At 32.1% G+C, this 144,179-nt stretch overlaps 1 protein-coding gene across 1 annotated transcript; it reads left to right on the forward strand.

Annotated features, from left to right (window-relative positions):
- The first annotated feature begins 18,766 nt into the window (after positions 1-18,766).
- Positions 18,767-116,087, forward strand: LOC108904124 (octopamine receptor beta-2R-like). The gene is made up of 3 exons (XM_018706550.1): positions 18,767-18,797; positions 20,555-20,666; positions 115,880-116,087. Exons 1-3 carry the CDS (start codon positions 18,767-18,769, stop codon positions 116,085-116,087), a joined length of 351 nt encoding a protein of 116 aa, XP_018562066.1.
- The last annotated feature ends 28,092 nt before the right edge of the window (positions 116,088-144,179 follow it).

Genomic DNA, 144,179 nt, shown 5'->3' on the forward strand with positions numbered 1-144,179 from the left:
ACATTATGGGTAAAGTGTGTAATATTGATAGTGTAATGTTAAGCGTACGTTTAACGGTGTATTATCCAATAGTTCTCTTACATCATATTGCAGAAAGTTTAAGTATCCTTCTGCATTCAGACGAACGGGAAACTGAATTGGTCCAAGTAGCTGGTCCCCTAAAATACCTGTCCATACATTTATTGCAAATCTATTTTGAAAATTTGTCCGTCTAATTGCTCGTGGATTTTTGTCTGACCAGAAATGGGTATTATGAATATTAAACACTCCCTGTCTATATTTTATAATGAATGGGCCATACTGAAAGGTTCCTAGAATCAAAATCGGCTGATCTTTTCCATTAGGTATTTCTTTTAAAAATATTAATGTTTTCTTAAGGGACGTCATACTTAAGTTAATAACCTCAATTAAAATAGAAAATACATTGAAATAAAAGGACGGGCAAATAAAATGATTTTCCGTTATAAAAAGAACAAAAAGGAAGTATAATCTTGTAGTGCCGTATATTAGCTAAAGGATTCTCATGTCAAAAAAGTGAAAAATTACGAGAATCTTTTACCTGTAAAAAAATCGGATATATTCTCATTCTCTGCGGATTGGAGACGCACATAGAACAGCTTAGACTGACGTAGGTATAAGCTTACATATTCAGGAAAGGATTGTCATCCTCCAAGAATACTTACCCAATAGATTAAGTTATTAGTTTGAAGTAATACTTATTTCGTCAGGTTATAAATAATTTTACTGAGATGCAAAACTTCGATTTTGTTGAGTATTAAAAAAATGTAACAAATGTAACATCATTTAAACTGTATAGGCTGCCTAATACTACAATGAGTAGTAATATGAAATCATTTAAATTTCTAGCGTCCTAGAAGAAAAAATACCTGGAACAGCTGCACAATCCGTTATGCCTTTCAATGACAGAACATCGCGTGAGAATAAAATCAAATATTTCTCAGCGAGTCCTGGAGCAGAAAAAGCCATGCCATTCAACTTTATCCTCAAAAAAAGCTTGTTAAGACAATGCGAGCGATAACCTCTGCCCTGGTAGTTTCCAGACTATATATAGATTTTTGATTAATCAACTTTCATGGGTCCCCCTCTACCGTGATGTATAAATTATGAGGCAACAATTCCTGCGACACTTCACTCAGAGTTTTTAATCTAATTTGAGTTATCTTAATTAGCTAAATAACTTTTCTTAAGAAGAGGTTACATGTTAGGCGCGTAAACTTTTATTAAATGATCGCTACGTAACTTCTGTCACAAGAATAATAGTACATCGAGAGAACAGTTCCTTTGTTGTCAATAAAACCGCCACCTTCAAGTGCAGAGAAGTGCTAGTGGTTGGTCATTATTATTATTATTATTTAACTCAAGTCATGAGTATTTATTGTTATGTTTTTGATGTCTGAAAGTGAATTATTTTACTTTTATTTTACTTTGCCCAGGCGCCAATAAGATCTAGTCTTATAAATTATTTCTGTTAGAGCTTTCTCTTTCTCAGGGTGTGTTTCACTATTTTTATATATATATACGAAATGAAAAATACTATTTAACAATAAATGAACAAAATATATTGCATATCTAATTTAGCAGACAATTGACAAATTGTATCCTATGCTAATTTAGAAGGTGAAATTTTGATATTTAGTCGACTTTGGTATTTTAAAACAGAATTTTTATAGCTATAAGTTTGATTGTTATATACGAATTCGTACGATGAAATTTTTAAATTGGCCAAGTATGTGACTCACGTATCGTTTTAGTGTATTTCTGGTTCCGGAGATGCCATCCAAATGTTGCGAACCTCGTCCTGGTCGACGTTGGGTTTTGTATGATCTAGATCGAAGAACTGGCTCTATATACTTGATATTCCATTGGTTGATTGGGTTTGCACCTCGTCTGTCGTTGTATTTCCTCACAGCACTTCACTAGTTTCTAATTGGAAATATATACATTGCACTTTTGGTTAAATGGCGCTTATTCCAATCATATAAATCTCAGTGAATATTTGGACTGTTGAGAAATTTTTAATTGCTGGAAAATTTTCACTTTTGACAGTTGTCGGAATACGGCTTGCTGCTGTTGACGTTTGAAAAATGGTAACTACGTATACATTTATTTATTTAATTTGTCTGGCTTTTGTTTATTTTAGGAGTGACTGAACGATGTTTATGGTTCGACAAATTATGAAAGACTGGCTACTAGAAGCCCTGTAACAGTTTTTATAAATTGATAACAAATGAGGTTGTTGTTATAGCAACATTAGTTTGAAGCTTTATGAAATTTTTAAACTAGAATTATGCCTTTATGTATGTCTATTGCAGCATGAAACTGATATATTCGGATTCTACATAATTTTCTGCAAATTTACATACCCAAATCTTTATATTACGTTGATTTTTAAAGTTTCCACAAAATTTTGCTAGTTTATTGAAATTTAACCAAATTATGCTATTTAGCTTAATTCTATGTTACTAGTATTGTTCCACAACATTGATATTAAGTTAATTTCTCTATTTTGAACAGTTTTATCTTGTATGAATTAACTAATGACTAAAATGTTTTCAGAGGCATCGTTTCTTGACAACTTTCAATTTTATACACTATTAGGAATGTAAATTGGGTTTTAAATACAGTCATATAAATAGAAGGTCTTTTTAACACAACACAGGTCATTTTACATCTGAGAAATATCATTTACCTACACAATAAATTTTACACAATGTTGAGTTATGGGTTTGACATTTCCAAAATCGCTATGTGAAGTTATCTAAAGAAATTTAATTTTTATTCCACTCATAAATATAGATTAAAGGTATGATGAACTTTAATTATAGTCTTAGTTTATTGCATGGACTTAATTTATAAGTACAACTCTTTCTTATTCTACGACGATCTGTCAAAATCTTAATTTTTCAAATTTCACCAAACCAATGCTCCTAATATGATGAATATCTTTACAAAGTTGTACTAGGTTATACATTTTAACTTTCTAGTATGTATTATTGCTTTCATTAAACTATTTAATTTAAAATTTTGCATTACATATTTATTTTATTCTGACAGATTGATATTATCATGTAACGATTTTGCCTTTTATGTACTAAAACTTATACTATACGTTAATTTGTATCCTTCATTTTCTCATATATAGTATAACACATCCCTGTTGTCAAAGTTCTTTATTTTAGTGTTTCATAATTTTCAAAATTTCATTGTATTATGTAATTGTGTATCGTTATCGGCTTTCAATATCATAACATTATTTATGTGTATTGCCTACTTTATTACGTAACCCACTCTCCTGATCTTTAAATTTTCGCCAAAACAAAATTATTGAGAGTTTGCAAATACAAATTTTGGTTAGGATTTTCTTCCAAAAATTAAAGATTATATGATACATTATGTCACACCAGATATTTATTTTTTGATATTTTTGACTATTAGTTATCAATCGAAAATTTGGATTATCTTTAATCCAGTATCTACAGTTTTGAGAGAAAACCACGCCATTAGTTGTGAATGTTGATTCATCAGTAAATAAAATATTGTGATGAAAGCATTTGTTTTCAATTAGTTTCTCCCCACTGTTAAACAAAAGTCCAAACGACGAACATCATCTCCATCAAGCAATTTATGATTAAACACTGGTTTGAATGGATATAAAAAAATTCAAAATTCATTAATCAAAATAATATATTTTGTTGTATCCTAAGATTATTTAAATATGAGATCTGCTTGCGAACTACTCTGCGAGTTACAGTTACATTTGGATACTCTTCATTAAAAATTTGTGCTGCATATCGATATGAAACATTACCTATTCCATAACATTTCACAAGATAAATTCGTTGCTCTACGGTTAGCATTATTAATAAAAATAAATATGTTGCCTTTGACACTGATAAGGAAATGTCCATGGTAATTATAAGGTATGTAAGATAGTAAAAAAGATAAGCAAAACTTTTTATCAGGGATAAGTTTTTCTCGAAAAGCAACAACAAAAAAGCTTGCGGCACCCCATCTGGAGACACACTGTATATACATAGGTATTTTACAAAATATTATATTTTGTGGTAATATTAATGCTAATAAATATAAATTTATTTCAGTTTACAACATTGACCATTTTACCAACAAAGTATTAATTTAAGTACCAAATAAAGGTGTTTCTTTGTGACAAATGAAAAGTTCTTTCAGTGCACTGTATCATGTTTGGAATAGCTATTGATTTAGTACATTTAACCATTTCTACACGGAAATAAACCAGCAATATCTAAATTTGAGACACCATATAGATGAAATCAAACTTTATTTTTAATATTAAATTTAGCTTTCCAGAAATTATTTCGAAGCCTAAAAATTTTATACTTTGACAAAACTGACTTCCAGCTAATTACGATAATTCATTTAAAAATGTTTTCATAATTTAAAACCCCAAAGTTGCACACACGTCAGATGTTTATTTCAGCTTGCAATTATGTTGCCCTTTGATGAATCAGGCCATTTGGAATGTAATTTATTTTATGGCGGATGCGTATAAATGGCCGGCAGTTTTCCGCTCGCAGCGGAGATAAATAAGTGAACGTATTTATGTAAAATATTTTTTCGTTGCCTTCAGGAAGATGGATCCTGCTGGGTAGATTGCGGAGGAATTCTAGTTGACCTAAAAATTACAACATACGATATGTCTCGGATATGTCTGCTAAACTGAAATAGATTTTATTTCAAACTAATCGACTTATCGACGTGGATACATGGAGAATAACATATATTTCAATAGAATATGTAGTTCTTACGGCCATAAATCCTAAGAGTAAAAGAAACCTCTGAAAACAAATCAAACTTGCCATATGGGTGGGGATAAAGTGAGATGAAGAGACTAGTTATATTATTTTTAGTCAACATAGGGATGAACATTTTGATTTTGATGACACAACTGGTTCTACTGTTTTTGTAGTATTGAATAAGAGTGCCTTCCCATATTAACTTAATAGTAAGTATTTTAATTTTATGAACTACACCAATTGAGACAAAGTGAGGTGTTTCTAAGTGAAACTGTAACAGGCCATTTGGAGCTGTTGTATAGATTTCAAAAATTTTAAGGCAATATAGAAATAAAAAAAGTTTGGTCTACGGACAACTCAAAAACAAACACAGGAGTAGGAGTTATATAGGACTAGGGAAAAGTCCTTGTTAGTCTAGAAATGTTTTCTCCAGTTTTTCGGACAGAAATGGTGACAACTGACTACAGTACAACATAGAAAACAGGGACCGTAAAAAACAACGAAGTTATTTACTCCAATATTCAGGCAAACTAAAGGCAATCTAAGCTAGGATGAGGTTCTTTGGACGCTTTGGTAAAGCTGGAAAGTTAAATCAGGAGATAACGAGAAAGCTACTGAATTGTCGACGTAGGCTCATGTATAGCCCGAATCTTCTTCAACACTGCTAGCTGCATTATTAAAGTCACTATGCAGAACATAGTGATGGATGAGGCTTAAAAATGACGATAAGAAATTCATAAACACAGGCAAGCCAAGAGTTCTTAGTAGGATAAAGTCTTATCCTGTCCGGACGCTTTTGGTCAAGTCAAGTTAACCAGATTTGAAGAATGTGGGTGGGACTTACCATATGTGTTATTAGATTGCTTTAAATGTTACGCAACTTTCTCCATAGCCGAACTGGAAAAATATCTAGTATTTATTTGTGGAAAAAAAATAATAGAAAAAAGTGCAACTTGTCCGAAAGTGCTCCACCATGAGACAGTTTTGGACATGCTTGGGGCAGGTCCGTACATTCAAATATAAAAATTTAAATATTGGTACAATTTAATAAATAAATATGTTATGTGATTTAATGATACAATTTTTATTTAATATTAAAACCATCAAAATTGACATTAAATTTCAAGGAACTCACCAAGCGTGATCTCCCTGAAATGAATGTCGGCTTTGGTAACTTTGACTCTATGTTAGCTCTGGAAACTGTGGAAATGTCGTCCGCAAGGGAAAAGTGGAAACGATTTTTGGAGTGCCGTAAAAACTTCAGTAAAAATTACCCATCTGCCCCTGTCACTTGCCCGACAAAAAGGAAACATTACTTTTTTTGTCGGAAATCTCGCTACGATGAAAACATCTGGGAAGATCTGCTCATCATCTGAAATAACGATATTAATAATAATATTAACTGATAGCAACTACCAAAATTTTTGAAATTACCCAAAAGAATGCTGAGGTCGCCGCAATCTTATGTGACATCGATGTCAGAGTCTGAGGAATACGTGAGAAATTTGTTGTTTTTAGCCATGGTTTCGATGAATTCTCCTTCTGAATCAGAAGATAAGCTGGTAACTTCAAGTTTCGATTTATTTCGTGTTTTCAAGATTTTTTTGTATCTAATGTTTTCTTTTTCAGTATTTTTGCATTCAGTCTGTTTTGTCAATTTTCTTTTAGTTCCATTTTTGTTAAACTTCGTTTTACTTGTCTTTTCTATCTCTTCTGTTTTATCGGGTGTTTTTTTGCAGATTCTTGATTTGCCCATTCGGGACTTCCTGTTTGTTTTTCTGGAATCTGCTTTTGGAAAAGGCCTTGTCTGCAGGTTTGAGAAGTTGCACGAAACGATATTGATGTATGTTTTTATGGACGTTTTTCTAGCAGCATCTATGATGTCATCCAACAATGATTGCATCAGTGCTTTTATGTCAAGAATATCTTCTACCTCCTCTACTACATCCTCATTGAAAACTGGTGAAGCATTTGCCATTACAGATATAGCAGTTTGATTAATGCCGATGTCAAGATCACAGAGTTTCGAATCCAATTGTGATTTGAACTGCTATTCATAACACCAAATGCTTGGTCTCTGTCGAGTTGCGAATTGGGACGGTCCGTAACAAGTGCTCCAAAATAATCTTCGTCGGTAAAAATCAGACGATTTATGGGCCATAATCTGGTTCTTAAAGAATTGCTAATAATATTCTTAGGAGGGGTGAAAGATTGCAGAGAAGGTTCAGCAGTTAGTTTGGCAATTTCGTAAATCGTTAGCGGTTTTCGTGGAATATAATCGTTGAAAAGATATTTTGCATAAAAAGCTTTATCAACGGGCTGCATCTTATGTGTGCAGTGAAGCGGGAAAGACAATAAAGGAATAAAATATTGAATACTCACTTTCAAGATAACTATAACATAATCATAAGTTTTTCGACTTTCAACACAGCGTTGTCACTATTAAATCATAGATAAATTAACATACATTTAAACTGCCACTTCTATCAAATTTAAAAATGCTAGATTTTTAGACCTCTCAGAAGTCGGTATATAGGGTGTCTCGAAATTCATGCAACAAAATTTGGTCATAGATTCTTAAAACAAATTTAGGGAACCTGTATTTTTTCTTTTTGCCAACTGGCCCCCTCTTTTGGAGTTACAGCCCCCTGAATTCTGCCCCTAACGAAGGTGTATTATCTACTGTTCATAAGACATATACCTGAAGATGGAAGTTATGTAAAGAAAATATTGTCAAAGCTGTGTAGAGTTAGAAAGCTATAGCTAAGCTTATTAAAGAGAATACATTTAAAAATTTATCCTGAATATAAGAAATAACAATAAAAGAAAAACTTATGCCCTGATTTTTTAATATTTTATTTTGAAAATTGCCCAGAATTGACAAAAATGAAGAATAATCAAGTAATACTTCACCATTTCCTTTAAAATCATTTAATATATACTAAATTAAATGAGTTGCTGAAATTTAATAGGATTTAAAACAAATTTTGCAGGAAATTCGATTTTATTCCAATCTGGGAAATAAATAGGAAAAAAATTAATTAAAGCTTTGATTGACTTTACTGATATTAAACTTGGAGGCGATGTCATTGGCGCAATTCCAAAGTACCAATATATTAAAATATCAGGGTAATACGCTTATAATTTTTGCCACTTTGCAATTTTACGGCTTTATAAATTGGTTACGACCTAAAATGGTCTCGTAAATATATCACTTCCTAAACTGAATATTTCTATTCAATTATCAGTGTTAATAAGCTGCTAAAATTTAATTTCAATTTAAATGATAAATGTCAAAAGTGCTACCTATTGGATTGAAAGCATTTAACAGATATACAATAACTAATAAAAATGCTTAATAAAAAATAAATTATACTTTTAAAAATGTTATAATCATGGAATCTGCATTAAAAATAGTTAACAAAAATATAATAATATCATTCACGAAATAGTTTTATGTTAAATATAACTGTTTAATATAATTTTCCAATAAGTAAATCTGGATTTCCTCAAATATATACAAGGTGTTTCAAAATTCAGTACAAAGAATTTTGTGGCGTAGTTTTGAGGTCAAAATAAGATTTTTTTTCCCAATAAACGAATGTTCACAAATGCTTAGTTTTCTATAAACAGGGTGTCAAAGTTTTTAAATTTTTTCAATTTTTTAGTAATAATTTCCAAATAGATTTGAATGTACATCTAAAACTTGGGGTATGGGAGTTTTTAGGATGGTAAATTTAAATGTCATTGCTTTTGACACTGCTTGTAGGGGGCGCCACCTATAAAGATACGCTTGAATTAAACTGAGCCTAACTTTTTTACCCTAACTTTTTTGCTACCCTGACATTGACCGTTTCCGAGATATTGGCTGATGAAAAGTTAAATGCACACCATATTTTCAAATATAACTATTTACAGCAAAAAATTTAAAAATTTATTTATAGGAAAAAAAGTGTTACTTTGATCTCAAAAACACGCCCCTAAATTCTTTGTACTGAATTCAGCGTGTACATTTATATACAGGGTGCTTATTAATTGAATGCCGATATTTAAGGGTGTGAATCCTTGGGTCATTTTAAGAAGAAAACTTAATTTTAACATATGTCCTAAACCTCTTAATTTTTGAGATACAGGGTGTTTCAGTTTTAAGAAAAAATTTACTTTTTTATTATAATTTTCTTATCACTCCTGATATTTTTATGAAATTTTGTATACACACCTATTAATTATTAATGAGCATTGTTTGATGTAAAAAATGTTTTAAAATCTTTGCCAATGACGTCCGTACGAGGTTTGAACTAAACATTTTTGAAGAAAAAAATGGTACGCCACTGCTTTTTCTAAAAACTAAAATTATTTTTAAAATCTCCATCTATTTTACAGCAAATTCGGTCCCTAGACTTACTCTCGTACGACGCACCATTTGCACGTAAAAAAATGAAAACCAAAAAAAGTTTTTTCCCCAAGTTCATTGAGACTGCTTTTGATATTTTGTTGCCATTTTGTAGACACCCACCATGCGTGGAAACACTTTTTGTGGGGCAAAAATTAATTTTCTACTTTCACAAATGACGTTCACGTAGGCATAATATTAAATGTTTGGATAGAAAAAACGGTAAGCTCATTAAATGCCCCCTTAAAGCAAATGAAATAAAAATTAGTAGGCTGGGTAAAGTGTCATAATGTATTTATTATGTATTTACAGTAGTTGTTGAAAGTGTCCTCCACCCACACGTATGCAAGCATCTACTCTTCTTCGCATAGACTGACGTACATTTTCAAAAATTCCTGGGGTGTCTCTTATGGTTTGGCAGCATACTATTATACGATTTCGTAACTCTTCTTCGGTTTGAATCGGCACTGCGTACACTAAGCTTTTCAGATGACCCCAGAAAAAGTAGTCTAAACTATTAAGGTCGGGAGATCTGGGCGGCCATGACTGCGTTCCTCCGCGGCCTATCCACCGATCGCGATAGTTGTGATTTAAAAATTCACGCACCCGTAAGCTAAAATGTGGAGGCGCACCATCGTGCATTAGCCACATCTGGTTTCTTAATAAAAGAGGAAGGTCTTCAAGCATTGGCGGCAGATCTTCTTCAAGAAAGTGTAAATACGATTGTCCATCTAATCTTCTTGGGAGAAAAAATGGGCCTATCAAATAATCGTCAATAATACCAGCCCAAACATTTATTGAAAACTGTTCTTGATGATTTGATTCAACAATTGCAAAAGGGTTTTCATCCGCCCACAAATGGTTATTATGGAAATTTCGTATTGAGTTTCGAGAAAAACTAGCTTCATCGGTAAAAAGAATGTACCTGTCAAATAACGGATTTTCCAGCAGCTTTTGAAGAAACCACTCACAGAAATTAATGCGCAACGGGAAATCTCTAGGGAGTAATGCCTGGACTCTTTCAATGTGATATGGATATAACAAATTTTCGATAAGAATTTTCCAAACAAGTACGTGTGAAACATTAAATGTTGCCGCGATTTTCCTCGTGCTAGTTTCGGGGTTCTCCTCAATTTCATGTAAAATTCCTTCTTCAAGTTCCGGTGTTCTTACTGTTTCAGGGACTCCTTTAGCACTGTGGTCTACTTTTAAATTTCCGGTTTCGTGAAGACGTCTATGAATCCCAGAAAATGTTCTCGGATCGGGTAGTACGCGATTTGGATACCGCTCTTGGTATATCCTCCTGGCTTCGTATGCATTTCCGTCGGCAACCCCATAAGTAAAATGCATGTCAGCTAATTCACCGATTGTAAAATTTACCATTTTTTATGAGATTTTACCTCCTACTCTAATAATTTTTTAATAATGAAAAATCAATGTCAACTTTATTGCGAAAAGAAGCGTAAAAAATTATGACACTTTACCCAGCCTACTAATTTTTATTTCATTTGCTTTAAGGGGGCATTTAATGAGCTTACCGTTTTTTCTATCCAAACATTTAATATTATGCCTACGTGAACGTCATTTGTGAAAGTAGAAAATTAATTTTTGCCCCACAAAAAGTGTTTCCACGCATGGTGGGTGTCTACAAAATGGCAACAAAATATCAAAAGCAGTCTCAATGAACTTGGGGAAAAAACTTTTTTTGGTTTTCATTTTTTTACGTGCAAATGGTGCGTCGTACGAGAGTAAGTCTAGGGACCGAATTTGCTGTAAAATAAATGGAGATTTTAAAAATAATTTTAGTTTTTAGAAAAAGCAGTGGCGTACCATTTTTTTCTTCAAAAATGTTTAGTTCAAACCTCGTACGGACGTCATTGGCAAAGATTTTAAAACATTTTTTACATCAAACAATGCTCCTTAATGATTAATAGATGTGTACAAAATTTCATAAAAATATCTGGAGTGATAAGAAAATTATAATAAAAAAGTAAATTTTTTCTTAAAACTGTAACACCCTGTAGCTCAAAAATTAAGAGGTTTAGGACATATGTTGATATTAAGTTTTCTTCTTAAAATGACCCAAGGAGTCACACCCTTAAGTATCGGCATTCAATTAATAAACACCCTGTATGTGTATTTTTGCTGTTACAAAATTTGTTAATAAAATTTCTTCTTCTGAAAAAATTCCAAACGTTTTTATTTAATTGGGAAGTAATAGTTAAGCCCTTCTTATGCATTGCTGCTACTGTGAATATCAATAATAGTAGAAGTGATACAAACCAAGAAACATGATTACCATACCAAAATATTGTTTCTTATATTGCACCTTTAACACTACACTAAAAACGAGAACAGCAGAAAAGATAATGAAAAAAATGAGTGATGCAAAATTAAAACGATGAAATATTAGTTCTTGATAAAAATTTGTGGAATTCCAAAAATAAATTTAGAATTGAATATAGCAGTTTACACACATTGAACTTTAAACCTTTTCACAACTTCGATGATGAAATAATTAGTACATAATTATTAGGTAGGTAGTACGTAATTAATTATAAAAAAAGAACTGCCACACGTGAAAGAGTGACACATGTACGATATTACATTTATATTTGTGATTTAAAATGATCAACACGCTATAATGTATTATAGTATACTCAAAATAGAGTTATTAATATGCTCAGTTAATACCTCAGTATTCAATTCCGATATGATAAAACTCAGGTTTATTCATGTGTAACGCTATAGATTACGATATATTGTTTAAAATACCAAGGGTGATAATTCCATCATATATAATATCGGAAGCTTCATATCGCTGGTCAAAATTAGCATACCTATGTACAAAATAAATGTGTAGAGACGCAAAAAATTACAAATTACATTAGTGAATAATTTAAATAGATTAAAAATATTACATTTTTAAATACGGGGTGATTTTTTTAACCTGAAAGTTAGCCCCCGGACCCCCTTCTTGTAGGTGGGGTGGTTGGTAACTTTATCTGAAACATTTTTTCGATTAATGATAAATAGTGATGTAGTCGAACTTTTATTCGAATTACTGGACATTTATTTATTGTACTGGATATCCATTATTCATCTGTTAACCAAGTAAAACAAAGATACTTATATAAATTTTAATTTAGTTAAATTTTGAATAACCGCAATCTGTTGTTCCAGATATACAGGGTGAGTCAGTTTTTTGTGGTAGGATTTTAACAGTTGAGAGATAAAAGTTCCTATAAACGTAGGTCTTAGAACGCTTCGTTTGTGAGATATAGGGTGTTGAAAACAAACTTTTTTAAGAATTTTTCTTAATATCTCTAAAAGACCAACATATATTGAACTGAAATTTGGTATTAATAACACATTAGTTATGATGAATAAAATAAAGATATCTGTTATCTATTTCACCCACCAGTGACGTGCCTGAGGTGGGTAACTGCCCCCTTTAAAAAAAATAATTCGTACGCCCGTGAATTTTTCTGGAAAATAACATCATTCCTAAATTTTTTAATCAATTCTGAACAAAACAGATCTCTTTCAATTTTTTATAAAATTAACGGTTTTTGTTTAAATTCATTTGGCATGAAACTGTTCCAAAGATGTGAATTGTGAATTAATAAGAAAAATATGATGTGCACTAAAAATCAACAGAAACGATTGAATGAATAATAACAGTTGATAGAGAATCATCTTTTAATAAGAAAAGTTCCTATAAACATAGGTCTTAAAACGCTTCGTTTGTGAGATATAGGATGTAGAAAACAAACATTTTTAAGAATTTTTCTTAATATCTCTAAAAGACCAACAGATATTAAACTGAAATTTAGCATGAAAAAACAAACACAGAACTTAAAAAAGAACTAATTGACACACACGTTACACAATGTTTGCGTTCTTATATCAACGTTATCACATTTAATCGTTTTTGTTGATTTTCAGGGTATATCATATTTTTCTTATTACAAATGTATTACCAATATCATAAAAAATTGAAAGAGAGCTGTTTTGTTCAGAATTGATTAAAAAATTTAAAAATGATGTTATTTTCCAGAAAAATCCACGGGCGTACGAATTGTTTTTTAAAGGGGGCAGTAACCCACCTCAGGCACGTTACTGGTGTGTGAAATGGATAACAGATATCTTTGTTTTATTCACCATAACTAATGTGTCATTAATACCAAATTTCAGTTCAATATATGTTGGTTGGTCTTTTAGAGATATTAAGAAAAATTCTTTAAAAAATTTTGTTTTCAACACCCTATATCTCACAAACGAAGCGTTCTAAGACCTACGTTTATAGGAACTTTTCTTATGAAAAAATGGTTTTCTTTCAACTGTTAAAATCCTACTACAAAAAACTGACTCACCCTGTATGTTTCAAAATTATCATTGCTCTGGATTTAAATAAATAAATAGGTATACAAGGTGATTTACAAACGGTGACCAAAATTGAAACCTCGTATTCTTTGGTGAATTTTGAGAGGAGTCTTTCTTATAATGTTTTTATCTAGGACGCCTTGTTAAAAAATTACAGGGTGTTAAACTTAATATTTTTATTTAATAAATATTTTTAATTTTTTTAAATAAAACTAGTAAGTGAAATAATTTAAAATTGGGCACATGTATTTATGTAAACATTGTCCAAAATCTGAGGGCTTTTCCTAAAATTTACTTGCTCCAGTGGCGGAGATACATCTAGGTATCGTTGGCTCATTTTTCTAAATAAAATACTACGCCACTGATTTACGGTAACAACCATTATATTTTCGGATTCGTCTCGATTTTCTAAAAATTACTACTCTTTTTTGTTCTTCGAAAAAAGCCTGATTTTCGAGTAAAACTTAAAAAACAAACTGACGCTACACAACATAAGCCTTCTGCATTCTGTCCTTGCACGTGCACAAGATGCACAGGATCAGCTTACATTTACAGTTAATTTTCTTAATTAATTTTCTCGAAAACAGAAGGATTTAGACCATCAGTTGCTTAATAAAAGTTACTTATTTTCGTGCCCTTTATCACCCTTTTCAAGGAACGCACTTATTTCAGAAACACCCGGTATGTATGTACCCGGCAATTAATTAAGTACTTATATTATAAGGTTAATTTTAAACATAAAATAAATAAAGTAACAGTTTTAGTAATAGTCATAGAGCTTCGACTATTTCAATAAACTGTTTCGTATTCTGTTACTTCTGATCTGACCAAAAGACGACAAAGACATCTTTTAATATAAGATAACGCTGAAAATTTCAGAAATCCTCTTTCTGTAAATCCGTTTTCCTGTATCTTCCGCAAATGTTTCAGCTCCCGTCTTCTATCTAGGATTACGAAAGCTGTAAAATGAGACATTTGATGTACAGGAGGCCTTTAGTAAATAACTGCTGACATCAACGTCGCTACGCCAATATCGTAAATGCTTTGTTCTAGCTTTTTACAACCCCCGGAAGTATCATCTCGTGTTTCCGAAGCATGTTGGAGCGATAGTGAATCGCGATTACTCGATAACGTAATGAGTGGTATTTGACATTTATTGATGTGTACGTTTAAGTTTTTTGTTTTCGATATTTTAGTTAATAAATAAAGATGTATAACTAAACAGGAATTTTTGTTAGTTTCGTACCCTCTTTTATACTTATCATTTTTTATGACTCAATAAATTTACTTTAGTTTAAAAAAAAATTGTCCAAGTTGTAGGTAATAAAAAAATTTCCTTGCTTGAATAGTTGGAGACAATAGAGTAGATCTAATTTATTGGCCAATTTAGGGAATATTCAGTACTTTTTGTATTTATTCAGTAATAGATGCCATATTCTATAATTTTGATATTTGTTTGTAATAAATATTTATAGTTATACAGGATGTTATGTAATTATATGTTCAAAAAGTTTTAAACTTTTACAAGTAGAAAACTGCTGCTGTATTTCCACTGACAGCCGCATGTTTTATCGCTATTTCTTCAAATTTATATTAACTATAACTGTATATTGCTAAAACTTTTTTATTAAAAATAAAAAATATATCTATTTCTCTGAAATGAAAATTTATATATTTTTAGAGTAGATTGAAAAAAAAATAAAATTCATTCATATTTCTACTTGTTACGATTTTTTTAAATTTCTGAAATCATCTCTTAACTTCTAGCCATCCTAAGTTTGTTAGTTTTAATAGCACAACAAAAAGTCAATAGACCATATTTATCTAGAATTGTATGCTCTGCAACTTTTATAATTTTTCTACCTTTTACCCCTTTTGAGTTATCTAGAAAAATCCCTTTATTTTATCTTTTTTCGCTCCTGGCAGAGTGTTGAAAAAAAATTACTGTCACTTATTGTTATTATATACATCAAACTATCTTGTATAAAAAATTCGGGCAAGTTGACCAAACTGCGGTTTAAAGGCCCATTTAATTGGACTTAGGTAATTCATTAAAATGAATTGTTTTTTAGAGTTATTTCTTTCTTTGTGCATTTATTTTGTACTTTTGCAGTTACAAAGAGACCCGAAGAAAGAAATAATAGAACATTAAATGTAAACATACAACATTCTTTTTAAATTATTTTTAACAAGAAATGGTATTTGTAAAACAAAATACACAAAAATACATTAATTTGAAAGCAGATTTGATTAATCTCTCCGATAAGTCATAAGCGAAGGAGATCGCGTTGACCAAGTATCTCAAAAAGGACGCCTGTTCCTGGTTTACGATAACAGTAGTGTCCTAACAAGTATTTTTTAGTAAGTGAAAATTTGAGAAATAAAATTTTGGTTATTTACAGTGAAAACGTTAAACTTTTTATAGCAAACGTATTGCCGAATCTTATGCTCTCAGTAGAAGAAATCGAAAAAAAAAATGAAGAAAAATGTTTGTTTTTATCGCACAAGGACAGCGATTTTTTAGTGGACCTAGAGAACGAAGGATCGTCCGGAAAAAAGTGAAGTTACACTTTTTGCTCTAAAGAGAACAGGCAATTTAGAAATTAACCTACATTTCTTAAGTTAGTGGCGTAGAAATATTTAATAAAAACGGGGTTTCCCCAGATCACCGCACTTGCATTACACTCTTAATCATTGAAGGCTTCAGGTTATGAGGGGTATGTAGTGTAATATTCGTACATTTTTAAAAATATGTGTTAAACAATTTTTGTCTACTTTTCAACACCCTGTGTCTCACCAAGGAAACACTTTATAGATAATTGTGTGTTTGGTTCAATAAAATAAAAGATTTTCCACAGGAATGTTCATAACATTAATATTTAACAAAGGTTTCTTTACATAAAACCACATCTTTAGTTTTAAATATTGGAGTTATTTCTAACGTTATAGTTTTTCACCTAGTATAAACCTTTTAGATAATAATGCAGTTTTACTTGAGAGTAAAGAATATGAAGTGTGCGTTTAATATAACATAAAACAGAGAATTGTTATATATACGAAAAATATTAATCCAGTTTTTGGTTGTATGAAACAGAAATATATTAGAATTGTTAATTATGTGAAAAATCTGAATTACGGAGCCCGTAGATATAACAAAATTAAATAATATTTCTGTTGCATCTGTAAAAAAATATTTCAGTACTTGAAATTTTAAAAAGTTCATTCTTTTACTCGGAGTAAGTATAAAATATTAGGTATATTACAATTTTGACACATCATAAAAATAGATAAGTAGTAGATAGTTACATTTATTTATTTCATTGTGGATACAATAATTTTGCACATATTGAAAAAACTTTGATGTAGTGTAATCAAAAAATAATATATCAATTCTAAGTCTGTATAAAATATAAATATTAGGTAATTAAGTAAAAACTTTAAGTCAACATAACTTTACCACTAAGACTATTATGTTAGGTAAAGTTATATTCTGAAATATAACTACTCAGAGTAAGAGGAGCTGGGGTAATAGAGACGTCAGAATCATAACTCTAGAATTGGACTGGATCGATCTAGGTATTAGCTGTTGGTTTGAATTCCACTACACCAGATCTGCACTGTGGGAGTCTGTACGTGTCGATCAGAGGGTTGTATTCGGAAAGGATTTTCCAGACCTGCCCCCAAAGAAAAAAGAAAATAACAATCATACAGTATTGTCCCATCAATTACTATTCTAATACATCTACTGAGCAGCTCTTCCTAAATTTCATTAACATTATATCAAGTAAAATAAACTTAGTTTTTCCAATGAAATCTAGATTTATACTATCGTTACCATATTAACTTGTCTAAGCAAGTTTCAAATGATAATTTTATAAAGAGTCGTTCAAATCACCAACTAGCTATGTGGAAAATTATAAACCAACATAGAAAAGTACCTAGAAATACAACAACGCAAATCACTTGCGACGAATTCAATAATTATTTTGCTAAGATTGCCAATAATATAATATCAAAATTGCCACCTTCAACAGCTCATTATAGAAGTTTTATCGATGACGTCAGCCGCAACAATAAATTTTCTTTCATCCTTGTTTCATATCACGAGGTAGGTGAAATCATAACGCATCTGAAGGACATAAAAAGTTACGATCCTTACGATATTTCAGTAAAAATATTGAAGAGTATTAAAGACACTATAATATTTCCTCTTACTCAGTTACTTGATTTATGTCTGTCCCAGAATATTTTCCCTTGTCGTCTCAAAATATCTAAAGTTATACCTATCTTAAAAAAAATGATACCAACGATCCATCAAATTACAGACCTATATCGATTATTCCTTGTTCTGCAAAAATTTACGAAATAATATTGAAAAACCAACTTCTTGTATATCTAGAAAATAGTAATCTCTTCAGTCCTAATCAGTTCGGTTTCAGAAGTAATATGTCAATTACACTTGCAATAGACAAGTTGATTTATAAACAGTGGGTTTGATGAGGGTAAGTATGTGTGTTCGATGTTTGTTGACATAATACACTTATTGACAAATTGCAATTTTACGGCTGTACTCGCGAAAGCATATCACTTATTCAATCGTATCTTTGTCATAGACAACAATACGTGGTTCATAACAACTACAAATCAAAAACATTCAATTTGAATTACGGGGTACCTCAAGGTTCTGTTCTGGGACCACTACTATTCCTACTGTATAAAAATGATTTCCCAAAATCTGTGAGAAACAACGTGTTCACAATTCTTTTTGCTGATGACACTAATTTATCCATAGGCAATAATATTTTGGATGATCTGACGGTGTACATTCCAATAATCGAGAATGACGCATTACATTGGTTTACTTCAAATAACTTATGCCTAAACGCACCTAAGACCGAACATTTAATGTTCATCTTGCGTGAAATAGACGATGTAAATAATCCTGATGCAGTAAAATTTCTGGAAAAATATATTTGGATCCGAAATTGCAATAAGATGTCCAAGGGTACCTATTTAATCCGCAACTTGATTAGCAAAGTATCTCAAAAAACGTTAATTACTGCTTATCACAGCTTTATTCACTCCCAAATATCCTATGCAATCCTGATTTGGGTTCATTCACCTTCAGCTGATACCGTTTTTGCTACTCAAAGAAAAGCCATTCGCATAATCTCGGGTTTAAAATTCAGAGATGACTGCAGAGCACAGTTTAAGAAACTTTGGTATTTTAACATTACCATGTACTTACATACACCAGTGTCTTTTGTAGGTACGTAAAAGAAAATGAAGAGTCGTTTACTGTCCGTAGCCAAATCCATTCTCATAATACTAGAAACAAAAATGACATAAACTTAAACTTTCATCGCTTAAGTAAAACACGTAATGGCACATCATATCTGGGCATCCAGTTTTTTAATGCATTACCAGCTCCAGTACGTCATCTCAACTCTACTTTATTTAAAAGAAAAATAAAACACTTTCTATTAACCAACGCATTTTATACTACGCAAGAATTTTTAAAAAGTGCTCTCGCCCTAATATGACTATTTTAGACGTAGGCTTCGCACACTTCAATTGCATTGTTTCAGTTGTTTTCTTTTTGCATTACTCATAATCTTATTTTAACATGTATCATTTACTGTTTGTTTATTTTGTTGTCCTCTTACAAACTTTTTATTTTAACATTTGACAACCATTTATTGCTTGTACTTGTATTGTTTTATTACCATTTTCTTTGTTTTTTAAATACTCTTTTTATTTGTGGACTGTTTTTTTATGTAATCAGGTATAAACAACTTCTGTGAAGTGATTTGACAGGCTTGTAGGAGCTGCAGTTCGTAGGTCCTTTTTTAATTGAGATTGGACTCGAAAACGTACTAATGTCAATATGACAATCAACCACTAAACAAAAAACGAAAAACAAAACCGCTACGTCTTGACCACAACTATTCTGTAGAATATATCTCCAAAAATAAGAAAATGTTTTAAACAGAAGTTCGCAATTGTTTCCTACATTTTCCTGATACTTACCCGAAGAGAGTCTATGTCTCATTTAGGAAACATTTCCAGATCTATGTTTATTAGAATTTCTAATTTCGTTATGAGACATAGAAGATACGAATATCAATTTTATCTTATAAGTTTTATCTGAGTTAATAATAGTGTATGCAATATTGTATACCATAAAACCTAGAAAATAATCTTAAAATTTGAAAATAATAGGAAAACAAAAGCAGTTAGAGGTAGAATAAATAAAAGACGCACAAAACGTATATTAATATACTTTTTATTCAAGTACATGCTTCTCTCCCCAAAACAGATTTATGCAACTTCTTTTTAACAAAGAAATGTCGTTTTATTAAAAAATAAAATATCTTAATTTTCCACCCACTTCCTCAGAATAACTTTAAGAAATAATAAAGTGCCCAGTCTATGATTAAATTTCAAACGTCTCTTTTATGTTAAGTTATTGATGTCATCCTATAAAATGTATGAAATATTCAAATTTTTATTAGCATTTAATTTAACACGACTATGTGTATCTTTTCGGTCTGTGGTCGAGCGGTTCGAGGCGTCAGTACCTGAAATGATAAATGCCGCTTGTGATTTCGTATTTCGGCAGTTAAATACTGTAGATGTTTGCAAAGGAATCATCCACTCTTTCAGAACCTGACACTGGTAAAACCGTCAACACGGCTAGCATAATTTTAATATTGCACAGCATGGTACAGAATTTGAATAACTTGTATTCATAAATACAAACGGTGAATACAAAATATTTAACCATAATTATATATTTTTTATTCTGAACAATATGTAATCGCGAATAAGAATATGTTAGATCCTTAAAACTTGTTCTATTGTGCAGTTCCTTCAGAATTATATATTTATTTTTAAAATAAAGGAAGGCTACCTCATATTTTCTAGCAGACAATAGGAATGTGACTATTTTATAAATAAAGCAATTGTTTTGTTTCAGGGACAACCATTCGGCAGCAAACAAAAAGTTGGAGAGCAGAACATAAAGCAGCCAGAACACTGGGTATTATAATGGGCGCTTTTTTATTATGTTGGTTGCCGTTTTTTCTTTGGTAAGTAATTCTTGTTTTGTTAAAATCTCCTCCGAAGAATGTCTTGAATATCTTATATCATTTTCAACATGAAGTGCAGAGAAAAATCAAAAGTTTATCTAGTACAATACCTATTTTTTACAACAACATCAGCGACAGCTATGATAGCAGCAACAATTATAAAAGCAAATTAAATTACCCTTCGATATTTTAAAATAACTGTATTTTTGTTCACAAATATCCATGGGCGTAGCTGCAATTTTTGCTTGGGGTAGGCCCAGAGCTGCAAGATCTGTGGAGGCCTGTAATGTGGTATCAAAAAGCAATCTTGAACACCAGTTTTCCTTCAGTATGCGGGTGGGAATTGTCAAAGACTTTGGCCGACAGACTGTTCCAGACAACTTCAGTTCTTGGTTTATACAACTCCAATCTGAAATTTGAAGAAATTATCGAATTATCGCGTCTTGTGAGGCAATTTGTCAGACCTCTGTGTGCTTCTGTCTTTAATAATTCCTTTTCACTTCGAGAATAAGTTTTTCCTCAAAAATTGGAACACAATATACTATGCACCAGTTACTATAACAAATGTCTACTTGAACTGTTGTTGTTCCTATTGTACATAATTTGTTTTCTGACTCATCTCATTATCACTGTTGTTAATTGGGATACACACTTCAATTAAAGTGCACCAGTCTATTGTAAATAACGGTAATAACATTAAAACATCCATGTCATTTGTTGAGTACAGAAATACTTACATGAAGTAGATATCCTCTCATCAAGATACTGAATAGAGAAACATGGAACATTGGAATATATGGAATATTGACCAAAACGTATGAATCCACAATGTGAAGACATAATTAGAAATTTTTGTCATTGACTTTACTTTGATTTTTGTAGTTATTTTTACTATCATTGTTATACCTAACTTTTGAAATTTTTGTAATGAATTGGTGTGCCTTAATTTATCTATTTCTCAATCAGTAACAGAATTAATGACATCAATCAAAAAACAAATTGTTTAGAAAGAATGGGACTAAGTTTAATTCAAGTTGACATTCGCTGTCGTAGCTGCTGTACCCTAAAAAATATTTCAGATGTCAGGGAAAAGCTTATTACCCCTTCACCTCCAGTACATAACCAGTGGCTTTCAATTCGGCTTTTTGGTCTAAAATGATATCCCGAACATTCTGAAGATATCTATGATCTTATGGTCTATCTAAAATGATCTCCTGAAATATCCTGAAGGTACCTATGTCATGGAATATAACTTGCGTAACCAATATTCTCCACAATTAAATACATTGTATTCTCCAATACGTGCCCTAAATATCGTTTTAATAATTTAGAATCGGGAGTATTCTTAACAAGAACCTGTACATATTATTTAATAAAGCACTATCGTCTTTGTATCTCCCCCTTTCCATTGAATAATATACGAGTATAGCTGAGAACTGTTCTCACTTCCGTCTCTCATTTAACATAATAAAAAATAAATTGGTCGTACCTTCGAGGTATGATTTTGTTTTACTATTCGAAATTAGACGAACAATAATCCAACGCTGATATTGTTCTTGGTAGTGATATCAACTCAGGCCATGAGTATAAATTTTTTCCATTTAAATAATTTGTCATTATCCTATAAAATGTATGAAATATTCAAATTTTTATTAGCATTTAATTTAACAGGACTATGTGTATCTTTTCGGTCGGTGGTCGAGCGGTTCGAGGCGTCAGTACCTGAAATGATAAATGCCGCTGTCGCGGGTTCGATCCCCGCGGCTGTAAGACCTTAGATCAGCTATATTCGTAGAGAGGAATTGGGCACCCTCTCTGCGGGTATGGTAGGGTGAAAGAACGTTGTCTTGGGTCAATGTGAGAGTGATGCTGATCACCCCCCTAATTAATGAGGTTTTCCAGATTTCCCTCATTCCTGTACTTAATGGTGGTGAATAATAATATACCGCTTCCTCTCCCACACAAGTCTCCGACTTCTGGGCCAATCCTTCGACTAGAATGAGGGGTAGAGATATTATTATTTTATTTTTAAATGATCATACTAGAAAGTGCGAACGTCAGCTCTTATAACGGAGGCAATGGGAAGTGGGTCGGTTTTAATGTTAATTCTCAGCATATAGATTTACCAGTTCGAGGAAAACGTTATGGGGAAGATAAAAGATGTCAAAAGGGCGCCAACCTACAAAAAACTAGCTAAAACAACCCCCTAACGTTTCCTCTCCCTGTAGGTCGGGATTTGGAGAAAGGAAAATAAAATAGCACAAATAAGATTTCACTGATATATTTCTCACTCTGGCTTTTACCGGATGTTCGGCGGAATACAGGGTGTACAGATGTCCTGCTGTCCTGGATCGGAGACTCAAATCTGGAGCTCAAGGGTGACCTATTCTCTTCCAGGTTTACCATAAAGTTAGTTGATTGTGGACTTAGAATAGCAGCGACTATCGTAATTCTTAGCTACTGAATTTTCGATAAATTATCATTACGTCAATCTAAGAGACTAGTTACAACGAATTTTAATCAATATTCCCAAACTTTAATGAACTAAATAATTTGAGACTTTTCTCAAAATTAAAGGACCTTATAGGCCTTTCAAAACTTTAAAACTTTTCTAAGAACTTCTCTAGAAACCTTTCTAGCGTTTAAAACTATTCTAAACTTTTCTACTATTCAAAAAACGTTTCAAACTCTTAAATAAACTTTTATAAGTTTTCAAAAACTAGAGAGAAAATAGAAGAAACAAAATTCAATTAGCGCGTGGTTGCACAGCTTTGAAGGTCATACAAAAAAAAACACAAGCAAAATCCAAATGGTTAACTAGGCTAAAATCTACTGGATCGAATTCAAGAGAAAACTAGAAATTTAATATTGAATTAATTATGTTTGATGTTCTTTGTCGTTCACTGGTGATTGATCTAAGTTAAACTAATCAGTTTTATTATAAATCATTCGCGAGTCAGTTGCTTTTACCGGCAGTAAAAATGAAAAAGGCTTTAAGTCGCTCCGGCAACCGTTTTATTAATTCAACTCTAAAAAAAAAACTAAATTCAATCGATGTGATTGGCCGGTTGAACGAACTACATTTCAGACAGGGCAACAGCTATTTAACCACCAAAGAACGGATTCTACCACTGACCATAGCCTATGTCCTACCACAAACTATTCAGTCCACTCTGTGTCTTTGGGTCGATGGTGATAGAAACAAATACAATAACCTTCAATGTATGACAACCAATTAAGTAGTGTGTGTAGTGCTCAAGGTTCGGTTTACAAATAACAAAATTAAAAGGAAATAATACAAATAAAAACGCTACAGTTAAAATTATACAATTACAGAACTATTACAATTCATACAATAAGATTCTCCATGTTTATAACAGGTAAATTGTAAACATTTGTGGCACATAGTTTATTACATTGGTGTTCTATAACTAATTGTAGGGTATGACAAAGATATACAGGATATAACAACAATACAGCAGTATACAGGTGGAAACAAAACTAACTAATAGTGATAACAAAGTTGAATTATGATGTCAAGATCTCAAGAAGCTGTTCAATTGTTGAGTTATAGTTAAAATAAATAGTGACATTCACACTATACAGGTAGTGAATGTTACACTACAAAATAATTCATAAAATTGCAGACAATTATTTAGCATTTAACAAATTTTGGAAACGTATTACACAAATGTTCTTACTACAAGTACCTAGTATAGTCCTTCAGATATCAATTGAAGAACCAACAGATTGATAGTATGTACCAGGTTCGGTCGCTGACGTAGCAACTCGGCATTGAAATATTTGAAAAACTTGTTCCCATATTTATTTAGCCGTACCCATAAACAGGTCTGGTCGAACTAAACGTGGAGGTGATAGAAATGTATACGCTCAGTTGAAGAATGCGAGCGTGGGCAAAGGAAAACGATCACAGTTGCATTGGGCTACTGGGCAATAATGCGGAATTTGATGTGATTCAGGTAATTTTAATTTATTATAGGCACCTTCCATCAATCATTCATATTACAATTGCGAAAGGGAGAAATAAGAGGGATATCTTTTTTACTAATATTATCACAACATGGCATTTTGGAGACCTTTTGAAACAGAACAAAACGAAATTTACCACCAATATAATAAAATTGAGGACATAAATAATTAAAATATGTTGTTGGCCAAATTAACATATAATAGAAATTTTCTACACATTACCTTGTAGTATAACAACCCCGGGTTCGATCGAAAAAAGAAAAATAAACGTAATTGTGGCCAAGAATATGTGATCGTCATGAGGAATACCTACGTTGTATACATCTATTTTTAATTGACCGGAAGGCGCTGGCTACTAACTTTAAGGAGAGGAAGTATGGTTTAATTTTATAAAACAAAAGCAGAGTAAATACACCTAACTTTATTATTTACGTACAACAGTCTTCAAATTAAACATGTGACAAATAGAAAGAACAACAAAAACATTAACAACCATTTAACATAAAATGAGAGTGCCAGGCTCACCTAGAGCTCCTGTGGGGAAAGAGCATGGCAGAGAAACCCACGATCGTTGCTCTAACTACCCAAATATAAATACAAAACAACCGCTAACAAAAGACATAAATTAGGATCCTTTGCTAATAATAAATAACACCCGACTTATTTAATTTCTCACTAAACGTCATCTCACTCGAATTAGACATACACACTTCCAAGTAAAACTGAAGAGGTTATAATAATAATACCAACAACAACAATAATAATAAGTAAGGTACTGGAGTCCCATACGGGAGGCAATCCAGCTATGAGTTGAGATTTCGTAAGATCTGTTTTAGCAATTCTTTTTTGTGTTTTAATTATTCTTTTTACAGATTCATTCCTCAAAGGCGAAGATGTTAGTAAATTCAACAAGGCTCTTATATGCGTATGACATAAAGTGAGCACAAGAAATGCTTTATTATTTGTTTTTCGAACAACGTAATCATGATAAAACAAGTTAAATATGAAACAAAGGAGTTGTTATTGTAATATATGGGCAGCCACGACAATATANCAACAAGGCTCTTATATGCGTATGACATAAAGTGAGCACAAGAAATGCTTTATTATTTGTTTTTCGAACAACGTAATCATGATAAAACAAGTTAAATATGAAACAAAGGAGTTGTTATTGTAATATATGGGCAGCCACGACAATATATACATATTTTAACATGTAATAAATAATGAGCAATCGTTAATAATAATTGTAACAATTTTACCTTAGAAAAATATATGCCCTTGAGCATAAAGCAATGAAAGCTAAACATACAAAGAATTATTATCATGAAACATCTATAACCACCACAATCATAAGATTACATAGAACAATTAACAACAATATTACCTGCTAACTAATACCGGTTAAACACTTTTAATTTTTCACTGCTTATATATTTTCACCATACACCGATCGCCTTACTTTTCACTCTGCGCTATCCTCACTTCCACTATTTTGGCTTCCTTCCAGAATTCCCCACCTAAGCGTTTGTTTTTGCGCTTTCTTCTACCAACTGTCAATATTACGTTTTCATTATTATACAACACCCATGTAACAGGTGACGTCGAAGTTGATACGATAAGTATGGTTTTGCACAACCTATATACAAATTATTATAATTTTTTACCTTTAGCAGAAAATTTTTTTAGGGACGCCTATGAAACTGAAATTTTATTACCAGAGGTGTTTTTGCATGTTCAACTGACTTCGGAAAGACTATACCGAGTCGTATAATTTTTTTAAACTGCCTAGTTAATTTCTTATCATGTATACAATGTTTCGTTGATTTTTTCGATAATTTACAATTTGCAATATGAAAAGAATATGCCTGAATTGATTACGAAAATAAGGAAGTTAACGCAAACGAAACAAATTATGTTAATCTAGATATATTTTTTTTCCGATTGCTATTATCGCATGATGTTCACGAAGCACGACGGTTTAACCTTACTTAGGGTGATACATAGACCAAAATCAACACACATCGCGCATATATTAAATTTAATTAAACTCGCAAAACTTCGACTAAACTGATAGTTCCCCGAGTAATACAATACACAAATCATTTTGCTTTCAGGCGGATTATTAAATTTGACATTACTCGACTGCGTACCAGACATGTAATATGACTGCTCGTGAATCGATATCTCTAGACCCAATAATAAACCAAGTATAGCAACACCAGAAGGCATTAAAAATAAATAGGTATAATATCGGTGAAAGGGTTTCCATTACACCACATAATAGGGGAGAGATTCTTAAAAGACAGGGAGTACGACGTAATGGGATACCTTTCTCATTACTTTCTTTCTCACAGCTGGGTAAAATATTCTTAACGACGGCTAAATGGAAACGATAATTCTTGATTTACTTCATCTTTCATTTACAGCATTTTGTTGTGCCACCATCTGTACCAAATGATTCTCAAATCCGTTTTCTCCAACGGATATTTAAAACGTTTTACAAGAATTAAACTAAATGTATGTATATTATTGTGTGACGATATTCCATATTGTAACAGCCAGCAGTAATTCACATCTGATTAAAATAGTGAATAATAATGAAAGTGTGGAGGGTGAGAAGACATTGAGAAAAAGAGAACAGTGAAATTATTGGAAAGATGCAATTATTATTTGAAATGACGTTGATTTGTGAAAAGAACTGTAAAAATTAAAGAACAAAATGAAAAGAAAAAACACAAGAAGTAACAATTAAGTAAATAGAACAACAATAATCAGTAGAATAAAGGATAAAAATTAAAGACACGATTAAATAGGCAATGAATGAATAAACAGAAGGTGTACAACTACAAAAAAACATTACTATGAAACTAAATTACATCACTAGGTACACAGAAAGAGAAATATGTTCATGTTATGTTTGAAATGAAGGTTACAACAAATAAAAATTTGCACTACATTATAAAAATATATAAAACTAACTCCTACAAGAAAACTTACATTATACATCTAGTAACAAACTTATTAGTACATTTTTTTAGTGCGAAATAAAAAGGTTCCAAGAGCTGGTTTTTCTTCCGATAAAAAAACGTGATATTTACATAGTTTTTCCGAAGATTTTTTATTTGACAAATCTTTATACACAGAAGAAGGCAGAGCCATTTTGTTACTAGCATCTCAGATTATAACTTTAGAAGTACCAAATTGTACTGGAAACATTTTTAAGAAGTTTACTACTTATCTGAAGGATACAATCAACTTTCATATGTAAATAAAATGTAAGTCCCTGTCGGTTTCTATATTGTTCATTATACAAGGGCAAAGTGTAATTTGGAAATTGTCACAGTAGAAATAGATGTAAAAATATTAAATGATACTAAAGTTGCATACAGCACAATAATAATTTTCGACCATTTCTGAGAGAATCGCTGTATCTACCCTTTTTCGCAACTAAAATGTTAAATTCATGTTCACTTAGTAGATGAGTAAGTATATTCATGCCCAGACGCTTTTGTTTTCACATTCCTTTTCCGTGTAAAATTACTGAAATTAAATTATCTTTCATTAACATTTTTAATTTGAAAATATATCAAGACTTGCACAAATTTCCATTATGCGGATACATGATTCATATTTTTGTCATAATAAGAAGTTTGTAAATAATCCCGATATAGTTATCAGTGTTAGAGAGCCAAGGAATATATTTACCATATAGTAGGTACAATTGATGCCATTTGATAATAAATAATATAAAACTGATATTCTGTTTACTTTGATATAATTTTTTAAGACAATTCACACTCATGGTTTCCCAGAAATTAAAATATAGGAGTCAGTTCTAAGTAAAATCTATTGGCCGAAACTTTAGCTTCCAAAAATGCATGTGTTTACTAACATGAAATGATATTTGAAGAATAAGTAAATTGAGTTGAAAAAACTTTAATTCCTAATAATTTACCACATTGATACGACGAAAACTTTTGTGGAACCGCTGACTCTACTAGTTTATAATGTATGCCCCTTTAAAAATCGTTATACAAAATGATATGCAACCAACTCATAGTTTTCATCAAAATTTTCATATCTTACCACCATCAATGTTACTGGGTCAGTTTAGTATGTCTAATCGTTACTAATTAACATAGATACCGCACTACTACTACTAGTCTACCACATTGATAGGAGGAAAACTTTTGTGGGACCGCTGACTTTAATAGTTTATAATTCATGCTCCTTTCGTAATAACAAGAAATTAAATAATTTGTTCATTAATAATTAATTTTCACAGTAAAAGTCATATCTTTTCGTAATGAAAACTAAAGCAGAATTGATAGATAGATTAGATATCAAAAATTAAAATAGCAATTTTTCTGTTTACTACCAAAAAAATAAGACAAGAATGTGGAGAATATGCCATTTACTACTATTATTCGCCTATTTTTTATGTAGTATATAATCGGGAACGATTCTAGAGGTTCTCAATAATTTTTATCAATCTTTGATTATCATTAATTTAAATCACCATCTTACAGTTTCAACGATTGTGATTGTTAGAAATGGATTCTACCTAGTATTTCTTGTGCTCTCAATAAAATCCTTTTATACTTTCACAATGTGGAGCTATGTTTAATAAGTTCAATATATGAAAAGAAGTAAAGTAGATGTATTGTTATGTTCTTGAAGAACATGAGGAGTGTTCGGTTATTCTCATTATGAGACCTTTATTTTAGAAGTTTAAGAAATAGTTTTCCTCTTAAAACGTATGTCAAAAGAAAATTTCGATTACCGATTTTCATTAACAAGGAATGAACATTTTTGGTGAATAGGTGTACCAGTAAAATACAATCACTCAACGTTTAATAGCCCGGCATGATGTAATGATGTAGATATATTTTATTGGAAATAAGTCACGCTTCATTGGGACGCTTTAAAAGGATTTATTACAACTTTTAATTTAATTATAAATCTGAAAGCGAGTAAATGTAAAAAGAAGTCTGCCAATTCCAATTTAACCATCGCCATCAAGTGCAAAAAAAACATTAGAATAATTGACTGAAAACACTTAGAAAAATTTCCGATTCATATTCATACTACCGTGATATTTTAATTTGAATATTTTTGTCAGAATAAAAATTTCGAATTTATTCACATTCCTTGCGCTTCGTCCACAGTTGAAATTAAACCGACCGTCCTTTAACAGATTTAAATAGTTGCTTACATAAAAAAAAATAAGTTGGAACTTGACCCACTACCGAAAATCATTAACAACTAACAGTAGAACATATAGAACAGTTCAAATTGTAAAGGACTCCGCAATAATCTTATGGAAATTGGGTTTCTGTCAAATTGTCTGAATTTTTGATATGTTGCAGATTTTGTCATCCTGAACAAAAGTCTCCATGGGCACAAAGTGCCAAAATGAACATTTTGGCAGCTACGGAGCTGCCAAAGCTGCCCTGACCCGTTGCAAAACTATTCATTTTCAATACTATTTACAGATGTCAAAAGCATATTTTAATTATTCTAATATATAGGGTAATGTTTTTGAGGTCACTGGATTCAACCCTCATGTCAGATTGGACAAATTGACCGTTGACAGCTGTCAATACACTGTCAACGAAGAATAGAAAAGTAAATATTCTCTTTTCACATTGAGAGTTTGGGCTTTTGAGGGAGCTGAATTCAATTCTCATGCCAGATTGGCAAAATTGACAGCTGTCAACTGTCAATTTTTCCAATCTGGCATGAGAATTGAATTCAGCGACCTCAAGAACCCAAACTCTCAATGTCAACAGAGAATATTTACTTTTATATTCCTCGTTGACAGTCAATTGACAGCTGTCAACTGTCAATTTTGCCAATCTGGCATGAGAATTGAATTCAGCTCCCTCAAAAGCCCAAACTCTCAATGTGAAAAGAGAATATTTACTTTTCTATTCTTCGTTGACAGTGTATTGACAGCTGTCAACGGTCAATTTGTCCAATCTGACATGAGGGTTGAATCCAGTGACCTCAAAAACATTACCCTATATATTAGAATAATTAAAATATGCTTTTGACATCTGTAAATAGTATTGAAAATGAATAGTTTTGCAACGGGTCAGGGGAGCTTTGGCAGCTCCGTAGCTGCCAAAATGTTTATTTTGGCACTTTGTGCCCATGGAGACTTTTGTTCAGGATGACAAAATCTACAACATATCAAAAATTCAGACAATTTGACAGAAACCCAATTTCCATAAGATTATTGCGGGGTCTTTTCCTTTGTTACGTTATCTAAATCGAGACAATACATTTTGTTTCTTTTTTGTGTGTGTCTTGCTAAGAAAGTCATCTATAGCGACGAGGCTCGTTTTCATCTTACAATTAGTGGAAATGTAACAAAGCAAAACTATCGAATTTGGGGCAGAAATAATCCTCTGGTCACGTGGAGTAGATTTTATGCTGACTGGCAATGGAGAACGGTATAGAGAGATGCTATTAAACTTTTTGTAGCCTCATTTGGATGGCATGGACTTTTTTATTACTATAATGTTTCCTCCTCATATGAAATGCTGCGTTTCTTTTGAGACACCTTTTAGAAACAATTCAGGTACGAATCTTTCTGTACAATGAGACGTGTTTTTTTTCATTTTAACATAATTGCATTTCATTATGGCCGAGAATACTAATAAACCAAATAACACAAATACCATACATTTGTGTCAACGATATACTTAAAGAATTATAAATTTCAACAATCGCCCATTTAATTTTTTGACTTTCTTACTACTACCAAGGAAAATGGATCTTTTGACTTTTTTGTTTCTTATTTATAATTATATAATAATTAATAATTATATAATTATAAAAATTCATGACCGATTGCTAAATCGCCCTATTAGTATTAGAATATATTTGTTCAAATATAATTTAATAAAAGACACTACAATTTATCTGAAAATATAGAGCGGACAAATAACGAAGACGTCTAAAAATATAGAAGCATATTTACAGGGAAGATGAAAATCTAGATATACATCTGGTGTATTTGTACATATATTTTACGTGTGATTAAAACTAAAATTCCAGCATTTCCCAGAAACTGATAGAATCTAATATTTTAAGTAGCTTCGTTAACGAATACGAACTTTGCGTTCCTTTACGTGGTGTAGAATATATTTGTCCGACATATACTCGTACATAATGCAAAGCTCGTTAGGGCTTTTATTTCTTATTGCACGTACAACTACAGTGATAAAGGTAGTTTTTGCGATATACCTACTCTCATTATAAATGGTTATGATGAGTTTTGTTTGGGTTTTCCCGATTCATATATGTATCTTTTCTTTGATTAACGTATTTTTTACAAAATAAAAAGGGGAGTGACTTAGAAGTACAACGATAGACATAGCTTTGCATATGTATACAGTCTAGTAATAAATGATTTTAGTCAATTTTGTTAAGAATTTCTCGATTCATACCAGTAGGTATGTATATTTCTTTTCATTGGCATATTTTCCATAAAATTTAACAACTACATAGGGACAACAACGTACATCTTAAACAAGAGAATATGTCGTTAAACACATTTTTTTGTAATATATAAATTTTTCAGTATCCAGCTGTTATTGATTTTCCCAAAGAGTAGGCTTACGTTCTACCTTATCCATAACAGTTAAAATAAGTTTAAAAATTCACCAAAAATTCGATTGGTAAGAAAAATCGATTGGTAATCTAGGCTTACGTCCTACCTTATCCATGACAGTTAAAGTAAATTTAAAAATTCACCCAAAATTCGATCGGTAATATTCCCAAATAAGTTTAAAATTAGAGCGTTTTTAGAAAAAATAAAAATAAAGACACATAGCTTTTATATTACTAATAGAATAAAGTTGTGATATACAGTGTTATAAAAAATACTCATACCTCAGTTGTTTTTGAAGACATTAATTTTGCAGACTTTTACTTTATTCCAATACATCTGTTATATAAGTTTGGTCAAAATAAATAAATAAATAAAGATGTGGCAGTCGTAATACTCATTGGCACTCCAACTTTACGTTTGTGGTTTAAGGATATTGTTTTTTCGCAAGTATAAGAAATTTTTTATCAATAATATTAATTACTCAATATGTTTATTTAAATATATAACCGATTGTATGATGGTTTTGAGTAATTATAGGTAATATTATGATTGTACACTTGTCGAAATTATCAATTATTGGATTAATAAAGTTAGTTCTGAAGAAGTTTAAAAATAAAAACGAAACTTCCATGAAATTTTGAAAGTCCATTTTAAAAATATTGTCCTATATACCGACGAATGTAAATCGAAAGATATTGCAAAATATTTATGTGTTAAAAGATAAAAATGTAATTCCTTTTGTCTTTTTTTTTAAGTTACAGTTTTTTTAACATTGAAATGAAGCTACCTTAAAGTCTTAATACTAATTTATTCATATTTCTTAAATTTGTAATTAATTAAAATTAGGAAAACACAATACATATTTTTTTTATTTTACAATATCTCGTAAACCAAACCCTAAATCAAAAGATTGCAGTACGCAGGAAGAAGTCGATGTTTATAAAGCTAATATTTGTAACTAATCAATAACAGCCTAGACATGACCCCAAAATTATGAAAATTGTAGATCTGAAAATAACTAAGTAGAGTATTATTTATCATTTCTAATTTTGCATCTTTTGACATTTCCAAAATCCGCTAAGATTTTAAACTGAAACAGAAATTTCATGAATTTCAAACTACAGTTTGCACAAAAAAAAACAATTCGCTTTAAAATTGATAATATTTAAGATACTGTTAAGTTTTAGGTGATGGTAATTAAGGCCATGCAGCCAAATTTTGCTTAAAGTAATGTGATTCCTTCAAAATTGTTTCTAAAAAAACCGTAACGGGCCTTGGATTATTATCAACAAAATATACTATTCCCTCATACCTATAAGTTTTATTACGAAAGCCAGTAAGTTCTAATTATTATTATCTCAAACTACCACAAAAAGCACAAATATTTGATATATATTTCAATAATAGGGGTGAAATATAAAGCATATGCATATGTCACATTTTAAATATCAACGCCACTTAATGTCACTGTCGTAAAGTGACCTACTAATCTATGTATATATGTACTATGAAAGCATGATTAGTATCGTGGAATAAACTTTTTTAATAGTGATATTGTGGGAAACAACTACTCCACAATATAATATTGCTTAGAAAGTTTATTCCTCCTAGCATCAGTAATGTATCTACAGATTAGTTTGTGCCAATAGACATTAAATATCAATGACATTTAAAAATATGACATATATTTTATAGGTCATAGTCTCAGTCATACACAAACCATGACTATACATATAAATAGCTTCGTCGGTTATCTCACCTATCCGACCTAATAAGTTCTAAACCTATGTTGTATTATTTAATGAGGAAACGTTTTGATATCTTGACAACGATACAAAAATGTATTAGGTACTAATTATCGCATACATATTTATTTATCTTATCCCGCTCCTAAGTTGGGATCGATTTCACTCGACCCAAAGAAATAGAAAACGCCGCCACAGCGACGGGTATTTTTGGCAAACTTCGATAAAATATTGGAAGTTGAAATAGCGAAGTAAACAAGAAGCTTTAGGAGAACCCATATATTAAGGTTTTATTCCTGACAGGAAAATATAATCCTGTTGCATACCCGCTTCCAATATCGGAAGCGTTCAAAACAATTCTAACAAGAAACGGACATATTGTGTATGGTTATAGTAAACAATTTTTTTATTTTTATTAACATGTTCAGTAAAAATTACAAAACATACAAAATAAGAATAAAACGTAGTATTGCCAGCAGTTTATACTGAACATAAAAAGTATATCCTATGAGAACGTCGATGGAAACGATAATTGAAACGCTAGAAAGTACAGAGACAAATGCATTTACATTTTTGTTTGCAATACAAAGTCGATTAGAAATAAAAATAATTCATGAGTGAATAGAGATGGTGGAAGGCCAAAAACTTTGTCCCATACTTCTTGTTAAGATATTCATTTCTCTTAAACCATAACGTAATGTTTAGACCCTTTTACACAAAAAACGTGTTGTGTTTTTTATTCAAATTTATCAATTTTGCTTACAAATTATTTATACAAGCACTCTGCCTTTTACCTCTTGTCTTATAAATGATTAAACGTGGATTCCATCCAATAAGTAAATAGAAGATATATGTGGGATTTGCTCTTATTTTGTTGCATCAAAATATATAGAGTTCTTACGATTTTATAAAAAGTAATACGTCAATCCAAAGCACACCTGAGTCAAAGCGGATCTGATGGTTTTAATCAAATATAATCTCATAATATTTTATTAAAGCCGACTTTGGAGCTCCTTTAGCTTATTACGTCTCATACGCTTCATAATAATAATATTACTGACAAAAGCCAACAGGCGTCGGATAAGCTTTATATATTTTTCATGATAAAAGCGAAGGCTTTTAAAATTAAAAATACAAGCGAATAAAATATGTCGCGCAGCCTAACATTACGATCGATAAAAAATTGGGTTACGGAAATTTTTATGACATTTTTAATTTAGATTAATAATTACTTGATCAGTTTCAACTTACTGGATACAGACTGCGACTTAGTTGAGGTGGGCGTTGTAATGCCTAATTTTCAGTTAATATATAGCAGTCTTTTGTCGAGAGCTTTAGAAAATTTAATCAAGTTAGGAACAATATCTCTTCATTGTACTAGTTACACAAGTTTTCGCCATAGTATAAGACAGTTTACAAGTTGGCAACATATTCAGAATAAAAAAAGCATATTGTTACCTCTTTTGTTTATCGTTACGTTTCCTGAATTTTACACGCCCGTTGAACATACAGAAAATCACGTACGGTACTACTATAAACATAATCACACGCCGCAGAATACTTTTAAAAAACTGTTAACACATGAATGAATCACAATTATTAACTTCTTTCTACAAATATCTCGACAAAACAGGACAAGTACATTTGCCAATGTTTTCTATCACTACAAGAAAAAAGAATCCTTGTACATCAACATTTCTGTAGTTTAGATTCAGACAAAAATGGCGATGGCGATTCTTTTGTTCTGTTACTAAATTAAAAGTTCGATTTCTTGTTTATAAAAATTATGCCTTAAAAAGTGCCTGCACGTTGTACAGAAGGTACGAACATTTATTTTGGATCTTGTTCCGAACCTAGTTTCTATTGCTAAGATACAATGTTTAAAAAAATGAAGATTTGGATATTAAAATATAAAAATTTTGGTATAGTTGTCAGTATAGAAAACAGCATTCATAATATTTCAAAACGTAAAATCAAAATGTTCTTTTCTAGAAAATAAAATATGTTACAAACGTTTTGGTAAAAACTACCAATACGTATTTGCAGAACAGGCTTTGTGGGAATCTTGGCTATCAATTGTTAAACTTGATGATGATATGCCAAAAGACTTTTGAACCGGAAAAATTTTGATTTTTTTTTTAAATTCAAAACAGAAAAAGTTGTTTAAACTCGTACATTATTACGACACTTTTTGTAGAAAATTCAAATATGTTTACGTATTTGTTGTGACATCTCAAAGGTTGGAGAAAGACATTTAACATTATTATACTCGTGGACGACATATTTTCATTTACCAAATATTTTTCCGATTACCTTGATGATATGATTTACTGTTCCATTTTCGTATAAATGTAATGTTATATTTAAAAACAAAACGTTCAACTATTACTCTAACCGGTACTTTGAGTCTCGGTTAAGATTTGGTTAAGTAATCATATGATTAGACTATACATATACTGATTTATTTTATAATAGTATATTTAAAGCCTAATCGCCTGATTACTTAATCAAGTCATAACTGAGACTCAAAGTAACAATAAAATTTTGACAATTCAGTTAAATTTTCATTGACACCATCAAAGCCAGTTGGGAGTATTTGATTTTTACTATACTTCATACTTTTTATTAAATTTGTAACTAAATTAGTTTCTTCTACGATTTAAACCAATTTATAAAAGAGTCAAAGTCTGTCAAGTCTTCTGAATACAGTAGCAATCAATTCGTGGGGCTATATCTTACAGAATTCGTTGACTGTTACGTAGGGTCTAAAACGTAAAAAATGTTTAATTCAATTTGAAATGAAACAATCCCAGATTGTTGACTATCTCTAATTGATAAATCAAGAAACTACGTATTTTATCGATATCTAGCAATAACACCTTTTCTATTTAAATACAGTGGCGTTTTAAGAAACATCTGCGTTTTCTCAAAAGCAAAAAAGTTATATCCAAAATTTCACTTTCGTAAGGAAGATCAATTTCAATTATCTGTCCATCGTAGTTCTTTCGTATTGGACATTGGTAGGTTTCATTTCAGTACCTATGTCACGCACAACCATTAAAAGGAAAGTACTGTTTCGTAACAATTCGTTACTTCCTAGAGTAGCAACAGCGCCTCATCCTTTCCCCTTCACAAAAGGGGAAATAGAACTACATTAGGATTTTAAATCGTGAAATACTTAGGTGCATGTTACCTGATGTTACAACAACTGTTCAAAATTTTGTCCACCGACGCGTAAATACATTTGGGCCCGTCTTCGTCAGTTTCTACGAACTAACACGACTGTTGTCTTGCTTCACCTTAAATTAAAACGATATCCATCAACTCTCGAGTAAACCATTTTTGACACTGAAAAAACTAATGTAAACACTATCGCAAAAACGTAAATACTAACATCGGATTTCAGTATTCGGAATCTGCTGGTTCCACATGGAGAGAGAGAGCGCGCATTGCGCACAACGTACAACGCAAATGACGCTAGAGATTACAATAGTCCAGCGATGTAAGGATTGAAAATACTACAACTTTAATAATTTTTTTCTCGAAAACTATAAGGATTTTACAATTTTTTCTTACGATATTAACTCCATTGTTTCGGATAAGTTGTGAATTACCCTATATAATATAATCTTCTATTTAGGATATCTTTTTTATCTGTATCGACCAAGATATTAGTTATACTGACATTTTTTTTTCAAATGGGAGAAATAACTAGAAGTACTTTATAAAAACCATTTATTTTGCTACTAACTTGGAAATGTCAGAATACGTGTGACTTTATTGATTTATTTACTTAGTTTTTTTCACCTCAACAATAACTCTTCTACTAGCGGCATGCCCAATGGGTCACAAGACCTGACTACAGCAAATTACAGTACCACTTTTTACAACAACAGCAAATGCTTCTTTGTTTGTTTACTTACCTGAAAGTTCAAGGATACTGCTTGAAAAATGTTGTTTGTTTACAGAAGTGCGTCAACAACCGGGTATCATATGAATACATTTTCATTTAGATAACAAAGTGGTTACGTTAAATCCCAAAATTTAAGTGTGTTTAATCACGTGTTTTGCAATCGTAAAAACTTTTAAATCAACTTTCATTGTTTAAAGAACATATGCAATCACAAGCAACAACAATAGCGATGTAGAATTTTTCTTAGCAAAATTACTGTGTATTATGTTCATAATAAATTGTTGACAGTCAATCCGACAATATCCCAAATTTTTACCAAAACAAAAAGTTCGCGGGCAAGGTAGTTAAAATAATTATAATATAGTTAATTAGACTTTCCATTTAATCATGTGAAAACTACTCTTTACATGTCCTATGGAATGCGAGTAAAATAAACCCAAAACGTACAATGCACCAAATATCCTGTAAACAAAAAGTTCACAGGTAAGATAGTTAAAACAACTGCAATATGACTGCTAGACTTTCCATTTAAGGCGGTTACTAGAAATTTGCATTTATAAGCCAAGAACGGTTAGAAGTAAAATTTAATGTAATACCTCATTTTAAAATAAGCAGTTATAGTCTTTCCAATATCAATTGAAAAACCAAAAGGATGATAGTATATACCAGGTTCGATCGTTGACGCATCAATTCGGCATTGAAATATTTGAAGAACTTGTTCCCATATTTATTTAGCCATACCTATATACAGGTCCGGTCGAACTAAACATGCAGGTGGTAGAAATGTATACGCCCAGTTGAAGAATGAACGTGCGGGCAAACAGCACTGGTCGACTGCGTCATAAATTTCAGTTGTTGACAAGTCGCCTGGCAGTGCACTGCAGCAATGCGGAATTTGGTGTGATTCAGGTAATTTTAATTTATTATAGGCACCTTCTATTAATCATTCATATTACAATTGCGAAAGGGACAAATAAGAGGGATATTTTGTTTACTACTTTACTAATATTATTACAATATGGCATTTTGGAGGCCTTTTGAAACGGAACAAAACGAAATTTACCATCAATATAATAAAGTTGTTTGAGGACATAAATAATTAAAATATGTTGTTGGTCAAATGAACATATAATAGAAATTTTCTACACATTATATACAAATTATTATAATGTTTTACATTTAGCAGAAAACTTTTTTAGGGACGCCTATGAAACTCATTAAATTTGATTGCTCGGTTTTTTTATACATGTTCAGCTGACTTCGGAAAGATTATAATATAATTTTTTTCAATTTGATGATTTGGGAAAATTCGTTTTCTGAATAAATTCGTCATCATCAGGGAGTAGATTGTTGCGAAGCAATTTTTTTAACAGTTGTGCGCGTGTCACAGGTACTAAAATAAAACCTTCCAATTCCCTTCAAAGAAGAATATAGATGCGAAAAGTAACTGGTAAACAAAATATTAAAATTTAAATTAAGCATATAGAATTAGTACTTTGCTATTCATTTATTCAGATCGAACAACTTATAACTCAGTTTTACAATATTTGACATTAATATGCAATAAGATATAAAGCGGAATCTAATTCAACTCATTTAAATATTATTTTAAAACTAATAAGATTTTATCGCCGATCGAGATATCACTTGCAAATTTCATGATCCATTTTTCTTAAAATCGCATCAACGTCAAGATGGGGCGGTAGAAATCAGGTCAATGTTAAACGTATTTCTAACTTTTGCAATTTTCCCTGCGACGCGGTTTTAGTTAGAAACCGTGAACTGGAAATCTAATTTTGTCCTCTCTCTGTGTCTATAAACAAAGACGTTATGTATTGGCCTACGTCGAACGGATCACCGCTCACAGCACGCCGCTTTCATGTGGGTCTGTTTTGAATTAGTTATCTGGGTTCATTAGCGAATTGCTCTTGCTCTTTTATTTCGTTTGGGACATACATTTCGCAAACTAACGATGCCACTTTCCGAGTTGGGTTGCGAATCAGAAATATGGGCTTCCTCTATTTTCAACTAAAAACAGTTTTTCTGTGTAAATGTAATCATACACAGAATAATTTATAACTTATCCTACACACACTTACAAACAAATGTGTAATTAAAATTAGAATCGATATCACCAAACCCCATTTAATAGCCTTTGAATGGTAGTAGTAAAAAGCAATGCAGTCTACTTTTTAATGAAAAATCATTCAATTTTCAAAATTTACTATACCTATTTATAAAATTTTTCATTTCCAATTTCCATCCACCGGGGCACTTTAGTGAAGTCATGTCAGAACCAGCATCAACCAATATTGTAGCAGAACTGCAAGGAAATTAGTATATAAATTTGGCTTCGGAAGATTTAAGTAAGTAGCAATTTCTTTTCCCATGTTTCCAAATTTAATTATTCCTACGTTTTATATTGTATCTGAATTTTCGTATTGTTATGTCTTTAATTGTGTCTAAGAGGGTTGGTACAAAACTTTTTACATCTCTAAATTCTAATTTTTTAAGCTTATGCCTTCTGCAGGCTCCCATCCTATAAACAAACACAATTTTCAATGTATTTATTTATTTATTTAAAATACACATGCAACAGGCGATGCCCAATAACAGGATATGTTAAGTCTAGTAATAAAATATGAAAAAATTTAAAAGAGAAAAATTTACTATGAAAAATAGATAAAAAAATAAAAATAGTATAAACTTACAAATAACACAAATATAAAGAACAAAATAAAAAGGCAACAAACTATAAAAGACAGATATGACTACCTAAGTAAAGCATTTTTTTATATCATTAGCCAAACAACAAAAAAGATCGACATTATTTTCTATCCCACTGTACTTGGAAACAATTTGATACAATGATGATGCTACTAGGATGTTACTACGTGCTGCGGGTAGACTAAAAACATTATTACTTCTAGCTGATAGTCGTGGTACTTTGATATTAGTATTACTTAAAACACCTGGACAGTCCAAAATGTTATGTAGAACTTTATACAAAAACATTACTTGAAAAACCATATGGGAATATGTACCATTCAATAAGTACACAGCTGATTTCATAAACCTACGCTGTACTCTTTCCAAAGTTGCAATTTGATTAGCATAAATTGAGTTCCAGACGATTGATGCATATTCTAATTTAGAACGAATAAAGGTAATGTAGAGCAATCGTAGTGTAGAAATACTGATAAAGTAACATATAGCAGTCGGCAATGATGTTTATTTCGCAAAATAGCTTAAGGTCATCACCATACATTAAATGGTGTACTTGTAGATCAACCATGATGATCGTTAACAAAAAGAACAAAGAGTAAGGGGTCCGAGTATAGATCCTTGTGGCACACCAGATATTTGATGAAACTTGTGCGATTTATACACCTTTAAGTACCTCTGTAGCATGCTGTCTAGACAATATCTAAAAATGGTCTATCATGCTTTAATATAGAGTCATATGAATTACGCTGTACTATATTGGGATTCAACGGTTAGTAGTCACACTGAACCACTCACAATTATACAAAAAAGATTTTTAAAGATGATGTTACAAAAAGAATTAATTTACCCTAGTAATGAGTTGTACCTTGAAGCTAAAGTCTTCGATGTAAGACAACTTTATTACTACAACTGTGTTTGTAAATATCATTTTACTGATAATAAGCATGAAATGTCTCATAATTATGAAACTAGAAGAAAACAAAAGTTCTTATCTCCCTTTATGCAAAAAAATTTAGGCCAAAGATCACTACTATATTTAGCACCTAAACTATATAATACTGTACCTGATTCCTTGAAAGTAAATAATCTATCAACGTATGCTACGGTAGCGCAGTCGGTCGAGAGTGCGGTGGCAAGCATTTCTCGGCTAGGCTTCCTACTCTGGTCCGGGTTCGATCTCCGGTGTCGGCACTGGCAATGTCGATGGATAATGGGTGTTTGTCCGCGTTTTTTTAAGTGTAACCCCGTTCCGCACAAGCCTTTGGCTTTGGATTTGGGGGTTGTCTCATTTCTGTGGTGTGTTTTATGTTTATGTTTTATGTTTATGCAATCAAGAGGAAAATTAAAATGTACATATTAGAAACTCCTCGGGAAACAATAAGTAAATATTTTTATTAATATAATTAATCCGAATTAACTGATTCCGTAAACATATACATACTTTTCTTTTATGTGTATAATTATGTATTTTTGTCCTGTTTTATTTTATTATATACATGTTTGATGTTTTTCTGTGATAGAAATTTTGTGATGTATGTTCATATTTTACTTTATGTTCTTGAAACAAGTGTAAACTTATCAAGTATTGTTTATTCGTATAGCTTTTAATATTGATTTACGTTTTATATACTCTGTATTTTCTAGGAATAAATTATTATTTAAAACCACGACAAACTGATATCTATTTTGTGAAGAAGATTCAAAAAGTTGCAAAAGTGATTCGGACTCTCCAAACTCATCTAGTTTGTACAGCAAAAGGTCGTGATTAAAAATGTAAATTACATTGGCATTACCTAGGACAATAAATATTTAACATCTGGGATCTCCAATAAATTGTTTTATTTCATTACTAGAAAACATTTTTGATTTGTACTCTTTATATTTTATTTGCAATAAGCATGCAATTAAGAATATTTGGATATGTATACTTTATATTTTATATTTAACATTTTTTATCAAAATTGAATATTATGTCCATAAACTTGTGGATTTCACTTTTTTTTTAACAAAACAGACATTTGGGACTATCGAAAAATTCCTAGCCTTATTTGTATCTCTACAATCCATATAGTGAATCAAATTTTTTGTATGCATTGTCGATTAGGCAAATTATTGAGTGTTACTGTAACCTTCTTAGTGCTCTCAATGTCGTGGTTTATCGTTTACATCTTTTTAACACGTGCAACAAATTAACCTATGCATATCGTATTATTATTTGTTTATTCATTTATTTCCTTTTTTAAATGTGGCAGTACATCACTGGATTGTGCATTCGCTCAATGCGATTTATACCAAATTTCAAGAAAAAATATTAATTTCCCAAGAAAAGAAATAAATAAAATTTTATAACACCTATCAGCACCTATATCAGCAAATTCAACTGCTTTGCCGCTATTGTTATTATTAATTAATAAAATTTGTGGTTTTAATTAATAAAATAATTTGACTTACCTGATATCAAAAAAAATACTGTTCAAAATTTGGTCCACCGACATGTAAACACATTCGGGCCCGTCTTACCTAGTTTCTACGAACTATCACAAATGTTGTCTTGTTTCACCACAACACCAATAATAAAGAGAGTGCATTGCGTACAGGCACAATGCGAACGACGCTAATAATTTTTTCTCGGAAACTGAGTTTTACAAAAATTTTTTTACGATATTGACTCCATTTTTCATGATTTTCATCACCCTGTATAATAAAGGTTTTATAATTTTCATTCTTCCAGAAACTGTCTCGCAAACGGCGCCCATGCTCTGCGCATGTGCCTACAAACGCTTAATATAAAAAATACATCGCGTTCAATTTCACACTTTAATACAGCTTTTGAGCAATATCTCGGAAATGAATCCGATCATATTCAAATGTGGTAAATGTTATAAAGGTAGGTAAAATGTGTAATAAAACACCTATCAAATTTTCGACTTCCAAGTTGGGTAGCAGATCGAAAGCTGATTTGAATTGTTGCAGGGTCATGTAAATATTTTTTTAAGACAATGAGAAGGTCAACGCAACATATTTTTAAGTACTGAGTAATATATGCATTTTTCTTTCAGAAGAACCCATAAAAATATTGTGTTAGATCACCAATCTTGCTCTAAGGGAACTTTAGAAAAACTGTATTTATAAAAACAATGAGATAGAACTTACGAAGTATTGAAATATTACTTTGTGCGAACATACAGTGACCTACTGAACTGTAGGTACAAGACTAATGTTACATTAGAAGAATTAAAGTTTTAGGAAACTCTTTACTAGATAGTGTGGGCGGAATTCAATGCTGGTTAGGACTTTAGTTCAAAAAGTAGTCGTTTCCTACAATATTATTAATTAAAAATACTGCCGATAAGTATTATTTATTTCTTGAAACAGAAATTGCTATATTTAACTCTTCTTTGTCATCTAAAAAAAATCCTAATAGTACCTACTTTTCTAATTCTGAAAATAAAAGAATGGTGCCATGAGAACATGTCCTTGAATTAACAGGTGAGTGGGAAGTGCCGCCGACACGTTTTCTCGATTTCTGTATATAAGAAGTTATAAGACAAAATCTTATTTTTCTTTTATATACAAGTAGGACTAACAACTAGGGGAAACTGGCCTAAAATGACATAGCGGGGTAAAAGCATTGTTTTCTCAAATAAAAATTAAATAAGAGGTATTTTTATTTATATGCACAGTTGTGGACAAAAAAATATTTCCCATCTGAACCGTTTATAAAGGATTAAAGTATAAAACTTCTAAGTAACCACAGCTGATTATTAACTAACTAATTCTATTTTTGTGTGCTTGCAGCCGATTACTATTTTTGCAAATAGTTATTTTCTTCATTTGTAAAGTGACTCTAAATTAGCAATTTGTTGTATAACTAATTTAAAATTTGGGGAGGTAATTGTCACAAAATATTTTTAATAAATCTTGTTAAGAAATTGTAGTAGCTTCTTTCATAAATTTGTTATCCAACATATTGTTAATGTGTTAGACGTTCGTAGATTATTTTTTACTTTGCGTATACTTCCAATTGTCCATATGTCAACCACATATGTATAGTACTACACAGTAATCGAATTTTGAGGAATATATGACAATGCTTTCGATGTGCACCATCCACGCGATACGGCATTTATTTAAGTTTGACAAATAAATGTACCCACATACAAATAGTTAGTTATCCGTGCTGTCTTATTTACATTTGAGAAATATTTGGGAGGTGACCGCATCATCTAGAGTCAGCTTTTAGCTTAAACAAATATTATTTATTTGTCAAGGTAAAATGACATCTTTGAGTAAAAGACAGACTGACACTTTGTTAAAAGTGTTATTTTGTAATAAAATGTTAGTTCTATATGAAATTACAGAAAATTAGCTGATGAAAGAGAGAAAACTAAAATCGAAATTATTCATTAATTTTCTACTTTGACAGCTAGCGCGAATTTCTAACCTCATCTTGTCACCGGATAAATTTAGTAATATTTCAGAAAATGAAGATAATGATATACCTTGTACCTAATCTAACGATCTAAATGGATCTTCTTAAGAAGGGTGGGAGGGATAGAAGGTACAAAAATTGAAAGGAGGAGCGTCATTAAGTGCGGTTTCCAGTCCAATTGAAAAAATAAAAAAAAATGTTATGATTTTTATAGATAGACAGACAAAATTCAGTCGATTTTAGCTCAAACGGACCCACCCCGCACCAGCCACTGCTCTACATACCTCCAAATAACCGACACACATCCCTGGGGCCAGAGGCCAAGCAATATTCAGTTAATTTTGGGCCAACGTCTATCTTTCCATACTCATCCCCACAATTCTAATCACGTGTCTCTATTGTGACAGGCAGGAATGCCAGAAAATTCAGACTAAAGCTCAGATAAACACAAACTAGGGCTCTGACAGGCAAGTTCGACCTGAATAAAGGACTAGTAGAATGTAATTAAACCATGGCCAGGAAAACTGAAGCTTGGACAGGGAACTCGAACTAAAGGTCATACATGGAAGCTCAAACGCTAACAGAAGCTCTAGCTGGTAAAACAAAGCTGAAGCTCCGTCAGGCAAACGCAAACTGAAGCTAGGACAGGAAAACTTTGGACCAAAATCAACTGAATATTTCTTGTCTGGTCTAGAAAGGGTAATTTTTGTGACATCACTGCTTGTTATAATAGTTGGATATGGGTAGGGGAAGCTGGGTTGGATTCGTTTAGCCCAAAACAAATGAATTGTCTGGCTCTGGCATGTGTAAAAAGTCATTATTCTGCCATTATTACCTGTCATAGTAGCTGGATGTGGGTCGATTATTGGGGGACAGTGAATGGTGAGGAGTGGGTCCATTTGGGCTAAAATCGATTGAATTTTGTTTGTCTGTCCCCAAGCTATAAAAATCAGATTTTTTTTTGTATTTTTCCAATTGGGCGGAAAACCGCATTTAATGACCCGCCTCCTTTATTAGATCTGTGTAAAGACTGGAGTTTTCCACGGTTGGATGATTTAAGTGGAGATATTGTTATTTTAAAACAAACTAACCTTATAATACAGGGTGTTAGAAAAAAAGTGTAAAATATTTATGGAGGTAATAGTATGAACCAAAATAAGCAGAAGTCTCAATAAATATGGGTCCGCAAAGTAACGGTTGCGGAGATATGGAATGTTTTATGTTTTTTACCCCTTTTTTATTTTGCAAAAACGTTGTGTATTTTCTTATAATAGTTGGTTGATGTTTAGTTAAATAAACAGTACGTATTTGACAGTTGTTCTCAGTGCACAAGTTTTCTTTCGCTATGGCTGGTTACTCTAACGCAGAATTAACAGACATGCATTTCATGTATGGTCCTGCTAATGGGAACGCCACCGAAGCGTGACGTCTTTATGTTGACGCTTATCCAAATCGCCAGATTCCTTCACAACGCATGTTTGGAAGAATTCACCAAAGATTGCGTGATACCGGTTCCTTGAGCAAACAGTGCCATTTATCCGGAAGACCAAGGTCGGTATCCACTCCTAGAGCAGAAGAAGAAATTCTAGCACTGGTAGAGCAGAATCCAGGTACGAGTGTGCGGAGAATATCAGCCGAGGTAGGAATTAGTGGTCCTCTTGTTTGGAGAATCCTTCACGAGCAACTGCTTTATCCATACCATGTGCAACGAGTACAGGCCTTAAATCCAATAAATGATCATCAAGCACGTTTGGTTTTTTGCCGCTGGTTTCTACGTCATGATGCTGAAGACCCTCGTTTTCTTGCAAACATTCTTTTTACTGATGAGGCCGGGTTCACAAGAAATGGAGTGTTTAATTTTCACAATACGCATATTTGGGCCGACGAAAATCCTCATGCTCTAATAGAATCTGGACATCAGGCACGTTTTTCATTAAACATTTGGATGGGTATTGTAGGTGACAGGTTTCTAGGTCCTGTTGTTTTACCAAACCGATTAACAGGCGCTGCTTACCTCAACTTTCTGCAGAACACACTGTATGAGTTTTTGGAAGACATTCCTTTGAATCAGAGGCAACAAATGTGGTTCCAGCATGATGGTGCTCCAGCTCATTTTTCCATGGCCGTTAGAGAGCATTTACACCAAACTTTTCCACATAGATGGGTAGGAAGGGCCGGACCTGTTTTATGGCCTCCAAGATCGCCTGATCTGAACCCTCTAGATTTCTTTGTTTGGGGATATTTGAAGACATTAGTGTATGGTACTCCTGTAAATAGCCTGGAAGAGCTGCAGCTACGGATTAATCAAAAGTGTCAAGAAATCCAAACCAAGGAGGGTGTTTTCGAAAGAGTTCGAATATCGTTGAGACGAAGATGTCGTGCCTGCTTGGAAATGGACGGAGGGCACTTTGAACATCTTCTGTAACTTTGTTTTTTGTTTGTTAAAAGCTTCCTTTGTCGGTTTATTCCTAATAAAATAAAATGTTTGAAAAACGAATAGTGGTCCATATCTCCGTAACCGTTACTTTGCGGACCCATGTTTATTAAGACTTTTCTGCTTATTTGGTTCATACCTCCTGAAATATTTTACACTCTTTTTTTAACACCCTGTATAACTGAGTAATAATAAAATAGCCTAGTAATGGTAACTAAGAGGAGCGAGAAATTGGCAAAATGCTTCTTACACCTATGAGACATTCTAAAGATAGAGAAAGTTGGATTACCTGGTGTCACACGGAATATCATAGTAAAGGATTATTTTTTTATTGTTCTTATTAATTACTAATTGTCATTATCTGGCTTACAACTTTGAATACATTACATCTGCAATTAATAGTTTATTTTATTATTATCTAAAGTAAAATGGATTGGGTTTGCCATTTTAAGCCCTACTTGTTAGCGACGTAACTTATACCTATCAGATTATCTTTATCTCCGCTTAGTTTCCTACTTTATGAGCATCCGCCTACTCCGGAAATTTTTGTAAATTACTTAATTCATTTTCATAGAGGTCACGAGGAGGGCTTTGAGAACGCCGTTTCTATACCGGTTAAAAAAGGCTAACTAATTTGTCTCCTTAATGGTCCACCTAAATGTAAGTAATTGTCGCACTGAAAGATCACGGCCAGCTTTTAATTACATATTTATAAGATAAAACGAAATTAATGTAACCTAGAAGGATTTTCCTAAGTACACTTGTTTAAAGAATTAAAACTTCTAATGGCCCAAAGAAAGTTTTGCTGTACAAGACGTACCTATTGGACATTACTTTCCTGTTTTAAGACCCAGAGATTATGCGGTAACATTTTTTTTAATATTTAAAAGATGTCGGTGTTTTAGCTATATCATTAGGTGAGAAATAAAGAAAGAAGGAAAGACTTTCACATTATGTAAACAAATGTAGATAAAAATAGGACAATAAACTTACCAAGATAGAATTTTAAGTCAAATATATTTCCGTTTCGCTGTAATGGAGAATATCATGCATTCTAGATCACCCTATATATTATAATTAGAATTTGGGAATAGTGCTACTGTTAATTTTTATATACGTAATTATTTACATACTAACTCCTCTAGCTGTTATTTAATGTACCGTCGTTTTCGAGGCCTATTTACCTGTTTGTCGCCAGATGCACTTCTTTAGCCCTAGCAAGGAATCTTTGACTTTCCTTTGTTGTTCTCGAGATAGGTCCTGTGTATCCGGATCCGCTAGGCCTCTAGGCCCGCTCTGAAGCTGATATTAGTTCTTGTTGCTGGTGTTAAGGTCAAAACGTTCATTAAACAATGGTAATCCTCTGAGGCTTTCTGTAGTGGCCTCTGGGGACGGTGCGCGTGCCTCTAGGCCTGCGCAATGGTGGTAGTGGGGTGGGAAATCCGCTTGTATTGCTGATGATCTCAGTAGCACTACGCGCGTCACTGATCCTATGGCCCTTAATTAAGTGAATATTAATGAATTTCTGACTAAGGTATACTTAAGTAAAAATAACTCTTTTATCAAAAAAAGAAGGTGAGTAAAACGAACAGATGTTACAGTTTGGCAGGATATAATTAAGAATAATAATATTAGTTAAGGATTATTAGTTCCCATTCATAACTTAAGGAGATCATCAAATATCATCAAAAACATTTATCAAAAATGTGCATAGCTGAAAATATCAGATTTAATATCTGCAAAATACAGTTTCTCAAACTAGGTCAATCTGCGAATATTTTTCTATTGCATTCGTTTGACAGTGAAAAATATGCCTACAATTCTCCTCTCGACGATAGATACACTCACAAAATAGGTATTCTATGGAACTAAACACAACACATAACACAGCAAAATCATGCAAAATTGTTTCCGACATATGTAATATTCTAAATGCTACATATATAGGTTTACTAAATGTAATATTTAATCGTTTCATTTCAATTATAACCATACCTTTATCAAAAACTGTGAAAATTTGGCTTTAAAATATATTGGTTTGCATCAAATCTACCATAGTGACTAACGTCTTTATGTTTTCCAACATTTTCCATGGTTTCTCCAAAAATAGCATTGTTCATCAATTTATAAAAATGTTTGCTTAATTTTCTTCATTCTGTATTTAAGTCAGTATATATTTTCATACAATTTTGTCCAAATTTTAAAATTTTATAAATTTTTTCAACATTTAATTCTAAAGCTGTAGTTTGTTTTGAATTGCGATAATGAATAATATGTATATATTTCTTTATCAAACAGAGGGGTTAATAATTTTTAATTTTTTATTTTGATGATGTAGGTAAATATGGTAAGTCCTTATATTTCTTGTGAAGTCCTTAGTAATTACTTTTTTACTTTTCAAGTATGTAAAAAAGTATAATTTTGGATTTTCTGAGAAATATTGTGGTCAAACGTAAATTTCACAAATGGTATCATATTCAGCGCCTCAAAATACTACGTAAACGATATATTTGGACATAATTTAGGAAAAAAACAGTTTTGACTCATATTTGGGATAGTGTCATTAAAGAATTTACTATTTCTCCGAAAGGAAGTATCTTTCTCTCCGCTCAGTTTTTTCTAGCCGTCGGTGACATCCAGAAATCGAAGTTTAATACAGGGTGTCCAGGGAATAAGTACCATGTGTTCAATATGTGATTTTGTAGTGAAGTAATGAATTTTGACATGATCGTGTTCAGCGCATCGAATTCCTTCGGAAATGAAATGGGGGCTCTCTTAGGTTTGGACCTTTCTTTTTTCTTTGTATGGCTGTGTCATCATCTTCATACGCCCCTGCGCCTTTGCTAAGCGATGAACCCAATGCCCTTTTTATGCAAATCCCGAAAAGTATGGCCCTTCAACATAGACAATTAATTAGTTAGACCAGTGCTTAAGCCTTCAAAAATGGTAAAAAATGAAAAAAAAATTATAGTAGGATGAAACCCATTGGAAAAGGAAGAGAATATAACAGAAATGAAAGGAAAAATAATTTACGGGCGATCTGAGGTCGGTAAGGGTAAAAACCGGTTTATCTTGATTTCCGGAAAAACTACAAGTCTTATGGAAAAAAGTTAAATGGCAAAGTTGTAGGTTTCAAAAATTATCGACCCTCGTCTAAGTGTGGACTATAGCAAAAAAGGTTAATATAATATAAATTAATACACCCCTAGAACGAAATAACTTCTTTTTGTTACAGACTCTTTAACATTTATAATTATTTCAAAAGAAAAAATATTCTACTACATCCACAAATTGATATAAACTATTAAGAATTCTGCTTACCACACAATAAGTCCTGGTGATGCAGCATGAGGGTATTAATCATACCGCTGCACAATCCTTTCCATCTACGAACACAATTCTCCCCGGAAAAATAGTTTTAAAATTTTATTTGCTTTAGAACTTCATTCTCTATAATACCCGTATTAGTTCGGGTGTCCTATATTCTATAAATAGTTCCGCCTAGAGATCAATGCTACCAACCAACCACCGAATAAAGCGTGTTCAAAAGTAATGTGAAATATTGAGAATGTTAAAGGTTCGCCCATTCACCGTCTGAGTGCAACCTATCCGTTACTTTTCGTTTGAAATATCCTTTGCCATCCTCCATCAATTTGCCAAATAGATTTGATGCGTGAAATTGTATTCTGTCCGGCCTGTCAAGTGATTTTTTAGCCTAGGTAAATCCTGTCTGTTTCTCTTACAGGTAAACATGCTTCGTTCTGTGAAAATTGCGTTATAAGTACATACCGTTCGATTTGTATGAATGGAATTGCGAAAATGCGACAATGTTAGATTTGACTGTAACTTAAATTAAAAGGTTAAAAAATTTACGCCACATGTAATTATCGACATCTATCGGATGGATAGGCACTACGATTTTTAATCTTTTCCTTTAAAAACCCTACATTTTCAACTCTATGATGAAACTTTAAAAATATTGTAAGGAAATATTAGTGCGCCCTGATTTCAGAAAATATTTGGTGTCCTAAATCTCTAATTTATAAACAAATTCTACATAATCCGGACTCATCCAAATCTTGCTAACTTTAACAACACAATATTGTAAACAATGCTTTTGCCTTCATAATTTCTTTTAAGCAATTGACCCAGTATAAAATTCAACCAAATTCGTAATAATATCATATAAATCCAAAAGATTAATTATATCTTCTGCGATTTTAATTCGTATATTTTATTATTTTTTAATATAGATATTTTGTTGCCTTGGTTCAGTTATTTAATGTATCACATTAGTTATCTGTACTACAAAAATACAGAGTACATATATTTCTGGACATGGACATTACCAGATGACCTTTAGTTATAAAAGAAAGCTTCGGTAACAATAGATACAATGAATGTGCATTAACCAATCCTCTTCATGTCTTCATAAACAAACGCATTACGCCTACGATGTGGTTTATTTACTAACGAAAAATATACTGTCAGCACGAAAGTGGTCAGGATTTATGATTGCCATGAACTATGAACGGTATATAGGAATTTCATGTACTTACTAATTTTGATTTCTCTAGTTTCATTGGAACTTGTTCCGGGGGGCCTGCTGTTTGAGTTACTTTATTTTAAAAAGCTTTAATGAATCAAAGATTTAAAACCACTGATTTTCGAGGTTCAAGGTGTTGAAATTAAAAAAAATATATTTATTCAAACATGTATCTCTGAAGAAACTTGCCGTAGCCTGAAGCAATTTAAGCAAATAATATAATCAGTGAAAGCATAACAATTCCCTGAATTGAAATTCATTTCCGTACATTAGTAAGATATATAAACCCTTTTAATTCCTAGTATTATTTCTAAGAAATAATATTAGCACTTTACTTAATACTTTATTTTAAAAAACGAGCTATTTTGGAGTTAATTTTTAAATTCAAATAAATTTAAAATGTTATAACTATTCGTTTCACAAAAGAAGTATCAGGATTCTTAATTTCAAATGCAACTTTAAATACAGTGCAACATGGTAGGTACTGATTTTTTGTTTTCACTAGCTACACTACACACACAAAAAAATCTTTTACGTTTTTGCAAAATGAATTTTAGAATTCTGATTAATTTAACTGCGTGGTAACATAAAATTAAAAACATAGTTAATAAAACTTAAGTACTTTCACCTAATTTCTGAAATACATAGTCATGTTGAAAGTCTGGAATTCTGAGTAATAGTGTTTCTCAGAATCTTAGCTGTTAATACAGAGATCTTAATATCAATTCAGTAAACTTTTAATAATTATCTCGCTTACCCAAGTTTCATCAATCTGCATGAAGTGTCTTCAGGGACAATTTCTCCGATAAGACAATCAGCTCGTACCAGATCAAACATGTTGTGGACCTGCTTGGGCGCTTTGGTAAAACGGGGAAGGTATTACGACGAGACCCTAATTGGATATTAGGGCAAAAAAGGCTGATTTATCCGAAGTAGGCCCATTTACAGCCCAAAGGGCTTCAAATTTGCAACATGACTATCCCAGATAAGTCCCAGAAATTGTGGCAAGAAACTCTTAAACATAGGCAAGCCAGAAAGTTCTTATAAGGATTATCCAAGGGCTTAACGGTAGATCTACTAAACAGTCACAGATTGATTTTGTAGCTTATCAAAGCTAGGAGGAAGAGGAGAACGCAGCCTTATTGTGCGAGTTAGAAGTCTTTTCAGTTCTGCGTTATCTACTATTCGGTAGTAGACCTCATAATTAGAGGGCAGAAGCTAGATGAAAAACTCAGATCATGGACGTCTACAATAGACCTTCGCAGTGGAACATTATTACAAATCTTCAAGAACATTTGAATAAATGTAAAATTTTTTTTAAATATTCAACACTCTGTATCTCGCCGATTAGTGGCTGTAGACCCTTGGGTTAATAAAGCACGTAAGTTTAAAGTAACCTACAAACAACCTCCAAAAGTTTTGAAATAAACTTGATAAATGATAAATTGTTTTTTTTATACAGGGTGTCCGCGTTTTTTGTAGCAGGACTTTCACAACTTGTACTAAAAGTCCTTTAAAAAAAAGTTCATGTAAACATATATGTATAGATGCGTCGTTTTCGATTTACAGAGTGTTCAAGTTTAAAACGATAATTGATTTTTTTTCGTAAAACGAAAACCCCTTTTTAGACTTTGTTGAAACTTGTCAACTTTGTTTGTAATAATAATACTCATTTTCTCACATAATTTACTTTGTCCTATTTCCTCCAGTGGCGTCACAGCAAGATACCAGCTTGATAAAAATAGAAAAAAATATGGTGCGCCACTGCTTTTTGGTAAGTTTGAAATTTTTCTCAGATTTAGATATCAAAAATACAACTTTTTTGTTGTTATTTATTTTTTTTTATTTTTTTTTCCCGAAAGATATGCTCTCTTCGGTTGTGGTGACAAAATATTAAGTCGGGTCCAGATGATGTGATCACTTGCCAAATATTTGCCAAGCGTAAACATATGTCGTATCATGTGGATGCCGCATGTCGAAATATTGGAAATTATGTCTTCTCTTACCAAATATTCACCAAACCTGCACAAATCAGTACGGTTCATTACTACAGACTGAAATTCTGACTCTACGTTTGTAAAAAGAATGGCAGGTGTACAATGGTAACGACAATAAACTTGTCTTTGTTCTTCTTCGTCTACTAGTGGTTGGTTTTAATCATCCCATAGCACCGCGGCCTTATAATTGAGCATCCTACTACTCAGGCCTATTCAGCAAGTAGTTTTGTCCTATTTACAAGATCCAAAAGTTCCTTCGCCAACACTTCAGGTTCCTCCTTAGGTTCCAGATAGAGTTTTCCCAGGAGCGTCATTCTACTACATGCAAATCCTGGGCACTTGCCCAGGATATGCAGAGAGGTTTCATCCGTCGAGTCACATCCTTGGCAGACCGGACAAGGACAAGGTTTAGCTTGTGTAGATGTTTCCTAAAATCGCAATATCCCGCCATTTTCCTGAGCCAAATTTTATTCAAGCTCAGCAACTCAGTCGTTCTTTCCTTCAAAGGACACTTTATAAGTTTATTCGAATCGCTTTGACCGTGCCTTTGTTTCCTGACACCAAACAAAGTCTAACTGTATTAGCTGCTTGAAATATCCTCCCCAGATTGTAACTTGCACTCCGTCGGGGAGTGAATTCATATATTCCTGCACTCGTCCCTCTGGTCGTTTTGGAGCCATCCGTAAACCATTTTCCGACATAGATGTGTCCATAATCCTGGAGTGGAGACTACCTCTGCAGGCGTTATTGTTCCTGAGTAGGTATGATGCGCTTCTCTTTCCACCACTATATGCAGCGGCGGTAGATTTAGCATGACTTTTAGTGCAGCTGTTGGGGTCGATGCCATTGAGGTGCAATGGCATATAACAGGTGTTATACCCAAACAGGCCAGTCTCTAGATTTTATTAAGTTTTTCCCTCGCTGTGGTCTGTTGTGTTTTTTGCCACCATATCAAGCGCCATAAAAACTCCTAGGTCTTACTATCGATGTATACATCTAGTATGACATCTTTGGCTTCAGCCTCCAGGTTCTATCGATAAAGCAACGACATACACACCATATATGCTTTGCCTTATTCAACACTTTTTCCAAGTGTGCATTCCCGGTAAGCTTATCACTCATAACTTTGTTCTTACTTTTTGGTGTAAAATTTATTCGAAATCTAATGAGCATTTTGTATAGGTAAAACTAAGGTTGAAATGATTTTTTTAGTTACTGAAATTACTGTTAACATTCTTTATTTATTAAAATTAATAAACAAATAAACATTAAATTCGTGAATAATAAGTCGCATTTTAACTTGGTTATGCTACAAGTGCCCATAAACTAAAGCAATCTTGGAAACAACGATTATCTTTTGTGTCGTAAAAAGTGGAACAAGAATACGAAATACAATTATCCCAGAAAGCAGTTGAAAGCTGAGGAAGTAACAATGCTCAGGTTATAAAACATGTCAGAAAATGTGTATCAGTATTTATAATAAAGCGGTAAATTTATGTCGTTCATGAAACATTATTTACGCCCCTGTGTATTTAGTGATTTCTTATAAAATAATTAAGAGGAAATAAAAAATCTATTTTCGCATTTTCTCTACGTATAATAGTCTTAAGTATATTTAGATACCTTTTCGTCTGTTCTTTTTTATTTTCTTCTGTACAGTTATAAGAAATCAATCATGTCAGATCTCAAAAAAGATTACACGCATTAGCTCTTGAAGTAAATATCTCGTGGGCGATGAATCCTACAAGCGGAATTGAGTTTATTTGTCAAATAAATTCAGAAGGAGTAACTATTTTCTGTTAACCCACCTACGTACAAAGTCAGGAAAATAAACGTCCACTATTTTACGTAAATAAGTAGGTGACTCAAACCTCTGTACTTACTTCTATATTTTCAGTTTAATAGAATTAGAGTTAATAAAGAATTAATTGGTATGAGAATATTAAATATTTAGTTTTAAAAAATAATGTAAACAATTAAAATTAATGAAAATGTTTCCTGTGTAAAATTATATATTAATTTTTTCAAAAGTATATTTCGTTGGTAGCTACTTGCTTATTATTTACTACTGAAAAATCTGCTTTAACTATAATGATTATCTTTTTTATTTATATACATATAAATACATATGGTATAGAAAAATACAGGATATTGTTAAGGAAAATTTGTTGTTAATAGAAAAAGTTTATTTACTCTGTTCTTTGTTTAATATCTCTCTTGGAGTTTTTTTCAGAAACGAATTCTTCCACAGACAAGTTATAAGCTTACAATTAGTTGAATTTAACTTTCACTTTTTGACTTGAATATTTTGATATTCTTATATTTATTTTTTATGCTTTTGACAAATTTCAAAGCGACCTTTATACATAATTATTTAAAGAGAACAGTTTGAAAATATAAAGATTATACTTAATTAAAAAACTTATTTTCTCTAACTAAAAAACTTGAAACTAATGTTATATTTTACATATTAATCCTTAACTGACTCACTGTTGCAAGCCTCTAGTCCTTTTAGTCCTATCTTTTTTCTTCCGGTATTTTGGTTGATTCTCTTCTTATTTGCATTCACTTCTACTCGGTATTGGCTATGTAACGACCAAATTTTCTCTTAGGTGTATTGTTAACTGACAAATTTTCTCTTGCCCTTCAATTTACTAATTTGGTTTTTATCATTCAAGAGCTGACGCTGGAGGTTTGTTCTTAATTTGTTGTTTTTTTTTGTCTCATCAAGTTTCTAATATTGGTGGAGTTGAGAGTTTTCCATATATCAATTAAAAAAATTCAGAATATGTATTTTCCATTTAGAAAACACAAATATTCTCTTTTTCCATAAATATCGCCAAAAGCCGTTTACTAATTTTTTATCAAAAATAGGTACCCAACTAATAAAAGAATTTACGCTGTAAGTATTAAATCGATATACAAACTTTTAATTTGTGAAGCCATAAAATGCAAAAATGCCGTGAATACCAGCTTAAATACATTTTAATCTTTCGCATAACTGTCTAAACTTCAACCCCATGATGCCATGAAGATTAGACGTTATTAAATATTCAAATTTTATTCTGGTAAAATAAATAATATATAGCTACATCTTGGTCCAAAATAGTTTACTCTTTTATTTTCTATTTTGGTTAGCTACACATCTGATTCGAGATAAAATTGGCATAGAAGTTATTTATTGACAAAACTTTGCAACACTTAGGTACCTCTTTTATCCCAGCTGGTTTCCTTATAAATTATTCCATCAGCAAATTTAGTTGCAACGCAGCAGGGAAACGACTGTAGCTGTCCCAATCGATTAAGTGTCACCGTTGTGCGGCGCGAACTAAATATCCATTTCTCTATTTCTCGGTGATTCGGCATCAAACAAGCGATAATTACAAGTAGAGATCTGAAAACGCATGCAGCCAGCCAGCGGTTCGGTGAGCTGAGACAAATTCGTAGCAGTGCAACTTTATGTCGAACATATTAATTATTTGAAATATTGACACTGTTTATTACATTTTAGAAGCTTTCAGGAACTAAAGTTTCTACAAATAAAAAATATACGTAACTTTCGAAGTTACCCTAATGTTGCGGTATCAAATAGGTCGCTTGTCAGTTATCGGTCGCGGCCCCTCGTTGGGCGCCAGGACACGGATTTTCCTCAGTTCCGCTAGCTCTTGGCAGCGATGACCTATTTGCTTCTCCTCTAAGCAACATGAGTGGGTCACAATGGGATCGTGTTGACCTGGGTCCTTTTTGAACCTTCGGTGCTAGGTCGTCAGACGCCTGCTCACTGGTGAAGAGGTTTCCCGGTATCGCATGTGATTCCCTCTTGACGTAAGACCTTGAGGTCGCCAACAAAAGAAAATGAAATTTACGATCCTCCGCCATTGTGGTGCTCGATATGCTTAGGTGGAGAGTCCACGTTCTAATTGGGTGGTTGTTGCAACCTAAAAGGCCTTGGAAGCACTGACACTTGCTTTTTTTCCAAATTTAGGCAATGGAAAATTTTATGGTGTGGGTTTTTTGTTTACCCTGACTTGCGGGTTTGATACCCTTTTGTCTGAAAATCACTATCTCTTACACACCAAAGTTTATGCACTGTTGTACAAACTCCGCGGAGTGCCGGTACAAGAGCTGGTAGAAAGCTTGAAAGCGTATAGCTAAAGGACCGATGAGCTCGAGTTCATGGATTTTTTGTAGAGAAATAATAACTCATATATATAATTTATTTATACTTTGGTATGATAGTATAGAAATGCAGCGGTTTTAAATGCGAATTTTTTTACTTGTCGAGTACACACTCTGGTCAGGCACCTACGTCCTGGTTAAATAAGCAAATGAGCAGGGTGTGCGTTCGTTCCCCGGTGGAGTGGATTCGGGTAGTCGGTTTAGTGTAACCCCATTCCGGTCGAAGATGACTGCGTTCGGCTATCTGTCTAAAGTTAAAAGTCAGAAATTAGAGGATGTCATATATGGATCTGGAGGTCTTTTTGAAAATTGAATTTGAAGTCAATATTTCTCTTTGATTTTTCGAAAGTATGTCGAAAATTTTTTCGTCCTTGGGTCTCGTCGGTAACCACGGGTAGTCGTCGTCGTTCGATGGAACGGACGTGGCATTTCTCGTCTGGTAGGAGCTTCGCATGAAATTTTCGAAAGATCCGCAGTTTTTCAAGTTCTTTCTTTCTGTATAGATGGTGTGGCATTACTAAAATATTTTTGTTCCCTGGAAATTCAGTCCGTAAAATTTTGAGTAATTTTTGTAATATATTTTTTTTTTCCTATATTTAGGTACTTGTTTTCGAGATATGTCGACTTCAATATTGAAGTCGACATATCTCGACTTTTCTACATATTGCATATGCAATATGTAGAAAAAAAATTGTACATGGTAAATCGTATAACTAGTATAGTTAAATTGAAAGACGCAAACTGATAAAACTGTAATTATTGGAAAACTAATATGTGTCATATGTCATTGTTTTGTTTTAAACAAATGACATGAGCCACCTATGACTGCATTTTTTAATAACATTTGATAAAATATGGTTCGTCCCTGTCCCTTATAAGATTTACTAGTTATACGATTTACCAATTTACAATTTTTTTTCTGTAGTTGATCATTTATTTTTTATAATTTATTGTTTGTTAGTTGGTATGTGGTGTGAATAAAGTCATTCTAACAATATTTTACAAGAATATTTTGTCTCGGTGTGATTTAGTTAAAATAATAGATTTTCCTGTTACATACATACATTGCATATTGAAGTCGACATATCTCGAAAACAAGTAAATATTGGGAAAAACTTTATATTACAAAAAATACTTAAAATTTAACGATCTTTCAGATGGACATTTCCACGTTCCAGGGAACAAAATATTTTTTTAGTATCGCGACGCCATCTATACAGAAAGATTTGAACTAAAAATTCTAACTACAATTTGAAGCTATTCGAGGGATCTAACAACCCCAATTTCCGAAATTAAAATAAATTTCTTCATTTCGGAGATATTGGCAGCGGGAGTGTTAAATGGCACACCCTGTATTTTACTGCATCTGAACTTCCCATGGATACCCTGTTTTAGACATTTACTGATTATTTGAGTCAGGTGCTTTATTTTCCAATTTTTAAGGAAAAAATCAAAGAAACATATTATCAAATGTTTGTATTGCGATATAAAATATATATAAATAAAATATATACCTAAGTAAATAATGTAAATATAATATATGAAAGGAAAGCATATCTATAATATTTAAACAACACCCATACGCACCTAATCATGGTAGGAACAGAACCGTTGTCTGTGTTGGAATGTTGTCTGTGTTAGAGTATGGTAATGGGTCTCATGAATGAGCAAATGCTTTCACTATATGTTTTCGAAGAAAACCTTCAGTAACTATGTTTTGAAGTATTTACTTAAATACTTAAAAATTCAAGCATTTGCATTGGTAGAAATTCAGCTAATATGAATAAAACTAATTCCATAAATAGACTTAAGTACTTACTCCAACAGGTTAACATTAATTGGACTTAACACATCTAAACATGAGAAATAATAGTCTTTTTATATCATATATCAGAGTCAATAAATGTTACAAAAAAGGCAGTCACGAGTGATTACAGATACCTTTTCAGTTTCTGAATAAAATTAATTAACCAACCAATCCATGCATGAACAGTGTGAAAAAACAAAGTGCACTAACAGTTGCCCAAAACCCAAGTTTTCCTGAATGAATAAATTTATATTAATTTACAGTTCAAATGTACTGAAATTTTCTAAAACGTATTATATTGTTTTCTTTTCTACATGACTGTTTTCTTATTTTCTGAATAAATGCTCATCACTACCAACATAATAATTAACTATTAGTAAATTCTCTACATATTCTAAATTCACTTAAACAGGTGCATTTGTTGCACATGAAAACCTTCTTCATAGCCAACGTTTTCAAGATATAGCCTAAAAGCAAACGTGCCCTGTGTGACTTCTCTATTTAAAACAATGGTGAATGTGAAACATAACAAAAGCAGCTAACAAAGCGCTCTACGTAGTCGCAATATTGGTTGCTTTAACATACGTAATGAATGTAATGAACATAGCTATCATTGTTTTCTCTGAGGCCCTAGCGTATGTTCAATAATGTTTGCTATTTGTTGTAAATCTGAGTGATTAAAATGCTTATCCTGAATGTAAGCTATTTGAAGGACTAAAAGAATTTTGGTTCTGTGGATGTTATTTTTTGATTGCTTAACCAGGAATAATTTAAAGAAAATTAAGTTCTTCTCAAATAAAATAATTACATCTTTAGAAAAACTAGATCATTGAGTATGATGTCCCTAACTCTATTTTTTAAGGAGATTTTAAATTTAATCAAATTTATTGCAATTAATAGTCACGGCGTTATATGGGTGTATTTAATTTTTTTCTAGATAAAGTTTATTTTAAATATTTTCCAAATTTTATTTGAAACAGTAATTTTATTTCCTTCCTGTGGGTAATTAAATTTCGGTAAAATTAAAAATTATTAAAATAATAAGATCAAGATCACGTTAAAATGCAACATTCTGTTTGATCGTCTGTGATTGGCGTAATTTTTCACGCAATACTATTCGACCAATCAGCGCCACCGATTGCATTATCCCGAGCGCAGACATAATGGTTTGTCATTGTTCAATGTAAACAATTCATTAATATTGGTGATGCCAAGAATTAGGGAATTTTAGTTACCACTACCAATCGTACAATGTTGGGTTACCTAAGCTCAGCGGTCACGTGACTTGTAAACATTTATGAGGTTATGTACTTTTTTATAATCCACATCATATACATGTCAGCAAAAACGTATTCAAAAAACAGTTTTTCATGTTCTTTTAGAAAAATTTTGTTGATTTATGAATAACTATTTTCCAGTGCAATACATAGACAAAATACAATTGAGTAAGCCTCGAATATGCCAGATGTTTCATATTTCCATAAACTTCATTTTGAGAAATCAATGTTTAAGTTGGGAATAGTTAGAATCGTAAAATTCTGAACTTTTAAATTGGCATTTACTTATTACGTAATCTAAATGTTATCTCGAGCAGTTGTTCCTAGTTGGATTACATAGTCCAAAGTTTTGTCTTTGCAACTTATTTCTTAATCACAAAAGTAATATCTTTACAAAAAATATATCGCAATCGTATATATTTACTTGTGGGCAATGAAGAACAACTTAAACGTGTTATATCAAAGGGCAACGGATATCCCTTAAATAAAATAAATTGGTCGGAAGATTTCTACTTACCAGATCCCTGTTTGCACGCAAGAAAAGAATCAACATTCCCTAGCAGATCTACGGCAGCTATATCATTTCACGTATATTAATATAAATAGTGTTGTACAAATCTCCTACCAAACAATAAATAACAAAGATTGATACTTCTTTCACTTAATTTGCTCCAATAAATATTTGTTTCGCCTAAAAACACAATAAACTCAATTATTTAGCTACCTTTGCCATTTGCAGATATTATTAATAAGTTGACACAACAAAATGTTATACAAATAAATCTTGTTTGGTTGTTAAAAAAATATCTGCAATTTTTTCTTAAAGTTGTTTGTGAAATTAAGCACATAAGTATATAAATTTCATAAAAAACTAGATCAAGAGCTAGATAAAAAGACTGATAGCGCAAATAATGGATTTATTTATTATATTGCAGTCGTAAATAATAGTAAATGTGTATCTAAATAAAAATATACTAAAAACATATACATACGTACTTGTAGATATTCAGAAATCCAAAACATTTCCAAAACATTCAACGGCATCAAAATTATGGGGACTACCGTGACAATGTCTCCCAACATTTCCGCCAGGTTGAGATATTTCAATGTTAATTCAGTAAACGGTTACCTTTAGTTGCCTCATTAACCAATTTTATTTCTTCAATATACGTCAAGTAACACCTCCACAGAGTTTGTTGTTACTAGAATTGGACACTTATAGTACATCTAAAGAAATACATATATCTCAATATCTATGAGATCAATAAATTATGATAGAGCAATCATTGTAAAAGACATATAAGGTGAAATTTATAAGAGTACTGATTCTTACAGATGCCGTAGTGGATATTTTTGTCTAGTATACTACTCCAATAAACAGTTTTGATTGTTTTGAAGAACATAGATACCATTACTTCGCTAAGCCATCGATTGTAATATTATATTCTCTGTAAAAAGTTATTGTAATACTCGTCTGCTATAGCCATTATGTTAATAACAGTATGATATAAATCCTATCTTTTTAATCTTGCAAGATCCCAAAACGTGAATCACCAAAATGATCAATTCGATGTCCAACAGAATTAAGTGATTTTTAAATTTCTTGGTGCACCAAAACCATGTCACTATTAGTATTTATTTATTTCTCTTTTTTTCAGAAAAATGAAAGAAAACTTGTAATACGTTTAACATTAGATCTGTCTTTCAAGCCAATAACAAATTGCAATCTATTTTACCACTAACTCGACCAAAAGATAATAATCAAAATGTTAGGAATATGGGATTCAGTTTTATATCTCTTTATGAATCTATGAGAGTACATAAATAAATAAATAACTTTTGGTTTGGAAGCTTCTGCGGCAATTGTCAATGTTGTTCAACCATGTCCCATACTGGGTGTGACCCGTGTATCAATTTCCTGTAGAGCAGCTCGCAGATGTTGTAGTTCCTCGTTTAAACGTTTTGGCTCACAGATGGCGAATGCTTGATGTACTAATGTATTGACAATCTCTTGTTTCTGGGTTTGAGGATCATAAGACTTATCGCTCAAATATATATCCATGTGGGTTGGCTTTCCACAAACTTTGTACCCTAGGTTTCTATCTCCATACTGAAGTGGATGGTCGGATATATTCTATAGATATGGTTCAGGTTCCTCGGTTTTAGAGTAGCTGACTGCAGAGTCCTCTAGTGGAAGGCTTGCATGTTAATATTTACCAGAGGACGGGAACAGGGGTGAACTCATAGCTGCCTCTTCAGTTTGTTCTTAGTAGAAAGTCTATTTCGTGCACTCTTTCGCTAAGTCTACTAAATTATAATCCTTTTCTTCTGCAATTTAGCTTAAATTATCACATCGATGGTATTAAAAAGCATAGCTTTGAAAAAGGAAGAGAAATAGCATACAGGGTGATTCACAACTTCCCAAAAAACTTGGGAATAGATGCGTCATGAAAAATGGAGTCACTATGGTAAAAAAAATTGTAAAATCCTTATAGTTTCTGAGAAAAAATTATTGAAGTTTACATTTACATTTACAGCCCTTACATCGCTGGACTACTGTAGTCTCTAGTGTTATTCGCGTTGTGCACTGTGCGCTATGCGTTCTCTCTCCACGTGGCCCTAGGTGATTCCGAACAGTGTTTACATCAGTTTTTTAACTGTCAAAAATGGCTTAAATGTATAGCAACTCGGAGTTGATTAAAATAGTTTTAATTTATGGTGAAGCAAGACAACATTTGTGTTATAGTGAAGCATTTGTGTTATGGTGAAGCTAGAGAACATTTGTGTTAGTGTATTTTAAAATCATTTTCAAACTGCCCTTTTCGATTATTTTAAAAAAAAATGTATTTGTAAGAGTCACCTGTACATTCAATTTTTTTTAAATTCGGAGTCACTCTGTATTGTTCAACGAGTGCCGAAAATAGAACTTTTCACACGAGAACATTTTGGAGATGTAAGCACACTGTAAAAAATCGGTCTGATTGAAAGCAATAAAGGTATGGGGAATAAAATTATAGGTCTGGATGTTTATAACTTTTTATTAGCACCAACGTAAGTTGACAGACATGAAGCAAAAACTATACTGTGCTGTGCATAAGATCTATCGGCTTTAAATAGGAATAAATTATATGCATCAGCATTTCTGGAATAAGATGATGCGACAGGAATGCTGATGTTACATTATATGTTATATTAGATATGTCTTTATACTAAAAAATAAAAATAGACGTTATACAGGGTCCTTATATTACACCTCTCTCCTTAAGCGGAATTTCTATAGCTGTAGAAGGAGCTGTGGAATTCCTTTGACAGTAATTTCTTTTTTTGTGATGAAAGAAACGACAGTATAATAATATGATACAGATTACAATTATTAAAACAATAAACAGAACAGAAGAAACAATATTTTTGGTTTTCATATTTTCAAAGTCATCAAGATGTACTGGTCTTAAATTTTTTGTTAATCGTTGTAATTGCTGGAAATCCTGGATTTCCACTTCTTGGAGATGGATTGAAGGTCCATTGGATGGTTCGAGGTGGATCGTCGGAAGGTTAATTTGGGTTTGTTCGATGAAATCACTTTTAGGGGAGAAACGGCTGTCTTTAATGATCACATCACATGAGTCTATCGTCACAAGGGATGGTTTATCAATGGTGTAAGTTTGTTTGACGTGGCACTGTTCACGGATTAACTCCTTTTGTTGGGGAATTATTAGGATTAAGTTGTTCCTAAGTTGTTCCAGCATCGTTGTTTGTAGTTCGACCTTGGTCGATGGGCACTGGTGTGGTTTATTTTGGATCAGGGGCAGGAAACACTGATCTTGTTGGAGTCGGAAAGTTCCTTTGCATAAGTTGTATTCCTCTATGGATGGGCATGGTTGGGTGGTCCACATATGTTGTTGCGTATCCAGATTTACATGAAGGTAAGGTTGAGTAGGGATAATGATCTGACCATTAATCGGGATAGGAATCAAATGGTAGGTATTATATGGTTTAGGGAGGAATAGTGGTACTGACAGTTTAACCATAATTTTGTATTCTAGAATATCTACCGAGATTAAGAATAAGTTATAGTAAGAATGTAGGTTAGTGAGATCAATTATCTCTTTTCGATCATACATAGCGTAGAGTTGGTTTAATATAGGTTTGACATTTTTTAAAGGTAGAAAGAAGTTGTGGATGATATTGTGTTGAGCAAGATTTGTTGCTGTTTCTAAATTTGAGAGTATATCATCTATTTGAGTAAACGCATCATGCAAGTTTATTTGAATTTTGACACATTCAACATCGTTTTTCATTTTTTCTATTGTATGTGAGATTACTTTGAAATTTTGGTCAATTTTAGAAAACGAATTATTTAATTTGTTATTTAAATCGATTAATATAGAACTTTGGAGATCTAACTGTATTTTTATTTTATTTTGGTTTTGTAGAAGAGTGTTAAATTTTGAATTGATAGTTTCTAAATCGGTATTATCCAGGGTTCCGAAAAGGTATTTATGCAACGAGCCTACGATATTAATAAGTCCACGTCTTTGTCTAATTTTTGGGTTTTCAAAATTCTCAAGTTTAGTTCGAATGTAGATTAAGAACTGTTTGATTTGTGATAAGTTACAACGTGAGGGGCTTAAGTCAGAAAGGAGTCGAGTCGTTTCGTCTTTTATTTTGGTTAAGTCTATGACTTGGATGAAGTCATGTGAATGCGATATAATACGAGTTCCTTTACTTAGTTGATTTATTAGGAGGGGATTTTCTAGGTTTTGGATTTTTAAAAAGTCGGCTAAGAGGAATGTTGTCGTCAGAAGAGTCAGAGTCATCCCTTGGAGGTTCATTTCCTGGAACGGAAGGGGGAATATTAATCTTTTTCTTTTGTTTGGGTTTGCGTTTTATAAAAGCTTTGTGATATTTATCACCTTGGTGTCCTGATCGTTTAAATATTTCAACTGTAGGACCTAAGTCTTTAGATGTCAGTTCTTTTTTATACCGGGGCGTCAGTTTGTTACGATTTGAATTTTTTATGTATATGTCTTCGTCAGTTTCGAAAGTGTCGGGTTCTTTACGTGATTCGTTTAATTTAGTTATAGTTTTGTCCTTTTTTGTTTCAATATTTTGTTTTATTTGGTCGTGCATGGTCTTCATAATATGTCTGTGTTTTTCGATGTAGTCAGATGTTATAATCTGTTCGTTTATGTCGAAAGAGTCAGGTCTATTATCGCCGCGGGTAATATTAATAGGGGTTTCTTTGGTCGTCGTATGTACCGTATGATTATAGGATATTACTGCTAGGGATACTAAGTAGTCAAGGGGTGTGTTTGGTTGTTCAACTTTTATACAGCGTACTAGATCGAGTAAAGTAGAGTGGAATCTTTCGATGTTTCCGTTAGAAGTATGTCCTTGTATGGATGTGAATTGAAGAGAAATTTTGTGTAAATTACAGAAATCTTTAATCATTATGTTATTAAATTCTACGCCGGAATCTACTAAAATTCGATATGGGTAACCATGACTTTCTATAAATTTTAAAAGACTACGTTGGACATTAAGTCCGGTTACTGAATCAACGGGATAGGCATGTGCATATTTAGAGAAAACGTCAATAATGGTAATAAATTTTTGATTGTTGATTGATAGTGTGTCAATGTTCAGGAGTTCGAATGGAATGGAAGGAGTATATGTATGTTGGAATTTTGGGTTAGGTGGATGACGGTCAGTTTTCATAGTAATGCATGTTTGGCATTTGGAAATATATTCTCGAATGTGATCGAACATGTGGGGCCAATAATACTTTCGTAAAAGGGTCTGATGAGTCGCGGTGACTCCGCGGTGGTACGTTTTCGCTTCGTGGTTATACTTAATTTTTTGTTGTTGTTCTTGTTCGGTAAGAACATCTTCAACTCTTTTTTTGCATATGACAAATTTATACTTGGGGGAAAGGTTGCTTTGTAGGGTCCTAATGATTTTCCGTTCAATTTCAGTAGAATCAAAGAAAAGTGCGTGTACTGTGGAGTTGTTATTTTTTATAAAGGGTTGTAAGAATTTGAAAATTTCGTCGTCTGATTGTCTGTTAATAAATTTGAAAATATGTCTAGTTTTACCTGGGAATGTTTTTTCGCAATGATGTGTATTTAATTTATTTGATTCATTTTCCGAAATTAAAAATTGGTGATTAAAAAGATTCAAAACGTTGTCCGTATATTTGATTTCTAGGATAGGATTAGATTGAGAAGTATGGATAGTCTGAGAGTCGTCTTCGGCTATTTGCTCGAAGTCTTTTAATAGGGATTCGTATACTTCGCGATTAGTGTCATTCAGAATGTCTTCGAGAGGTATTTGTAGTAGATTGTCTAAGTCTGGGTCTGATTCGTCAATTTGGGCTATCATGGAATTCATATCGTCAGTCTCTATAGCATTCAGTCTTATACGAGAAAGGGGATCGGCTTGGTTTGTTTTACCTTTTTTATATTTAATAGTATAATCGTATTCCTCTAATTTAAGTCTCCAACGCACGAGTCTGGAGTTAGGATCTTTTAAATTAAACAACCACTGCAAGGGTTGGTGATCTGTTTCAATAGTAAATTTTGTGCCAAACAGGTATGGTCTAAAATATTTTACAGAATTGACGATTGATAAGAGTTCTTTTTCGATTGTCGAGTAGTTACACTCGGCGGGATTAAGAGTTCTGGAATAGTAAGAAATTGGATGTCCGTCTTGGCTTAATACGCTTCCAATGGCAAAGTTGGATGCATCGCAAGTAAGGGTAAATGTTTTATGAAAGTCGGGATAGGCTAGTACGGGTTCGTTACAAAGTAAATTTTTACAAAGTTCAAAGCAATCTAAATAATCTTGTGAAAAGTCGATTTTTGAATCCTTTTTTAATCTTAATGTTAATGGTTTTGTTACTTTTGCGAAATTAGGTATAAATTTTCTATAGAATCCTAAAAGTCCTAAGAAAGATTTTATTTCTTTAACGGTTTTTGGCAAGGGAAATTTTTTTATAGCTTCTATTTTCTTTGGGTTAGGTCTAATACCATCTGGGGTGATTACATGTCCTAAAAATTCTACTTGTTTGCAAAGAAACTCAGATTTATCTAGTTGTATTTTTAGATTTGCTTCAGCTAGCGTCTTAAACACAAGTTCTAAATTTTGAATATGTTCCTGAAGGGAAGTACTAAAAATAATAATATCGTCCATATAGACAAAACAAATTTTATGCTGAAGGTGTTTGAGGACGTTGTCCATTACTCGTTGAAATGTTGCCGGTGCATTTTTTAATCCGAAGGGCATTCGTACATACTCGTAATGCCCGTTTTCCGTATTGAATGCAGTTTTTTCTATAGAGTTTTCGTGCATCTCTATTTGGTGGAATCCGCTCGCTAAGTCAAGGGTGGTGAAATATTGGCATCTTCCAAGTTTGTCAAGAATGTCACTAATGTTGGGTAAAGGATATCTGTCCGTTTTAGTGTTGTCGTTAAGTTTTCTATAGTCTACTACTAGTCGCCATTTTTGTTTGTTTGTAGCGTCAATTTTTTTTGGGACAATCCAAATAGGAGAACTAAAAGGGGATTTGGACGGCCTAATAATGTTATTTTGTAACATTTCGTTAATTTGTCGTTGGACTTCTTCTTGGTGTATACGAGGGTACCGATAACTTTTTGTATGGATGGGTTTTTCGTCAAAAGTCTTAATTTCGTGTTTTACTTGATTGGTAAAAGTTAAAGTATCGTCAGGAAAGTAAAAACAATTTTCATATTTTTTACAAAGTTCAAACAGGTGGAATTTTTCTTCGGAATTTAAATGTTCTGTTCTAAGCAGTGTTGTCATGTCTCTTGAATTTTGATAGATGTGGTTTAATGGGATTTCGGTTTTATTTTTAATTTCTAATGTTTGAGTGAAATATTCATGTAATGGATCTGCGGGTAGAGTTTGGTCAGGAATGATAGACTGGTCTTCATTCGTGATATTATATACTTCAACTTTTGCTAGTCCGTTTTTTGCGTGAGTTACACAGTCGGGAATACGAAGATGTGTAGTGTATTGGGCTTGTATAAAAATATCTCCGGATAGGATGTCAACAGGGAATTCTACAATTTGGATAGAATGAGCGTCGATATTTACGGGTTTATTGTGTCTTTGTATTTGTAGAGGAATGATACAATTTTGGTTTGATAGAGTTAAATTTGTCGGGTCAATAATTAAACTTAGATGTTGGAGTGTTTCGAAACCTATAAGTCCGTCAAAATCTTTACTAAAATTAAATAAAATTATTTCCATGTTATAATCTGAATTGAATTCGTCAAAGATTGGAATATTTGCTGAGAAATAAGAATTTTGGGAACCAGTGCAGGTAGCGATAGTATTGGTTTTAGGATAAGTACAGCCTGGATAAAATTTTGAAATTATAGAAGGGTTCATAATATTTTTTCCACATCCTGTATCTAAAAGAAGTCGAATAGGTGGGTTTTGAATTTGGATGAAAGGGAGTTTATTATTTTCGACATTATTCAGGACTATATTGGATCCTGGGGGAAATGAGCTTTCTGAAAATTTGTTTCTTGGGAGTTTTCTTCCAAGTATTCTTGGTGACTGTCCGAAGGATAATAATTATTAGAATTTTCTTGTTCAGGGTATTCGTTTGAAGGATAATATGGCTCAGGTTCTGGTTCGTAATCTGAAGGATTACATTCGGTGTCGTTTTGTTCGTAAAATTCGGTATTATGTAATTCTTGTACTGGGTGTAAAGGATTTTTGTATTCAGGATAGTTTCTTCTTTGGTAATCTGATTTAAATGGTGCGCGCTGAGAATTAGTATGACTGATACCAGAAGTTTGAGGCTTGCTATAACTAATGCCAGACATAGGCACGGGTTTAGGGAATGTACGTTGTTGATGGGGTCTAAAAACATCTTGGGGTTTTCCAAAAACTTTTTGATTTGTCGGGAAGTTATGTGTTACAGGTCGCGATGGGGGCAAATTAATGGGTTGCGATGGAAATTGTCGAGGATTATTAGATTGATGTGATTGAAATTGTCGCGGGCTATTAGATGAATAATTTTGTTGAAATTGTGGTCTGGGATGAAGTGGTTTAACTTGTGTATTTTGTGGGGGTTTCCTAGTTTGTCTATTTTGGAATGTAAGTCGTTTGTAATTATCGTATTTAATTTCGTCTTCTATAAAGCTGACTGCTTGTTCTATAGTACGTATGTCTTGTCTTGCCCTGATAAGTTGTTCATAATGATAAGGTAAATTTAATTTAAAAATGTTAAAAGCTTGCGTTGAAAAAAATGAAATTCGTCCGGTTTGTTCGTTGACCGATAAGAAATTTTGTTGTACTTTGTTTACAATTCTAGCCTTAAGGGCTATTAATTTTTGACCAAATGTGTGAATATCTTCACCTGGGGTTAAGCTCGTGTATTGAAGTTCGAGCTCCAAAGTTTCTAAAGATTTGTTATCAGAAAAATTTTGTTTGAAGAAATTTCTAATTTCTGTCCATGTTTTAATATCAGGCCTACCTAGCAATGACTCGCGTGCATTACCTTGTATCTTGGTTTTAATAGATGCAAGTATTATAGTTTGTTGTCTGGGGTCGTCAGTACTAAGGAAATGAATTAAGTTTTCAGAGTTTTGCAAAAAATCCGGAAGTTCTATATCTCTCCCTGTAAATACTGGTATAAGTTTAGTTAACTTATCTAATGTATCCAAATTAAGAGGACTTGCCGAAGTTGATTGTGTCATTTTGACTAAATTATTAAATTATTTTATCTTTCGGACTATCTTTCTTGCTCACACCCTGTATAGGCGAGTCGAGATAGTATGAAAGAAAACGAAAAATTTTAAACTAAATATTTTATTTTTCGGACTATCTTTCTTGCTCACACCCTGTATAGGCGAGTCGAGATAGTATGAAAAAATAAAAGAAAAATTCTTACACTAAATTTCTTTCTAACCGCTCGGCTAACTAAGTAGCTGTTGCAAAGTTAAATTGAAATAAAAATTCCTATACTAAATTTCTTTCTAACCGCCTGACTAGCTAAGTAGTCGTTGCAAGATTAAATTGAAATCTCTAACCGAAAATTATGTTTTCAAAGCCGGTCTATTAATTAGACTTTGCAATTTGAATCAAATTTTCTAAACTATACGCTTTTCTGAGAGTTAAACTTGTCAGTTCACTTTGAGGAATAAGCGGACAATAAGAATTTGCAAATCTGGTACTTACAGCTGTTGAGACTAGTTAACCAACCACTAGTAGTTCCACCCAATAAATTTCTTCAACTGGTGCCAAAAAGACCTCTTCTAATTGTTCGTATCGTAGTTGAACTGTTGAGACAGAAACCTCCTGGACTGGATTTCTGAATATTCAAAACTGGATCCAAAAGGCACTACGATCCTACCGACTGCGCCAATAAAATTATAGGTCTGGATGTTTATAACTTTTTATTAGCACCAACGTAAGTTGACAAACATGAAGCAAAAACTATACTGTACTGTACATAAGATCTATCGGCTTTAAATAGGAATAAATTATATGCATCAGCATTTCTGGAATAAGATGATGCGACAGGAATGCTGATGTTACATTATATGTTATATTAGATATGTCTTTATACTGAAAAATAAAAATAGACGTTATACAGGGTCCTTATATTACAGGGGTGAATTCATTGAGGAAATTATTGAGCACATTTTTACTCAATATTAAGCATTTTGATAATATTACTCATTTGTGACAATATTTTATACTTTAATTCAAATATAGGTACCCGTTAAATAAATTCTGCATATAAACTCCAATTTGGTGCACTTGTAACTAAATCCGAGTAAATGTCCTCATTACTGAGTGACCACACACCATTCCATGGTTGTCGTGAGTTGTCTTTGTCTATTCCTATCATCCCCATTAGGACATCAGTTAACCAATTTCTATAATCGAGACTTAAAATTTTGTCTCTAAAACAGATCCGTGTAGAAACCACTGTGGCAGCTGAGTACTTTATGATTTTAATACAATAATATTTAAATTAAAATTTAAAGAAAATTGAAAGTGATGCAAAACTACTCCATATATGGAAACAGCCGCGGCTGGTACGGGAGGGCTCTGGGGCGCCTCCTCCCATGGAAATTTTCACAGTACAAAATTACTCAATAATAGTGAAATTTAAATCATATTAGACAAAAAGTCAACTCTTAATTGGTTTTACATACTCAGAATAGAGTCAAAAGTCACTCACTTCTGTTGCAATAGTTTCACTCATAAAATTTTAGTTGTACTCATATTAATAGAGTGAAAATTTCACTCAATTGGGTGTGCACAGAAATTGATACGTTATTGAGTACAATTGAGTGAATTGAATGAATTTCTAGAATGGTTCAAGCTTTTGAGATTTAAGCACATACTTAGTGTTATTGTTACGATTAGTATGTGTGTGTGGTTTGTTTATAATTAATATACTATGATCTTGCTGTGTATATGTGTATGCTGCTGTGTTGGTATGCTGTGTGTTCTAGTGAGGTTAAAACTTTGTAGAAACCCAAACAATACACCACGCTAAACAAAAGATATTATTCAAATTTAATTTCTATAAGTTAATTTATTTTTTTTGTCAACAATAAATTATAATCGTCAGTCACAATTACGGAATATTTGGAATTATCTTATTATGATAGCAATTTTGTAACACCTTGGGAACTTTTCATAAAGTGGTATTCAAATTGACTATTGTACTATTGGTTGCCTATACTTAAGGCGATAAAACTGATCTTAAAAATTTATTTCCCAATGTGTTACTTTGCCTACTTTTATACTTAATATCTATCAAACTTTTTAATATGGCCAAATTTTATTATTGTTAATATAGTGAAGTTAAAGTTATCTACTATTTATTAAGTATGAAGAATTTGTATTAATTTCAAACTTATTTTCAGGTACTTAAGACTAATTTAAATTTTATTATTATATCTATAGGTTTTTTATGACTTTTGAGATTGTATTTATTATTCTCTTTTGCTAGCTAGTTTTATCTTATAAGATTTCGTAATTCTTTGTGCACAAAGTTACCTCTACGTATATCTTGTCGATTTTTATTTTTCGAACTGCTTGCCCTCTTATACTAGGTCTGGATATCGTCTTGGAATCCTCGTTCTCCTGAATTTACTGGATAGCTGGAACCTGCTGCTCACTTTGGTGTGTCTGGAATATTGTCCTGGAATCCTCGTTTTTCTTGAATTTATAAGATCTCTGGAACTGCTGCTTACTATTGAATTTCCGGAATATCGTCCTGGTCTGTCCTGGATATCGTCTTGTAGTCCTTTGAAGAGACTGGACTTTTGAATCCTTTTGGCCCAACTTTGATTTTTCTTTTTACTGGAATACTATCTTTGATTGTCTTACTATATTTCATTATAATTATTACTATTTATATGGGGTTTTCCCACTTTATTTCTTTTCAACTACTTCTCTCTGAAAAATCTTTCGTAACTAGTCAATAAGTCTTCTCGTTTTTATCCCTTTTAAATTCCGTTTTCTTTTTCCACTTCACTTCACTTTACTTTTATAATTTACAATTTTACAATCACATTCCAGTTTATTTACAAAAATTTTATTTCATATTTATTATTTCAAGATATTCCTTAATTCTATATTTTTATTTGAATTTCATATGTAATATTTTCTGACTTGTGAATCCAACATTATTTCTGACATTTCACTGACATTATAATCCTATTGATATATAAAATTTTAATTTGGACATTAATATTTCTTTATACCTATTTTACTTACTCATAATACTACTATTAAATAAAACTATTGTATTTTAGCTTTCTTTTGTATATGTCCCTTGCTGTTACTAATTAATTTTGATTATGTTTTTTCGATAATATCTTGGCATGTACGCTATTTGACTAAAATGATAATGTTTTCCATTCTTAAATCTTTGAAATTTATATTCCGCTCTAATAATACGACTCTCCGGTAATATTTCAACAACTATTTTTAATACTAACAATTTTTTCCTTTTTCTCAATTTTTTTTAAGTTTTACAATAATTATTTCAACCTTCTCTCTTCACATAGTCTTAGTGAAATACAATTTCAATTTAAATTTCTAAATTTCTACCAATACTTTTATTTCATCTCAATATCTTTGTTTATTCTATAATTTGTTATGTGTCCAAACCCAAATAATGATGTTTATTGAGAATATAAGACAATATAATGGCAGCCAAACTCCTAACCTCAAACTACCTATTGTATAAACCCGAATATAAGCCTTAAGCTTTAAGCAATGAATATCAAACTTATTCAGTGCAATACCCTCTTCAATAACATATTGGACAAGGAGAGGTCACAAGTGTTACTTGGCGTTGAACGCCTTCGCAATCAATTGCCCTTTAATAAGAGTCTGCTGGTCCGCCCGGCCTCCAAGCAGCAATTTGTCTTTATTTGAGATAACAGTCTCATAATTATCGCATTACTCCAGTCATCCATCAGTTCAACATGTGCTAAATTACACCGTTTACCGCAAGTCAATTAGTGTTGAAGAATGATAATCTGATAAGTTACTTCGAAGTAATTGTAGTACGTACAGAGTCAAGCAATTATTTCACCTGACTTTAATTTGTTGGAGACACAGTATAAGCATTATTTATTTGTGGAATTTTTTGTACTATAATTTTCATTTAGTGGGTTATTTATTCAGTGTAAGTATATATAAAGAAGAATGATTTACAACTTGTTCAAAAAATTTGCTTAAATTGTTTTTGCGCTTATTCAGAATTACTGTGGTTCTCATAGTGCTCTTATTACTGCAGTTTATTGTTTACATCAGTCAAATTACACACGTGTATATCAATTCAGAATAAATGGATACTATTATGATTTACATCGAAGCAAGATAAAATGCATTAGCAGATTCTCACTTGTATCCAGATAGGCACATATACGCAAACATGTGAAAGGGAAAATTTACGACCGAATTGTGAGAAAGATATAGGTCGCATACACCCACGTTATAATGTAGTAGCCGAGAAACAAATTGTACAATATACGGGGTGATTCACAACATATCCAAAAAAGTTTGGGAATAGATGCGTCATGAAAAATGGAGTCAATATCGTAAAACAAATGTTGCAAACGCCTTATAGTTCCCGAGAAAAAAAATTATTGAAGTTGTAGTATATTCAACCCTTACATCGCTGGGCTACTGCAATATCTAGCGTCATTCACGTTGTGAGCTATCCGCAATGCGCTCTTTCTCTCTCTCCACGTAGCCAGGCGATTCCGAATATTGAAATTCGATTTTAGTTTTTGCGATAGTGTTTACAGTAGTTTTTCAAGTGTCAAAAATGGCTGACATGTATAGCAACTCGGAGTTGATGGATATCATTTTAATTTATGATGAAGCAAGACATTTGTTCTATGATGAAGCATTTGTGTTTGTTCCTAGAAACTGGGTAAAACGGGCCCAAATATGTTTACACGTCGCTGGACAAAATTTTGAACAGTTGTTGTATCATCAGGTATGTCAAATTATTTTATTTATTAGAACTACAAATTAATTTTATTAATTAATAATAACAATAACCGCAAAAACAGTTGAATTTGCTGATATAAAATCAATTTTTTGTCTGTTCATTTTTTATTACACCTTGCCGCCGTAACGGTCGCCGACTGCATGCTGTGCCTTGCACAAGGTCAGGTTTTACAGTGGACCAAATGTTGCTTGAAAATCCACATGCGATTCAACGTTCAACGGAATCACTCCCGCACCGTTTTTCCTTGAATTTTTGGGTAGGGATTGTCAAGAATTGTTTAACTGGTTGTTTATATCATTAAGTTGTATTGATTCTAATATCCCGAATTTCTTTGAAATAATCTGCATGGACTTCTTGAAGATGTGCCCTAGCCAGTCGACAACAAATCCATGATGATGCGCTCATTCATTTTCAAAATATTCGAGATTACTTTAATGAAATTCAAGAATTGCTATGGATTGGATGATGAGGACTGGCAGCATGACCACCACGGTATCCTGACTTAAACCCTGTTGGCCTTTTTTATGGGGACATGTAAACAAATGAAGTGTATTGCTGTTCTAAAAAATTTACTACTGTACTACCTGCAAAAAATGAAATATTTAAATTATTTTATTGTAGATAATTATTATTTAAAAACTGTTTAATGAGTATTAGCGTAATGTAATCCAATAATAGTTGGGGCATGTAGCCCATACAGTAATAGTTTCCTGCAGTACCAGCACTTAGCAATCTTGTCTGTGAGGTTTAATGTCTTTTACATACCCAGAATTCTAATATCGAAGAATATTTGATAGGATTTATTTGAATTAGCTTAATAACCTTAATAAAAATTGAAAACATTTGGGAGCTAATAACAGAATATATGTATTTATAATTCGTACAGGGTGTAAGAAGTTTGACTGCCATTACCTCAGCATGGGATAAAGTAATCATAAATGAATAAAAAAATTGTATATTACAGAGGCTTAAAATTAACTGTTTTCAAATTATTACTAAAACTACATACATATCAGGATATTAGTTTTTATACAACAATACGCAATACGCAATACGAACGTAATTCATTACAGCCTTTGTTTCATATATATTGTAATGGTATTGTTATAAAAATTCGTGTTTGTATAAGCGCCAAATTAAATTTTGAATTTTGTTTTAGTGTGATATGTAATTTGATTTTAGTGTGATGTTGGTTGTATAACTTTTCCCTGCTAGCTTTAGACTCTTCTCAGTAGTCGGTTCAATTCAAGATATTATTCATCCGAAAACCATACACAACTCACAACTCTAAACAACAGATGTTGTTAATAAATTAATTTATTAATATTTTATTTTATATATCAATAAGTTTCAAATAAGAAATGTCACACAATAGCAAATATTTTGAAATCTTTCACAATATCTTGAACACTTTAAACAAGAATTATTTCGATATGGCTACTTTCCTGAAATTAATGTATTACTGGTTGCTTTCAATAAGCAATTTAAATTTTCTCGGATAACTTCTTGTTTAATATGTTATAACTTATCGCTAATATTAATATCTAAAAATTTAAAATACTTGACCAATTTTGATGATGCTTTCTATATAGTTGAATTAAATTTGTTTAAAATTAAAAATTTTGAATCTCTGAAAATTTTTAAGCGAATTTTAATTTTAATTTGCATACAAATTGTCTACGAAAATAAAGGTACCTTTTTATACGTCTTATTTGTTTAATTCCTTGTCGACTGACTTCTTTTTACTCTGCTTGACTGTTGTCCTTGAGTCTTTGTCTTTTCTGTCTCGATAGATTTTTGGAAACTGTCTGCTATACCGCTTTCTTACGGACTTCTTGGAACCTGCTGCTGCTGCTATTCCACTTTCTCTATCTGGTTTCCTGGAATCTGCCTGCTGCTATTCCTCTTTCTCTCGGATGCTGCTGCTATTCCGCCTTCTCTCTGCTGCTGCTGCTATTCCGCTTTCTCTCTGCTGCTGCTGCTGCTACTGCTGCTGCTAGTCCGCTTTCTCTCTGCTGCTGCTGCTGGTATTCCGCTCTTGCTATATTTGTTTGGTTCACTTTTCCACACATTTTTTTCTGTTCTATATTTGGTTTCTCCTACTTTGTTACTTTAATACTCTCTCGATAACTGCTTCTATTTTCTCTGGTTTTTCAATTTATTTTTTACATCTAACTCTTTACAAATTTTCTTTGTAACTAATCAATAATTAATTTCTATATTCCCTTTCTTTCTTCTATCTTGATTTTTTTTTCACCCTTGTCCACATATCTGCTTTTGCTTTTTAAGTGTCATTTTTCTTTTGCAACTCATCACTTCACTTTATCCTTTGCACTTATACACCCTATTCTAGTTTCTTTACAATCAAATTTAAATTGTACTTCAAAATATTTCTTATTCTATAATCTTATTTGACTTTTCTATATACTACTTTATTCCTTGTGGATCCCACTTTAATTTTGACATTTCTATAACATATTCCTTTTATTGATATACAATTTGAACCTTAATATTTTTTACTAATTATTATTTTACCTTATATTATAACTATTTACGAAAACTCTGACATTTTAGCTTTTGTTAGATATCTGTCACATGAATTTTAATTAATTTCAATTATGTTTTTCTAATAACATCTTGGCATATGCTCTATCTGAACAAAATAATAATAATTTTTATACTTGAATTTTGAAATTTATCCTATTCTAATAATCCGACTTTCTTCTAATGATTCTTAATACTTATTCAATACTAACAAAAAAATTTTTTATAACAAATATTTTCTTAATTTTGTAATAACCATTTCAACCATGCTCTTTACCGCTTTGTATTTAAATAGACATTTAATTTAAATTTAAATTTGCTCTCTCACATCTGATTTCATCTCAATATACATAATATGTATTAAATGTGTTCCAGTTAAACTCATTGAATAACCAGGTTGGAAACGACATTTTTTTTAATAAAACTTTGTACAAGATGCTCAACAGGTAATACTTAAGAAACAGGTGCTTTCCAACTTCTTAAACTTTCTGTATTGGGTAAACAATATCAGTATATAATAAAGTTATTTTACATGCAATATTAGAAAGCCTTAACAAAAAAAAAAACAAGAATGTTGGATAGTGAGATCTCAATATATTTTCTATCTTAAAAACAAAAGTTATCATTGAGTCGTTAATGAACATAACGAAATAGATTTTATAAAAGTTATTCCTTTTAAAACAATGACAATAAAACTATATTATTCATTACATATGAAAAATATTTTGTGGTGAAATGATACTAAAGACCATATTTAGTTAGGTGAAATTTAAAAGATATCAAATGTGACATTTACTTCTGAAAATGGACAATGTAAGCGAATGCTATTCCTTATTAAAATAACTCTGAAGTACTTCATTATGTTTTTAAGAGGCTTACAAGATGAAATTTGCCTTATTTACATGGATGATGTCGTTGTCTTTTTGTAATCCTCAAGCATGATACAGGTTTATATAAACGCTTGTCCGCGTTTGAGACATCAGTTTAAATACAGATAGCTTTACGAAATCTGCAATACAAATATTAATAAGATGAAATGAAAACATAACTAAATGACAGATATAACATATAAATAGAAATAGTTAACGAATTGATTGTTTGAGAAGTTTAAATAAAAATATAAAAATGTGTTAATGAAAATATCTCCACTACTTTCTCTTACAAAGAAAAATAGATATAAATTGCAGAATTAACTGTTGAAAATATGGGTTTTTATGGGATCCTGCTGGCGAATAGTCTTAACTGCTTACTAGATATTGGGGATGTAATTCGACACTGGATGTTACTTCAGTTCACAGAGCTGTTTCTCATCCAACATCATTAATTAAAAGCTTTGTTTGGTCTAACGCGATACTAGTCTTGCTTTTACAGTACCTACAGATTAGTAGGTCACTCTCTGCTAGTAGGTATTGACTGGCAGTCACAATTAAGATGTCACACACTTTGTAGGCTATATTTCACCCATACAGAGTAACACTCACACATACTTCTAGAATCTAGAATAGTTTGGAGGCTCTCCTGAGCCATCAACCAGCCTATCAAAAAGAAAAAGGTAATGACGTTGCTCAGGGGGATCTCTCTAATGTAGGTCATAGAAGACCATCATTCTCCTAGCATGGATTCTCTCGTTGACGAGACACCAGTGCACTCCCAGAGTACATGGAAAATTGTCTCGTCTTCCTGCTCACAACATCTACAGAAGGGTATTTAGCACTTCTTCATATTGTAGAGGTGTTTCCTTAGCCAACAGTGTCCGGTCTGAATATCCGTCGCCAGGCGAAGGCTTACCCTAGACATTGCCAGGTATTTTTTTACTGTGTCTTTGCTGGGATATCCTAAGAACTCATTAGCAAACTGACTGCTGTTTATTTCATCCTACCGACTACTAAACTCTTTGTGGGTGTTTTCATTAATCATTTCAAACAGTGCTGACAGCGAGAGCACACTGGAGGGACTAGGTCCCGATGCACTCCTAGCTAGCTTGTCAGCTTCTTTATTGCCATAGCATCGGTCGTGACCCTTAACTCAGCATACAGATATGCTATCTGTTTAGATTTTCCTTAACAGCTATGGTTATACCTGCCAGTTCCGCTTTTATCACAGCGGCACGTACATCCACAGCCCATTGATATCGGATGTGTAGGGATCTAGAATAGAACCCACTTCCTGTACCTTCTTTCCTTAACTGGCGGTCTCTTTGTTTTTGATGAGTACTGTGTAGGGTATGTCAAACACTAACTGATGATTAATGCTATCAGTGTCTGCCTGCAGAAGAGGCATCTTCCTGACGGCCTCATCCCATAGGCAACATCTGTCGTCTCCACATCCTACATTTGGTTTAACATCAACGTTTTTGAAGCGAAGCATAGTTGTTAGAACCACCTCCTTTAGATAAATATGTAAAGGTGGCAGACATAGCATCATTTCCATTGCTAACGTTGGTGTTGTTCGCATAGCTCCTGTAACACTCAGGCAAGCTATTCTTTGCACCTGGCCGAGATACTGTTTAGCTGCTGTCTGTTGGGTGTTTGGCCACTAGACACAGCTCCGTAGGCCAACATTGATCTCACTATGGCAGTGTACATCCACATGATTACCTTTGGCTTCATCCCCCAGGTTTCACCAAGGTTCTGCGGCATTGCTCATAGGATATGTACGCCTTTTTATTCTTCTCTCCAAGTGAAGATTCCATGTTAGTTTTGCATCGAGTGTGACAAGATACTTCACATCCATTGCAAAGCTTACACACACATACTTAAACGCTTATTCAAAAAAATAACAACCAAAAGCCTTATGAGGTAAATCATCGTAAGACCTTCTGATACACCAGTATTTGATACATAAATCTCACTTTAAGTTATATTTCCCCTCTATTGTTATTTTCATGAAATCTTTTGTTAATTAATATTTTGCAGCATTCAAAATTAAGGCAAAGAGGGTGAACTATAATTTTCACCATCTAATCCTATTTCCTTTGATATTCGTAGCAAACTTCCTTATTAGGTAGGTACGTTAAAGTCTATTATTCCCCATAAAACTTTCAGTAAACAGAATCCAGAACTCCTACGACTGTAGAAGAAATTATCATTATCCAATTTACCGTAGAACACGTTGTATTTAGTTTCTCTCAGTGTATATTAGCAGTATACCCTCCTTAGAATACGTAACTAGATACCAATTCATGCATATTGAATTACACCGTCTATTCTAGTCGCCAGGAGAATTAATAACCCCATACAATCAATACCCTGAGATGGGTACATGTATTTAGGGGGTGAAGGTATTGTTTATTTGGCACATGTTCAAAGCGGATTTCGATAATTATCGCGCTGACGATAGTCAAATATAGACGTAATTTTATCTACACGCTGATACATTAATCATTCAGATATCGGCTCCAGAATAAACATTTTGTTAATTTGCATTTTGACTTTCCTTGTTTTGGTTACGTAGCTGAAGTTTTTGTTTGTTATCAGTCTGTTCGCAGCTGTCAAGCGTTTGCCTGGCGGTATAAAACCAAAAACAAACCTTCAAAATTATAAATAGTTCTCTGCCTTTAACAATACAGCTATTTATTACAATATGGTACATAGTATATACAGTATATTTAGTACAACTGAAAGTCGACTACTAAATGTGCACCAACTTTAAGGACATATGCTTCAGGTAAACATAAGCTAAATATACTATATATGTATAAACCTTGGTTCAGAAAAGTTTTGGAGATATAAAAGGTGTCCCAAAATTCACACAGGAATTAATTTTGATAGAAAACACAGGTTTTTAATTACAAATTGTTATTTTTTTTTATTGATTCATAAAGTATAAAGTATAGAGCTATGTATGGAATAGCATTCGGTTAAATGACCTCCATAGCTTTGCTGGCACATACGCACTCTTTTGTTAAAATTTTCCATTACCATTTTACATAAATGCGGCTGAATTTCATTGATACAGATGTCCTCCTGCAAGGCGTAAGTGATGTATGCTAGATATGTCGGGGTGGTTAAGGAGATCCTTTCTTTATGCATACTTTGTGAATCCAACACATTTATAAAAAAAAATGTTTTTCATGTACTTTGACCAATATGGCACCACTCCGAATATGGCCACTCCTTTAAAATTTCATCTGACTGCACCCCTTCCATCCAGATGGCTTAAAAATGCAATCTATAATACCACTAATCTCCAAGCAATATTTTATTAAAGTTTCTGGCAGATAACAGTTCTTAATTTAAAGAATGTCAGAATATACCTAGATGAATGACTGAACAAAACTAACGCGCCAAAAAGCAGTACTTCACGGCAGGTGGTGTGGAAACTTTATTTGGGATGTTAATGTTAAAAAACTTTAATTTTAATTATGAGATTTGACAACAATCCATAGCCCAATGCGCAACTGTGCATGCACTGTGACTAAACCACACCCCTGTATGACCGCACTAGCTTTTCCAGAGAAGGGGTATGAAATTACTAAAAAAGGTTAGACAGAAATTAATTTTTCAAAACAGAATTTGAAGAAATAAATTATTGATACGTATTTCTAAAGGTGAAAAGTAACCTTTATATAAATATGAATCCACTCAAAGTTACACCCTGTATAGAATTGTCATTACTACCCCCATTTGTGGAACTGAAAATCAAAATATTTATTTCATTTTATATATCCTTATAATTATTTAGTTATGTATAAAATTGATAATTTTTTATACATGTGGCAAAATAATCAGTAATATTAGGTTAGTAAAAAAGGTAATCTTAAGAATGAGTTGTAACAGGCATAACTTTATCTGAGCAAAATGAATAAACAACATTTCAATAATTTTATTTCTGTATTTATTTTTCTTCTAAATGTACTATTCTTTAAAATTCTTGACGTAAAAGAACCAGAATTACTGACATTTTTTACAACGACCATAAATTTCTAAAATACTCAGCAGACTTGAAATTATGAGTTTTTAATACAATGAAACTCTTCGCATCGGTTGACAAATTTGTTTAACGTTTTATTAAACCTTAATTATTAATTAATAAAGCAGTATACGTCAAGTATACAGTGTCTCCACGGATTGAGTACACATGGGGTGTAAATGACAAACATTTTTCGAGTTGAAATTTGAGCTTCTGAGTTCCATCTCTGGTTCGCCTTAAACTAAGAAGTTGAAAAAATTTGTCCAATTAATTAATGCACAAGGTGTTTTTACGATGAATTTTCAAAAATTGTCAAGAATAAAGTACCTTTGATTTTAAAAATATCAGAAATATTTACTTAAGAAAGTTATTGAGAAATAAAAACTAAGACAGATTGTCAATTTTCAATTTGATCGGTTAACTTTGTTTTTTTTTCTTTTTCTTTTTCTAATCTCCTTTTATTTGAAGCAAATATTTAACTTTTTTAAATTTTAATACTTTATTTATAAAATCTTTGATATATTAGGGTTTTATACATAAAATAATCCAAAAAGCCATGTACTGAGGTTATGATATTTGTGTCCTCTATTTTCGCTAAAATTTTAATATAGTGCTCACAAAATAAAATAATATTTTATCTGTAAGCTATTTATACAAACAAATCGATTTTCCCATCCAAGACTAAATAATTTAAATATTATCTCAAGGAAAAGCCAATGTTCTACGAGTTTAAGGAACCTCGTAATTTTTTTTAGGTACCATTTTACTAGCCGATGCCGTTTTCTCCGCCCAAACAGTCTGGCGTCGTTATTTTTAACTTTTTTTTTAATCAAAAACTGTTATAATAAAATTCAACCGTCGCATTATGACTTCATTGACCCTGCTATATTTGTATGTTTGCAATCGTCTGGCGCCGCTTTTTTTTACTTAATACACGAATAGCCTGGTAATAATCATTTTAGATTTTAAATGTTGATAATTACGATTAGTCGGCATGCTATATATAAGTTTATTTAGTTTTTGTAACAATGAGGTGTTTTCTCTTTTTTTGATATCCATTTTTTTAGGAAGATATGCCTAAAATATTTCAGGAAATTTTCTATCGCCTATCCGCAAAACTCAAATGAATTTGGAGTTCAGATAGAAAATGTATAGTTTAAAGCAACTCTTGTGGAATTCACTTTCAGCTGGAAGAGAGAGATGATTTCTCTTATCTAATGTTTTAATGCTGTAAGAACTGAAAAAGTATTATTGTTTTGAACCTAGTATATAAAATAAATATATTCAAATAATAAAGTGAAAATACGAAATGCTAACAATGTTACAAAAAAAAACTTCATGGATGACAGTCACATATAAATTTACTTATTCTGGGAACAATTCTCCTTTTGTTTTTAATCTCCGACAGAATTAATTAAGTCTTGTTACCCATTTCTTAATTCAAACTCTTCTTGATTATGAATCCAAGGGTTACAATTAAATTCACGAGTTTCAGGTCATCATCTGAATTTGTTTCCAGTGACTGCTTTTTAATTCTTAAATTAAGTAATATCCCTATTCGTTCTCCTCGGGATTTCTTCTTCGTTGGATATATGAATTAGAGATTTGTACTCACTGGATGCCATAAAAGAATAATTAGTAACCTGCTGTGTAACGGTTCATTTGAATTACATTGAGCATAAATTTCCATATGGACATTTCCCATTCGAGTAAAGTTCTCTTGTTGCAAAATAATACACTATTGTTGCATTTACAGAGAAGACGATAATAAATAAGTAATAACAATGTGTTAACTGTTAAGGTGATAAAATGTAGTAAGTTATCTGGGACACCTCAGGGTTCAATTTTGTGTCCATTATAGTTTAATAGTTATGTTAATTATACATCTTCTTGCCTTGAGTACTTCGAGTAATGTAAATGACATTAAAATCTACTGGTTAATATCTTATTTTAATTTTAATACATATTTTAATACATCATTTTTATTTTTATTCGTTGAGTTTTGACAATCGTCAACTCTGTGACTGTCCTGTACAAACAAACATACGTGAACTCAATACACCTACCTCCAATAGCCTGCCCTGTAAATGGTTTTTGCTGTTGAGCAGTTTTATATTAGTTTCAATTGAATTCTACTACTTTCAAGAAAAAGAACTCAATAAAGTCATTTCAATGTAGGACAATTTATTGTCATAGGTCACACCAAGACCTTAACATTATCAAAACGTGATAGTAATGCATCATCAAGAACGTAGTTCAATATTAACGGTTATTTATTTGAGGCAGACGAGCAAGCCTTACACTTATCTACACAAATAGGTACCTGATTCACTATAGACTATCTATTTACATAATCTACCAGTTCTTGTGGTATTAAATCATCCTCCAAATTAGTTGCGTTCAAAAATAGATAAGTCGTTAATAAATAAAGTAAAAAGAAGTGGTCCAAAATTCGATCCTTGGGGTACTCTTGAAATGCCTTTATAACATTGTATATGCGGGACACTCTTTTTTGCCACTTCATTTTTATTACGAGTATTAGATATAGAACAATCGTAAAAAAGCGTTGTATAATTGCTGTTATCACATCGGTCATATCTCTGGATGTCAAATCAAGTCAAATTTGTCGTCAATCGTATAAAACACACAATGGATAACGTGCCACTTAAAACAACTCGCTTATTTTTTATTTAATAAATAAAATTTAGTAAACTAATTAGATCTATGGACGAAGCGGACATACCAGACATGACCAAAAGTTTGTAAAATATAAATATTTCTTATATATGCCCATATAAAGTGAATTAATAAAAATATAAATTTGCGTAGAAAAAAACAAACGTAAAAAATGTCTGACAGATGAACTACTCATCTACTAGTCGGAGAGCTGGTAACGCATGTTTCATGAAGTGTTTGATGCATCTTAAATTTTTTTAATTCTAGTATCTATGGAATACCAAGCTGGAATACCTGTGTTGGCTTGACCCAACCCGGGACACCTGGCACTGCGCATAATAGAAAGGTGTAATAAAATATAATCCAAAAAAAATGTTTGATTCAGAGGCCAACAAACGTTAATCAAAAGTTTAAATAATTTAACACATAAAATTTAATAAGGCAGACACTTTTGAGGGGTTTACATTTAATTAATCCACCCCAAAGTTGTTTTTTAGAAAATATCAATTGAAGCGTTTGATTCACTCTGAAATTTTAATAGCCTCTTAATTAAATATTAAATAAATTATTAACAAAAAGCCAGACAGTTTTTCCGGAGTTTAATTACCGGCAAACATGAAAATTAGTCTTATTTAAAATAGAAAGAGATAGACTGCGCGTGGTTGGCGATCTGAGTGAGAGCACCGTTTACCTCAGCACTACGCTTCTTATTGGTTATTGGTCACGTGTCCTTTACCAGCTGTACATTTAAAATTTATATTTTTGAATAGAAATAAAAAAAAAATTATTTATGTAGACAACTTTTTTTTGTAAACTTTTAATTTCTCAAGATAGAAGGATAGTGCAATTATAAGCAATAATGAAACATTTGAATTTAAATCTTATCGAATTAAAAAAAAAGGAGACTGCGAGGTTATTATTGAAAATTCCACGATTAGAATGTATCATCAATTTTATAGGTTTATTATCATAAAAAATATTTGTTACAAGTACGTTTCATAAAAATGTTTAGAAAAGTATCTTCAATTTTCCGCCTCATCACTACTGTCCTCTGATTCTTCTTCTGTAGAATCATCACTTGAAAGCATGTCTTGATCGTAAAAAATTTGTTCATTTTCTGAAAAAAATTAAAACATAATTAACATTATGACAAGATAACTGAGAAAAGAAAATTATTAGAAAATACAAACCTTCATTGTTAGGATTGTGTCCGGCAATTGAACCGGTTTTAATCGCATCCAAAACAGTTTGTGGCATACAATCACCCTCAAACCATTTAAACTCATATTTATCATCTATGTATTCCAACATCTTTGTTACCTGGAAGACACGGTTGGACTATAAAAGATGATAAATATGAGTTTAAATGGTTTGAGGGTGATTGTATGCCACAAACTGTTTTGGATGCGATTAAAACCGGTTCAATTGCCGGACACAATCCTAACAATGAAGGTTTGTATTTTCTAATAATTTTCTTTTCTCAGTTATCTTGTCATAATGTTAATTATGTTTTAATTTTTTTCAGAAAATGAACAAATTTTTTACGATCAAGACATGCTTTCAAGTGATGATTCTACAGAAGAAGAATCAGAGGACAGTAGTGATGAGGAGGAAAATTGAAGATACTTTTCTAAACATTTTTATGAAACGTACTTGTAACAAATATTTTTTATGATAATAAACCTATAAAATTGATTATACATTCTAATCGTGGAATTTTCAATAATAACCTCACAGTCTCCTTTTTTTTAATTCGATAAGATTTAAATTCAAATGTTTCATTATTGCTTAATTGCACTATCCTTCTATCTTGAGAAATTAAAAGTTTACAAAAAAAAGTTGCCTACATAAATAATTTTTTTTATTTCTATTCAAAAATATAAATTTTAAATGTACAGCTGGTAAAGGACACGTGACCAATAACCAATAAGAAGCGTAGCTGCTGAGGTAATCGGTGCTCTCACTCAGATCGCCAACCACGCGCAGTCTATCTCTTTCTATTTTAAATAAGACTAATTTTCATGTTTGCCGGTAATTAAACTCCGGAAAAACTGTCTGGCTTTTTGTTAATAATTTATTTAATATTTAATTAAGAGGCTATTAAAATTTCAGAGTGAATCAAACGCTTTAATTGATATTTTCTAAAAAACAACTTTGGGGTGGATTAATTAAATGTAAACCCCCTCAAAAGTGTCTGCCTTATTAAATTTTATGTGTTAAATTATTTAAACTTTTGATTAACGTTTGTTGGCCTCTGAATCAAACATTTTTTTTGGATTATATTTTATTACATTTTTCTATTATGCGCAGTGCCAGGTGTCCCGAGTTGGGTCAAGCCAACACAGGTATTCCAGCTTGGTATCCCATAGATACTAGAATTAAAAAATTTTAAGATGCATCAAACACTTCATGAAACATGCGTTACCAGCTCTTGGACTATTGAGTGATTTACTGAGTGGGTCTGTCGATGACTACAAAGTCTTTTATAAATGAGCCTGTTTATGGACGTTTTCACAATGAAATCGATTCCTTTTGTGTGAAATCTATCTTAAATTACTTTTTTTCATCTAAGTATTTGATTTCTCAGACGTTGTAGGCGTGATTTGTCTGGACAAGATCTTAAAATTACATGCCTGGACTTGACATCAGTGTTAATACATTTTTTTACAGTAGTACACCTACTGAAAATTAATGTAAAATTATGCGATAAAACATTTTAAATCGAAATTAAAGTATAACTGCTGTTTGGCAGCAGTCCTTTGTTTGGCATAATGCATAACAAAGCATATAAAAACAATATCATTGCTCTTAACAAATTTATATTTATTTCAATTTTATATAAAACTGCTCGACAACTAAAAGCATTTACAGTGTAGGCTAAAAATTGGAGGTAGGTGTATTGAGTCAAATCGTTGTTTCAGTCGTTGTTCGAGTCAATGTTTGTTTGTACAGGACAGTCACAGAGTTGACGATTGTCAAAACTGAACGAATAAAAATTAAAATTATGTATTAAAATATATATTAAAATTAAAATAAGATATAACCAGTAAATTTTAATGTCATTTACATTACTCGAAGTACTCGACGTCAAGGCACGAAGATGTATAATTAACATAACTGTTAAACTATAATGGACACAAAATTGAACCCTGAGGTATCCCAGATAACTTACTACATTTTATCACGTTAACAGTTAAGACATTGTTATTACTTATTTATTATCGGCTTCTCTGTAAATGCAACAATATATTGGTATATTATTTTGCAACAAGAGAATTTTACTCGAAGGGGAAATGCCCATATGGAATTTTATGGTCAATATAATTGAAATGAACCGTTACACAACAGGTTACTAATTATTCTTTTATGGCATCCAGTAGGTACAAATCTCTAATTCATATATCCAACGAAGAAGAAATCCTGGGGAGAAGGAATAGGGATATTAGTTAATTATTTAAGAATTAAAAAGCAGTCACTGGAAACGAATTCAGATTATGCCCTGAAACTCGTGAATTTAATTGTAACCCTTGGATTCATAATCAAGAAGAGTTTGAATTGAGAAATGGGTAACAAGACTTAATTAATTCTGTCGCAGATTAAAAACAAAAGGAGAATTGGTCCCAGACTAAGTAAATTTATATGTGACTGTAATCCATGAAGTTTTTTTTGTAATATTGTTAGCATTTCGTATTTTGACATTATTATTTCAATATATTTATTTTATATACCAGTTTCAAAACAATTAATAATATTTTGTCAGTTCTTACAGCATTAAAACCTTAGATAATCATGACCTCTCTCTTTTAATTGAAAGTGAACTCCACAAGAGTCGCTTTAAACCATACATCTTCTAACTGAACTCAAATTCATTTGAGTTTTACGAATACTGGACACTGTCTGTATTTTCATTTCATTCTACATCAAATGCAGTATCGTTTTGGTTTGTTCGTTTCAGAGTCAAGTATCATTTATTCAAAGAGAACTTTTCATTCATTAGTATTAGAAATAGTAGGTGCTATCTCTTTTACCAAGACATATGCGTCAACTGACATTAGTTTAGAAATCTCAGTTCTGATTCTTCACTCCACTTGAATTATTACGAATTTTTAACGTTGTTTGAGAGTGCCTATACATCACTAGAGCTGCCTCGAGCCTCCCTACTAGGAGTTTTTCGGCGCATTTTTGGCGTTTTAGTTAATTGCCGGGGCGTAAACTGGCGGTTACGTGAGAGTCTAAAACCGCCGGAAGTCGGCAACGGACGCCTGGAGCTCGGCTCAATTGAGCGGTTACACTTTATGACACGTACCATTAGAGGTATTAAAGGCTTTTACCTCAAAGTGCAGTCTCCAAATTAAAGTAATTTGGTGTTCTCCTATATTGTTCGTTGAAATTTAAATTATACTTAATGACAAAGCAACTTTCTATAGTCCCAAGTTTCAGACAGGTCGGATCAAGCCACATTGATATAGATGCGGATAATATTAAACAATGCGTTCGAAATTCAACATTTTGTATCGTATCTCGATAAATATACAGGATGTAACATGATGGACTACCATTATGTTAACAGGTGATAGACTGGATCCAAACAAGTTTAAGTTTATATAGGGTGTCCCAGCGAAAACGAAATAGAGCGAATAAATCTCTTTACAATTTTGTGAAATAATAAGTGAACGAGCTATTAACAAACTTGGTTTTATTTTTAATATCTGCTTTTCTGATGAGTGTTTTTTTTTCTATTAATGGCACCGTCAATCGTCGTTATTAGTCCGATTCTAACCCAACGATATTTTATGGAAAAATTAAATGTATGGGCTGGAATTTTTGGTGACCGTATTGTTGGTCCTTTTCTCTCACCGGGGAGATGTACCTGGATTTGTCGGAGAACAAACAACATTGATCGAGAATAATGAGAATTATTTCGAAGACCAATTGACAATCCAACAGAATGGAGCTCCCCCACACTACACCCTGCCTGTTGGGCAGTATCTTGGTCGTAGATTTGCGTATCAGTGGGTTGGGAGAAGAGGCGTCATATAATGGACCGCACGATCGCCGGATTTGTCTCCTTTGGACTTTTTCTTGTAGGGTCACTTCCAGTCGTACTCTTATTAAAGCATCCAAACAGTATCTTATCAGTTTTGTCGTGGTAAATACTGATTCGTTGTTGTGCACTCCTTCGTAACTCTGTTGTATAGTATCCAATAGCCATCAGTTCTGCCTCTTTTTCTAGATTAAGAGGAACTTTGAGATTTTTTCCTTAACTCCATATTTCCCAGATCCGACTTCTGCCTTATCTTTGAGTTGATCTTATGCCAAATTAGGCTTTAGTAGGAGACCCCGCGTCAGTGTTCTTCCTTTCAGGTGTTACCAACTTGGTGTTCCGATAATCTTATACATCTTTAGCTAACAGTGTCTGGTACACACATACCCTCTAGGCAACTGCCTTTCAATTAGAAGCTTTTCCGCCATGTTTACTACCTTTACATTAATGTACAATGAACGTATGTATAATTACACATAAAAATAAATGTTCAAATAATTTTCTCAGCGTCAAAGGTTTGTTTTCTCAAAACATTATCTGCAAAACTAATATTGTATTAACAGAGATACACTGCTTCTATACGAAAACAGTTTCAAGTAATTGTAGGGAATTGTAGAAGGAATTAATCTTAATAAGTATAACTCACAAGGCTAAGTGAAAATTAAAATGCGGTGCATGTTTCTTGAACTATATGATTACTTTTTATATATTCCGGCTTCGTGATTCAATTTCCCAATAAAATCATTTAAAACTGAGTCATTCCATGTCATTTCGTATTATGTTAATAATTTCTTCCACTGTCTCATTTTCGCTGATTTTTATGAACGTTCAGCATTTTTATAAATGCAATATTTTTTACAACTGAACAATTCTTATGAAAAATGTTATTTATCATCAATTGATATTGGAATTCTAATATACTTCTTTTAATATACCTCTTATTGATAATGGTTGAATAATTTCCGGGTTTCGCCATTGAAATACGAAGAAATATATACAGGTGCGAATATAGGTGCAACAATTGTATGAGAACTAAAGGTGATGAATTTCAATATCATGGAAAATACAGCAATAAGAAAATATGCTATTGAATAGTTTACGACCAATTGTATCGCACAATACGTTTTACACAAATGAGTTGCCACTAAAACATATATTAAAAATTTTCTGCAATTTCATACTATTACATAGATACCTATGGAACACAAGATATATAAAGATGTTCTATATATTTGAAAGAGAGGCTAAAATTATTTATATGCATATTTTGAATACTTTGAATTGTTTCAGTATAATACCGCGTCAGTGTGATTCAAATAACTCTTCTATCCTCATTATTTTATTTATTTAAAAAGATACACAATAAATTCTAAATTAATTATTTTTAGCTTTCAATTGTTTAATTTATTCAGGCCAATAACAGAGAATTAATCTCGATTCACGTTTTCCTCAAAAAAAAAAAAAAAATACTGGTTCTTTGTGAGTTCTAATCGGAATCACGAAGCCATCTCCAGCCACTCTACCAGGGCCAATTTCGGCCAAAGTAGAGACACATGTCCAAGGGGACCCAAATTAGCCTCCACAAGAAATAGAAGTCGCGGAACAGAAATGAACGTTTACAACAATGTTTCTAAATATTTCTGCCCAAGATCCTAAGAAACTCCCAGTAGCCATCGAAGCCGCAGCAGGCAACACCGCCGGAGGTCGATGCTATCGGTAGAACAATCGAAAATGGCGAGTTGCAAAAATAGAAAATTCACCTCACTTTCGAGTTTCGGAAACTGAATAGTTTTCCGAATATTATGGAATTCGAACTGGAGATTCACAAGACAAAATCAGCTTAGACTATAAGTCGTTCATCAGTTCCAGTCGGCGACAATCCAAAAATAGCTAAAATCCAGAGAGATCAATTGTTCAAATCTAAGGCGGACTTCGCTACTAGATCTCATCCAGAACGGTGATCGAACGTCGACTCTAATGCTTTACCTTTCATTAATCAGTAACGAAATTTAGCCAGTATGAGTAATACGTTTTAAATTAATGCCATTTTGCATTATTTGAACCCTGTACAGATCAATATTCAAACAAACACTTGTTATTATAAACACATATTTTAACAATAAATCCATTATTAGTAATTCAAAACATTGTTAAAAATTTTCAAATTTCTTCGAAACACATTACTCCCGGTCCAGGCATTCTGCAATCTTGTGATGAAGATCCTAAAGGATAAAATAAACTCCTAGAAGATTGCATGGTTCAGGTAGGTACACGCTGGAGACCTGAAACTCGGTGCTAGGCAAGACAAAGCCTAAAAACAGTGGTATAGACACCACTCAAAATGTCGCCAAACCGTTAATGTAACAATTGAAAGCGTCCAGGAGACAGTGTCATCCCGAGGGTGTACCATGGAAGAAAAAGACAACAAAACAAATTAGATCGTTGCTCACATTTCCAGGAATCTACTTCCCCTCCTATGGAGAGATCAGCCAAAGCGACGTTCACACCCCCAAGCGTTAGAACATCCCGTTTGCCCCTTAGCAGCGAGCAGGCATGGGGGTTTCAATAAAAATGACGGTTAATCATGGAGTAACACAACATTACTTTAAACACACACCGTGTATAATGATTTATACATTTCTTAGCATCCTGAAGTTGATTTTGACGAGAATGGTATATATTTTTAGATACAGAAAAATTATATCGAGTTTTTGGAATCAATTACGTATATAATAAAAAAAATTGCAGGGGCTGTAGCAAATAATTTCTTGTTAATCAATCAAATATTTTCCTATAACCCGACAGAACTATAAATAGCATTTCTTGGAACCGATATACCCAATAAACGGTGACATCTGTAAATGTTGGTAAGAGAGCTGTAGATATACTTATACCCATATTTTGCTGATTTTATCGCCCGGAGGTTACTATTATTTGGGTATATATTTCCAAAATTGCTATAAATAATTCTGCAATATTTTTGACGATATGTGGAGTCAGCTATGGATTTATTAAATTCTAGGTCGGTTTAGTTTTAGCAGATTTATATAACGCTGGCAGACTTCCAGCTTGCTGAAAAATATGCCTCCATGCATTTATTTACTATATGCGCCATATAAGACATAATAGAAAACAGAATAATATCAAATTCAATCTGCGCTTCCAGTTCTTGGAGATTTGATGTCATGAAATGTGAAGTGTAGGTAAATTCTAAAAACAGTTTGTGTGGAAATATTTGCTATATTAAACGTGCAAAAGAAAATACCTATATTTTAAATTATTTTAGAAGTACTGAAATTTTATTTGATTTAAATTTCACTAAAAACCATAAACGTTTGTAAATTTAAATATATGTGCTATAACGAGATTTACTTCGTTATAGTGCATATTAAAAAGCATGAAATATTGGGAAATAAGGTATAGGTACATAAGTGTGAAGTTATTAGAACGAAAATTATTAATTTTCTCAGAAGGCTTTAGTTCTTGAGCTTGATCTGCGATTTTATCTTTATCTCATTTATTGTTGGAAAACGTTCCTTGAGTATTGTTTTGATTTTGAGGAATATAAAAAGTTACAGAGGGCAACGTCCATAGAATATTGCAGTATCACAATGGTATCGTGTGTCGCCAAGAACGGTTGGATAAGCAAAGCAGTATGCGCCGCCGCGCCGGTATGTTGTCATGGTGCAAAGAGGTCAGGTCTTCTCCTCATTGCAAATCATGCAAATTATGCAACATTCATAAGATTTATTCCACAATCATGTATAGTGATATATTTTGTATAATTATTTACAGCTAGGATATCTATCCTGGTATTTACCAGGAACAACACTTAACAGATTTACATATTTGACAGAACTAAAGCTAAATAATGTCATATAACAAAGGCGCAGAAGCCATAAGTGTAACAAAGAACTCTTGTTCTAACTCAACATTTTTTTTTAATTTCTATTAATTTTTATAAATATTTTCACAATATAAATTATAGAATTCGTTAGGACAGTATATTATTAAATTTTAATGTAAAAGTGATAGGTACATTTTTCGGAATTGTACCTGATTACAATTTTGACAGTTTTATCAGTAAACTATTGCTTAATTAAATAAAACAATTTGTATATAAATGTTTTACACACTAGCAAAGTAGTATATTTTGCAGAAAGAAATTTTACATTATAGGGTTTTGTCACTTTGTATTTATTTTAAATAGGTATTTTAAAAGTAGCTTGCTTACACGTCATTGATATTGCTGAGGGAAGTTTCACATTTATTTTTTTTTTCTTATTAAATTCCTTTCATCGTAAAAAGTCAATTGCCACATAAATTTTAAATTTTTAATTAATAGTTTTCCTATAAAAAAATATATAAATTCAAAATAATTCTCTATGCACTAAAACGCAGTCTTAAATAAAGACGGCTGACTCTTACATCACGATCCGGTATCGGTACAAATTAAACGAGTCGTGTAGAGTAGTGTTCTGTAGTCTGTCTCACTCTTAATCATTTGTGTTTATGCAAACTACGTGTGCTGGATAGATTTTATATTATTTACTTTTACTTAACACAATATTGTTAATTATTTTAAAAAATATACATTCTATGGCTACAGAAGCTGGATTTGTCCAAGAGCAATCTGATAATTTGTCAAAAATAGATGTTCTATAAAATATGTTTGCATGATTTCTTCCTCATTTTCTGATCCTTTGGTACATTAAATAGTTTGTTGGGGGCAGTTAGTGTTGTGGAACTACACATGGGCACTATAATATTTATGTTCAGACACTGTTATGTTTTTCACGTTCTCGTGTTGTAATTCTGATCCTGAAGCCGCCACGCATTAAAGCTGCCTGGGTAGATATTGTGAAAATGTTCGTAGACTCTATGAAAATTAACGAAACTTGTCTTTAAATTTATACACTAAAACTAACTACTCAAAACTACTCAGAATTCAATGCGAACACAAACTAATTCAACACAAGATTAAATGACAGCAATGCAATGACAGCGCCAGCCTCCCGCGTCTTGACAGTCTTAACACTCATATACCGGATCCTGACGTCACAAATTGCTTGACCAATTAGGGATTGTTTTACATACATATTACATATTAATAGTTAAGTTTAAAGGGGGTTTTATATATAGAAACATACTTTTATAGTAATTATCTGCACTTTAAATAAATTTTGCTTCAAAACAAAATTTGATGCAACTTCCTCATTATGGTTTGCGATTTGCTGTATCATAACATAACTGACTTTTAATTTATAAGTTGATAGCCTTAACCAATGAATTTGTAATTTATAAAATGGTATTATCAATATGTGAAATTAACATTTTCTTGGCATATTTCTTGAACAATGTACGTATGGATAAAAAATTGTTAAATATAAAATAGGTTTAAAATAACAGTACAACAAAAAATATGTATATTTTTCATAATTTATATTTTTTTGGGAAATAGAAAAATATTGTCCTTCATGTGCAAAGTACTATTTTTTCACTCAAATGGCAATTTTATTATTTTTACAGTTTAGATATACCTTTAGATTCTTAAAATAATCAACTACTCAATTTAAATAACGAATATTCAAAATTTTCTGTCACTATCAAGTAAAATTTCGTTCCGTTAAAAAACTACAATTGCATCATTAAAAATTTATATTATTTTTCATGAATGATCAGTTACACAAATTATGTTAAAATTCATAACCGCGAAGCTTAAAAATTTATAAATTTCGCCATAAATCCAGTCCGAGTAATCAAGCTGAAGTATAATCAAACATCTGTTCTCCATTGAATTACATTGAATAGATTTGCTCGCTGATAATAGAGACAATACTGCTAATCTGAAATCGATACAGATATTTCCGGGAATAAAGAGTTTTGACTACAATTCAATGGAAATTCTTTATTTTTACATTTAATTACTTTAACGAGCTAATTCGAATTTTAAATTGTGGAATGCTAATTTCGCCTAATGAGAGACGAAGATACAAATTTATTTGCCTTTTACAGAACAAAAGATAGAATAAACTATTGGTTATGCTTCATTTGCAAAATGTATTATTTTTTTACCATAAGCTCATGTACCTTCACTAATTCGTTAATTACAATTTCCTAAATTCGCAATGAATGAAGAGGGTTTATTTGAATGTGGCAAAAATAAAATTAATGATTGTCCTTACCCACAAATATACATAAACACAAAATATGCAATAAAAATATTAAATACGTGGATTAGAACACCCCTAATTAAAACATCGTTGGTAAAGTAGTTTCAAAATACCATGAGCCGCGAAATGCGCGAAAGGCATCCGCATTATTCTTCTAATAAGCACGTTGTGAAAACATTGACTCAGAATTAGACCATGTGCCTCATTATAACCAGAAATGAACTAAGGCGCTCAAGCATCAATAAAATCAACTGGCGAACGTTCGTTATATATATTTTTTATTGCTTAAATTAAAATAATAAAGAATAGGGCATTTTATTATGATATTTGTAATCGGATCAAAGGTTGTTTACGCTACGAAAGCTCGAGATAGACTGTGAATAATAGATGTAATGTTTTTAGGACGTAGAATAATTTAGGCGACGGTCGGAATTATGTTCCTGCGCATATGAAGGTCAAAGATTTTGAAACAACTCTAGAAGAGAAAGTAATTAAAAAATAAATTTAATAAAACGAGCATTTAAGTAGATAAGAGTAAATTAATATTTATATTGTCAACACTTTTGGTACTACTGGTTCAAAATTAATTTTTTTCCAGACTTTTGTGTTTTAAATATGACTACCTAACAAATTTTAATATTTGTATATTTATTAATTGTCAAACGTGATATTAGGATGAAGATATTCTTTAAAGATTGACATTATTTAAAGAGTTTAATATATAAAATATATGTTTTTTGATGTAATATTTATTTACGATTGTAGATTTCTTCGATAATTTTCTGTGTAAAAAATTGGCTTTATAAGAAAGTTTATAAGTTATATGTATTACATAATAAATTGGTAACTTGGTTTTTACGACAGGAGATTGAAGATTGCATAACGAGCCTTTGCCATCAGTTTCGCAATCAGTCGTGTGCAACAATACCATTAACAATAATATCATAGTTTGTCCAACCTTTATTAGATGTTACATTTTTGTCGTGGCATAAACAACACGCCGTTATTAAAATATTCTTATTGTTTGCATCTATTACTGTGCCTTGTCTTGTTTGTCTTAATTAAGAAAAAATTATAAATTCTAACGATTTTGAAAAGAAGATATCAGATATAGTGAAGATTTAGGTAGGTACTGCCGAAAAAGTCTACGGCTAGGTATAAATTGGAATACAATAGTTTCACGCAATAGTGTGTCGTAAAAAAAGAGTACAAAACATTATTGAAAATACTGTAATTATTTATTTTACTAACAAATTTAAAATAAAAAAATCTTCACTTGGATGCTTCTATCCCATACTGAAAACCACTTTATCTGTAAAAGAACGTAAATGTTAAGAAATATTCCAAACTAATAACATTTCTTAAGAAGAAATCAGTTGGTTACAGAGGATAAAAATCTAGCGTATTTAATACTCGTAGAAAACAGGTGGATATTCTGTATGAAAGCATCAGACGACAATTTATTGACGATGAAGATAGAATTTGTTCTATTATTTGTTAAGATTTGACATATTATTCAAATTTAACAATCTACTTTGCAATGAACAAAGATAAAACGTTGTAAGACACACTCATTGAACTCTTACAAAAACTCGCTTGTCTGATGATTTTAATTAACTTGTTCATACAAACAAGAATAACTTTTTACACTTGAATATTGACTGTTTCTATACTCAAAGCTATTAGGTATCGTTTTTATCTACCTCTATATTATCCGGAACTAATTAACATTCAAGAATACGGTTACTACAAAGCCAGCACATAGCTACAAAAGCCCTGTCAAATTATACCAATAATACAAGTATGTACTCAGCAAAAGAAAAACTGAACGAGTATGTCTAATTGCGAGACAAATTGGATTAATCCCTTCCTTTCACTGGGAATTTACCCAGTTTCGGTAAGTAGCTGAGTTTAAGAAGTTAAATCCAATCTAATCCCCTATTAAAGTAACTAGGTGACAAAACTTCGTGGCGATATAATCACGTTACCTTATCGGATATGTTACTTATGTGAACTTATAAAATTGATTAAAGTTTCTCACCTTTATAATTTATATATGAGTACGTGAGATTCAATGTTTCCTCTGAAAAAAATTGTAGATGTCTAGTTCAATTTTCCAAGAGTAAACAAGAATACTAATGGTGTTTATCTCCAGTTACGAAGATTCACACATAAAAAATTAATAAGAGAGTAGGAACTTGATCGAGTAACTATTCAAGACTTGTAGGTAAATTAGATGCTACTAGTTCTGCCAATATATTCTTTATTTTATTTCGAAATTAAAATCCATTTTGTTGAACATCTATATTTTGTATTTAAGATTGCAAACTCTAAAAATTTATTGTATGCAATAAATTTACAAGAAGGCCTTGGGACTTTTTATATCGATTTACCACTAAAAAGTTTTATATCCTGGAATTATGTTGCTATTCTGTAAAATATTATTTTCAACCACGTCAACAACCTAAGGAAATCTGTTTACTGCATCATTACACTTATTTTTTGTTTGCATTTTTTTTTCGTCTTTTAATATTGTAACAAGTAAATACGCACCAAGGAATAAGTGGCACAGTGGCAGCTTTTTGAATGATAAAAATCGATATATGTGGATAGGCAGGATGTTATGTGATATTTTGAAATAATAACTGATAACGGAATAGCAGGTTGAATAGTCAATAAGTTTTTATTGTACACTTTATCGATATTAATAACACCACATTGTAGGGTAATCTCGTATTTCACGAGAAGGTAAACAGAAAGTACCTCAAAACTTCATTTCGAGAAAAATGGAACGGCAACACTGCATCCAGATATCTTGATTCGTTTAGAAATACATACTTTTCTGTGATTTTGAATAACTTCACTTTTAGTAAGAGATTTGTAATTCAGTATTTTACACCTGCATTATCTAATAAATAGCTAAAACCATTTGTCAGTACCACCAGACATAGACCAGTTTTGAATTTATTAATTCTCATCATTGTCATAGATGAGACGACAGATAAATGATCTAGCAATGGATGTCTCTATATCAAAATGTGAGTGAAACGTAACTTATGAGATGTATAAGTGGTCGGTGATATTCAATATTTACTGGCACAAAGCGTTATTTTTACTTATCGACAGAGCACGGCCTATTAATCTATAAATACTAAAAAAGCAAGACAAATGTGGTACTAAACGGAATAAAATTTTGACTCAATTGAGATGCTATCCTCTTCCCCTATGTCTCTAACAGTCGATCGGCGATTTACACGCACCGTCTTTGACTTGGAAGTCATCAGTTGAAGTCAAAGGCCTTCCTGGTAGAGGATCGTCTTCAATTGATTTACGACCACTTTCAAATTGTGAAAACCATTGCGTACGACCCAGAGCATCATCTCCGTAAGCTTGTTTCAAAAACTGAAACGCTTCCGTGAACGCTTTCCTCAGTTTCATGCAAAAGTTTACGTTGCATCGTTGTTCTAGAAAATCGCACATTTCAAAAATTAATGAATGATAAAATAGTGTAACTACCTGCTACTCATTCATGTTTGTATAATTATTATTCTAACACAATCTGATTCTTGCAGTATTAAAATGACCCTCAAGAAAAACTTAACAAGCAACAACAACAAAATACCACTAAATGAAATACTGTTACGTAACATGTAATTATGTATGCGATATTTACCACTCTTTCCAAAAATGTAGTTTTATGTACAGGACCCTATGATTTAAAATATTACCAGGACTGGACTTATTACACTAAGCACACCAACCAACCAACAAACAACCAACACCTACCAACATTGTTGCTTGTATAACTAAATCGTTACTAACTACCCTTCGACAGATTTGTTATGGATAGTATCCCATTAATATGAAGTAACATTTATGTCTTATTCGCTTCAGTGGTATATCCCTAGTAATTATTTGATTAGTATCATATTAGTAGCATGGTAATCAAATATAGAGCTGTCAGTGGAAATATAATAGCAGTTTTCTAAGCGTGGTTGGAAAAACTATGTTACCAATAATTCGTCTTAACTGTATGTATAACATTGTGTTATTGTCTGTTATTATTGAGAATTATTTTTATTTTTAATATTTTCAAAAATTTTTGCATGTTAATAATATTATCTAATAATATATTTTCTTCCGAATTCTATCTCATTTTTTAAATTTGACCTTTCGAGGAAATTAGTAATAATAAAATATTTTTCAGTTTATATACAAGAGGAATTAATGAAATTTTTAAATTATGACGTTCAACTTAAAAGGTCAAATATTGTTTAAGGGTTCCCGAATCTACGTTTCTTAATTAATTTTGGACCACATCCGGAGAATAACCATTAAGTCCAACACTTTGCTTTATGAATTCCTTCTCCTGTTCAAACCTTCCTTAATTAGAAGGGGAACATAATTTTAGTTGATAAAGAAGTTTAATATGAACATACGAATGTTATTTTATTATTTCAATTTGTCATTTCCCATTTTCTCATTATATACATATATTATTTCCCGGAAGTCTTGCCTAAATTATTTAATATATACTTCCTCATTTTTTATGACATTTGTAGAAGAAGAGTTAGAAAATATTTAATTTCAAAATTATGTCCTCGAGAAAGTAATTTGTGAAAATTTGCGCATTAGAAAAATTTAAACTCTAAAGACAAAAGACACAGGAGAAATAAACAGTTCTGGATTTATTTGTATTGGCGTTTTATGGGATTAAATCCAATGCATTATAGATTTTCACTTAGTCAAAGTTGCCACCAACTTATTAAGATAAGACATGAGAAAATTGTCTATACGAGTGTAAGAAAAGTTCCTATATCTGAACTTCAGCTACTACTACTGTTTCCAAAACTTCTGCAACAAGAAATGAATTTTGAACATCTTTTAATAATATACTTTTTCATAGCTATATCGACTTAATATTTTACGTATCATTGGAGTGAACAGTTTGATTCTTTTTTCAGGACATTAAGCGTTGACTCTGAAATAAATTGAATTTGCTTTGTTTGTTAGTATCGCTAAACAACGTTTATAAAAAAAAAAGTTGAGAAAATTGTTGGGACCTCTGTGGAAAGGCATAATGAACCTTTTTTTCTTGATAACGATCCACGATCAAAGCAGTTCCTGCTGCGGTCAGATTCCTAAAAATAAACTCAAGAAAATATGTTTCGTGACACGTGCTTGATTTAAATATACCTAAGTAACAAGGGTGGCAAATGGGTGTCACAAGCTTACCTATTTTAGATTATTTTTTGTGGTGACGTGCGTTTTGCGCATAATATACGGGATGTGTAACGACGAGTTGAGAGTAGATGTAAATCTGAAATGAATTTAGGTATACAGGGTGTAAGAAGTTTGACTGCCATTACTTCAGCATGAGATAGAGTAATCATAAATTAACGATAAGTTGTATATTACAGGGGCGTAATATTAACAGTTTTAAAAATACAGCGAGTATTTATATTGGGGAGTTTAATCATAATGTGACAACAGCGCTTAACCTAATGTTACACAGCTGATGCACACCATGTGTGCACGCAGCAGACTTGTCCTTCGGAATAACAAAAATATAAACAACTATTATTGCGAAACATTCAGTAAATTTCAAAACAATGGTTTTTCAGTTTTTAAATAAATAAAATAAAATGTATCGATTTTGTAGTACGACGATAGCGTTGTGCTTAAATTTTAGTTTGAATTGTAGTAATTATTATGAATCTCTGAAAACAGGAACTTTTAATCAAATTATGAGTTTGAGAAAATGTAATTAAAGTACCCAAAGGTTCACGTCGTCCAAAGAATTATACGTATTAAAAATAATTTAGGTAGTTACCAAGAAGCAAAATTCAGTATTTTTAATTACACAAATACAACATCTGCTCAAAATATCCACCATCATTTTCGATGCACGCACGACACCATCGAATACAATTTTCGCGCAATCGCTGAAAAATACCCGGATTTATATTTATTTGATGGGCAGCGGTAAAAATTCGTTCTCGCAAGTCTTTGACTGTCAAATTCTAGGTACCAACTGAATTGCGTATTGTTGGTTGTTGGACATCTGAGTACCTCGTGTTAACCGCCGCGCCGTTGTCACATTGTTCGATATGAATTTTATCGAATTTTAAATTTATTACAACGCTAATTATTTTTTAGAATTAAGCATAAATAAGTTCAAAAAAGTGATAAATATTGTATTTTGTAGTATTCTATGCACGCAGTTGTGTCAATATTACTTAATTAATCGAACTTTTGTATATCAAGTTGGAGAATTTTTTTCTTGGAAATGGTTGAGTTTAGGATCCACGTCATATAAAGTTTTTTTTTTATTTTAATGTATTCTAATGTCTGTTAAAATTAAGGTAGTCAAACAGTTAATACCCTGTATAATACAAGTTTGGTTCTTGCCCCACGATGTCTGCCACCGAATCTAGCGGAAGTAGACATCAATTTCCTTATTTTAAATTAAACGCCGTGTGCCTTTTTGGTAACAATTTAAAATTTCAAGTCGAAAGCCTAAGTTATCTTATAGCCAATCCCAACATTTCGAAGGTATTTGACATTTAAAAAACAATTTTAACATACAAGCTGTATGGAAACTATAATTAAAAAATAGAAGACAAAAAATTGTATTGTAACCTTTAAGTATAAAAAAAGTCATTGGTATTAAAGATTATTTAAAAGTCTTATTAAAGGTTTCGATATCGTTACCATATGATTACTAAAATATTTTGTATATTCTACTGCACGTCTCTGTAAGCAGGTAAATATTTTATTGAATGAATACCTTACTGAATATTTAGTAAAGTTATAGGCAATATTTTAAATAAAATTTGTTGGTTATGTGACAAAAATTGTAATTAGTCGTATTTTCTGCATAAATTATAGTCATCAGTGCTACAATTGTGTAATGTTTTACTGTAATTAAAAAAATGTTTTAATTCAAATGGATTAATCCATATTTTTTCTTTTCTTAAGCATTGCACTTAAAGACGGGGTCAAAAGTATTTACGATTTCTTATGTAGGAATTTTTCCTACAACCTATTAACAACTTATCCATAAACGGTGGCAAGTGTAAGTAAAAAATAAACAATAATGTACTTTATAAAACTAAAAATATGTTGTCTCGTACCGACTTCCTTCATTAGGGTTCCCCATCTGCTCCTTATATCAAGAGGGATTGGAATAGTCTACTGGTAAAGTGGTGAACTGTTCCGTGGAAAGCAATTAATCGTGAACTTTGCGAATGTCACAGACCTACAGAAGCAGTGCCGCTAACCTAATTTGATATGTTGCAGCCAAACGTCAACAATTTAAAAATGCGACAAACGTGTAACAATGTGCTAGTTGACGTTCCATATAATTATAATTATTTACTAAAGGCTGTGCACTTCCGTTATTTATCTGTGACTGGAACAACGAATCGCGAATTCTGCTGTAGATAATGGTTTATTCATCTTTGATCGTGATGACTTTGTTGGTACAATATTTGCAATCGTAAAGTTTCGTTTGTTGCAATATCAATGCTTGTATTACCTTAAGAAAATGAAGACAAAATTCTCATCGAGTTATTATATACACGTTTTAATAACGAATGTCTAGGTATGCTAAAAAAGCAATTCCATAGAAGAGCAAATTATTAACAATTATGTAACATAAAAAATAATATAGGTACCCAAGCAGAGTTAAACAATTTTTAATATAGTTTCTAAGTCGCAGGTATAGATTTCTTGACATTTCGAGAGTTACATCACTGACTACTTCAGAAGAAACTGAAAATTTTAGTCCTCTGGTGGGTATTTATTTCTTAGTAGTTGCTGGTATTTACCATTTCCGTGATTCGTTTTTACATATTCCAACCGAAGCAAAGGTTTAGGAAATTATATTCAATTTCTTAAACCATTGCTTCGATTTTATCTAGATTTCTGTTGCTTCTTTCTAGAATCTTGATCGCAATATCTTTCTGATATTGGTTACGTCTATATCTGTATTTACCCTGTGCAGATTTCTTTAACCTTCTGCTATCGTGTGTTCTGTTTGTCCAACGTTTGATATTTATACACCAAGAACTTGGAGTACCTTTGCAATTCTCTTGGGACGGGATGCTTCTATTTTCTTAGAGGTGTTATAGGCGGTATTAAAGTTTTCTTAACCGGTGGCCTATTTTGTCACTACATCTATGTAAATATTGTATAGAGCAGACGTGTTGTTCTTTTTCCATTTTCTTAGATTTCCTACTGTTGGCCTCTTCAATATTTCTGTTGGTACCTATATTCAATACATTTTCCCTGAGTTAATCGTGAGTACAAGTACTCGTATCTTGGCTCGGTGCACCAAAAGCGCCTTCTTACGACGGGAGATTCGACGAGTGAATAGCCCATAGATCAAGCTGTCATTGATCTGTTTTTGACATCGACCACAATTAAATTGAATTCCATTCCTGCCAAGTTGATTTATGAGAGATTTGTTCGTCATCATGTGAAGCCTTAATATGTTGACAATACTTTGTTAGTGAGCCCAATCGCGATGAAATTCAGTGTTCAGGTTGTCAGATTTTCCACTGACATTTTGAAACGATGCAATTCCTTTCAACTCCATGGTGAAGCTATATAGCTATGAAATTCTTCAACAGATTTTAATCATCACTATGGTTTTAGATTTACTAACTTCATGTCCTACTTACCAAGAGGAAACCTGATAACACCTTAGCGCACAACGTTCATAGACAAACAACATTTTTCTTAATATATCCCCGCATGTTAAGGAAAGTTTTTTTTAAACAAGTAAATGGCATTTCTCTTTTCATTAAGTATGCAGGTAAGGTTAAGGACTTGATTTTCACAAACCTTCACTATTATGATTTAATTAGAGGAGGAATAGTATTTAAGTGGAAAAGAAATTTTTAAAATATTTTTTTTTACATAAACAAGGTATACTCAATTTAACACACTAAAATGAACGCTATCTGAGACATTTGCGATTAAAATTTATAATACTGAACGTTACGTCTCAATTAAAAGCAAATTATCGATTTTAGGAAGTGTTTGAAGGTAACTATAGAAGTAAGAATAAAATCTATTTACACAATTTGGAGTAGATGTTCCATGTGGCAACAAGATGTTGAAAAACTTTCGTAGTATTCCTGACTTGATTGCAATGTTGCAAAAGCCGCCTCAGGACTCATCATCAACTGGTACCGAATACACCAATAATTTAAGATCGTGTTATAGGCAGAAATCTAGTGAATTTAGGTCCGGAGACCTTTCAGGCCAGACGTGGCATCCAACATGTCATATTCAGCTTGACCAAAATAATTACTTAGTGAGACTTGGCCAATGAACCTCAATTTTTAGCTAATTTCTCCAAAAACCATATTATAGAAGTTTACTTTACAGAATCCTTTAGACTTGGTATAAAAATACAACAACTGTGTCTTAAGCGTGAACCACACTTGTTTCATCAAGACCATTCTTCGAACCGATGTTCCCAGATTGTCTTCCATTCTTTGCAAAATTTGTTCGTCAACAGAATTTTATCAAAATATCTTATTTCTCTCAGACGCTGGTGTATTCACATAAATATGTGATGATATGAAATCCTACAATTTGGATAACAGTTGTGAAATTCTTGATATATCATTGTAAGTTTTTCAATTTTGATCAACATTTTTAAGTAATATTGAGACAAATGTGTATTTTGCCTTACTTCTGCATCGATGCACCTTTCCTCTACTAAGTACTGCCAGCATCTAAAACTGTGAACTGTTTACGACAGCTTTTCTTTTCTTTACATAAATTAAATTCTAATAAATTACAGGTCTAAATGGTTGTTCCATTGAAGATATAGAATTTACCTTAAAAATCAAAGTTTTGTCGCTGAATTTAAATTTTTTTAAACTGTTTTAAAAGGGTAAAGTTCGAAAGTAAAATACAAATATTTTCAGTGTTGAAAATTTCATTTATATTTACTTAATATAAAATTGTACCGAATATTTAATTAATTTATTAATTACTATTATTATTGTACAATTACGGTCTAGAACAATTTATTTTTTTATCGTCGTTCCTTTGACTATAATAACAACGATTCCCTGCAAATAAATGGCTAATTCCTCACGGTCAAGGAAACGGACTCCTTGAATTCTTTCATTCCGGTTGTCCAGGCCTGTGCGAATATTGCGGTATCCTTCCCACACGCAAAGGAAGGTTTGAGCCGTGGCCGAAATCGCCCACCTAACACCGCTTAAAACGTGGGGGCGGTGAGAAGTCCTCTAGTTCGTGAATGGAGCGCATAGCAAATGTTTATTTCGAAAACTTACCGCAAAATATACACTTTTCAAATGAAAAACAGACATATATTGCGTTAGCTTAGAAAAATTTATGTTAATTAATGTAATTTGCTGCATACAACTACACACAAAAAAAATCTTGCCTCAAATGTACAACATTTGTTTTTAAGGTATCGCACGTTTATACATACCTACGCAAGAAAATATTTTCTTCCTTCAAGAAAATTATTTATTTATTTAAATAATATATAAATAATTTCTTACTTTAAAAATAGGCAGCATTTAAAATAAATATTTGCTACGGTTAAACGAATTATATTCTTAATTTTATGATCTACATAGATTTTATAGAAACATGTTTTGTATCGTATATTGTATATCAATGTATTTGTTTAATATAAAATTTACCAACTCTCATCTGTCTCCTATCGATCTGTCATATCATAATCATGTGACGTCATGACTGCCAAACTGGCGCGCAATTCAAATATTGCAATCTTATTGAAACACGGTTTAGTTCAGATTGCAAACTAAGAGTATAATTATTTTTTAAGAATATTATAATATAATAATCAAATCAGTAATTCGTAGGTATGTGATACTACGCGTATGTTAAGTAGTACGTCATCATATGAATTTAAGCAAATGTTACCCATAGGCGGCACATAACGAGAGTCTCTCATGTACGTATTTTTGCTTTGTTGTTTACTTTTTTGGGAGAATTAATATTTCTCAGTGGAAAATATTCAACATTTATTTTCGCCACATTCAAATAAGCCTTTCTTTATTTCAATAGGAATGTGAAGAAGACACTGTTCAACAATTTAATAGTTAAATCTCTCTTTGCTATTCGATGTATCTCATGCAATTTCATGCACTGCTCACACGATTACGAAATTATATTTGACAGGATATCGAGGGCTAATGATAGACAGGAAATGATAGGAAATACCCTAATCTAATCGATATCAACTTAATATTGTCAGGGACGCTTTGAATACCTTGTCCGGAGAATAGAATAGTGGTCAATTAGTCGGTCAAGTCCTCTTTGGATACAATGTCTACTAATATACCAGTTGATCCCTTAAATTATATCATCTCAAATATTTAGCTAGATTAATTATGTTTGGCATGAGTTTGTCCCATCTGTCACGAAATACCGACACTTGAAAGTATGACAAAATATTTGAATAAGAGAGAAAATGAAGAAATGGATAAAATTTATCAGATATTCCAATTTTAGATTCATAATTTTATATAAAATAAAATATATTTTGAATAATTAAAACATAAGTTAATATATGTTTGTAACCTCTTGTAATACACAAGACAGGTAGATGCTCTAATTTTACATAGTAGGTAAGTTGTTAGAAGGATTATAATAGACCGGAATCTCGGGCTTGAAATCCAGTGGTTTTTGAGATATGATAATTGTAGACAATGTCGTCGTACCTCATCATCCCGTGCTTCATTTCCCATTAGGTTGCGGCTCTCAGGGTTTCTGGACATGTTATATGCTTCTCGCGCTGTAGCGCTGGACTCTGCTGGAGATGTAGCTAACCTGGTAATATTGCGCTTAGGCATGGCTAGGTGAGAGGACGCGATCTAATTTTGTAACAACTTGTCGTTCCCTTAGATAGAATGTATGAGAGGTTTGACTCTAACAAAGGGAATTTGGATAGAAATGATATGAGATATAGGATCGGTATTGGAAAGATAGGTGAAAAGTGACTTTAAGCGCCAATACGTCCCGCTATCTCTGATATTTGAGCTCAGGCGGCTATGAGAGCCGTTGATTAGGTAGGTTGTATATATAATTCTTATAATTATATATCTAGAGGTAAAACACTACGCTCATATAGTTCTGATAACTATAGGGGCAGTTTGATGCACTTCACTAGAGCTTATATCTAACACTTTGATAGGGCTGGCTAATGGCCCGTGATTTGAGTCTGCCGCGGGTCAGAAATAAATGCCCGGGCGACGTTTTACCTTTCTTTTATATATAAGAGGTAGGTTAGGTTATATATGAGGAGGTCGCATGCAAAACCGGTTAAATCCATATTTTACCAAAATAGGGTAAAATATGTTTTCTACAAAACTTTTGTGCCGTCTACACGATTCTGAAGTTATTTGGAAGCATAAGTGGTTATATCTTGCTTAAACTGCCATTTAAAGTTCGTGTTTGGGAGCAAAATCGGTTATATCCCAATTTGGGTGCAAAAGCGGGTATATCCTGATTCTCATGCAGAATCTAGTGAAATTGTTACAGATTCCTTCAAGGAAAGTTATCTGTATAATTTAGTTTAGTATATCAATGAGTTTATCTTTTCTTTAATAGATGGCAATAGAATCTTCAACACTAAAGTTAGGTAGGTACGGTACACAGGTGATTTATGCAGAGATTATTATATCCAATTGTGGTCTGTCAATCGGTAAGGTTTTTCTATATTTATAGATATCAGTTAGTTGAAAAGGTTCTTTTTTATATTCTGTGTTTATTATTTTTTTCTTAACAATAATAAATTAGAGAGCCTCACAAGGAAAGGTAAATCAGAAGATATTGAATTACAATTTGTTCCACTAGGCAACGATATATCAGAAAAGAAAAAAAAATCTCTTGGTACTTTAATGATGCAACATTTTGGAGAAGACTGGAAGAAAAGAGTCGACTTGGCATGGTATAAGGTATATAGTGTCTGAAAACACTGCAGAGATGCAGTCAGTAGAGGATGAAGCAGGAATACAGGTAGAAGATCAAGAAGCAGGGGGGGGACGATGATGGTCTACTTTGTGATTGCCTTCATGAAGAATCTGGGGTACACATCTAGTACTTCAATTAAATAAATTTAATTTAATTTAATAAATTTTTTTCTGTTTTCGTTTAGTTTATAAAAATCATACATTTTAATAAAACTACTGTTTATACTCCATTTAAAAGAAGAAATGTAATGTTTTTCTTTAAATTTCTTTGATTTTCTTACAAAACCGGTTATATCCATTTAATTTTTTTTCAATTATGGTGACGCTTTTGACATTAATTGAAAATTACTCTACACTATTTATTCATATCATCAATCCCTATAACTTTATGATTGAAATTTCCAATTATTCCTTCAAGCCCAGAAAGAAGACGTTTTTTTGATCTCCTGAAACTTTTATAATAATGGATTTAACCAGTTTTGCATGCGACAATAGGTTAAATGCTTGCGAAAGGCTGTAATATTGACTGCATAGGCTTTAATGTCGCAAATAGAATTTTGAGCGTCCCACACAGAGACTGGCCGGATACTACGATCCGGTTAAATTACTGCAAATGCCCGCAGTTGACGATCCATCGCGATAGGTGATTCGCGGCCTTGATCCGCGGTTGATTCCCGGGTTTTTTATACGAATCTTCTTCCTCTTCTTGGCCGGTGCTTCCCTTCAAGGCCGGGGACCATTGGAAAGTGGGTCGATTTCGTGACTCGTCTCCATCACCAGGTGGCGCATTTTTGACGATTTGCGGCTTCTCGCAGGTGAATTGGAAACATCGGTGATTTTTGTAATTGGCTTGGCTCTCTGCGGCTCTGCGATGTTGGAAATCTGAAACATAGTCGTTTTTGTTTGTTTCCCTTGGATACTGCTTCATCTTGGTTCGAGGCGGCTGGATAGTAACCGGATTCGAAACCGTGTTGATTTTTCCTCTCTTCGCTCTGGCAGTGATACAGGCTTTGCGAATGGAAGCTTTGTGTAAATTATGGCTTACTACTTGGTTTTTGTTACTAGACATCGGACTTAGGACGTTGTCCGGGATTCTTGGATTCGGAATGGAAACTTGGGTGAAAATCTTACTTTCTCTCCTGACAGCGGCTTCGGCTTCAGGATTAGAAACATTAAGTAAGTTAATGCTTTGCCTTCGATTTCTTATGTTGGAAATCGGGCTTGGAGCTCTGTGCTGGATTTTGAGGTTTGGATTGGAAACATATGAAATATTTACTTTTTCCTCTGACAGCGACTTCGGGCTCGAGATTAGAAACTTTGTGGAATTTATCATTTATAGCTTCGATTGCTGCCTGGACATCTCGCGCTGGAGCGTCGTCCTGGGCGTTGGAACTTGGATTCGAAAGATAGTCGAAATCTGAAGTTCGCTCGCTCACCTTATACGACAACAAAAGAAATCTTCTCATCTTTCAAAAAGAAATCTATTTAGCTCAACATTTGTTGTCAAAATTGCTACATTGGGACCAAGAAGGCGGCATTTATGATTTCATAATTCGCCATTTGAGTGAATATGTGGTTTCAGAGTTTTGAAGAATTGAAAACATCAAAAAAGACAGTTTTCTCTGCCTGTATTGAAATATTTAAAATATGACTCTAACATGTTGGTATATCCACGCATTAGCCATTATCGCAAAAAACAAACCTGGTTGAGCTTCCGATGATTACTAGCGATAAGTACATGACATATCTTGAGTTTACATGACAAGAAAACGTAAACCTATGTTTATTGCTTCTAATGCTAGTTACTTGTAACATCCTAACAGTACTTAATATATTGCAAAAAGAAACTAAAAAAATATAATTCTTGGGGCCAAACAAAATGATCGAATTATTAACACAGAATCTTATAATACCCTAGCCAGGATACAACCAAAAAATACCTGGCCATGTCTAGGTCAAATCTTCGCCTATTGACAGGTATTCAAGCTTGACATTACTGGCTAAGGAAGCACCTTTACAACATGAGGAAGTGTGAAACACCTTTTTGTAGGGGTTGTGAATAGGAAGACGAGACAGTACTACATGTGTTATGCGAATGCACTGCCGTCTCGTCAACAAGAGAATCTATGTTGGAAGAACGTTGGCCTTCTGTGGCCTATATTAGAGAGATCCCCCTAAGCAGCGTCACCATCTTTTTCTCTGTAATAGGTTGGTTAACGGCTCAGCTGGCTGGATTGATGTCCTAATGGGAAGAAATATAAGGGGCAAAATGGGCTGTAGCTTTTTGAGCTACTCTCCCTAAAATTCCAGATTCTAAATTCCAGAACACTGAATAGAAAGCTACTACTTTAGAATAATATAAAGTCAATATATTTATATCTACCAAAATTTATCGTACGTACATACGAGAGTATGTCCTGTGTTAGCACGTAATGTGTATTTGCCTTAACTCAATCAGGCCTGTCTGCGTTTGCTTTTGCGAGTGATTTGTTGCGTCAGTGAAATTGTTGGTTGGATTTGGCGTAACCTTAATAGCATCACATAAAATAAGTATGTCAAATTTCGTTAATTTATAATAAAAAAAAAAAAAAATTTATACAGACTTAAAGATTCAAATTTATTATTTATGGCTTATTTTAAAAATGTAGGGGGCATTGGAAATACCTGAAAATGAAAAGTTAGGCAATTAGGTACGGTTGAATTGGTAAATAATGCCTACCGACAAAAATTTTAACAAACCGAGCAATACTTCTCCCAAGATTTTTGATGCACAAAATCCAGATCTGCCCTCAGAAATGCTCCATCGTATCAGGTTTTCGAGCTATTCTAACCTAAAATGCGAAAACACAATTTTTTTTCCTATATTTGAGGTTAGGTTACATCATGTAATCATTTTTCCCTCAAAACTCGTTGTGGCATCTCTTCCCCTTCAAAACCCATTTTCAGTAGCTCGAATACGTTTTTTCTTATCCCATAAATCTTCTGTTGAAACTGATTCGACGATATTCGAAAATTGTGTAGTATCAAGTGAAAACAAAAGATTAGAAGAATTATAAACCCCTAAATTCCAACTGGTTCTTCGGGTTTCCGTGGTCACTAGATTGTATAGAGTATATGTATATCTGGGAATTGAATTTGGAAGCGGAAAAATTGAAGACCGTAGATTTCATAACCCCATAGCCTTCGTAATCGAATTTGCAGCCTCAAAAAGCTCTACTGCAGCAGACTCTTGAATCCCATAGCCCTATAAAGTGAAATATCCGAATCCGCCAAACTAAACAATTCCAACAAATGATTTCTCACAATCAAAGAGGAAAAGAGATATTCGAACTATACGAAATTCATTTTGAAGGAGAGTAGTACATAACGAGAAAAATGGAGAAAAATTACCTCATAATATAACATAACCTCAAATATAGCGACAGAACGTGTTTTTCCTACATTTAGGTTAGGATATCTCTAAAACCTCATGTGATAGAGCAATTCGGAGGCCGGTTTCGGATGCAGTGCGTTGAAAACCTTCGAGAAAGTATAGTCTAGTTTTTGGTTTAGAAGATAATCCATATTTTGTCGACCTGGGTAATAGGGTATGCTTGTAAGTAAAATTTATTTATTTAAGTATTTAAAAAAATTTTTCAAAATGACATATATTTAGGGATTTAGGCTTTTACTAAAATATTCTTTATATCTTATTTTACGACAGTTTTAATAAATTTTTCTGCTTTTATTCGTAACGAGGGTGTATATTCATTTTAAATATACTTATGAATTCACTTGCATTTACGTCCATTTATCACCCGGATTAGGTATATAAACTTCTCACACTTTCTAAATTCGTAAGAAAATTATATAAATTTAACCTCATTACGTACTGAATATTATAAAAAATAAAAAAAAAGTATCGGATCTGGTATTCAGACCCATGTATTTCCATGTATTTTTTCCGCTGAATCCGAATCTACCTTCAGATTTGGCCCAACGGGTCTGAGTTTTCGGGAAAATTCAAAAAACAGGTCAGATCCGATACTATTTTTTTGTGGTGCTGTGTAATTTTTAACATATCATATTTTGATAACATCCAGAAGTTACTAAAATAAAATCTTATAATCAACTACTAATTAATTACCAATGGTACTGATTTCCGTTACATCAAACAGCTGTAGATTAAAATGTAACGCAGGCTTTTAAGAGATTAATTTTTAAATGGATATTTGTACCGGTAGAACGAATTGCAACAATCCGCTTAATTAGGATAGAACAGAAAAATACCTCAAAAAGAACAACGAACAGGCAAATATAAGAGACAAGATCAATGGAAATATCAAGGAATAGCTACAGAGAAAATGGAGATTGAAACGGTTTATCGATCGTTTCTAACTGAAAAAGATTATCACCGCATAAAGAAATGTAGGAACCAAAATTGAAGAAGACAGGAGATTGCAGATCATTAACAAAAAGGATACAAAATATGTTTAGTTTATCTTGACAATAAGACAAATTTCCTTGATAAATTTTTTAATTTGTTAAAAATTGTTTCTAATTTTTAATTACATTTCCATTTCAATTTGAACCTACTTTATTTAGTACAACTTCTTTTATATGTTGTGAAAAAGGGAAGGTTCCTGATATTGACATTTTTAATAACGATGCATATATGAAAAAAATATTAAGCCACACACATGTATTAGGTGTGACAACTTGACAGCTGATGGTAATATATGGGTATTTTAATAATATTAGATTTGTTCAGTAACCAACCAAACATCGTTATTATAAACGTAGGATGTCAGTTATCCTTAAATATTTTTCATGTCGCTAGCTTTATAAGTAAATATAATAAAAATGCGGAAATATGGGAAAATTGATATAATCATTTTGTATGAAATTGTTCACTTGCCTTGAACGAAACAAATAAAATGATTTTATCTTCTATCTATCATTAGTATTGAAATAGATGTGGAAATAGTATATCAACTTAAAGTTTGTTGCATTTTTATAAATGGTTTAGTTTTATAGCTCTGCCGAACTTATTCTATCTGTCAGTTTAAGACGAAACTCCTACGTTTTGAAAAAAAAATAGTGTTACTTGGTAAAGTTTGGTGTATGCAATTAGAGACATACTGTATACAAGGCAATTCACACCAGTTGTAAACAAATTTGCTTTGCATTTTTACCCATGTAAAATTAATGGATTAGAAATTACAGGGTTTTGAAGCTGTTGAATTGAAAAAGAAATAAAACTATTTTAGGCTAAGAAACGAACAAATATTGGTTGTTTATATTTTGGTCATGAAATGGCACCATTAAAGAATTTTTAATAAAACTTTATGATTACAGAGTTAATTTTAAATTATATTTTGATGACGTCATGAAGTATTTCTCTTCCAGGAACATTCCATTTTCCAAATTAAAAAAAAAACATATTTCCGATAAACTTTTATTTAAAAAATGTTCCTCTATTTTCATTAAAAAGTTATGATCAGAAGTAAAAACAATAATTCGAACGTCTACGCCACCTATTTTTATTGTAATTCTTGTTTTTCCAGTGAGGTTTATAAAGCAAAGTGATAGTATTTTTAATATTCTAACTTCTACTTATAACACCTTACGCATGTTTTTCGTTGAGCAACCCTACTACGCTCGAGTAATTATCTAAACCTTTCCTTCCGCAGGTATGTGGTGACGACGCTTTGCGAGTACTGCTACACTCCCGACTGGCTAGTGGTGATGCTCTTTTGGGTCGGCTACTTCAATTCCGCCCTAAATCCCCTAATTTACGCCTACTTCAACCGCGACTTTAGGGAAGCCTTCAAGGACACCCTGATATGCGCCCTGCCCTGCTGCTTCTCCTGCTGGAAGACGCCCGCCAGGTTCCTTTAGCCACGGGACCTGTCCCCTAGCTACAGGGACGAGAGGCTGTGATGTTGATCCATGAAAAATACTCGTTCCGCATTAGGCGAATTAGGATCTAGAGTTGTACAGTACTGTTATTGAATAGATAATAATGTCTTGATGATATAAGTACATATGTATATAGTTATATTAGCTAATCCTAAGCGAGGTACATTTTTGTTACTTATTTTTGCTGTCGAACTATTTTTGCTGTGTTATTATTGTCACTATGTTGCTACAATTTTGTTGCAATTAATTTAACTGTCAACAAAAGTGCTCCTTGTTGTCCAATTTTAAAGCATCTAAGGAAATTGCTAGGAAATATTATCACTGTTGTTAAATCATGATAGTTTAAAAACGAAAGACCCAGTCTTATTTCCGTAACCCTAATTTAGACTTTTTTTCATTTGGCAGCCACTGCACTCATAGAAAGTTAAGAAACGCTTTAATTTCTAAGTGTTATCAGCTTTTCAGCAATTTCAAAACGTCGAAAAAAATAATTTTCGAGTTTCATCTAAACATAAACCAATTTTCGTAATGTTTTAAGCATTGTGTTTCTCAGTATAGACCAATGTATATATACAATACTTTTAAACCAGTCTTACAAGCTAATTACTTTTAAAACAACAAAAACAACTATTCTATAAAAGAAAATTATTGCACATTCTTTCTATTACACAATTCTGTTGCAATTATTTGGGGCATTCCACGCCAAATCGACCACTTTTAACACTGACCCCTTTCGATTTGGCTGAAATGTTTTTATTGTTTTCTACCCCATTGAAAACCTGAGAATTTTTTCAAATTTTTTCACCCAACTCAAAAAAAGTTTTTTTTTAAATAACCATAACTTATTTAAAAATTGAGTTATTGGGACGTTTTTCTTTCAAAAATTTTATTTTTAAATGCACTTTTTGAAAAAAATAGATAAAAATTATCTGAATATATCTTCGCTGTTTTTTTTTCAATTTGCGAAAAAAAAACGAAAATTTCTCGATGATTACCATTTTTGAAAAAAAAAATTTCTTATAAAAAAACATATTTTTTTATAAATCCTCAAATTTTTTCAGTGGTGTTTTTTCGTTTTCAATTTTTTATTGATAGAAAAAATAAATTTAAATAAATTTCAAATTTATATCATTTTGAAAGTTTTTGAAAATATATACAGGGTGATTTAGAACTTATCCAAAAAAATTTGGATGTTCAGGGGACTCTTACAAATACGATTTTGTAAAGAAAAAAATCAAAAAGGGCAGTTCGAAAATAATTTAAAAATACACTTCTGCACGGCACTAGAAACTGGTCCACTGTAAAACCTGAAATGAATAAATAGAATTTTATAGCAGCAAATTCAACTGACTGCCGCTATTGTTATTATTAATTAATGAAATTAATTTGTGGTTTTATTTAATAAAATAATTTGACATACCTGATGTTACAACAACTGTTCAAAATTTTGTCCACCGACGTGTAAACACATTTGATCCTGTCTTACTAAGTTTCTACAAATTAACACACATGTTGTCCTGCTTCACCATAACACAAATGTTTCACCATAATACAAATGTTGTCTTGCTTCACCATGAATTAAAACGATATCCATCAATTCCGAGTTGCTATACACAAGCCATTTTTGACACTAACTGGGTACTACTAAAAAGCTATTGTAAACACTACCGCAACGACGACTGTATTGGGAGTCGCTGACGCCACGTGCTCTCACGCGTATTGCGAATGACGCTAAAGACTACAGTTGTCCAGCGATGTAGTGTTTGAAAATAGTCCAACTTCAATCATTTTTTTCTCGGACACTATAAGGATTTTACAAAATTTTTTTTTACGATATTGACTCCATTTCTCATGCCGCATCTATTCCCAAATTTTTTTGGATAAGTTGTGAATCATCCTGTACAGAATCACAAAATTGAAAAAAATTATTCAATGCAGCGATTGATGAGAATTTCAAAAAGTCAAAAGTGGATGGTTTCAAAATAATTTATTTGAGTTCAAATAAATGCATTGCATGTCTTTTTTTAAAGGCCACTGTTTGTCCAAAAATGGACCAAATATTTTTTTTTTATTTTCTGTTTCTGGATGTAGTATCGAAAAAAAATACAAAAAAATTATTCAAAACGATCTTCTATTTTTTCCTTAACTTTTAACAAAAAATCGAAATTTTTTCATGTTTACCACTTTCAATTATTTCTTTCATATATATATATATTTTTTCTATTTTGGGATTCTATATACATTTTCAAACATTTTCACAATGGTGTTATATGAAATAAGCTAAAATTGAAAAAAAAAATTTTTTTCAATAAAAAAAATAGAAAACGAAAAACACCACTGTAAAAATTTTTCTTTCAAAAATGGTTTTCAACAAGAAATTTTGTTTGTTTCGGAAATTGAAAAAAAAGCAGTGAAGGTAGGTTCAGATAATTTTGATCTATTTTTTTCCAAAAAGTATATTTAAAAACAAAAATTTAAAAAAAAACGTCCCGATAACTCAATTTTTGATAGTTATGGTTATTTAAAAAAAGCTATTTTTTCAAATTCATAACTTTTTTTGAGTTGATGAAAAAATTTGAAAAAATTCTCAGTGGTTTTCAATGGGGTAGAAAACAATAAAAAAGTTTCAGCCAAGTCGAAAGGGGTCAGGGTTAAAAGTGGTCGATTTGGCGTAGGATGTCCCACTTACAACTGACAAATAAAAGTGTTCTTGAAAATTATTGTGGCTGCCTCTTATGTAAAGTATTGGTAATGGATATGAATGAAAGTAAAACCTAAAATGTAAACGAAACGATTTGTTACCTGATGTATAATGCGACTCATAAAATGGAAATAAAGAAGCACTAAATATTTATCAATACACGATTATCTGACTTCATTGAAATTGTATCATAAGTACTATTGTTACAAATCCAGTTTTCCTTTTACAATTTATTCATGGATTAAATCACCAATTCATTCGTTAAAGATTTGATTTTTAGACCCATTTCTCATGAGCAGATATACAGGATGTTTATGGACCTTTATATATTTTTGTAACGAAAGATAAAACCTGAAAAACCTGTAAATTTCAACATTTTATCTTAGTAAAAGTTGCCTGGAAAAAATTTACGGAAAAAGTATTTCTTTTAAATATACACCATTATTCGAGTACCTGCCACTATTTAGTCCGGTAAGTGAAGCACCGTCTACTCGTTATAGCGATTATTTACCTAAAACCATTGAATAGTTAGATATTTTGTTTGTTTTTTTTTAATTGATAGCACATCTCGCATTGAAATTGGTTGCATTATTACTTCTAAAAATCTCTGTTATTAGACTAGAGTGAGAAAAATTGTAACGATCAAGAGTTAGTGTTACTCGTGAATTATGTTCTATTAGTAATATAATTATAGTAATCACGAATTGGTGCATATGTTATTGATACATGGGGAATGTAGACAAAACGTTGCGACTGCCAAACATATATATTCGTTCAAAGAGTATCTGCTGCAACCCAAGCTGGCAATATCGAATACTTGTTTTGATGTGTCATGTGAGAATACGACATGTCCTTCCCTTTCAACTTTAACAGTTCTCAATAAATATGTAAGCAAGTCAAGAATTACCTTAAATAAAAAACAGCCAATCCAAATAGTATTAAAATAACAAATACATATATTAAAATTATTGAACAATCAAAAGTTTAGCCGAACTTCATTGACGTACTTACGATGATGATGACTGAAAATGATTCCACGTTTGCCTAGGGTTTTGAACTGTATTAAATGTTTTATATTTTTTTCTATAACACATTGTATGTGCTGTATTGTCGTAAAGTAGGAGACAAGGAACAATGTTAAAAATAGTAATCCAATTGTTTTCAACTGTTCTGTGCATTTATAATTCGCAATAACTTTGTGGCTTTCCTAAAAACGCACATTTTTGAACCTCAAAACCAGTCATTTTATGAACATTTGACAGGAATACTTTTTTTACAATAGAAATTGATTGGAAATTCAAAAAATGCCTTCAAATGAAAGAAACAGTGGCAAATCTTTGTCTCAAAAATAGTTACCCCAACCTTGTAATAACTACACCACTGGAATATATTTTATAATCATATGTTCTTAGAAAAATTAATAGTCCACATTAAAAACTATCAGACTTCATTTTTTGTTAAAGATCTGGGAATTTAAATTATTGAAAAACGATATACAGGGTGTGCTATTTAACACTCCCGCTGCCAATATCTCCGAAATGAAGAAATTTATTTTAATTTCGGAAATTGGGGTTGTTAGATCCCTCGAATAGCTTCAAATTATAGTTAGAATTGTTAGTTAAAATCTTTTTGTATAGATGACGTGGCGCTACTAACAAATTTTTTGTTCCCTGGAACATGGAAATATAGTCCATCTGAAATATCGTTAAATTTTAAGTAGTTTTTATAATATAAAGTTTTTCCCTATATTTACTTATTTTCGAGATATGTCTTCTTAAAAATGCAATGTATGATATAACAGGAAAATCTATTATTTTATTTAAATCACACCGAGACAAAATATTCTTCTAAAATATTGTTATAATGGCTTTATTCATATCACATACTAACTAATAAACAATAAATTATAAAAAAAAAACGAAAAAAAAAAAATTGTACAATGGTAAATCTTATAAGGGGCAGAGACGAACCATATTTTATCAAATGTTATTTAAAAAAGCAGTCATAGGTGGCTCATGTCATTTGTTTAAAATAAAACAATGACAGATGACATATTAGTTTTCCAATAATTACAGTCTCATCAGTTTGCGTCCTTCAATTTAACTATACTAGTTATACGATTTAACATTGTACATTTTTTTTCTGTAGTTAACCATTTGTTTTTTTATAAGTTATTATTTGTTAGTTAGTACGTGGTGTGAATAAAGTAATTATAACAACATTTTAGAAGAATATTTTGTCGGTGTGATTTAGATAAAATAATAGATTTTCCTGTTATATCACACATTGCATACCTATTGAAGTCGACATATCTCGAAAACAAGTAAATATAGGGAAACACTTTATATTACAAAAATTGTTCAAAATTTAACGATCTTTCAGATGGACTCCATGTCCCAGGGATTAACAAATTTTTTAGTATCGCCACGCCATCTATACAGAAAGATTTGAACTAACAGTTCTAACTACAATTTGAAGCTATTTACAGAAAGATTTGAACTAACAGTTCTAACTACAATTTGAAGCTATTTCAGGGATCTAACAACCCCAATTTCCGGAACTAAAATAAATTTCTTCATTTCGGAGATATTGGCAGCGGCAGTGTTAAATGGCACACCCTGTATATAAAAAGTAAATAAAACTTTTAACACCCTGTAACTTCCTAGAAGAACAAAGAATTTTCATTTGCAGATTATGTCAATGGAGTTTGGTGAAAACTGACATTAAGACCCTGTATAATAGCTGCAACATTAATCTGAACAAGGAACAATGCGAAATTTGGCAACCGCGCAATTTCTTTTTAGAATATTTAAAGTTGTTAAATTTTTTATATGATAAAAAATAATCAGCTTTTTTTCTTCAAGGTGTCATTCTTTATAAAAGCAAGCTACTGAAGAATTGGTAATTTAGAACTGTTGATAATCCTGAAATTCATGTAAAAATAAGTGGGAATCTCCTTATTCATGAATAACTCCTTGAAAAAGTTAACGATTTGACAACAAATTTACATTTATCCACTTTTGTATAAAGCGACTTTATGTATCAATTCATGAATAAATTTTTAATGTAAAGAAATCGTAACGAAAATGTATATCCAATAATTTGTGTACTTATAACGAGCGTTCAAATAAAAACGTGGTCGAAGTTGGCTCTGACACATTGGACGTAGGGAGTAGCTTATAGCGACCAACTTAACTCAACGAGCTGTATAGCAGCTGTCAGTTTCAATAACGTTAATGACTATATAACTTTATTTTAAAGAATAATCGTGATAACAATAACAAACAATTAAAGGAGCTGCTGAAAGTGTCCCCCTCCTTGTTCCAAGCACTTTTCACACCTGTTCCTCAAAGAATTAAAGACATTTTCTAAGATGCTCGGGGTATTGTTAATTTCACGAATCTTGTCTATAAGTCGAGCCTGCAGATGGTTTAAATCATGAATAGGCAGTTCAAAAATAGTGTTTTTAAGGTGAGGCCACAAAAAGAAATCACACGGCGTAATATTGAAATTCTATGAAACATTCCTCAATAGAATACTTCCATATTCCATCAATCTTTCGTCCATTTCTAAAGTAGGACTCTATGATAAACACTTTTTGTTCTTGAGAAAACACCATTTTAAACGCTTTTTAAAACGAAAATATTCAAATTGATAGCGGCGATATAGCGCTTTGACAGATGACGTTTAAGTTCATTTGCTATACGCTACGCCCTACGTCCAAATTTTCAGAACCAACTTGACCACGTTTTTATTTGAACGCTCGTTATAGTTATTTCCATAAGTTAGATAATTTTTAAAACATAAGTTTATAAAAATTATAGATACATTTTGGTAGCACAGTTCATTTCTAATAGAATCGGGGTAACTACCCCTTCAAAAATTATTAAATAAAATGTTATTCATAACAGTGTTATAAAGTAGGTACATTTAGCATCTATTGGTTCAAATTTTAAAAATAACGCCATTGGAAAAAGAATTGTAGGTCTTTTCACTCATCATTTCATTACTGTTACCAATACGCTTACGGCATTAACACAAAATGTGACCAAAATTAATCTGTATCCTTTACAACAAGAAATTACCAATCCAACTAGACGACTCAGTACTGTTGTAAATTTAAGTTTTTGCTACGTATTCTACTGCAGTCGGTAACTAATGGAATCTTTTTGTGAAACGTAACGTAACATGAAAAATTTATTGTATTTTGTTAGGCATTTTATGTAGAAACAAAAGATTAATGTATAGAATCGACTTTACGGGGATCTATTCAAATTAAACAATGCCGTTGAATATATATTTCAATTAAAGCGACGTAAATGGTGAAACAGCTTTTATCCATTCATCATCATTTTAATTATATGTCACATGCTATTTTCTCATCCTCGCAACCTTTATTCTCATCTAAAATTTTCATGTTTCCATACGTGAAAATAACAAATCAATATATTGGCATTTTATTTCACGCTAACTTTCAAAGCCTAGTATTTACTGTTTCTTATTGAGAGATTTTATAAAGACAACAAACATTTTTATCCCCAATAAAAATTAATTAGATTTTAAAACAGATTAAGGCAGATTATTCAGATATGAGTGCCGTTAAGAAAAAGTATCAATATCTCTTTAGAAAAGAACTAAAAAATAAAATTCTCTTTATATACATATACAGGGTGATTCGGAACTTATCCAAAAAAAAATTCTGGATGTACAGGAGACCTTTACAAATACAATTTTGTAAAGAAAAAATCAAAAAGGGCAGTTCGAACATGATTTAAAAATACACTTCTGCACGGCACTGGAAACTGGTCCACTGTAAAACCTGACCTCGCACAATGCGACCGGCATGGCGGTGTGATAAAAACGGAAATATGTAAATAGAATTTTATCGCACCTATTTTATATCGGCAAATTCAACTGCTTTTGCCTTTATTAATTAATAAAATTAATTTTGTTTTTAAATAATAAAATCATTTGACATACCCGATGTTACAACAATTGTTCAGAATTTTATCCACCAATGTGTAAACACATTTGGGTCCGTTGTACTCAGTTTCTACGAACTAACACAAATGTTGTCTTGTTTCACCATAACACAAATGCTTCACCTTAAATTAAATATATCCATCAACTCCGAGTACATGCAAACCATTTTTGACACTAACTACTAAAAACCTATTGTAAACACCACAGATAACAGGTAAATATCGCAACGACGATTGCAAAATCCGAATTCAGTATTCGGAATCGCTAAGGCCACGTGGCGAATGACGCTAGAGGCTACAGTTGTCCAGCTATGTAGTAGTTGAATGTACTATAACTTCAATATTTTTTTCTCGGAAACTATAAGGATTTTACAAAAAATTTTTTTACGATATTGATTCCATTTCTCATGCCTCATCTATTCCCAAATTTTTTTGGATAAGTTGTGAATCACCCTGTATATTTGACTAGAACCCAACACAAATGTCATAACCAAATTGATAACTTCGAACACTTTTTGTCACTGCCTGTACTTGATCATCTTTGAAATATAATGCACGTAACGTAAATGTTAAACGAATTATTAAAACAGACAGTCTCTCTCTCCTCCACTTAACCTAAATATTCTTCAAGGTACCCATACCTAACATATTTATCAGGATACGTCTGTAAGTGCTGGCGAGTAAAGGAAAATTTTCCATCTGCATTGTTTTTACCACTATTGATTCTTTAAGTACTATGCATTATTAACAGATGTCTGCTATTCCACGATATTATCTGGAACAAATTCTCCGTTCTCATTAAATTATTCAGGTAGTTGAAGTTCGTGAAGAAACGCTATAAGATAGACGGGTAGCTGATTACAAATAAATGTAAATAGACTAATTGGTATAATAAAATACACTAAATGTTCCTTCTTTAAGACGCAAATGTTTATTTCCAGTAATCACTATAATTTGTTTTTCTTATAAAATATTATTGAGTCTGTGTCCTATATAAAAATTTTCTAAATTGTCCTAACTTTTAAGTTTTATGATACATATTTTTTGTTTATACTGAGTGTAACTAAAATACTTGGCCAAATTTTAATGGCGGATTATATATCACTAATTGAAAAAAATCTCAGCAGACTGTGCTTTTGAGCTACCTAATTAAAGAAAATGCGTGATTTATTTCAAGCTGTCAAACAGTTTATGGAATACATGTATATTATTTTATTTAGCATGTAGCAATAATTATCTATACCTATTGCATGTGTTTCAAAAGAAACGCAAGATTTCATATGAGGAAGAAATATTTTATTAATTAAAATGTTGAAAAAAATCTGTATCACACTTTCGCATACCTGCGGCTGAGTACCTGGATTTCTGCTTTTAATTCAAGAATGACATTCATCTGTGTTTAATAAACTTTGCACTTTAGGAATGTCCACAGGAAAAAGTTGCATGGCGTAAGATCGAGTGATCTTGGTGGCCAAGTCACTTCACTGTTACTTGAGAGAGTCGTCCATTAAATTTCTACAGTAACAAGTGGATATTTTCAGGTGCCGTATGACAGGTGACACTATCCTGTCATCCAAATCCGTGCTAACCAAATGAGGCCACAAAAAATCAATAGCATCTCTGGATATCGTTCTCCATTGACAGTTACTGCGTTTCCAGCATCATTTTCAAAAAAGAACGCACCAATCACCCCACCGCCATCGGCGAAATTTCACACACTATTGTCACTTTTTGGACGTCACTCTTTGGGTACACAGTGGTCGTTGTTAAATGATCTGAGGATTGTTTCTACCCCAAATTCGACAGTTTTGCTTGTTCATAATAACATACGCACTAAGGAGGAAATGCCTCGTACCAAAGATAATTTTCTTAGCAAAATCATTTGTTAATTTTCCAACATCCAATCAACGAATGTCCGGCGCATTAAATGGTCATCTGGTTTCAATTCCTGGGTTAGCTAAATCTTGAATGGATGCAGATGTAAAATTATTGTTAAAATCCGCTGGATTGTGCTTTTAATTGCAGTAACCGACGGCGCACAGAGGTTACGGGAGTTTCCGCCACACTATCACTCACCGCAACAATATTTTCGACTGAACGGTTAATCCGAGGTCGATCAATTTTTTTTGTTGTCTGCAACCGAACAAGTTTATTCAAATTTGGCAATAATTAATCTTTTCAGTTGTTTCATTCAGGACATTCATTGTACCAAAAATTCTACATAATTTGCGCACAGTCTCAGCTACACACCCTTCGTGCTTATAATGAATTTTCACAATCTCCACTCGTTCGTTTGCCGTATAGCGCTCTATTTTGTCTAACCGCAACTTGTTTCATACGACATGTGACATTGCCAATGCTGCCAATAGTTCCGAATGAAAATGGCGCACAATTCAAATCCTCCGTTATTCGTGGGACATTTTTTCATCTAGTTCTAAAAAAGTTCAAAGAACCGAACTAAATGCACATGGCAAGATCACATTCTTGAAAAACCTTTAGTAGTCCAAGAGAATTAAGCTCAAAACCTTCGAGATATGGCTGTTGCTTGACGTAGATTAAATATTAGTAAAAATCGGTCGAAAATAATACAAACAATGAAAATATAAGGTTGCTCCAAGAAAAAAAGTTGTGCTATTCGCAGAAAAAATTAAAAACTGCAAAAATACTCAAAAATCACGTGTTTTTCCTAACATTTTCCAATATAACTTCTTAAATATGCAGTTTACAGAAAAAACTATTACTGCTGAAATTGTTTGTTATGAAATTTGCTATAAGACACAATTGTTTTGAGACCTGCGTATTCAATATTTTTGTTGCTAGAAAGCCAAAACAGCGTAAGAAAGTGATGAAAATCGAGGTAATTTTGAAGCGTTCAACTGATAGGTAAGAAATTGTCCAATTCTACTATAAATGTACATGTAAGTACTTTAAAGGATTACAAAACGAAATTCCAAAACCCGATCGAAATCGGTCTGATAGTTTTGGTATGAGACAATTTGTTACTAAATTTCAGCGCGAAATGTCGTTATTTTTTTGCGTCAGTGCTGGGGTTAAAGTTAGGCATTTTAATTGGCGCTGATTTTTTTACACATACTTGGACTCTTTAACTATCATATAGAATCGTTATAATATTAATTTTCTTTTTTTTAATAATTTTTGGAGCGATTTTAAAAATTCGAAAAATTTTAACTTTATAAACAAATACTTTCGTGAAGCCGTTTTGCGGGTTGGAATATATACCAAAGTACTAAAAAATAGTTCTCGGAAAGACGCTTAACTTGAAAAAAAGAACGTTCAAATCGGTCACATAAGTTCCGAGATATCAAGTGTCAAAGTCAACAAGCGTTAGCTGCAAAACTATGCATAATGTAACAACAACAAAAATTGAATTTGGTAGGTTTTTTAAGAACTTTTCGTATGTGCTTTTATAAATATTATCGCACGTGTGCTTTTTATATGAAAATTCAATGAATATCGCCAAACCGACCATTTGAGCCGCAAAACCGGGGGGAGGGGATGAATTATAGAAATTGAAATCGCGTTCAAAAAGAGCGCGCGCGCTTCGGCGTTCAGTATCTCGGCTTCTATGGCTCCGATTTTGATGATTTTTTTTTAAATCGATGTAGAAAAATGAGAGGAATTCAATTATCAAGGTTTCATTAAAATATTATAAAGCCCTTTTCGGTCTATTACGACTAAAAATTTTCCACATTTCGTTGTTATACTGTATATTCATGTAAATAATAATATCGATGGTAGGATATAGGTACATAATCCACTGTTACTAGGTTTTAGTTTTAATAATTACATGGTAATAATGTTTAAATAAAATCTTGAAATCTTTATTTAATATGTAATTTATTTATTGTATTCATATAATATAGAAAAAAATATAGATACAAATAATTATTTATTTATTTTTACAAAACGTGTTTATTATACTTTCATAATTATCGTATTATTAAAGTTTTTCACTTTTTTACATCATTGGTATTTTCACTTATAATATCAGCATTTGAATAAGTATTGTTGTCCATTATTTTCAAATCAGTGCTTAACTAATTGTAAGTAGGTACCACTGTTAAATTAACAGCAAATAATGACTTATGGTTGGTTAATTTGATTTTTTAAATTTGCCAGCAATTTCATAGCCATCCTCGCAAGAAATTGGATCATTTTATTTATCACAAAATCCGTCAAAAACAGAAAAATTAAAAGATAGGTATAGGGAGGTGTAATATGGATAGATGTGGAGTAAATTTCTACAACAGATTTTTATTAAATATACAGGGTGTCCCATTTAGAAAAACCAAGTTTTGGCGGTTCGGTCAATCAAATTCGACAATAAATATGAAATTGAAATAGGTCGAAGACCATTAGACCATTAGAGATACATATAGGGAAGCTTTATAAAAGTCCTCTAAAAATATGCGTAGAATTCAAATATACAAAAATATACAGGATGTTCCATTTATAATAAGCAAATAGGTGGCGACTACCGGTATAACCGGAAGTACTACAACAATGGCATTATTTTATTTAAACTCTAAATAAAACCTCCAAAACCACCAGGTCAAAAATTTTCAAAATTCAAATCGAAGTAGTCTCCGAAATATTCTAATGGGTCGTCACCGCATGACAGCCTGTATAATGAATTGCAAAGTGCGATTTTTAATTGTTTACTAAAGGAAGAAATTTTTGAGAGCGAAATCAGCAACTATGCTATAAAAAAGCTTAATACATTTTTTAATAATGCGATGATACGTTTTATAAATATCAAATAATAATTATTTGTATCTGCATTTTTTTCTATTTTATATGTAAACAATAAATAAATTACATTAGGACATAAAAATTTCAAGATTTTAAACATTATTACCAAGTAGTTATTAAAATTAATACCTCTTAACAATAGTCATCGATATTATTTACATGAATATACAACAATGAAATGTATGAAATTTTAAGCAGTCGTAATAGGCTGATAAGGCTTTATAATATTTCAATGAAATCTTGATAATTGAATTCCTCTCATTTTGCTATATCGATTTAAAAAAAATCATCAAAATCAGAGCCGTAGAAGCCGAGATATTGAACGCCGAAGAGGGCGCGCTCTTTTTGAACGCGCGATTTCAATTTCTATCATTCATCCCCTCCCCCCGGTTTTGCGGCTCAAACGGTCGGTTTGGCGATATTCATTGAATTTTCATATAAAAAGCACACGTGCGATAATATTTATAAAAGCACATACGAAAAGTTCTTAAAAAACCTACCAAATTCAATTTTTGTTGTTGTTACATTATGCATAGTTTTGCAGCTAACGCTTGTTGACTTTGACACTTGATATCTCGGAACTTATGTGACCGATTTGAACGTTCTTTTTTTCAAGTTAAGCGTCTTTCCGAGAACTATTTTTTAGTACTTTGGTATATATTCCAACCCGCAAAACGGCTTCACGAAAGTATTTGTTTATAAAGTTAAAATTTTTCGAATTTTTAAAATCGCTCCAAAAATTATTAAAAAAAAGAAAATTAATATTATAACGATTCTATATGATAGTTAAAGAGTCCAAGTATGTGTAAAAAAATCAGCGCCAATTAAAATGCCTAACTTTAACCCCAGCACTGACGCAAAAAAATAACGACATTTCGCGCTGAAATTTAGTAACAAATTGTCTCATACCAAAACTATCAGACCGATTTCGATCGGGTTTTGGAATTTCGTTTTGTAATCCTTTAAAGTACTTACATGTACATTTATAGTAGAATTGGACAATTTCTTACCTATCAGTTGAACGCTTCAAAATTACCTCGATTTTCATCACTTTCTTACGCTGTTTTGGCTTTCTAGCAACAAAAATATTGAATACGCAGGTCTCAAAACAATTGTGTCTTATAGCAAATTTCATAACAAACAATTTCAGCAGTAATAGTTTTTTCTGTAAACTGCATATTTAAGAAGTTATATTGGAAAATGTTAGGAAAAACACGTGATTTTTGAGTATTTTTGCAGTTTTTAATTTTTTCTGCAAATAGCACAACTTTTTTTCTTGGTGCAAGCTTATATTTTTATTGTTTATATTATTTTCGACCGATTTTTACTAATATCTAATCTACGTCAAGCAATAGCCATGCCAATGTGTAATTCTCCTGGACTATAGTGCTATACCACAGCTTTAACATTAATTTTATTAATTTAGAATCTATATTCTATAGGAGCTACTTCACTAATGACGTCTAATCCGTCACTAAAATTTGATCAAGCATTCTAGTTACACCCTGTACAATGCGAGGATTTTAAAGTTGTTACAAAAAAAATTGAAAATGAGACTAAAATATGTTTTGTTTATGCAATGAGGATTCCATTTAATTAAAAATTTAGTTATAAACCAAATTTCAAAAGTGTCGTAAAAATATTCTCCTACATTTACAAAAAAAAAATAGTAAAGAGCAATCATGGAAATTTGAATACAACTTTTATAAAATTAAATGCAAAGCTAACGAGACAAACCGATTCAATAATGAATGTAACTCCATCAAGTTTACTTTGCCAGTGTGTACACAGCGCATCGATTGCACTGTTAAATAATTTAACAAACCCAATTTCGGAAAATTACAATCACGTAACAACTCAGTACGTCGTAAACTTAGTTACACTTCCAATTGTTAATTGTAGACTGGAACATAGTTCAGGAATACGATGTATGGCTGAAAAAAACGAACATTTTTTCATAGAGGTAAACTGCAGTATCATCCTATGTCCTGCTAAATTTTTAAAGCCTCTAGCCCAAAACTGTCGCCAAAAAAAAGGAAAATGTTGAAATACCTTCGCGAGTAGATAAGGAGAAAACGGTTTGATCTGTGGAAGCATTGATCATTGGATTCTTCATCAAAACAATATTTCTGCTCACAATGCGTTATCAGTAAAGACATTTTTCGCCAAGCACGGAATCTCTGTGTAAGAATACCCAGCCTATTCACTTAATCTGGTCCCACATGACTTTTATTACTTCCAAAAACTAAATCAGGATTCAAAGAAATCAAATTTGAGAGGCATTGAAAACAAAAGTGACAGAAGAGGTGACCACTGAGTTTTTAGAAAACGATCTTCGACAAAGCGTCGAGTAGTGAAAAAGTCACATGAAGTTGTGTACAAACCGTGGAGGGAAATAGAGATGATGATAAAGGTGCTGATGAAAACAAATTATAGCGCCAATTCGGTTTTTTCTAGCTCCACTTCGTATATTCTTAAAACATTACATCATAGAGTTCAGTGTTATTACCCTTAGAAAATTTTAATAAATAAAACAGAAGAAAAAACATATACAGGGTGATTCACAACTTATCCAAAAAAAATTAGGAATAAATGCGGCATGGGAAATGGAGTCAATATATTAAAAATATTTTTCGTAAAATCCTTATAGTTTCCGAGAAAAAAAATATTGAAGTTATAGTACATTCAACCACTACACATAGGTGGACAACTGTAGTATCTAATTGTATTTGTAAGGGTCCCCTGTACATCCAGAATTTTTTTTGGATAAGTTCCGTATCACCCTGTATTTTTTACAACAAAATTACAACAAAATATTGACTTTGTTCGGATATAAAACATATAAAAAATCGCATTCGGCAAGAACTTTCACGGTAATTTCCAGTAACATTTGTGATTAGACTCTAATGCTGGCCGGTAGGCCTATAATGTTTGCCAGTACAGGTACGCCTGTAGCCAAGGCGTATATTAAGCTGAACACACACGCTCCTGTTAACTTGACAGGTTTGCCTGGACAGGCGTGGTGATACAAGTTTATTCATCTACTCAGATAAACCTGTATAGACGTACCTGTGCAGGCAAACTTGACATGTTAAAGCAGTTACTACATCTACGCAGGCTTATCTGCGTAAGCAAACTCATCAAATTAACCAGATTGTGGGTAACCCGTTCGGAAAAATAGGAAGTTTGTTATTGTTGCAAAATTATTCCACTAGGAAATTGAGGTATTTTCATAAAAATGACAGTGATAAACACCAAGTAAGATGACACACCTAAAGCAATACACTTAAGACTAGTATTACACTTTTTATATAAATGCTGTATTTTAAGTACATACCTGATGAAATAACCACAAACAGAGAAACTACGTAATGGGAAGGATAAAACATATTTATCTACAGCGTTTAACACAACGGATATATTCAAGAATTCATTTTTTCTGAATTATTTAATTCATGAAAATCTTGACAAATAATATTTTTCGGAGAAACATAAATATTTAATTTTAATGCCAATAATATTAGCTTACAGCTATCACTATGAAAATTAAAATTATTAAACAAATGAAACGAGTCTACTAAGAAATGCATTAAATTGTTTCAGTAGTCTTTTTTAACTTTTGGCGAAAACTTTTTGTTTTACACATATTTAAATAAATTTCCTTATCTTCAAAATTTTACACGCAAGAAAAATTATATAACCCTTTAAAGTTAATAACGAGGAAAATTTGTTGTTAAGGTAATATTTGGTGAGTCTGTATCAAATTTGTTTTTATTTTTACTTACCTCCAACATTGTAACTTGGTGAGATTGTTTTATTTAAAAAATTTTTTTATGAGAGATGTTAAAATTCGTTTTACTTTTCGTTCGTACTTTCGGAACACCCTGTGTATTTCAATATCATGGAAAGATAAAAAGATACCGAAATAATTACAAACCGTATCTTAACTTCTATTTCAATATTCTCATTTGTTTAGACTATATTTGGCGATTAAACATATTTCTGAAACTGTATTTTAAAAGAGAGAGAGAGCTCACATGATAAATTCCAAACTTAGAAATATCCTCCTTCATTTCTGAATTCCGTTTTGTTATACCCTGTATAATGAAAATTTATAATGTCAAGAGTTTTTATAAACATGATATGTTTTTGGGAAATACTGTATATTGTGAAGAAATCAAGTCGAAATTATAATTAATCAGTAAATACAATATATTAGTCAAATACAAAACTCTAATTAAAAATCTTAAGTATTTTGAATTATAGATTATTTTTTGTATAACCGAACCTGTGTTAAATATTTTTCTGTTGGTGGTTATGCTATACTGTAAATTGACTTCTGTGATACTACCTTGTTTAATTTCAAGTTTCTTTGTGTACATAATTATAGTTTTTACATTGTGTGATAAATATCGTATGCTGTATATATGTAAGAAATAAAATTGATGTTTATACCTAGATAACGACAAAATGCATATTTAAATGTTAATAGATGTTATTTATAAATACTTTTCTACAGTATGAATAATACCCTTGTTGATTACTATTATTTATGTCTTCCGTTATAATTGTACAGCGTATTTAGAAAAAACGCTCAAATATTAATATTTAATTTAAGAGGAAAAACTCCAAAGTTTTTTAACTCTCGACTCGCAAGAAACTGTTTGTAAGTTATTGTCATGAAATGAAATGAATTTATCTTTGCAACTCTATTTGAAACAAATACAAAATTGTTTTTAAAATCTATATTTTCACAAAACAAAAAGATAATTATATAATTGTTTAAAGTACGTATAGGCTATCATTTGGCAAATTTCTATTCTGTAATTACTTACATAACGAATACATAACTGTATACATGTAAGTGTAATATATGGATATAAAAGACAATCTTGTAGGCCTATTTTATAAGTAATGTAATGTCAGATGTCATCAAAACCTTGAATATCATACACGTTAATGTAATGTACAAATATACTAAAATATACATATTGTTTGTTGAACCTACGTTGTTTAATTTTCATACTGACGATACTAACATACATATTTGTTAAGTTTTAAAATTTTCTTTAAATAGCTTGATTCTCAAGCACGTTGGTTGATGAAAATTAGGTAAAAACCTAAAAACATAATGATTTAAGAAAAAGAGATTATACTTTATATAATAATCATATCTTGCAAAGTTGATCAACGATGTCACTCCTAGGAATTAAAATTGGTTAGCTGGGGGAAAAGACATTGGAGGCAAACAATACAATTCACTTTCAAAAAAGTCTGTATGATTTTTGGTAAGCAATTTCTCAATGCATGAGAATTATATTTAACATTAAAATGTATTATTTTCAAAAAAGTTAATTTGTAACCTCTATACAAATCATTGGTACTGTAGCTAGTCCTCGTCAAAACTTTCTCTAATATCTTAGCAAAACGTGGATAAAATATGAATGTTATAATTTGAAGTATGTCAAAGCCGTATCAGTAATGAAATCACTAATTGTAGAGGAAGGTTGGACAGATGAATAACAATAGACCGATCCTATGAGGACCTCTTTCAACCAAACTCAAATGAAACTGTAATTCATAAAATAAGAGTTAGGAGAACAATCAGATCCGCGTGGGTAAAAATACGGGTGGTAAACAATTTTATCTTCTCAAGTCTCTTTACTAATTGAAGGAATTACAGCAGCAGCGAAATGGAAATTTCTATTATAAATTACTGGTATTAGAAAAAGATCTTTATAGATCGGTTTACAATTAGGCCCTTATTTTCATTGAGGTCCTCTATATATCTATCCTATGATACAAAGAAATATTAGAAATATGCGAATGAAAACGATGTGGTGTTAAAATAAATCCACAGATGGAAAAATACTACATTCATAAAAGATGAATAGGAAAATTAGACAAAGAAAATCATTGTACACCTACTTTTTTGGTACAAATCTGCTAGCTTCATGAATATCTCAGAAGACTTGAAATGGTTTTGAATGAAGTTCGTGAGCATCAACCAAATTACTTTTTTCTCGACCATATCATTCAAGGTATTGATCAGATTGACGTTCCTAGGCTTGGTCAAATTGCTAGGCAATCCCACTTGATAGTACGTAGAGAGAATCATACGCATATAGATCCAGGCCATAACGAAAAATCTAATAGATGAAGCCTTCAGGGAAGGAAAGTTTTTGGATCCTCCATTTTATCTTCTCAAGGAAAATCTTTATTAATTGAAAGAATTACCACAGCATCGAAGTGTCATTTTCTATTAGAGATTATTGACATCAGAAAAATTATCAAGCCTTATATGGGTCGGTAAGGAAAAAATATTACATTTTTTAACGATAATCGTCCTGGGTCGGAACAGACCAGACTTTTTCATAATCGGCATTTAAACTTAACCATTAGGCTCACATGGAATATAAAAAGAGCTCGAATAGATGAATAATTCGATGAACTTGGGACAACCATGAATAAAGTGCCTAATAGAAACGTTGTGAATTGTGATAAAACTAATTTTTCGTACGACCCCGGAAAAGTTAAAATTAGAACTAAATAATGTAAGAGCAGACATTGCGACTGGGCAATAGACAGTTCAAAAATAGCATATTCGTAATATCTATAGGTTTGTATAAAAGTGGACGGTTTGAGCAATTTTGTTTCGAAAATTACAGTACTTTACATTTCTAGACATATTGGCAAAAAAATTGTCTTAGGGGATAATTCTCTAACCACATATCAGTCGATGTTATAAGAAAATGCCAAGAAAATGATAATTACTTTATCCTGCTGCCACCTCTCTTAGCCATTAAGGCATGTGGCATTCTGTAGACCAGTAACAGAAACGTAACGTTATATCTTGAAACAATGGAAAATGACTAATGAAAGGAGTTTCCTAGAAAAGTGATTTTGCGTATCTACCTCTTAAGTTAAGCATTGGAAAAAATTAAAGTTCATTCTAGTGAAAACGTTAAGGCTGGTTTTGAAGCACATGAAATTATTTTCCTTACACAAACACAAAGTACTGAAAAAGTAGCAGAAGTTACTCTACCAGTGCCACACAATTGAGTTCCAATAACTGAGCCCACACTTACAGTTTGTATAACTGAGGAAAACTAATACTATCCCCACTCAGAAATTCTAGAGCTAAAAAGAATTGTAACTTGTAAGAAAGTGATGTGGAAATATGCTGAATTGGATTCTAATAAAGACTTTTCGGAAAAAGAAGAAAGTGATAAAAAGTAAAAAGAAGAAAATGAGTGTGAAAAAGAAAATGACAGTTCATAGTTAAAACACAATGTTTAAATTAAGAGAAAATGTTGTTAAGTTTATATCAAGTACCTATCTCATTAATGTAAGAAGTAATTGAACTTTATCAAGAAAATTAACATTATTTCCAATTCCTGGTTACCCAGAAAAAAGTCTTCAGTTCAAAGAAGTGCTTAAGTATATCACAACAGATTAATTTGCGTCATAAACTAGTCTTCATTTTCTCAGTTTACAATGTCATTTTATCTGTTACAACTGATATTTAATAGTTTCTTTCTGATCTTTTGTATTTTAATAAATGTTTAAATTGTACTTACTTAGTCTTAATACCGGTGAAAATATTGGTGAAAACTCCAATAATGTCTAATTTCAGGCTTAAAATTGATGCTACGCATGTGTTTTAGGGTTTATCCATCTTCACTCCACAAATCGGGTTACATATTAAAAAAAATTGAAATATTATACTTGTCTCCCCATTGTTATTGTGGCTAAATTAAAATATTCCCTTTAGACTCCTTAGATTTCTTTTTAGAATTTTTTTTATCGTCTGTTAGAACTGAATTAATTCATTAGATCTAACGGTGTCTACGTCACGTTCCTTTTCTATTGTCGCCAGAATTACATTTATTGTGGTTCAGATTAGACTAATAAAAAAATTTATAGAAAATCGTAGAAATTGATAAAAGATCTTTTATGATCAAAGTAACAATTAATTTACTTTTAGATTGATATCGAATATATAATATCTTAGTTTCCGATAGGTACTGGTTACCTTTGGACACTTTTTTACCTGATATAGTATAATAAAGAAAAAATAAGTTCAGGTAAATATGATAATTCCATAAAATAAAAGAAAATTAAAGTTATCATAGATATTTATGATTAAACTAGTAGTCAAGTGAGTAATAAAACAATTATTTTATGTTAGTAACTGATTGTGTAAATATTTATCTAATGTGAACAATAAAGCATAGAATACTACACAATTTAGTTAAAAAGCTGAATGTATATTTCCCTTATTGTTCTGCCCACATGATATATTTTATAAAGCTTTATAAAACTTCAGAGATATTTAACGATATTTAAACATAAAAACTTAACCGATTTATCACTTTCCTATGAATTCTCATTTAATATACATACTTCCAGATAAAGAAATATTTACCTTCTGCCATCTATGACGTATTAGTAAAACAGGATAAATGAATCTAAAAAAATACAGTGATCTGCTTGCGTAAGAAATCGAGAGCCAGAAAGCTGTAGTTAATATTTAAATTGCAGCCGTTCATTTTGCTTTCTATAAAATCTCTTCGACATTGTAGTGGGATCACTGAAAGACGTATTGATTAAATCTAGAGTTTTGCTTTTCAAATACAGATGACTCTCAATACATCAAATGGAAATGTGTAACATAACGTTAATATTTTTATTTTTTCAATCACGCGAAACCATAAATTCTAGCTATTTATGTCTGTATTACCATAATTAATTTATTATTTTCTCTCAAATTTCAGTATTATTTATAGCAGCAGCTATAAATTTCGCAGTTGGAAATAATATTAGTATTTACCATGCCTAATTTTTACGGAATAGGCTAACTTGCTCCAAACAAGAACTTTAATTTTTTTACACCTATCATCAAAATGTTGTAACAGTACCTAGGTAAATTACTCAAAATATAAATTCAACTTGATAATTTGATTTTTTGAAACACTATATATTTGTGCGTTTACACTCCGTTCGAAAAATGCTAAGGACAGAGTGTCAACATGAAATTCATCGTGAAAATTCCCCACGGAAACGTCAGAGCTTTTACATATGACTGTAAAATAAAGTGCCAATTGATGCATTGGAAGAGTCCCAGTGCACGAAATCGAAAAAGACGCATAGGTAAATGGAAGCTTAAAGTCACGTTTACTGCTTTCTCGACGTCAAAGCGATTGTGCGTGTTGATTGAGTATAGAAAGATTTAAGTGTTAACCATGAATATTACAAAGTATTGATTATCCTTCATATGTGGAGAAGGAGAGAACAGCATGATTTGTAGAAAAATCAGCCACGGTTTCTTGATCAAGACAGCACTCCTGCTCACAACGCCCTGTATGTAATGATGATTTTGGAGAAGTATAGAATCGCTGTGTTAAAATCACAAACTCTATTCACTTGATTTGGACTCATGTGACATTTTTTTTATTCCCATAAGTAAAGTCAGTTCTAAATGTAGCAGTAGAAGCAGTGAAAACAAAAGCAACGGATGGAGCTTCCAGAAAACGATTATTTTTACTACTTATAAAGATCGAAGATTCTATTTTCTTGAATGAAATAAACCATATTTTCATTAATTTTGAACACCCTGTGTATGTATGTGTATACATAGTACCAATCTAATATATAAAAATTAATGTGTTTCGTATTTACTACGCTTTATGTTACTTAAACAACCTCTTTTCATAGGTCATTTGTTTTGGGTATACTTTTATTATACTAAAATACTACTAACACTATTTTTTTTATTTATATATAGTTGATTTAGCTCTATAATTGGAAACTGTTGGGCTATTAAAAAAATATTGCTATTATTATTATTATAATGTCAAAATGTATTTTCAATGTTAATGACAACGACGTATGAAATATCTGCGCAACTTCCTTGTAATTCAAAGACGAGATGTTTTATACAGGGCGTCCCGAAATTCATGCAACAAAATTTGGTCATAGATTCTTAAGACAAATTTAGGGGATCCGTATTTTTTCTTTTTGCCAACTGGCCCCCTCTTTCAGCCCCCTGAAATCTGCTCCTAAGAAGTCTTTTTTTATATCTCAAAACCATGTTGTACGAGAATCACTAAATTTGGTACACAGCGGTTTTATGACATGTGGAATCTCACAGTCCTACGCTTTTTGGCGAGAAACCCCCTTAAGACACTTTTTCGTGGCCCCCCTTGTCTTTGGAACGAGAAAACTTTGTACGCAAATTTAATTTTTTTTTTAATTATTAGTGAGCTAGAAAGCCATTCAATTTAGAAACTTTTTTGTCTCTTGATATTTGTTTCAAAAAACGCAGTTTTTGAGATAAATGGCAAATCACGATATGTATTCGATCACATTTTGACATTTTTCTCGAAAACTTCGCGTTTTACGAAAAAAGTATAAAGAGACAAAAAGTTTCTAAATTTAATGGCTTTCTAGTGGATTGATAATTTTTAAGAAATTTAAATATGCGACCAAATTTTTTTGGCTCCAAAGACGAAAAATTGTCTTAAGGGGGTTCCCTGCCAAAAAACGTAGCACCAACAGATTCCACATGTCATAAAACTCTTGTGTACCAAATTCTCGTACAACAGGGTTCTGAGATATACAAAAAGATTATTCTTAGGGGCGGACTTCAGGGGGCTGTAACTCCGAAAGAGGGGGCCACTTGGCAGAAATAAAAAATACGGTTCCCCTAAATTTGTCCTAAGAATCGGTGACCAAATTTTGTTGCGTGAATTTCGGGACACCCTGTATATTTCCAAGATTCTGAGCACACGAGATGAAGGTTTTGCCCTAATTGTACCATTGCATTGGCCTGTTCTATGTAGGCAATAGGTTCTTTCATTGTGATAAATGACGAATAAAAAACTAAGTTCTTCATCCATCCCCATAGAAAGAAATCACAACGGTGTCATTTGGTGTCCTGACTGACCATGTAATTGACTCTCCATGACCTCCCACTTACTATATATAAATGGGCTTACTCCCCATCTTGTAACAATCACATGTTCTCCATATTCAGGAGCATATCTTCTAAAAAACTCATAACACAATCTTGCAAAAAACCCAAATAATTTTCGCTCATTCAACGATATGACAAAATAAAAGGAGAAGCAAGAATACCGTTGACAATAGCTGCTCAGGCACACGGATTTACTGAAAATCTATTTTGGAAATTTGTTTGCATATAAACGAGGATTATCATCAACTTATCGAACATGAGTATTTCGAATGATGTTAATCCCATTCCGGATAAATGTAACAAATGTTCCGGATAAAGTTGTGATTCATGTCACATTGCTAAAAAACCATTGCCAACAATTGCACATGAAATGAGTACAACTGATTTTCAACCTGACGTGCATTTTCCCGAGTAGTTGTTAACAGGATTCAAAATGTGTTCTTCCCGTTGTACATTCTGCTCAAATCAGCAGTGTCTGTGATTTTTTGTTCACTTCGAACAAATGACCGTGGTCAGGAGTGAACCCTGAAAGGAAAACGTTCCGCGTATAACTCGAATACAGCATGCCAACTAAATTGTCATATACGTGGCCAATTAAAAAAGAAATTATTCATCCAAAAATCACGGTCAAAATCTGCGATGGAACTGTCACGAACATGCATGACAAGAGAATAGAAACACTCACGAAAAAAGCGCTAAACATTATGTTTCTGTACCGTTCGTTTTGACTATGCGGATGATCGACTTAGTTGCTTAAATTTTATACAAGGCCGGGATTAAATTGTTTTCCAGCTATGGAAGGCTGAAGCTTTAAAAAAATTCTTGTTTTAAGTTCGCGTTTTTAAAGAATATGACTGAACTTATAAATCACCCTGGCATATTTTCTGTAAACTTGCCTAAAGAAACACAATACAGGATGTTTCTGAAATAAATGCGTTCCTTGAAAAGGGTGATAGAGGACACGAAAATGAGCAACTTTTATTAAGCAACTGATAGTTTAAATGCTTCTGTTTTCGAGAAAATGAATTGAAAAAAATAACCATAAATATAAGCCGACCCCGTGCATCTTGTGCACGTGCACGGCCAGAATGCTTCGGACTCGCTACATACGTGAAGCGCTTCTCTATTGGCTTCCATATGACTTCCACAACCAACCAAATCTGATGGTAGGTCAGTAGTGTTCTTTAGTTATGTGTTGCAATATAAAATGTCTTCTGATCCAAAACTATGGTGTTAATGTACGGAGGATGACAGTACAATTTAAATATCCTAACAGTAGAACAGTGTAAAAGGCAGTTCAAAGGTTACAGGATACCGGGAATGTCCCACATATGAAGATCATGGACGGGAAGAGCCGCAACATGTTTCCGATAACGAAGAAAACATCATAAATCTCGTTGAGGAAGATCCGAGGCGCAGTACTCGCGACATTAATCGAGAAGTGAGTGTATCTATCAGTACCGCGTGGCGTGTACAATGGGAACAATTATTACACATTTAAATGTGCAAGCAAGGTGCTTTTTATGGATGAATATTGTTTTAGTAGAGCCGCTACTAGTTTTACTAGAGTAATACTAAATTTTCACAACATTCACTATTGGTGTGATGCAAATCTTCACGTTGTACAGAGATCTCGGTTCCAGCAACGGTTTTTAGTGAATGTGTGGTGTGGTGTTTTTGATGACAGATTACTCGCTCCGATAGTGTTACTTGCACGTTTATATGGTTCAACTTATTTAGAATTTTTATCGCCTAACGACTATTGGTAAGGAATACGTTTACCTATTCGTTTAATTTTTGTGTTAGTTTTAAACGAGATTTGAATAAATTTCAGTATTTTCGAACATAAAATTTAAAGTGTCAAAACCGCCATCAGCAACTTCGATATCAAAGGTACAGCTGGCTGCAGCATTAGGGACGGTTTTAAATTTGTTTACGTCTTCAACTTAAAACATAATGTTTTAGACGATCAGTTGCTTAATAAAAGTTGCTCATTTTTATGCCCTCTATCACCCTTTCCAAGCAACGAACTTATTTCAGAAACACCCTGTATATACAAATAGTTCAACAAAGATTAAGTTTTTGTCATGGCACTAGATTACTCTGATTGATTAACCAAAAGGGTTTTATATAACTATGAAAAAAATAGACAAATTAATCTAAAATATATTCAACAACTATTTTTCGCAATTCATTAGTTGGTAAATAAGATACCTGATTTGCCACATCATCTCCATATTTACATTTTATACGATCTAAATTTAACTGTCCTAAATAGTTGTGACAGTATCCCATTTACAAATAACAAATTTCGTACCCAGCATACTATTTTTATCCTTCAACTATGAAGGTAAATATTTCAATGCGCGTTAATATTTGAGCGCATCTGTAGTCGGGAACTATCCAACACAATTACATTTTAACAACGTAACTCTATTTTAGTTGTCGGTAAAGAGGAGGTACAGGGAACGTAGTTACAGTCACCGGTGTTACTTTATATCGTAATTCAATATCAAGCCCACACTCTGTGTCTTCGTTCTCCTTGCGCCCCCATAATTGATTTCGAATGTCGTATATTGAAATAATAACGCGGTGGGGGAAACCATTATTTAATGATGCATCTGTGGCTTTATCGATACCTATTATTTGTGGAAACATAAACGAATGTAAATAAATTCTTATTTTTTCTTATTTATGTGCATAGAGTGAAATGTTGGTCCGAGAGTAGATTTCGATACCTCTTCACGGCTCAAATCACTGCTAGTGCCTCTATTTTGTTGATGATATCTTCTTTCTGCTGCTGTCAATGTAGCGCTGGCGTGTGATATGATGTATTTTTCTTGTCCCTCAGGTTGTTGGTATAAGACAGCTCCAAGTCCCATAAGGCTGGCATCCATCTGCAGTAGTGCAGGATCTGGTCGATGTTGGTTCGCGGCGGCTGTTTTAATTGCTATGAATGCCTCCTGACACTCCGGAGTCCATCGGAATTTGACGTCTTTTCCAAGTAGCTTTACCAAGGGCTGGGTGAGTTTGGCAACATCTGGGAGGTATTCTCTGATCCAGTTGATTGTTCCAAGGAAACTCTGGAGTTGTCGTTTTGTATTCGGCTCCGGGAAGTGGTTTATACCATGTATGTGTTTGTGTTGGGGGACGAACACATCTTCATCGATCCGGTGTCCTAGGTAATCGAGGCTCCGTGTAGCGAATTTGCATTTGTCGGGTGATATCCGTCGTTGGTGCAGCCTCAGACTTTCGAACACAAGACCAAGGTGTTTGGTGTGCTCTTGGATGTTTACCTGTATACCAGAATGTCATCCAGGTACACCTTGACGTAGTCGTGCAACAAGCCACTGAGGACCTCGTGTGTCATCAGCCTTTGGAATGTTGCAGGTGCACCTTTGAGTCCGAATGGCATCACTACAAACTGGTATAGAGCCCCGTCTGGTGTCGAAAATGCAGTATAGGATTTCGAGTCTTCGTCCATTGGCACCTGCCAATATCCGCTGCGTAGGTCAATTAGGGTGAAGATGCGCGCGTCGCCTAGGTCACGGAGGTTTTCATGGATCTTCGGCAATACTGATGGTTCGTCTTGGGTTATGGCATTCAGCTGACGATAGTCAACGCAGAAGCGCGGCTTCTTTCCAGGTTTTTCGACGATTACTGGTGGCGAGGCGTAATTTGATTGAGAGGGTTCGATGACGCCTGCCTGGAGCAGTTCATCCACTTGCTGGTANATATATATATAAAAGGATTTTAAAAATATGAAATACTAAAGCAGATTAGGCTAGTTTTCATACAATATGCCAGTTAACATTCCTTATAGAGTTACCATGGAAACTTCAGTAACAATCAGAATCTATCACCAATGTATATTGTTAAATATAGAAGCAATTAGCATTTCTTGGAAACAGTGCAGATTGTGAATATCGACCATTCTTGTGCCTTTCAAAATGCTCTTTGATAACAAGAAAAGCTCCAATAACCCTCTGCATCTCTGTCACCGTAAATAAGCTATTCCTGTTTCAGATTACAGCAATGAAAAATCTAAGATATGTTCAAAGCTTCGTTTAGGTCTTTACGGCAACTTTGGAATTTTAAAAAATATTGGCAGTATACTTTTATTACTCTACAAACTTCTTAATTTCCGGCAAACTTTTTGCTTAAAATGCGTTTCTATTTTAGTTTCACGCCGTACTTTAGGAAGTTATTGGTTATTTACATCGTTAGAAATTACTATTCGAGGATTCCATATTTAATAAAGTATAAGAGGACTCGTTACGCATACATATAATAACAGAAACTACACAGGGTGATTCATTAACAATGGGAAAATCGAAAGCTGAAGATACTACACGTGAAATGGTGACCATTGGCGCAAACATGCCTTATCCGAAAGTTGATAGTTTCGGTGTGAACGTTAAAATTTTAAATCGTTTTTTTGCGATTATTATGAAAATATGTAGTTTAGGAATTTGAAAATTTGTGAAACTATATTTTTTTGGGCGACGAATAAAATGCGTGTTGTAATTGCAGCATTGCTCGTAGAGGGCACCACTTACGATCAATTTTACCAAAAATTTAGTTAATAACTTTTTACCCTGTATGTCTTACATGAAACTTGATTCAAAACTTGAAAT

The sequence above is a fragment of the Anoplophora glabripennis genome, unplaced genomic scaffold, assembly GCF_000390285.2.
Source record: "Anoplophora glabripennis isolate ALB-LARVAE unplaced genomic scaffold, Agla_2.0 scaffold117, whole genome shotgun sequence".
Classification (NCBI taxonomy): domain Eukaryota; kingdom Metazoa; phylum Arthropoda; class Insecta; order Coleoptera; family Cerambycidae; genus Anoplophora; species Anoplophora glabripennis.

Bases quoted from the DNA above. Each gene is read 5' to 3' on its own strand.
- LOC108904124 (XM_018706550.1), top strand. From the start codon at position 18,767: ATGACTGCAGAGCACAGTTTAAGAAACTTTG. The intron at 18,798-20,554 runs GTATTTTAACAT...GTTTTGTTTCAG, and splicing joins GCACAGTTTAAGAAACTTTG to GGACAACCATTCGGCAGCAA. The intron at 20,667-115,879 runs GTAAGTAATTCT...TTCCTTCCGCAG, and splicing joins TGGTTGCCGTTTTTTCTTTG to GTATGTGGTGACGACGCTTT.